Source organism: Argiope bruennichi, chromosome 5 (genome assembly GCF_947563725.1).
Source record: "Argiope bruennichi chromosome 5, qqArgBrue1.1, whole genome shotgun sequence".
Classification (NCBI taxonomy): domain Eukaryota; kingdom Metazoa; phylum Arthropoda; class Arachnida; order Araneae; family Araneidae; genus Argiope; species Argiope bruennichi.
Window position 1 is genome coordinate 124341756 of NC_079155.1, and position 102271 is coordinate 124444026.

At 30.0% G+C, this 102271-nt stretch overlaps 5 protein-coding genes across 5 annotated transcripts; all 5 read left to right on the plus strand.

The window, feature by feature from the left end:
• The first annotated feature begins 381 nt into the window (after positions 1 to 381).
• LOC129969303 (synaptic vesicle 2-related protein-like) lies at positions 382 to 40565 on the plus strand. Its single transcript, XM_056083811.1, has 15 exons — positions 382 to 528; positions 5344 to 5432; positions 10214 to 10312; positions 15870 to 15941; positions 16020 to 16144; positions 20657 to 20720; positions 22329 to 22460; positions 22940 to 23145; positions 24898 to 24971; positions 27842 to 27964; positions 30515 to 30626; positions 33461 to 33545; positions 34479 to 34568; positions 38244 to 38357; positions 40468 to 40565. Exons 1-15 carry the CDS (start codon positions 444 to 446, stop codon positions 40486 to 40488), a joined length of 1491 nt encoding a protein of 496 aa, XP_055939786.1. The 5' UTR covers positions 382 to 443; the 3' UTR covers positions 40489 to 40565.
• A 2998-nt stretch (positions 40566 to 43563) lies between these two features.
• Positions 43564 to 48432, plus strand: LOC129969288 (leucine-rich repeat and immunoglobulin-like domain-containing nogo receptor-interacting protein 2). The gene is made up of 3 exons (XM_056083790.1): positions 43564 to 44291; positions 44791 to 44939; positions 48140 to 48432. The coding sequence occupies exons 1-3, from the start codon at positions 43609 to 43611 to the stop codon at positions 48283 to 48285; spliced, it is 978 nt and encodes a 325-aa protein (XP_055939765.1). The 5' UTR covers positions 43564 to 43608; the 3' UTR covers positions 48286 to 48432.
• Positions 48433 to 52812: 4380 nt separating this feature from the next.
• LOC129969139 (slit homolog 2 protein-like) lies at positions 52813 to 62941 on the plus strand. The gene is made up of 4 exons (XM_056083563.1): positions 52813 to 52928; positions 57105 to 57852; positions 59626 to 59774; positions 62596 to 62941. Exons 2-4 carry the CDS (start codon positions 57209 to 57211, stop codon positions 62736 to 62738), a joined length of 936 nt encoding a protein of 311 aa, XP_055939538.1. The 5' UTR covers positions 52813 to 52928; positions 57105 to 57208; the 3' UTR covers positions 62739 to 62941.
• A 6398-nt stretch (positions 62942 to 69339) lies between these two features.
• LOC129969441 (leucine-rich repeat neuronal protein 3-like) lies at positions 69340 to 74176 on the plus strand. The gene is made up of 3 exons (XM_056084013.1): positions 69340 to 70034; positions 71194 to 71342; positions 73982 to 74176. Exons 1-3 carry the CDS (start codon positions 69391 to 69393, stop codon positions 74122 to 74124), a joined length of 936 nt encoding a protein of 311 aa, XP_055939988.1. The 5' UTR covers positions 69340 to 69390; the 3' UTR covers positions 74125 to 74176.
• An 8356-nt stretch (positions 74177 to 82532) lies between these two features.
• On the plus strand, positions 82533 to 88869 carry LOC129969442 (connectin-like). The gene is made up of 3 exons (XM_056084014.1): positions 82533 to 83232; positions 85780 to 85928; positions 88672 to 88869. The coding sequence occupies exons 1-3, from the start codon at positions 82589 to 82591 to the stop codon at positions 88812 to 88814; spliced, it is 936 nt and encodes a 311-aa protein (XP_055939989.1). The 5' UTR covers positions 82533 to 82588; the 3' UTR covers positions 88815 to 88869.
• Positions 88870 to 102271: the final 13402 nt, after the last annotated feature.

Sequence of the window (102271 nt, forward strand, 5' to 3'; positions counted from 1 at the left end):
TGCTGTCCAAAATAAACGCAGAATAAGAATTTTTGCTCTACTGATGCAATTTTAAAATGTTTCTTATCTCTCTCATAAAAATTTCACGCTTGCTTTTCTTACATTATCGAGCTATTTTTACGTGTGTGATATAAAAATACTGCATTTAGTATTCCGAGAAAAATTTCACTCGATCGGATTATCATAAACTGCAAAGATTCAAAAACGAGAAAAAACCATTGTACTCGTTGATGTCGATGTCGTCTCTATAAATCAGGGGGCTACAAAGAATGACCACTTGTTGCTGTCATCTCCTCGGAACAATGCCTGGTAGATGCGCGACTTGTTTGGTTGCGAATTACCATTTCTGAGCAGTTGAGGTCTGTGGAGCGATGACAGAAGCACATTTCTATTCGCGCGGGAATCCTTCGTCCAGAAAGTCCACCGATCAGAGGGGCGCTTTTATGAGGATGACCCAACAGGACAACATGGGGGCGAGTGCAGCTCCTCCGCCACCTGAAAATGGGGGCAGCCCCGTTCTTGTTCTATGTAAGAGTCTTCATTTTTACTAACGGATACTTCATTATGGAAGTTATTCTAAATATAACATTCTTAGTAAAATTAGTTCTGTTTGAAAGCCATTATAACTCAATATTTTAATTGCTTAAAAATCCTCCAATTGCAAAAATTTTAATGCAGTTTAAGAGTAATAATTTAATTTAATTACAACATTTTTCTTTAATATATTCTTTTGTTCCAAAAAGAATTTTAATTTATTAATGAGAATGAAGAATTAATGAGAATGAATGATTTTTTAAATGAGAATTTTAATTTATTTAATAACATTTATAATACAATATTTCCGATTTTTTTTTATTTTGATGCCAAAAAATATGTTATCTTTTATATTTACTTTTATTTCATTCCTTTATTTATTTATTTGCTATATCAAATTACAGAGTTTTTCTCTAATGCCTGAAGCATTATTTTTAAATAGGCATTAAAGATTCTCGTATGTTAAAATAATGAAAAGAATCGGTCTGATTATCATTTGTATTGACATAAAAAATTAAATAAATTTCAAGACTAAATAAAATTTCATTTTTTAGAAAAAAAATAATAGTAAAAAATGTCACGCATTTTAAAATAGATTAATTTTAAATCTATTTTTTAAAATAGATGCATATATATATATTATTTCTGGATTACTTTAAATTAACTTTTAAATTAAATTAAAAGGAATTTGATTAAACTTTTCATTAAATTACTTTTCCAAATAAAAGGAACTTTAAACAAAACGCTAAGCAATAAATAAGAAATATTAAGCAAAAAATTTCCGTATTGCAAACAAATATTTCATGAAAAAGATAATTAAGCAAAGTTTCATGCATTAATCTAGTCTTAGGTATATCTGATGCCGTAAATGAATTGTTATGTTTAATTTGCTTCATGAAATTTTAATTTATTCTGAATAAAAATTGGTCCTTCAGTTTCGGAAAATTGAATTTCAACTCCATTTTCGAGCACAGCTTGGATTTAAAATAAAAAAGAACAATATCCTTCTATCAGGTTTATCTATTAAAGGAATGTTAAAAATAAAGTTAAACTTCTTGCCTTTGTATAACCGCTGATAGTTATATGTATATTTCTAAAGAAAGAAAATTTTTTCGCTTCCTCAATGCTAATATTAATATGCAATTAGATAATATTAATAAGCAAAGAATGTTGAAATAATTACTGTGGCATCCAGCACAGTGGTGTAAGCGGGTCTTTATTTGCCTTCCATTGTCATTCTGTTCCGTTTCAGCTAAATTTTATACTCGATTTGCACGGCAAGTTGGAAAGCATCCAAGCGTATAAAGAGTTCTTTGGAGTCCAAAAAAATGTGGCACTGTACAAAATTTGCAAAAAAATTTAAACAGAAGCCAAACTATTGATGTGCAAGATTTTAAAAAGACGAATAAAGGAGAAAATATTACCCAAATAAATGCAGGTTTAAAGCACAATAAAAATAATAACATTTTCAACGGAACAATAGACGAACTTTTCCTTTAACTTTTAGATACATTCTCTACTAAAGAATCTCTTCTATTTCAGTAAATCTTAGATACTTTAACGCTAGCTGAGCTTCAATCGTCCTTAGAAAGCGACGATGTTTTGTTATAGCTAATTAAATCGAATATTTGGTAATCAAAAATATGACATAACAGTATCCAGTTTTCCGCCAAGGAAGGCAAATTCGAGCCAGAAGCTCTCCAAAAGTTCACCATTGTGAAAGGCTAGGAAAAAAATGATAACAAAGGGCTTTTAAATCTGCAATAAAAAATTATCAGACTTACATTTGGCGATAAACCTCCATCTAAAAACTCAGCTGTGGTAAATGAACATTATTCTTATATCGGCCCAAGGAATATTACTAAGAATTGACAGGTTTTTATCTGGAGGCCTGTTACCAAAAAAGTGTAGAATCTTCAATTTATATATTTATTATCTTTAATTTAGAAAATGCTTTCTCCTGGAACTCAGTGTTTCACTAGATCAAAATTTAGTAGCATTTTAATGATATTTTGTATTATTAGTAAAAAAACAAGTATCAAATTTATGACACGGAAGCATCGTCTTATTTCCTTCGTTTACTACAAATACGCTTAAATTGTGAAAGTTTGCGAATAAATTTATAACTTTTTTTGGAATTTTCTCACATTTATAAGTTTTTTTTTAAGGATTCACATTTTGATACAATATTCTAACAAGATAAGAAAGAAATTTGGATTGTTTTTAGCCATCTATCAAAGAAATGCTTTCGAAATGTAAATTTGAAAAAGAATTATAGGTGGATAATGTCTGGATACAAGAAATAGGGTTGTATTATATCACTGGGTCTCTAAGTTTAGGTTAGTTATATTAACGTCCTGTTTTAAAAGCATCACAAGGGCTATTTTGGGATGGACCTCTTAAATTTGAATATCGAATATATGACGTGTGCAGCACCTAAGTTGTCACCCTTCTCCAAACTTCCACACCACACCAGTGGAAGGACGTTTGACCCCAACGGATTTAACATGCACTAGACCCGATTTCATGACGGTTCTTCTGCAAAATCGGGTCTTGAGCCCGAAGCCCTCTGATTCCGAAGCCAAGACCTTACTACCAGATCACCGCGGCCCAATGTGCCTCTAAAAATGCATTTCATACAGTAGCATTAGAAGTTAGTTTCTTAAAATTGCAGTCAGTTAAGCGATGGAGATTTCAGCCGAATGTTTTTACCAGGACATTGAGAAAATTAAGAAATGATGCCAGGGAAGTTGGTTCACTTTAATGTTGGCAGACTACTAGTAAGCAATTTTCAATGATGATTCTAAGAAAATGCATTTGCATTCTGGGATACATGCATTGATTTACAAATTATTTCATAGTAAAAGTTTTAAATTAAAATTATCTCTGGAATGGTATCTAATTTTATGTTTTTACTGTCGCTAATCCAAAATTAGTAATAAACGTTTAATTCAATGTAAGAGAAAATATTTTATTTTATACGTTATTAACCAAATCTTTGTATGACTTAATAAATCAATAGTTCCAATTAATTTATTTTTCAAAATCATTTATTCAAGATTGCCTTTTCTTTTTTCCTTTATATCTGCTGCAAACAAAATACTCTCCAAATCCTCTGAAAGCAATAATTTTAGACCGAAACACCTTCGACATTTTTCACTTGATTGCAATGCATTTAGCACTTGATTTTATTTTCTTGATCACCGAGGCAGCAGGAAAGAAATATTTCAGCATCACTGGATTTAATAGCAATAACTATCGAGTTAACAGGGAAGTAATGAATATGTTTGCTAGAAAAAATCTTTTAAAAATATATCTCCCTGAATTTTTATATAAGCAAATGAAATAACAATAAATAAAATTATTATGTGTTAAAGAATGAACTAATATTTTATTTCAGAAATTTTTCTTTCACCACAAAATAAGCCACAATCAGAATTTACTATTTTACGGATGTAATGGTTGAATAAGAATAGGTTGAAACGCATATGTCAAATAAAAAAATGTAAAGTTTAATTTAAGAATCTATTTAACGACTCCATTTAAAGAGAAAAGCATCGAACTACGAGCAGTTAGACGCTAGAATGAAATATATATTACCATTTGAATTAACATTTATATTGTAACTGTAAAATGATATCAATTAATTTACTCAAAATAAAGCTTCTATTTCAATTACTGTTCATACAGGGCTTTGTATTAAAGCTACTGCATTGTCGCTCATTTGTTCCCTTATAATTATTATATAAATACTTTCTACTGAAAAAATAGGAGATAGGAAATATTTTTCACATATAATACAGAATGTGGTTGAATGTGCCTGCAGACATATGATACAGATAAATGGTACTTTTCTTTCCAAATGGCGGGAATGATCTTGATGAAGCTTGAACATGTGTTTCTTTATATACTGCAGGGGCAAATCAGTTGTCCCATGACCTTCTGGACAGGATGGGAGTAGATCATAATATAACAAAGAAATAATCGATAATATAAGAACAACATAATATAAGAAAGAAACTAATCGATACATAATTTAATTTGCATTTTTTAATTCGTCGAATAAAAAAATGTGCGGCTAAATTTTGTTTGTTTAATACAACTTTCTAGTAGGTACGTATTTTAGAGGGCGTATTAATAATTGTAAAGTATAAAAGAAAACTCAGAGATGTTGAGCTTCTTTTATATAAATAGCAAATTTATTGATTGTAAGAAAATTGGTACTTTTTTAAACTAAAATTAGGTGAAACTGAATCTTCTCTGATGAATCTTAATTTTTGTGGCTATGCATGTATATGTTCCACATTTGATCCTAAACGATTCAGCTGATTTCGATCACATTTTGCACACTTATTCTTATAATTTAAATACACTGAAAAACTTTTCAAAGCTTAAATTTAACATATTTTTTTTTCAAAATACAAAATAAAAATGGTATACATATATAACAATTTTTTAAATTATCAAGAAAGCTTTTTCATGCCAGCTGCTTAAGTATTAAAAGGTATGCAAAAAAACTGCACACGTACGCCATTCATATTAAGAATATTACCAAATTATAATGCAGCGATAAGCTATGTTGGATGAACGCAATTTATTTTCAAATAAAAGGAAAAAACATCTTGGATTGCATCATCATATATTAATATTCTCAACCAACAATGATTTTTTTAAAATTTCGCATTTTATCAAAATAATCTGTTTACATTAGTGATTTATATTATTCATAATTTGTAAAATATCGCAATTACTGAGAGGAAACTAAATTATGATTGATCTGCTTGATAATGATTTTTATTTTTACTGCAGCCGAAGCCTTCACTGCTGAAGATGCTATCAACAGAGCTGGAATCGGGAAATTTCAGGTTAAACTTACAATTTTGTGCGGCTTTGTTTGGGTAAGAAAAATGAATGTTCATTTTCTGAAATTCTGTCGACATTATTGTAATGAATAAAACAATAATAAATTCGCAGAATGAATTTTTCTCTTTAAGAATCTATTTGATTTCTGCAATTTAGTAATGTGAAAGAAAGTATTTGCAGTCAAAATTCTGGTTAAATGTATAGAAAAATGCCAGACTATACACATAGACAACATTGTTTCAAATATTTAATCATTTTTATACACAAATTTTAAACAAGAAAGTGTTGCAATTTCTTTTGAATTTAATTCTGAATTCATCTATGCTACAAAGAGATTAGAGTATCGTTTAGCAAAGGGAATAACTTTATAATAATTTTTTAAATGTGAAATGATCTATTTCACGATAAATGAGAGCCTTCGCCTTAGACTAATTCTTACTTTTTTATAATATTCTGACATTATTTTTTTATCCTTCATTTCTAGAAAAATAATTTTACCTAGTACCTAGACGCATTTAAGCTCTTAAATTTATACGTTGCATTTGATGTAATAAAATACGTTTTATTATAAAAATCATAAAATGCATCATGAAATACGGAAGCAGTTACTTTAGACTTTTTTATATTTTATGCATGAAACTCATAAGGATAGTATAATAGCAAAAAACAATAGGATAATCACGAATTTTTATAACAAACGGATGAATTGCTTAACGTTATTACAAAGATTTAAGTTTATGTAGTATACTCCCGATTATCCGGAAAACAAAAATGCCGGATAAGCAGGAGTTCTATGAACTCATTTCTTTGTCCTCCAACACCAGAAGACAACATTTTTATATCAAAACACGCTTCTATAATACGTATTTTCTTACTTCTCATTGAGTATTAAGCACTCTATTCATCTCAAGCCACGTAGAATTTTAACGCGGCCCGGCGAAACATAGAAGCAGTTGCCAGTAACGTGTCGCATTAAAATAGAAGCCACTGTACTGGTAATTTATTTATATATACATACTGCACTGCAAGAATTTATTAGAGAAAAGCTGAGTTAAAGGATATAAACTGTTCACATTTAACATTAAATTCTAAATAAATAACATTAAATTCTGTGCACTTAACTGGGGTATACTTAAAAAAGTATTAAGCATACCTCAAGAACAAATTGCGAATCTTCTGCATACTATGCAATTATAATCAGGGAGCGATTGAGGTCCGTTACATAATGACGAAATAACAATGAGCAGAATGTTGCCCTTTTCCTGTCACAACTTCTAGTTTACTCACGGCATGTAGGAGGATCGTGGCAAACGCCTGTTTCCAATGTCTAACAATGTTGACAATGCAATGCCTTGCCATCATAAATTAATTAGACCGGATTAAACTAGGCCAGATATTTACGTAACTGAGTGACTATGTTAAAAAGTCGTTTTTTGGGGGGAAATTATGACACTTACTTTTATTACTTTTTATGTAATATTCTTAATTTTTGGATATATTTCTTTATAAAACCATTAGAATTTTGTTTCTAACTTTTTTAGGAAGTTGTATTAATTTTTATATTTTCATTTACATACATTTTAATGCTATTTTACATCTTAAAATGTTATTTTCTCAAATTCCAATCTTTGACTGAATTTTTTAACGAAAAATCTCATAAATAAAAGCCATTACATATGTTTTTTTCAAGATTGATATAGTAATATTTCGAATGCTCAGCATTCAAAATATTACTGTATAAACTAGTGTATACGTAATCTATTCGTTTAGAAATATTTTATGGTTATTTCAAGGCTTCACAACATCAAAAATCTGAAAATGTCATGTTATTTATCTGTCGAACCCCAATATTTTCAAGAATGGATAGAAATACAAGTTCGTTTTTAGTTCAAGTGTTTTATTATCAATTATATATCAATTTAGTTAACTATTTCTTAAACTATCTTCAAAATATTGAACAATTCATTTGAAAAACTTCTAAACAAGAATATTTTTGCTTTATACGTTTTTTTTGTAAAAATAGTCCGTTTCTTCAATTTAAAAAAATGACACTTAACTGTTATATGTTGTTCTCTTTTTTTCAATCTATCTTATACAAAAATTCAAAAATCTAACTTTTTTGGAACATTTTTCAAAAAATTCGCGTAGTTACATATGGCAGTTTAGAAAACATTTGATTAGCATTAATTGAAATCGATCCTTCTTTAATCGTGTTTCTATAAATAAAAGTTATTTTTATTGAAGTTTTAAATAATGATAAGTTGTGAATAAGTCGCTTCTGTTCCAAGGCAGAAAAAGAAATTGAAAAAATTCTAAAATAAAAAAATCAGTCCTTTTCATTATTTTTGACTAAATCTAACAAAATTAACTATACGAAAATCTAGTTTTTAACTATTTCTTCCTTTATCAAAAATAATTTTTAAAAAATCGTTGTCTCATTTCGATGGGAATGCATGCTTCCGATTTCAAATCCGGATAATTACAAATAAATATTTTTTTGAAGTCGATTTCAATTTGAAAGAAAACTATGAGACATATATTTATACTCTAACAGAATTGAGCTTTTTCCTATGTTTTTTGAAATCTCAATGGGATATTCTTGAAAAGACGACTGCCTCTTTGAAGCAAACATTTCTGCTTTCAATGGCAATAAATCTTTCAGTAGCTCTGCATGATACGCTGATTTTTCTCCATTGTCCTCATAAACAAATTCTTTGTATCATATTACTTGTCGTGTTCAGCAAAGCGTATTTGTATCATATTGTCCAAATTCTTCTCACTCAAGCGCAGCATGGCATTTCTGAGAAAAAATAAGGATAATCTTGAAAAGGAACGTATTAAGTCCTTCGATTGAAATCATTTCTTTCAAGATGAGTTTTGTGTTATGATTGTTATTTCAAAATCTATCTTTTTTTTTTCAATTCCTACTATTAGCTGACACTCTCCCTGCATATATTTATATATCTTGTTGATGGTAATACAGTTTTTCTTCGAATATTAATTAATTAATTAAATTCGTCCAGTAATTTCTATTTGATCTCCAAAGTCGCCAAACCCATCGCCATGTCGCCAAACTCTATTTTGTAGGAATTGACTTTATTTTTATATATATATATATATTACTTGTTATTTGAATAAAATGTATTCTACAGAGACAAAGTTTCACTTGTAAAATTGCATTTATTCTTAGACCTCTCCACCCAAAATATTATAAATAAGTTAAATTATAAATCCCTAGTTAAATATTGAAAGAAAAGTAATCTAAAAATACATCATATATTTGAAATTATTTATATATTTTGTATATTAATTAATTAAAATAATTAATTCATTATTCATTTGTAAATAAATTATTTTAACACGATGGAGTATGTAAAGTGCAATATCTGTAATTGGTCTGGATGATGGCATCTGTTGATAATTAAAAGTAGATTACTCCAGTGAAACATTACCAATATGGAAAAGATTAAATATGAATCCTAGATATCTGATCTTTTTAAATTTTGCCGACCAGTTGCACTTGATATATTCTTAAGCGAAAGAATGTATATTTTATTTTGATATATTATAGAAACATTTGCCCGCGTCCGGGAATAGGAGTAGCTTGTCTTCCACGTGACTTAGGCGTCCTGGGTTCGAGTCCTGGTTCGGACGTGGTTGTTCTTCATCTGTGTTCTAACAGTTAGGTGTGTGAAAGAGCCCCCTGTAAAAGGAGGTTGTGCAAGCAAATGTGTGAGTGTCATCTTCATATGAGCTGGAAATCAGGCTTCTGCTCACGGGCGCTCAGGAGCTTCTTTACCCTCAGAAGCTACAGTACCCCCTTTCCGTGATAAAGCGAACATGACATCATCATAGAAATATTTAACAACGTTCAAATTAAAATACTACATTTTAAATCACTTGAACGATATTCGTTGAAATTCCTTTCAGGTCATTTTTAATGATTTATGGAGCGTCTGGATGGCATTTTAAAGTTATTTTTCAAACAGCTTCCTATCTGTGTCTTGTTGAACATTACATAGATTTAAAAAATTTTGAAAAGTGCTAGATAGAAGGAATGTTATATATTCTTCATTGGAAGAAATAAATCTAAAAATGTTAAGTATTTATTTTTTTATTTGCACAATGAGTATTATGTCGCAAAGCTTTTTTTGTAGAATTATCTAGTCCTTTTAGCATTGAAATTGTCCATATTTTAAAAATCATTGGTTGTTTTGGTAATTTTCTTCAGTATTTAAAGTGATTTATCAAAAATTCTATTTGTGAATAGAACAAAATTAGCTCCCCCTCCCCCCCCCAATGCTTTATTTTAAAATATTTCTACTTGTGAGTGTTAACTATTCGAGACTTTTTTTAGAATTGAAGTTACCACTTTCTCTTCTAGAAAAATTCACCTCGATAAAATTTCATCAATCCTCCAAAATTATAAAATTCGAAACTCGATCGGTTTTGACAAATGTGGAGTGAAGCAGTTTTAGTTTAAAATATTGTACCAAGGTTATTTTACTAAATATTATGACCAGGTAACTTTGTAAAGATTTAATTTTTTTTCAGCACTGTTTTTACTGACACGAACTATATAAAAATAATTCTTTACTTCAGTTAAACAATTTTTCCTTTTGGAAATGTGGACCTTTCTCGAACAATTAAGAAATCAGTTATGCAATCTCGATTTTAGCGGATAACTCGCACATAAGTTTTCATTCGCATCTTGCAGATCAAATTTTATATTAATTTTAATCTTTCTTGTTGTTAATGTTTGTTTAGAAAAGCAATAAGTTCAGATGTATTGAACTTAAAGAAGCCTCTTTTTTAGATGGCCAAAGGATTCGACAATGTTGTTGGCTTTTTCATTAACTCCCTCACGACATGTGAATGGAAATTATTGCGATGGCATTCGGCTCTCATGGTTACAGTGAGTATGTTTAATCAGAATTCGTATAATCTGGAATTTTCACTGCTTGATTTAATAAATATCATCCAAATGCAACAATTTCGAATTAGTTTCTTTTTGATATCCACATCACAAACTGGTTCATTTACATTTGAATCGTTGTGGATAAGCTATCAGAATAATATTTTCCTATTTTCCTATAAATAATGTATTTTCAGCATGATACACAATATGGAGTTTTTATATATCTAACAATTATTTTAAAATAGATGCTTTTAGAACTTAATTAATCGTGATAAAATTAATTTTAAAGGCAAATGATAAATTATTAAAGTGAATTAATATATTTTATCTGCTTTAATTGTATCATATAAGATTTCAAACCAAAGCGAGGTCAAATATTATGAAATTGGCAAGAAAAGGAAGCATTTTTGAATCTCTGATATAGTCAAAGGCTACATGTTTTGCAGCCGCTTACATAGATTCTGCTAGGGCATTTTTTGGATATATTGGCTCAGATCACTAAATGATTAATCTGGGCAATACTAGGATTAATATATGATTGATCTGAGAAATACAAGAATTAATATAGGATTGATATAAGAATTAAATTCAATTAATTAATTTCAATTAATATATGAAAATGATTAATGTATGAAAAACAGCTACGACGACAGATATATCAGCTGGGTGCCATAGATGGTGGATCTCCACTAGAATTAGATCTGGAACTTATCATCCGATCTTAAGAATGCAGAAATTTGGTGAGATCCTTAGATTTTTTTCCTAACTCTATAATTTTCTGATACCTTTTTCGTGAATTAAATCGCCTGCAATAGAAAATGATGAAACTTCTGAGTACAAGTGAAAGTTGTATCTTTTTTTTTTTTTTTTTACTTCCAGAAATGAGCTTTCTACCCACTACTTCCTTATATATTTCCATAACATGACACGTTTTGTTTTTTGAATATGAAATAAAGAGAATCAAGTATGAATTTTATCTTCTTTCACACCAATAGAGTCCAAATTTGATACAAATCGATAGTTTTCGTTGGCAAATCCAAGCGTCAAAAAAAATATTTTTTTAATAACTTGTGTCTTTTTTTTTTCAATTATCATATTAAATTGTTGTATATGAATAAAAATTGTATTGCAAGTAAATATTGTACTGAATCAACATTGTACATTTTTATGTAAAACCACTAACTTGTTTCAATTTAATTAGTTTTTATCTTTCATGAGTTTTTGCATCCATAGATAAAGAGACTGCATTGTTCCAAAAATGATTTTCATTGTCTCGTGAAGGTATAAAAAGTAGAAAGTCATAAAAATCTTGGACTCTAATTTTTTGAAGATTGCAACTTTTTTTCATAAAGTTCTTATACCAAAAAAAAAAAAAATTATTGTTCTAAACTTTTCTTGCCTATTCTCTAATATATCTGTTACCCCCGCTCCTCCTAAAAAAACATCTGGACTTCAAATAAAGCTATGAAAGCCTTGCATGGCATTGGGGAACAATAATTGCGAAATATTGATCTTTGGCATGAATTTAGTATTTTTACTGAATCTATCGTGTGAACCTTGGCGAAATTTTAGACTATTAATCCTTTGCATGCGATTGGCAATATCCCAAAATCGAATCCGTGTTTTATATGCATTTCTCTCACCGATTGAATCTGAAATGTGTCAGAAAACTAAAATTGTAGTCACAAAATCACATACCAAATTTCATATATTTAAGTTGCTGCGTTTTTGAGTTGCCACGTTTACAACTCTTTGAATGTATACATGCGAATGCACAATTCATGATATTACTACAAACCTACAGACGCTCAAACTCCATGACAGAATTTATTCCAAACTACACTATTTGTACTGTAAAATTTGCTCACCAAATTTTATCCATCTAGATCTTTCCGTTATCATATTAACCTATATTCAAATTGCATGATAAATCGCCTGAATCGATTTCGCACAAATTGTGATAGAAATTTACAAATTTTGTGTAAAGACCATATACCAAACTAATTCCTCAAGCTCAAATCATTTTTAAATTATCATGTTTACAGATGGACAGACAGCTGGACAGGCAAACAGACATAATATCAAAAATATGTTTTTCGAATTCAAAGAGATATGAAATAAGGGGATGCATGAAAATCTCGATATCGATTTTTTAACGATTATATTACTTTCTCTTTACTTCATATACGAAAGAGTATATGACTAAAATTCTGAAGGGAGGCAAAGAGTGACACAGAAATTTTTCAATACAGGTAGTTTTTTCAAGCTGTGAAATCTATTCAAAATCATTATATGAAATAAATGATTTGAAGAACAAGAAGTGAATTTGTTAAAAATCAAACTTTAAAAACTCTTATTTGTTCTTAGATGAGGGATATTTCATAATTATAAATTTATTCATAATACTGAAAAGGTATAAAAATTTGAGGAATTTAAATTTAAAAAAAACATCGTTATTCTTTTGGGTCCGTTCCTTTATTACAAGGTGCTCTGAATCGAGGAAGATAAAAACTTTTTTTAACAAAAGTCCTTTTGGTGAAAAATGCTGAATGTATTTTTACATTTTTCTGTAAATATTTTATTTTCAAACGGTGTACGACAATAATTTGGTTTCATATTATATTTCTAACGAAACAATAGTTTACATTATACTCAGATAGATATGTGTCGTGAACTACGCATGGATACACTAACAAAAACAGTAGAAGCAGTAAATTCTGTTTGTCATCAGGTTTATAGTAGAGCATATTGCATGACATGGAACTTGTCTGCAGGTATATAATTTTACACCTTTCTCCTTGCAGCAACATTGTTTTTAGAATATTTAACTTTGAATATATGTCCTTCTAATTTACTTCTGAAGGTTTTCTTTCCAACGTCCATGCTCTAAAAGATGTGCTTTCAGAATTGCCTTCGCCACTGCAGCCGTTTTGTGAATTATTCATAAAGGATAATTTGGCAGTAAAAAAGGATGTGCCGTTTTGTTTCGAATGTCGTAACTTTTAACGTAAGCGGGTCTTATTTTCGAGATGTTTTTTCAAGTCATATGGATTTTTTAGATCACGATTGTTTACCGCAGATTGTTCAATTGTTCAAGAAATTACTTAAACAATATGCATGTGTTTAAAAAAGATTTTAGTATTTCTAGTAAACTTGACATTCAGACAGCAATGTCAGTTTGTACTTGAAACTGTGAAAAAAAATATGCTGATTAAATAATATGCGTAGTGCTTCTTTTTAAAAAAAAATTATCTGTGATTCGACTTGATTTTATTCCGTTATACATTGTTATGTTTCACTCATAGAATAATTACAAAATATTCTTGTATTGCTTTATTCAAAAGCAAGAATTATTTTGGTTTTGAAAGCGTTTCTCAAATGAACTGAAAATATCTCATTAACTGCAAACAATAACATTTTTTGAAAAATCCTTTTTTGCAAACCCAAAGCAATATAAATATAATGATCAGGAAACGAAATATATGAATAGCATTCACGAATGTTCTAGTTTCAAGAATGTAAAGAGTTTTTGGGTTACACGGGAATGTGTCTGATTCTTAAGCCTAGATTGCAGCATAATTTAACTCTTTAATGCATGCTTAAACTTAGAAAGCTTTAACGCATAGACGGAAATTGACACTTGCTGGTTTTAGATAAATTTTAAGAAGGATTCAATAAAAAGCGCATTCTGGAAACTAATTAATCTGTTTGATGGAATCTATTCAGATATTACTGAATACAATGAATGGGAACAGAATTGTGGCATTCACAAATTGTTAAAAAAAATTTTAATATGTTCTTTCAAACAGATAGTAAACGTTCATTTAGGGTGATACCGTTTCATGTTGAAAGCTATCTGCAAAAGCAAAATATTAAGATTTATCTAATAGAATCAACTGAGAGTGTAAGACTTTAAGACTATTATCAACTAGGAAGGAAAACATAGCTTTCAAGTTAATAGATACATACTCTTAATTTTCCGCTAAACCTCTGACGAGTTTCCTATTGGCTGTATAGGTTCTGTAGCTATAGATATTTTCACTTTACATGCGAGATGACATAATTTTTGTTCATCTAAATAATTAGTACATCATTCTTTTTAAAGGAGCCAAACTATCTCTCACAGGTTTGTATTAGCTTATGTGTGGTGGGATAAATAGTTTACTACTTAGAGAGAAATCCCCTATATATTGACAAGAGAATCAAAAGTTTATCCAACTAAAAATAGAGAAAGCAATTTCAATGACAGATTCCCTTGTATAAAAGGATGTTTATGGGATTTTATTTCTTATCCTTTAATTCAAAAAGTAATTTCAAAAGAATACTACGCAAGAAAACAATCTGGAGTGCTGAATTTGAATGTAGAATGTTCAAAATTAAAGTTTTCCTATTTGGAAGCAGCCATTAATCATAAGAATGTCAATATTTGTGGATGATTTAATAAAAAAGAGCAACATATTCAGTAAATGATTAGAAAACAAATTAGTTTCAGAGAGGGCTAACAATGAGAATTTTTAAGGCGAACTTATTTCGACGTGATATAATGGCTACTATAAAATCCACAATCATTTCAGGAGAAAGTGTTACAAACATTGTTGTTGGCTTGAACTATATTCTATATATGAGCAGCAGCCACCTCTGTTATGTCTAAAGGAATCCCTGGATAACCTGGTTGGTAAGACGTTGGATTCCCGTCTCTCGGATTGTGAGTTCTAATCCCGCCAGGTGAAGACCCTCCGTGTACATGGCGGCTGGTGCACATATAAATCCGTCGTAGTCACGAAAGTTTTCTCAGTCCAAACAATAAAACTGGGGGTACAGGACCAGAGGTGATCGATCTCTGATTCAGGTCTAAATTACGATCTGTGGATGAGTGAATGAAGTCCGCACAGCGGGGAGCGCATTGAACAAGAGACATAGATAAGATGTACTCTCGGCGCTATTGAAACAAGAGACGCTAAAACTTGACTTAAAGTGGTTGACTTCGAAAAGCGGCTTGTCTATGAAAACTCCCATAAGCAACAGCAACTTCTGAAGTAATAATTTATTTTTTCCCTCAGGATGATTAGACAATAATTTTTTCACTTGAAATTCCATTAATATTTTTCGGAGTCTTTTAGCTATGATTCAGCTTTTTCGAAATGCCTTCCAACTCCAAAATTCTTACAGCACAATACAACAAACTAATTATGATTACATGAAGTTGAGACCATTACGAGTTGCGAATAATCTAAAAAGAAGTTATTCGCAATTGTTTCTAAATTTTGAAACAATTATAGCATTATGTCGGAGCTAAAATGCACGTATATTACGGATTTTTCAGTCATACATCCTCTGATAGCTGTATTTTGAAACTAGTTACTTTTTCATTTGTTGAATGTTTTCCTCGCTCTTTTATTAACTCATGCAGCAAATTTCATATTTTTCTGGTGAATAGATACATCTTTTGGCAGCTTTGAATTGAAAAATTTTAATTGTTAACTTTTGTTTAGGGGAATACATGAGCATGAAAGAATGTAAAATATCCAATAACTATTCTTCATTTTTATCTCAGATCACCACCATTTTCACCATTTTGGGATGCATCATATTTGGCATATGGTCAGATAAATTCGGAAGAAGAACGGTAAGTGTCTGTCATAATTTTGATCTTTACCAATTCATTTTTCTTTGCACTAATGCATGCATGCTCTCCTTCTTGCAGGCTTTGTCTTCGTCTTTGATATTTGCGTTCGTATTCAGTGCAGTGTCCGTGGGCCTTCCCAATTACACATGGTTCCTCATCTTCAGAACCATTACGGCTTTCTCAGTCGGAGGATACGCACAAGCGTGAGTAAAAAATAATCTTAAATAGTTCATATGTAAGAGCGTCAACATGAACGTCAGTATTCCGTACTATTATTGTTATAAATTTGTAAATATTTGTATTTTTATTATATTTCTGCGTAAATGTCTCAGACAAATCAGGTTTTATGTCCACTAGCGAAGTATCGGTTTCTCCGTTTACAGAGTTGCCGCTTGGCGACAAAGTGGTAACTTAATTGCTGACTTGGCGAGAGTTTTAGCTATCTTGACAACACTCCATAAGATCTCGAAAGTTCGAGAATTTTAAGGTTTAGCTCTAATATTTCGGGAGTTGCGGTATTTTTCTGGGAATCAGTGTAATAACTCTTGATTCGTATCTCGCCAAGGCAGGGTAAAAATAGGACGTGTCATAGGGTAAAGAGAGAGACGAGTTCACTGAGAGCCTTTTCGCTTGTGATCTGATCGTTCGAGACTTTTAGAAGTCTTTTATTCTGCTACTGAATTACGCTGTATTCAAATGCTTAATTGTAATATTTGATTCGTGTAAAATCTTGAATTTGCTGGAATAAATATTTGCTAATACCTTTCTAATACCTGCTAATACCTTTCTGAGATGGCAAAGAACACTTGAGAAATTATACCTGAGTGCTTGTGGATATCATAACTGAGAAAGAATATAGGCAGAGAGATTAATTGAATTTGCTGGAATAAATATTTGAGAACTTTTAAAGGGCTCTTTCTTCATTAACTAACAAATCGAAAGAATCCCGAATTCATAACATTATTATTTGTCTCTGAGAGAGAAAATACCTGCTAAAAGTTACTATTAAACATTACTACGACGCCACCTTCTCAGCATAAATCCATAGAGAAAATAATTTATATAAATAAATAAAATGTGTACTATCATTGTAAAAAATGTGCTGAAGGTATTGCAATTATTCATCATAGTAATAAAATGTTTTATAATGATGAACCATTCCATCGTATTACGCAGAAAAATAATTATGTGTACTGTCAATGTAATAAAATGCATTACAGGCATTACAAGTATTCGTTGTTGTAATAATTATAACTCTATTACAGTTATTCATCATTGAAATAAAGTTATTACAATGAGAAACCCTATGAAACCCCTCAGCATAAACAAGAATTTATGGAGAAAGAAAGTTATAAATATAACAAAATATAAACTTTTTAGATATTATTCTTTATGACTGATTTATAAGAGATAGATTCAATATGCCCAAGGATTAAACGTATTTATTGATGTCATACATAAGAATAAAATATTATTTGCTGACATTTTGATCGCACTTTTTATTAATTAAATTTCTCATTCAGAAGAAAGTAAACAAAAGTATCAAAATCATCAAAAAATTTGGTTTCAATGTTTTGCTGATTTTCGCACTTCAGACCTTTCTGAGATGGCAAAGAACACTTGAGAAATTATACCTGAGTGCTTGTGGATATCATAACTGAGAAAGAATATAGGCAGAGAGATTAATTACTCGTGATATTTATAAAAAAATGAATTGCAGATCTCCCCGAGATTTTCTTTGTATTTTAAAAGGAGGAGAAACTTTTACTAAACATACCATCATTGTTCTTTAATAAAACAATTAAAATATATAAAATAAAAAATTACAATTTTGGTTTTTTATAATAAGCAAGCTACAACTTACATCATTCAAATACAAGCGCATTTTTTGTTCCGGTTTTCATTCATGCCCACATTGCTAATTGCCCAATAATACATTACAAATTTTAATTAAGTTGAAATGTAGTATATTGTAATTACAAATGAATTTTTAAGAAATTGAGGAAGTGAGAATTAAAAAAAGTGTACAATTGTGGAATAATCCACATTTAATTTTAATATTATCATTGAGAAACAAAAACATTTCGAAATCGCATTAAAAGCAAATCATAAATGCGAAAGGAAGTTTTGAATACTGTGTGGGTAAGTTTATGTAAACATATCGATAATGCTTGTTCGCATAAAACATTCAAATTTAATGATGCATCAACTAAAAATAATGCGCATAAAAGAGAAAAAGTGTAGGAAGATCATTCCTTATTTCTTTTTTTTTTTTCACACAGCAGTTAATACAGCAGTTAATTCATCTTAAATGTTTGAACAAACTTATGCTAATACAGCTTTAATAAGAACCGGAAAATCATACGGTGGTTTCATTTCGTGTAAACAGAAAGAGAGGGGAAAACTTTCCATGTATAGGTAGAAATGAAAAGTGTGTAAGAAAAACAGAATACATTACGTATCGGACAGTGCAATGTAGTTTATGGTAAATGTGCATATTAATACTACGAAGCTTCTGCTTTTCTAAAATGATCTTTTCTTTTCTGTAGTGGTGGCTGCCTCCAAGCTTCGAAATTACTTAAGACAATAGACGCATTATTTTCAATGTGCGATGCTTCTTCAATGTAGAGGAATAGCTCGCGTGTTTAGATCTGCTCCTAAACATTCGATAGTATTGTGTTACATTTAAACATTATTCTGTGGGTGTTACTCATTGAGGAAAATCAATCAGTAAGGTTTAATGAAATAACGTCGTCATCAAAATGAAGAAAACTGCAACAATTTTTCTATCATGCAGGAATATAAGGGTAGAAGTTTATCTTTTTAATCATAAACAACTATTTTAAGAGGAATGTAAAGAGTAAGCAGATAAGAGATCATTAAAAAATTGAATCATGGGATTTTGATGAATTTTGAAGTTTCTGCTATCATCAAAATCGGTTTTTGTTTTCCAAAAATCAGAATAAACTATTTTTGGTTGATAGTATATCAGTGAATGCAGATGAATGTTAGTGTGAGAAAAGAATGAGATTTATTTTGCCACACTAACATTTTCTGGAGGAACTAATTTCAAATGTGTGCCTCTGTGCTTATTTATGCGAAAGAAATAAATAAAAACTGTAATTTAAAATTAGCTTAAAATTTTCATTAAGATTTCATTCAAGAAGATCTTCTACAAAAAAATGAGTTTAATTTCTAAATTGATGATCTATTAAGACAATATACAAAAATAAAACACATTTTTGAAGAACTCTTGTTGAGCAGCTTATCAATCTTGTTAAAAACAAAATTTAAATCTTTAATCTTGTTAAAAACAAAATTTAAAACTTTAAATTTTTAATTTTTAGTTTATTTATTTTTATATTCGTATTAATGTCCAAAGAAAAAATTGTATACATTTTAATTTGCGCATTTCTTCACAAGCTCATCGCTAGTTCGCTTGCTTCGATTAGTAACTGTAGTTCTACGTTCACTTAAACGTTGTATGCATACAGTGAGAAGCAAAAGAAAGTACACACCCCTGATTGATATAGAAAATGTTTTATTTCAAATATAATATAAAGTAGATGTCTACAATTATTAACTTATTTATGTAGGAATGCAGCAACTTGTAAACGTTTAATTAAATCAAAATGCGGAAAGAAATAATTATTGTATTTTCTTCAAATATTCTTCATATCAGAGAAACGAAAACAAGCGTTATCTTCTGTAAGATGATTTTTTAAAACTATTTAGCTTATTATCTGTTCGAATTCCGATGAAGAAGTAGTAAAGAAACTTTAAGATAGCTCCCGAACTAGGTCACGATATATAATACTGGATGATACATTGGAATTCTAAGCTACATTTATCCATAAGCTTCATTTGAAGCTTCAGTAAAATTACAAAATGTCTGGTAGCTATCGCTACAATATTTAATCATTGCAATTAAAAGCGACTTAAAATGTTTAATTATGAAGTAATCATTATAATTATAAGAAAATAATTTTTTCTTGTTCCTTTTTTTTTAATCAATTGGACAATGGATATGCCAAATTAGATTTGGAATTATTAATGTTATTAAGATGCAACAAATGTTTACGAAAAGAGGAAGAATAGGTTACACGAATTTCACAATAGCAGAATATTGATAACGCTTAATTCAATATCATTATTTTAAATATCGATCAGTAAAAATATATTAATATTATGTATTTGCTTTAAACAATGGAATATATTATATTCATTTGATACTACAATTGCGCGACTCAGTTTAATTTTGAAACCCATTACGCCTTTAATGCAGCTTTCTTTTGTTATAACATTACATGACGTATCTTTGTGTAAGATAACATGCAATTGGATTTTCGGCATATTCGTTTCCATCATTTGAGTGTCCCGCTGATTGAGTGATTCACACTGAGGAATTTCTGAATAAAAATTAGGAGCTCATCTGGTTATTTGTTCTTCTATTTCACTTTCTATTTATTTTAATGTATATTTAGTGGTGGTGAAAAAAGAGCTTTATTTATATTGAAATAGCAGTGTTTTATTTCTCTGATTGGATAAAAGCACTAGCCAATAAAAAAATCTTAATAATGCTATGATACGGCATTTAAATAACTTTTGATGTTGTAAATACTATTACAAAATTTAACTGAGAGATAAAATAATGATATGCTTAATATCTCTTGATTGTTTCGGAATAACATAGTTCTAATTTCCTTTGCAAACAGGATAACATTATGCTGTGAATATGTACCAGGAAGACAAAGGGGCCGAGTCGTCTATATCCTGTCTGTAGGTAAAACCTTTACTGGTCTTTAACAAAATTTAGTTTTTTTTTCTTCTTCTTCTTCTTTTTGCAGAAATAGTGCAGTAATTTCACGCATGTAATGATAAACTCGAAAAAATACATAAACCAAATCTTTCTAGCGCACGCAGTTATCAAATAATTTATTATAGAGCATACTCAATAATAAATACTTTAGCCGGCGTCCTGCATAGGGGTAGCGCCTCTTCCCTGTGATCTGGGCGTCCTGGGTTCGAGTCCTGGTTGGGGCATGGTTGTTCTTCCTCTGTTTTATCTGTGAGTTGTGTGAATGTGCCCTCCTGTAAAAAGGAGTTGTGCAAGTGACTGAGTGATGCGTGAGTGGCAAAGTCATACTCTTGGCCCTAGTTGGCGCTGTTTTCGTAACAGCAGGCTTGTCTAAGTGCCATAAGAAACAACAATAAATACTTTATACCCTTTTCTCCTCCACCAACATAAAATTTGTACACCATGAGAAAGAGCACAAGCGCCTCGAGTACTCAGAATTTTATTTTTAGAGATCATAACGAAACAAATCTGGGAATGTAGTTTGGGACGCCTTTTTGAGGACCGATTGAAAACAAAATTCAACACAGAACTACAATTTCAGAAAGAAAATGACATACCAAATGTCAGTTATCCAAACCATTGCATTTCTTGAGTTCTCCCGATGCATACATGCAAATATACATGAAGACAGACGATGAACAAACGGAACGATGAACGGATTTGGTTCAATAATTTGATACCGACCTGCATTTCAGATGTGAACCAAGCTTTATCGACATCACTTCCTTTTTGATAGAGAGACAAACATACTTCCTGCGAATGGCTTGCGTTAAAAATTTGGTTCAAATTTGCAAGTGTAATTTTATAATTACAATTAATTATTTTTATAATGATGCTTCCATTGTTGTAATAAAATTCTAAAATATTTTTTTCTGCCATCGAATTTTTTACTCATGTGTTTTTAAGAATGTTAGTGTTATATTGAAATATATTACATTGTTTGGAAAATAACTTCAAAGTAGGATAATATTTGTTATTGTAAATTCTGTAAACTGGCTGATGCAAAAATCGTAATGCATGGAATGCAACAACTGTTGCAATCAAGACAGACGAACACATTGCGGCTGACAACAGGTTCGAATCTTCTTTAAATTCATAATATTGGAAACTGCGTTACAAATTTTTAAATAATGTTTCTTCAATGAAGTAAAGAAGCGTTTCATAACTATTAAAAACTGTCACACTCTGAACATTAATAGTTAAGGACATTTTGAAAACAATTAAAATAATCTATAGAACTAGAACGTTATAATATTAGTTGTATTCTCGTCTTCAATGACTTATTGAAAATTAATGGATGTTATTCTGATATAAATGTCATTTAATGCTGTCTATTAATGCCTTTTAATGTTCATAAATATGAAAATACATTATTTGTAAATTTAAAATACGGCCAAAAGGAAGAAATGATGCTGATTAAATATTGTCTATGTATAAACACACTAGATTTCATATTGTCGCTTATTAGTAATGCAGTAAATAACTTTAATTTTTTTTCGCATTAATTGCCATTTAAAAAATTTTTCCAGGGTTTCTGGGCCGTGGGCGTGACCATTATGCTTGCCCTGCTCTACGCCATGACTCGACCAGCTTATTACCATTGGAGACTATTCGCTGCGTTCTCCACCATACCTTCCCTTATAGCCATGGTTATGATGAGAGTACGTCCTTTATTATATTTATTCAGTTCTGAACCATTGTTTTAAGAACTTATCTTCCTCATACAGCTTAAAATTAATTGAAGAATCTTTATGAGATGTCTTTCTCTTTTAAAAATAATTTTATAATTGTGGTTCATATACCTACAAAACAGGACATTTCAATCTTTTCAAAACACTGGAGATATCAAAATTGGTTTTGAAACATTTTTGTGTTACCAAAATGATACAGAACAGCGAATGTGCCTAAAATCTTTGTAAAAAGTACGTACTTCTGAAAAAATGGAGACGTCTACTATTGTAAGTTATACTATACTTTTAGTTTTCTTACTTGCTATATTTTAAATTTGTTTTCCGACACATTTAAAACTGGTTACTTTTAATTCTTTATAGGAACAGGCCTGACTTCTTTCGTTTAAAACACTTTTCGGCCCTTCCATATTCAAATCTGAAAATGAATTACATTGTATTTTTTCCCCTAGTTCTTCCCAGAAAGTATCCATTACCTGTTGGTCAGCAAAGAGTATATATCTGCCAAGAGCATTGTTGAGGACATGGCCCGCGCCAACAAGAAACCCCTGCCTCAAGGTCAGCTTTTCCCAGTCAGGGATGCCGATAAGAAGGGACGTTTTTGCCACTTGCTCAGTGCCACTCATGCACGGTCCTCCATGATCTTCTGGTACATAGGGTAAGTTGGTTCAGATAAAAAAATACTGGCGTATATCATTCCTGGGTATGACATACAACCTAAAACATTTCAATTTATCCTCTTTTCTGAGAAGAAATCTTTAGAGTTTTTTTTTCTTTAGTTCTCAGCTTAGTATATTACGAGTATTATTCTATGATTCTAACGAATTGTGTTTATGCATCCTTATTCCCTCAGCTAAGCACCCATTAAAGCAAATGAATACAATAAATTATTCTTTATAAATTGATCGACTGAATAAAAAATATGATAGATAATTTCGATCGAGGATCGAAGATCGAGAAGATTCGAAGATCGAGGCAGGCAAAAATCCTTAAAAAGTTGCAAAAAAAAGTGTGTTTTTATGAAATTTTAACGTCCTTGGGGCATCTCAAGGACTACTCCAATATTTTTCATATTTATAATTTATTTTATTTTCAATATTAGGTTCAACATAAAGAACTACTAAAGCAGATTTTGTCCCAAACTATTAGATTATGAATATTTGAAACATAAAGAATTACAGAAAGGCATTAGGAAAAACTTATGAATGTTTATTAACCGATTTGGAGATAATCATAAAAATAAAGCTGAATTAAATTTTAATTTCAGATTGCTATGAAAGCAACGTATTGATTTGCTAAATCAGAGGACATAATTATATTACTTCGAATGCACAGAAAACTCTGTGAATCAAAAATACAGTGCTATTCTATGTAATTCAGAATTATAATGTGATAACATAATACATGAATCCACACATATTATTTTACATTATTTCCAGAAACAAAAGTCATATATATATTTTTTTCATTATCAAAAAAAAATTTCATGCACCACTATGCCATTTTACACAATTATTTATCTTTTACGAAAAAAGTAAATAATTATAATAGAAATTCTTACTTATAAATTTCATTTGGACTAGAAAAACTAGAAAAAACTTTCTGAAAACCAGAACACTTAGAAGTTGTGTATGAACAGCGATATGATAGTGTTTTTTTCCTCAACCCTTCATTTAATAAATCATGATTAACAAATGTTGTCAAAGAAAAGCTTCAAGCTTGAAAAGAATGGTAGGTGCATAGAAACTTTATAAATTGTTCAACTATCCAAGAGTTATATTTTAAATTTTTATCAATCATTTTTTAACTCTTTCTAGGGCCGTGGGAAGTATGCTTCCCACCAAATTTATCAATCTTTGTATGAATTTATGTAGGTTGGCATAAGTTCTGACAATTTTTTTTAGTAAGTCAGCAACTTAGGTGCTTCAGTTCTTTATCTCGGACAAAATGATGTGTCTTGATTTGTTACTTAATTATTAATTAACCAAATTAATTAATTAATCAAATTAAATTTATCTAATAAGCTAAATGAATCCCTTTTTTTGTTCTAATTTCAAGCCTAAAAATATTTTAACATAATATGACTAGAAAAAAATGGCCCTTTAAAGGGTTAAGGAAATTTACTGGCTCATAAATCTTGTATTTGTATCTCATGAGAATTTTTCATTCACATGTATTGTATCTATGTTATCATGCTCAAGCCTTTTCTACATTGCCTCTTATGCTGACATGCTATATAAAAGATTAAGAATGTCGATGCGTATATATTTCATAAACCTGGAAATATTTAAGTTTTGGAAGTAAAAAAAAATGATCAATTTCAGCTATATGCGAATCAGACTAAATTCTATGCTTCAGTTTTCTGATTTTTAAATTTTTTTTTAATTGCATTGTTTTTTTATCTTAACAGGTTAACAGTAGCGATTTCCTACTTTTCCTTAGACGTAATGACTCCTTACTTTCTCCATGATGTATCCGATGAGGGTAAATATTTCTGACCACTCTTATGATTGAAAGCTGAAAATTCTGCATTCGGTTTATAAGATTTTTGAATAATAAAATCCGTATTCTCTTGGGTAATAACTTGGGTAATCTCTTAGGTAACTCTCTTCTATGAAAATAATTACAATGATTTTTAATGTTAATTTTTTTGAAACCAGAAATTTTAATATTGGAAATTATAAAGGTAGGATTGCGAGATTCTTCAAAATGTTGTGATATACAGGGTGATTCGAAACTTATCGCTCAAATTTCGTGGGGAAGTAGGGAATGCATCAGGAAGTCGGTTTCACATGGGAAAGTATGTCCACAAACATCAGCTGCATGGACAAAATGGACAAGTGAAGTGAACTCACGGAAAAAGTACAGTTAAGTGGTAGGGAATATGACTTTTATTCCAACAAGGTAAAGTACAAGTGCACAAATATATTAGAAATTGCGACCATTTACACGAACATAGGATTCACAGCGCCGTTACATTCCTCGAGCAGTATCCACCACGCTGCTGACGGAGAGACCCCAAGCTGCCGAGCAATAGTTCGTATGCTGGTATTCAGATTATCATTGATGGATTGTATGTGGGACTTGTTCTGCGACATTGACAGCCCACGTCAGTTGTCTTCTCCCTGAAGCCGGCATACTGTTGTACGGTGAACTACGTTCGCACAGATTGCGATGCACACGTGCTAACATTTGATGCCAAGGGCATTCTTCTGTTGGAGTATCGGTCTTCGTAAATTTGCCTAGCTCAGCGGTCGCTTCCGCCAGCTGCGAGATGCATATCTGCTAGCTCTTGATGTGTAAAAGGAATGCATCTTATCACTAGTAAGTCAGCTCCAACACTGATGACACTGATTAGTTCAAGCGAGCTGTACACTGGTTGTGTACAAACAGCGCCCTCTTCATATGCATAGGTACATTTGCAGACATACTTTCCTATGTGAAACTGATTTCCTGACTTATTCTCTACCTCCCTACGAAATTTGAACGCTAAGTTTTGAATCATCCTGTATATTCTTAATTATTTTTATAGTTATTTGATCGCGGACCCATAGCAGACAAACATTATATTACAGTTATCAGATGATAGAACATTTAGCTGACATCTTAGTAGCTACAAAGCTTAACAGTTACGTAAATTTGCGATTTTTAATAATCGAACAACCAATTAATAATTTAACGACATTTAATTATAATTGCCTGGTTAATAATTTCCATATTAACAGATATACACTATAAAAAGAGAAAATGTCCCTTATGTAGAGAGACGTTTATTCCCTTAACTGTTGTTTAGTTCCATTTGCAAAGTTTCATCAAATAAGGTGTCCAAATGTATGAAAATACTTGAGAGAAATAATAAAAAATTATAAAAATTAAATTTTCTTACGGTTTCCTAAGCGAGAAAGTGTTTGTGAGTAAAATGAGGGCACAAAGTTTTATGTTTCTGTCTGTAAAATTTAATTGATACATTAAAAAGCTGATTTATTTCTTTAGACAATTTTTTCCATACCTCTGACCGGTGTTTGAGCTAAACTTTTTCAAATAATTTACATATTAAATATATCAACAATTTACATTCGGAAACAATTTACATATTACTAAAGATAATTGAAACTGGTAGGATCAGAAAAAAAAACTCATTTATGAACTTTCATTAAATTTTTAATAAATGCTCATATAATACATTTATTGAAGTGCTTAAAAGCTAACTTAAAATGATTAACTGAGAAATCTATATAAACTTGCATTCGTTCAGCAACATTTGTGCATGTGCTATCGAGTTCATGCCTTGAAAACAGGCCTTTTGAATTTGTCGACAAAGGTCGAAAGAGTGTGTATGCCAAAACTAATTCTTTAGTTTAGACAAAACTAACTGACTGTATCGATCATCATTCAAAATTGTGATATGTTGTGTGCGCTAGTTGGCACTTTTACTAATTTCCTTTCCTTTTTTATTTTGCTAATTGACACTTTTACCCTACAGGGTATATATGTATAAAAAATATTTTTAATTTTTTACCAACAAACTTCACAAAGGACCGGTTGTTTTAATACGTTTGTCCGCCTTATTTAATAAAACTTTGTCACTGGAAGTAGGGGCAATATTTAGGAAAATAGAAGCTTCTTCTGCGTTTTTGATACCCTGCATGTAGAATTAATTACCATCATTTATCATTCGATTCCTAAATATATTCAAGTCAAGGAAAGCTGATTTGGTTACATCTCCGATTTGAAAGACAAATTCCCTAAAAATAGATTTTTCAACAATTTGAAAATCAAGAGTAGAAGCATTCAGTAAAATGTTAATATTTTTTTACAAATAAATAATTGTAATAAAAAATTGTGATTATCTTATTCAGATAAGTTAATATTAAAAACATTATAACAATAATATTTCGGAGAGAGGCTCTCACACTCTAACCATTGATTTAGTGCTAATGAATTTGGCTGGAAATATGCTTCATATACTTTAGAGAATAACTTAGTATACTTTAGGAAGTATACCAAAAAGCGAATTATCAGTATTGGAAGAATTAGAAGTACGATGGGAGAATATGAAGTACGAATTGGAAGTGCACTAAAGGGAAGAAGCCAAGAGGGATTTTCTTCAAAATAAAATTGAATCGAATGAATAATTATAACATTGTTAACATTATTTGAAGATATTCGAATTTTAAATATCCCGTTCTATATATTTTAGTTAATGAAATTGTTTTAAGTAAAAATAATTAAACAGTTGTAAATATTTCCTTTTAATCAATTTAGCCTATGTGGTTTTCAAAAATATTTGCAAACTGATCGAATTATTTAAATTTATTGATTAATTAGTCATGTATTTTCATTTGTCTCACTAGATGCTATCAATCATACAGCTGCTAATTTCATGGGAGATGTTTTCCAACCTGTTGAATGCCTTCACAATGTAACTGACGACCAATACATTAAGATCCTATGGACAAATGCTTTGGATTTTCCAGGTATGATTTTACGTAAAACGTTTGAAGTATTGCTTGCAAATGAAGTGTTTAAATGAAGAATATATCAACCAGTATATTACTTCATTTAGGCGATGGCAATAAATTTAGAAAGTAGAATTATATTCACATAAAGTTAAATATTTATAGTAGTTATTATACTTATTAGTCCTTGACGAATTCAAACGATTCATTGTTATTGATCCACTTTGAAATACGGTCGTTATTTTGAGGCGGATCTCGTATTTGTGATCCTTGATTTAGTTGTAATTTTATTTCCTAAGTTTTCTCATCATTTCTACGCCATCAAATAGGAATCAATAGCTTATTTTAATTTCACAAAAAAAAGTTGAAAAGATAAAAGATTTTAATGTCTTGGCATTTGAAACTTCCTTTCTTTTCTTAGGCTAAGTAATTTATTAATATTGAAGTCATACTTAGCTCATGTAACTATAATCTGCGTAGAGAAGATAAAAATATGGCTTTAAATTTGCAATTTAATATTTATAGCCTAGTTATTTTAGTGATTGCTCATTAATAAAACCTGCAGAATTCTCTCGACAATTCTTCCTTACTGAGATTTCTTTGGAAGAAAGAGCATTCCTCGCGACCGCTGCAGTCAACCAATCAACAATAAATATGAGATAGAGTTGTTTGTGGAGAGCAACATTAACAAATCTTGACACGATTACAACAGTTGCAGGCAAAAAGAAATCTAAACATTAGAATAGCAGCTCACCTTTTTTTTTTTTTTTTTTTCCTCATCGTAAAATGTTCAATTCATTCGGAAATCATAGATGATGTTGACGCCATTTGAAGCAGCGCGAAGGAATAAGACACATACAAAGAAAACAACTTGTTGTAAACAAAAAATGACAACAGAGAGAAAATTCGCACATCAATAAATGTTTTATTGCTTGCAGTTCAAATACAGCAAAATATTGAACAAAGAACTACATTCAAATGTCCGAAAAGTGATAAATTACATTGTAATAGGTCTAAAAGGAAATAACCTAATCTATAAGGAATTCAGTAAAAACAGTTCTTTAATAAAATATTATAATCTTAATTTTTTTTTTTTTTTTGAAAATGCTTTGTTTTTAATAAAGTTTAACTCAAGCTGATGCGTCCTTCCTTTTTACTACTTTATTTTAATTGCAATCTGAAATAATGAGTATTGCGAAAAGACATATAAATTGGTACAAGCAGGGAAAGTTTATATTCAGTTCTTCACTGCAAACTAACAACTGAGATTCTGATAACTTTATTGTCATCCCTTTCAGAAACAATATACTAATGCAATCAAAATATTATGATATCTTTGTAAATTCTTCCAATTTAATACAAAGTTATTTCTATATAGTTTTCTGTAATCTATCTGTAATATTCTCTGTATAATCACCTCATATATTTGGGTTTTGTGGGAACAGCAATATTAAATAATTTGGTTCTGGGTCTGCTGTGAATTCAGAAAGATGAATGAACTTTCATTTATATTGAAACTTTACTGAGAGCTTTATTACCTTCTATAAAAAAATTTGTATTAAATCAAAATTTGCCATGCATTTTTCTTTTCTCCTTCACGAATTAGTACAAACAAGAATACAAACAGCTGCTAAGCAAATGATGTTTCCGATTTAAATCCGAAAATGTTGTCTGTCTTGAAAATAATAATAAACTGTCTTGAAAAATCATTCAACTTGAAAAATTTGCAAATACAAAAAATTTTGCTCCATTATTGAAAACGTGCTTGCCTTACAAGTAAAATGTAACTTCAGTGTAAACAAAATTATAAAATCTTTTAGATTTAATTCGAAAGAAAATTATAATTTTGTTTATGTTTTTTAAATTTTTTTTTATTTCAAGCGTGGACCGATGTTCACATTGTTCATTAAACTAATTTCCCCCGATATTAGTCACTCGATTATAATAATTTCAGCTGATGATTGAGTAACAGCAACGCAAACAAATTAATTAAATTCTTTGAATTAATTTTAAAAAAATAATTATAAAATTTTCAATAAAAATAAAATAAATAAAAATTCTTTGGAAAAGCATCAAAAGTCATGGTAATTCATGTATATTTTTCATAAACCAGTTGTAATAAAGAAAGATGCCACAGATGTAAATAAAGAATATACTACCACCATTGGCTGTGCAAATGCTTCACAATATCTAACATTAAACTGAATATTTCTTGAAACTTGTCTGTGTGACAAAGGTAATAAACAGGAAATATAACCGAGCACGCAAAAAAAAGTTAATATTTTATTTATTGACTGTTTTGCACTCACTCCCCCTCCGTTCGTATTTTATTTCAGAGCAAAATTACAACTCTTTTTTTAATCATATTGTTTATTTGCGAGAGTAGCTATATTTTAATTCAAATGAAATGCACTAAAAATAGATTATATATATATATATGGACAAACTATGACAAATATTATAATATGAAACCAGCTTGGAAATGGATGAAAGGTCAAAAAAGCAAAGGATAATTTTCAAAAATTAATTTTGCATTCTTTACTTTTGTTTTATTTGCTTTCATTTCAGGATTTGTAATATACATGATCATAATAGACGTCATTCCTAGAAAAGTGCTTCTGAGTGCTTCATCTTTGCTGAGTTCAGTCTTCATCTTCCTCCTATTTATTCCGTCAGACAAGTATAAAATATTACTTATTTGCCATCATATTTTTATTAACATGCATCTTTGTAGTGTATTATAAAAATTACCAGAATAAATTTTCTGAAATCTGATTATTGAAATAATTTAAAACGCAGAGACTTAAAAATTCTTTCTTTTCTGTGTTCAAACACCATATCCAATGTCTTTACAAACTTTCTTCAAACAAAATATCTGATACTGCCTTCAGCTTCCGCGTCCTATGTAGAATGACTTCCTCAGAATTGCGTCAATAGTTTGGGTGAAGTCAGATTAATGTCTCTGTAAGAAACTACACGAGATCTATTTTGAGAAGGAGATCGTCATTTTAAATTGCTGCCAAATGACGAGAGACACGCGGGAATACAAGAATGAATGAGCTCTCCTTTTGGAGGCTCTTGTGAAGTGATGAAAGAATAGAAATAAAAAATTAGCACCTATTCTTCTCTTTATTAGGACTGAAGGGTATAATTATATATTAGAAGTAAAATCAGTAAGAATTCTATTACATTGTAATTACTCTATACTGTAATTAAATTTACTAATTAAGAATCAAAAATTTGTATTGGCTTCAAAGTGCACTATAATCGTCATTTTGATTATTTTATCAAACGGCTTGAAATACCTTTACATACTTTGAATTCGTTGACATTAATCCAATTAGGTAACTCTGATTCTATCATGCTAAAAGAAATGCTCCAACTGAAGAGGTAGTTTTGAAGCTTATGAATGGGAATTTTGCAACCATTAATAAGGGTCTTATTTTCATGCATTTCATAATGAACGGTTTTTTCAATGAATAAGAATCCCCATGTTTAAATATCAAGCAATAATTTAAAAGACAGAAATGAGAATTAAATAAGAAGAGAATGTGTCCATAATTTAAATAATTTTCATTCCAAAAAAGCAATGATTATTGTACAAAGTTTTTTTTTGTTTCTATTAGAAATTATTCACTTTGGTATCAGAATTTGTAGTTATCTAAATTTTCTCTTATCACTGCCAATATTTGTTTGTGGATCTAAATAACATAATTTCTAAAATAATGTAGTAAATGATTATGCATGGCATTTACTTCAGATTATCTTGAGCATATTATCTGAACCATCTAAGAATCAAGTAATGTTATATGATAATACTGAGAGTTTATTTTGACAACTAATATATATATATATATATATATATTGTTTGAGAAATTTATTTTTTCAATTTTGGGGTCTAAAAGCATTAACATTTTCTTCACTCATCGCAAGTAAATCAACTAGCACAAGTGTGTTCCAGCAGGAATAAAACTAGAAGACTGCACTTGTTTTTTGAAAATTTCATAAACTAGAAATCTAAATTCATACGGGTTTAACTGGACAACATCGGAAATAACTAGAGAAAACAAGTTCTCCCTAGCGCTGTCAGTTAAAACGCGTTTTCCCTAGCTAATTCGCGTTTTGACTGATTTCTGGTTTTCACTGTAACATATATATTCAGGTGTCTCAAAAAAGTAGAATAAGCAATCATTTATTTCTTTAGCTATTGCAATTATACATATAATTGCAAACATTTATTAAATAAATTATTAAAATTTATGGAAATTCTATAATTTCTGTTGAGAGGAAGAAAAAAATAAGAAAATTTTATTTTAATTTGTTACCTCGGTATAGCAAAAAATATCGATAAGGAAATGTTTTTCGTGCACTCATCTATAAGCAAACAAAGTTTCTGGCTTCTATCTGCAAAATATATTGAGATATTTAAAAAAAATTAAAGATGTAGATATTTTTTCCATATCTTTGACCGATGTTCGAGCAAAACTTTCATTGTAATTTTCAGGAGTATTATACTTATATAAAAATATTGAAAGGTTAGTCAGAAAATAATAATGCATTTATTAGCTTTCATTCAATTTTAAAAATAGTCAGAAATTTTTAAATATTAATTGAAGTACTTAAAACGTGTTCAAAATGAACAGCTTGGACGCAAATAAAAAGTTGCTTCATTTTAGCAGTAATACGATTAAGTTTATCATTTGTGACTTTTGGGACAAGTTTTTTGTTAATTCATCGCCAAAGATCTACATTGTGTGTACTATCAAAATCAAATCCCCCTTTCGTTCAGACATAATGCCAATCATGCCTAATGGAATATATCGATCTCCATTCCACAAACCGTTTACAGTATTGGATTTTGAAATTTTATGGTGCTTGGTTATGAGGTCCTTCTTTTAGTTGAGATGATCTATGAAGCTTCATTTTTCAACACATTTTTATTTCAAGAATTTTTTTTTAATTTCATTACCTTTGTGACTATATAATTGTTTTTATTTACCTAATGTGACTTCAGAATGCTTGACATGCACTTCTGCGCACAATATTATTAAAGCAGATATTTGTTTTATAAATATTTAAATGAACGTAATGAAACCTATAGGAATCTTACCAATTCCACTTGATTAAATGTAAATATTATCCTAATATCTTATTATTCATAGAATTTGATTGATCACGGTGACTGGATGATATATCACCGCACAAATATTTAATCACGACAGTTTTGTTTTGTTTTTTGTATTGAATAAATTTGTATTTCTGAAAAAAGAAGATATTTTCTTTTAAATAGGTGATTAGTTCTAAATTTAAAAATAAGTCTATCTCTGCAAATTTTGTGGATAGGGATGCGAAACTTTGTGTGTACGTAGAGGAATATAGAAGAAAAATTTTACTAACTGACATTTTTACATTATTTTTTTTGACATAAAAGCTTGTACTACTTTTTAGGACAGTCTTCATAGATACATATCTTCAAATTTTTGGCTGAAGGTAAATTTTTTCATTTTCTTACAGCATTATTATGCTGAGTGCTTTTCTGTTCTGCGCCCGCACTTTGCTTATCGGACAAATGGATATGCTTCTCCTCATGAATGCTGAGGTGAGTTCCAACTTCAATTATTTTTTTATATCACGATTGCCCTGAGTGTTTCAAGATGTATTCGGAACTATGATAAATCTTCGCAAATATGAAACAAGTCATGCTAAATAAAAAGCATGAAAATACATCATTAGCTATGTTTGCTTATTAGCTTTAATTTACTTGTTCTTTTTTTCAACACATTCTTGAAACGAAGGCAAATTAAACTAATGTATTGATTGTATCAAATTGCTTGAAATAATTAAGGTGCTTGATTATAGTAACTGTATGAAAAGAGTATATTATTTTCTATGGAATGGGTGAAATTATATTAATATCATAAGGAATTCCGTGAATTCCATTTGTGACAAGTAGAATTACCAACGTTTCAACTTATAACCAAAATGAAATCACATGAAACGAATATAAAATACAGTAGACTCCCGATTATCCGCGCTTGCAACACAAAGTTTTTTTTTTTTTTTTTTTTTTTTTTTTTTTTTGACTGATTTTTTCAAAAAGGTGCAGTTTTACAGTTATGCTTTTGTAATTACATAATACATTACAGTATTAAAACAGTACATATGTATTAATTTTTCTGTGTATCCTTGACGCCTCTCGTAAATGCAAGGCACTTTTCTGTTTTCATGAACAAAATGCATTTTAGGTAGTTTTGAGTGATGTACTAAAATATTAAGCGTTAGTTAAACATTTCCTGCTGTTTATTTTACGTTTTATTGTACATAAAACGATTTTCCAAAGTTGGAATGACTGTTCTCTCTTTTGCTATACCCGTTTTTAGCTTTTTTCGGATTATCCGCGATTTTTGTTATCCGCGGCGGCCGCGCCACCCAATTCCGCGGATAATCGAGAGTGTACTGTATTATTTATTTTCCTTAGGATTTTTTTTTTCGTTATTGTTTTCCTAAATTTCATAAAATGAATTATTTTCAGGCTTATCCAACGACAGAAAGAGGTCTTGCAGTTGGAATGCAAAATGCAACATTCTACATCGCATTTTTCCTCACACCTTATATTTCACACGTAAGTATCTATGTCTTAGAAATCTCGAATACTAATAATTTTAAGCATTCGTAACTGCTAAATTATTTGAAAGAAATTGCCTGTGTGTAATTGTTTGAACATTTATACCAAACACTATAAAAAGAAATCGGTAATAAAAGAAAGATATTTGTTTAAATTATGTTACATTAGCAGTAATTATTTTGGAAAAAAAATGACTACATATTTGGAATAAAGTGTTATTTTTCTTGAAATATTGCTGGATGAAAAGTATTATATTAATGAAATTTTGAAAATGAATTTCACAATTCATATTTAGCCAAAATAGATTCGAATGCCTACCTCTGTTTATGGAAAGGAAGATGTCTTTCATTCTTCATTATATTCCCGAGATGTTCTAAAAATCTTAGGTGTCTTAAATTTTAGTTTTGTTGTTATAATTATCTTTATTACTAGATAACAAATAAGCATATTTTTTATTAATTATTCGAAATATTTATTATTTACTCTAACTCTTATTTATTTTCAAAACAGATTATTAGCACTTTTTGATTTATTATAAGAATCATTCAACAAGCAACGACCCAAAGGATAGGAACAGTAAGACATAGGTGAAAGACAAAAGACATCTATCTGGAATTTTCCTATATAGGGAAGAATGTTTATAGAATCCTTTCAAAAAAATGATAATGGATATTTTCACGTCGTTTCAGTTTATTTCCCCATTGGTCAATGTTTCTACTTCACGTTTGTTTGTACCTGTCTCACTATTTTGAATTTTCACGATATTGAATGCTCATTTTTCAAAGTTTTTTAAAATAACAGCAAATGGTTGGAGCTATTGGAATGAAGGCATGGAGTGTTTTTCCACTGCTTACGAAACTTCTGAAAGACATCTTCCTCGGAAGTTTCTCCTGATTTATCTATGCACGCTTTTAGCTTATCACGCTTAATTTATCTTAACACGCCTCTTAACATGACCTTACGTGCTTTGCTGACATTTTCTCAAATGCCGGCATCTTGAGGCGGTCTTTGGTTTATTTTATATTAAATGAATCTGTATATCGTAAGATACCAAATATTTTTCCTCTATGATCAAACAACTGCTGTAATAATTTTTCATTATTACTCGATATACATTAGAAACACTTAATAAATATTTGATATGAATGTAAGACTAATAATGAAAAACAATTGCGGTATTATATCTTCTAGGTTAAAATCAGCAATTGCCTACACTGACACCTTTGTAGGCAATTTTGAATGGATATGAGGAGATCTATGAAAAAAATCATTCCAAATTATTAAAATGCCCATTTGGGTTCACAATTTTATCAGTGTTATATATAAATAAATTTGATATTTTATTTAATAATTCCAATTTTTTTTCTTGGATTTTCTTGCTTAATCTTATTAAAGGAAAAAATAGTCATTTAAATAATTCTATAAATCTCAAAATATTAATCTGCTTATTGATTTTTAACGTATTTTTACGTTAAAAACTCACGCTACGTTATGCTAAAAAATCACGTGCGTTAAAAAATATAACTGTTTTTAAGTATTATCTGAAATATGTGCGGAAAAGATTTAGTATACAAGAAAATGACTGAGATATAGCTTTAATGATTGTATTAACCCTTTGCACTTGGATGGCGACTCTCCAATCCCATTTAAGACAGTGTTTCATTTTTATGTTTTAGACAAGCTATTTTTTTTATTTAAGTTTGATATATATATATATATATATATATATATATATATATATATATATATATATATATATATATATATATATATATAAGTAACCAATCTAAAGTAAGAAAAAGTTTGAAAACGAAACTAAAATGAAAACGAAACAAAACAGTTTCGAAATCGCAACTAAAATTTATTACCTATTTAAACTAAAACCAAAAAGGAACTTCATAGTATTTAGAGAGCGCAATTGCAGCTACTTCTAAAACACAGATGAATTGATACAAAAGTATTAGAATCAAGTTAATAGGAAAAACAAAAATCAAATAAAAATTAAACCAAAAAAATTATTAAAAAAATATTAAAAAAGAATCCGGCCTGAAGACTTTTTCAAGGGTCACCCTCAGGCAGGGATTCAAATAAAGGGATTTTTTCTGTGAGGACATACAGACATAAGCCTAATAATGATTCCTCGTGACCCGAAAATCCCCTGAAATTATGCTCAAGAGATATACCATTTTAACAGAAAGAAAATACAAAATAACAAATTAGAAAAAAACCACAAAGTAAAAATACAAAAAAAACAATAACAATAAAAACAAAAACAGCATTAAAATTAAAATTAAAATTAAAAACGAAAAGGCCAGAACATACCAACAGTGAAGGAAACTTTAAACAATCGATTGTGATTTCCTGTTTTTAAAAGTTAACGGTAAATTATGTAAACAGAGGTAGGCACCCAGCGCCATCTATTGAGTGATCCAATATGCAAGTAAAGTTCTATTTTTATTTAAGCCAAAAGATTAATCCCAAACCATACCTTGTTTAATTAAAAAATTGACATTACAGTAATTTCTAGGAAAATCATTTTTAATTAAATTTTTAAGGAGGATATTTGATGCTTCAATATAAGAATTTTTATTATTGCAAACCCTTTTGATCCTGTTAACTTGTGAGAAAATTAGATTTTTGAAAATTTTAGAGTTTAGATTGGAATGGTAGTTACATAGTTTTGTTATTTTAAAGTTGAAATCATCCCTTTTATCGTATATACCAACTATTGTTTTATCATTAGCAATTTCGATTTTTAAATCCAGAAAGGTAGCCTCAAGTTGATTTATATTTGTATCTTTTAGAATTAAATCTTTTGGATAGCAATTAGTAATAATATTAGTATTGTCGAAGTTAATCAAAAGTAGGTCATCAATATATCTCCACCCGTTTATTAAATTATATTTAATTATTTTTTTCTCATAGTAATGCAGGAAAATATTAGCTAAAGCACTTGAGAAAGCTGTCCCCATTGGAATGCCCTTGACTTGTTTATAAAAATTAATACCATTAAACATGTAATTTTCAGTAATATTAAAATTACATAACTCAAGCCAGTTATTTTTAGGAATGATATTTTCATTTAAATATTCGTCATATATAAAAGTGCAGACTTTTATTAATTTTTCATGAAGTAGATTAGTGTATAAATTTTCGAAATCAAAAGTATTAAGTTTATTAATGTTGTTATCTTTAAGAAAATCCAATACTTCTTTGTTACTAGAAATAATAAAGTTGTCTTCATTTTTTATTTTGTCCAGGATAATTTTTAAGTATTTAAAGAAATGTTTACCCGTATAGTAATTATAACTACCAGTGCTACAGGTTACGAATCTGAATTTTAATGGATTTTTATGAAATTTAACTGTTGGGAATAAATAAGGATAGTTAAGAGAGCTATCCTTATTAAGAGTTAAGAGAGCCGGATTCTTTTTTAATATTTTTTTAATAATTTTTTTGGTTTAATTTTTATTTGATTTTTGTTTTTCCTATTAACTTGATTCTAATACTTTTGTATATATATATATATATATATATATATATATATTTCGGAGCAGTAAGTAAATCTTTGTAGGCGAATAATTATGCATCGAATTACTTTTCCGAATGCAAAGGATTAATTTTAGTTGCTGGTTTCATTATCATTTCTTTACGTGTCCATTGAAATTTCAGGGATTTCTTCATTTAGAAATGAGGTATTTGGCTGGTTTTTGTGGTGTCCTAACCTTCTTGTCTGCAATAGCAGCACCTTTTTTGACATGGGAAACCAGAGGCATGGAATTGATGGTGAGTTCTGTATTCTGAGTACCATGAATGATTTAAATGTTGTTGTTGTTGTTGCTAATCTCCATGGCCTGACTTAGTCAGACCAAATTCAAAAATCCTTTGAAAAGAAGAAAGTCAAAAACGAGGAAGGGAGAAGAATAAATTTCTCCCCGAAGAATTCCTAAACAGTCTAGAATATATTCAGCAGAGGCCCGATGCTGGTAGCATTTCGGGCAAAGAGGGTAAGATTTTTCACCCTGAGAAAAGAAAAGTCATTTAAGGTGGCCACTGGCAAGGCGCGACAGGCAAGTGTTGATTTTTCTATCACAAGGAAGAATTAAGGATTGGCCCAGCTTATTGGCCCTATACCAATCATGAGTAGGGGGTACCATCCAATTCTTCTTATTTAGGAATTTCACCTGAGAGAAGAGTTCTAAGTATGTGAGTTCAGTAGAGGATGAAGTCGCTAGGCTGCTTCCTTTCTTTGCAAGCCTGTCTGCAATTTCGTTACCAAGTAGAGCCACATGAGATGGGATCCACTGGAAATGAATATCATGTTGGAGGGAAATCTGCTTCAACTTCTGAAGAATAGACAAACTTGCTTTATCTCCAATATAGGTTGATTGAAATGTATAATTATTATTGCTTCCTTAAATGTCAAAATTAAAGATATGTTTATAACAGAACACAAAACATTTTTGAATGCTGGTATTATTATTTATTAGGAATATTTAGTTTATATATTTATTTTTAACACAAATAAAATCCTAAACTCATGTAAAATTTTATGTCAACCCTCCCTCCATCAAATCCCTTTAACTGCAAATAAGGAAGTCTATCTAAGTAATTTATCTTACATTAACTGTGTTTTTAAAGAAATCCTTATCTTCAACACCTTCTAATATAATACACCTTCTAATTCACAGCAAAAGTCGGACGAAAATTTATAGGCTACATTATAAGTCACAATAATCACAGTGATATATCAAATATTGGAATAACTGATATAAATGCAGCAATATCCGAAACATAATTCATCTTTGTCCCCTAGACTACCATTGGGATATATACATCCCACGAAACACAATACAAAATATCATGGGATTTCGCCAATTTTAAAGCTTTTTGAATATTGTCCTGTTGGGACAAAGTTCACTAGAAGCTATAGGAAACAGAACCAAAACTATATTTTGCTACTACCTCATACAATATTAAATGATGCCAACTATTAATACCAGTGGGACACATATGTTCTATCATTCTTAATTCCCCCATATAATGTGATGTGGAGGGATTTAATATACTGATCAATTACAACTAACTTCAGGAGATCATATCTATTGCAGATATGCAGGAAAAAATTCAAATTTAAAAAAAAATTACAAAAATAGAAGTAAAAACTTATTTATAACGATAATTTGTTTAGATTTGTTCAAATTTTGCTCATTACATTATGTAACGGAGTACTTTTTCACAATTAATTGCTTTTTTGAGAGGGACCTCTATAAACATAATAAGCATAATTGTTATATTTTCTTTTTTAAAAAATAATCTCCCGCAATTTTTCGCCACTTTTATAGAACTGTAAACCAATTTTATCGCAGTTTCGCATAATTTTTTATCTTATCATGCATGTTTAGTATCAAGATTTACAAGAATCAAAAGCTGGTCATTGCTTTCGAATATCTTGTAAATGATTTTCTTAGTTTCTTCTTTTCTTCTTGTCAGTATGTGATTTGTAGTGAAACGAAAGATCTTTTTTTTTCCTTATTATATTGAATATTGCTTATAGATGAGTAAATTGTTTCAAACGATAAACAAAATTCAGTGTGTGAAAACCATTACAAAGTTCCTATAACTATAGATAAAAGGCAAGAAACGAAAAATTCATTACTTCTGAAGAAAATTGCATTGTCAGCTTTCATAATATAGTTCATTTTATTCTGCCATTATCGTTTCGCCATTGCTAAGTTTTTATTTTTCGCTGGTTTGTTTTATGTGCAAATTATATAGTGTAATGATTTTTTTATTTGTTTTAAAAAAGAATTGGAATGACCATTTGTTTCTCTACAGTTTCGCACTTAACATTTCAGACAGAACATTTTACTAATTTTTATTCGTATCTTTCCAGGATACATCTCTTGAGCGATGATTACTTTTTCAAAGATGTGTGCATGAAGAGTTGTTTGGAAAAAAAAAATATAAGAAACACTTTTACTTTATTTGTTAATGTTGTCATTTGTTGTTGTAACTTTTTGTGAAGTAAAATAAATCAGTTGTTTTTATACATTTGCTATATGAATTATTGAAAAGTTTTCTAAAACATTTAAAACACACTTACAAATAAAATCAAGTACATTGAAATATTTCATAAAACTTGTACGCGTACAACACACGTTTATTGCTTTCTGGTTTTGGATATGAGACATTGTCATGTTGTTTAAATAAATTATTTCGCTTCAAGGACTTTTTGAAGTCATAATTATGAGCTTAAATAATTTTAATGCCATGATGACTTCTGTTCCATCACTTTATAGTATTCTACTTTTCACGCGTTGTTTAGCACACAATTACCTACTTCGGTGCTTGCATGTATTTTAATCAGCGATATCTATTGATAAACATGCGAAGTATTTATATAAAGAGCAATGGTTTTGGGTTTTACCAATTTACTATTACTTTAACTTTATTGTTATCGTTTTGAAAGTTTTCCTGCATTTTCAACATTCATTGCCTTTTTTGTTTGATTTGAAGAAATCTGCTACCGAAGCCCATTAGATACTTTTAGAAACTTATGGTGATGAGAAACTTATGGAATATCCCAATTGCCGGTTTTGGTTTCAACGATTTAAGAGTGATGATTTCAATGTTAATAACAAAGAACGGCCTGAAGGACCAAAAGAGTGCGAAGACAATTAATTGCAAGACTTATTGGACGAAAATGGGAAAATATTGATATTTTTATATTGTACTAATTTTTCTCAATAAATGCATGAAAATACCTAACACTTCGGTGTCATTAAATCTTACGTGATGTTTATGTGCATTACTAAGATTTATGAAACATTGCTGAAAGTGTCTATTTTGCATATTTCAATGTACAAAAAATATAATTAAAATACAAGCCACTGTATTAGCAACTCTGATTGTGCTTATATGTTGTCTCTATGCTTTGTGTGTACGTGTAAAAAGAAAAAAATACATGTTATTTTTCAACAGCTTTTTAATTGCTATATTCAGGACCTAGAACATTTTGTAACTCTCAATCATAATTTGAATAGTAATTAATTAGTATTAAAGATTTCGCATAAAAGGTACTCTTAGTCTTACAGTTTCTTTATATATAACGTTTATTTGAAACTCACGCTCTAGAACTTGGCAATGTATATTTGACCATGAGACAAACAGGAAGTTTGTAAATTATTACAGGCAAAAGTAAGAAATTAAATTTTAATTTTAAAAAATATCCATTTAAGAGTAACAATACTAAAAGGACTCTTTAGTCTTAAATACTTAACACTTCTTTGATTTAATATTTGATATAAAAATGAACGGATGGTTATTTGCAACTTAAAGCATGACTCTAATAATTAAAAAAATTCAGATATATTCAAGTGAATAATTTTTAAGCAACATGATACAATGTGAATTTAATGAAATACCAAAGGGCATTAAAATAACTGTGTGTGTGTGTGTGTGTGTGTGTGTGTGTGTGTGTGTGTGTGTGTGTGTGTGTGTGTGTGTGTGTGTGTGTGTGTGTGTGTGTGTGTGTGTGTGTGTGTGTGTGTGTGTGTGTGTTTGAAAATATTTTCACTGTGTTCTTTAATTTATTATGGAAATATTTTTGGTTTATTTAACACTGGAAGAAAGCAAAAGAGTAATTGATTCAACAAAAAATAGTCTTAATATTTCAGCGTAAAAAAAACATTGTTTTAAATTGTGTGTAAATTAATTTTAAAATTGATTAAAATTAGAAAAAATACCGAATAGGAATGAATTTTCTCTTGCTATAAACTAACTTTTTAAATTTTAAGTTAATGAAAATAATTTGTAATCAATGGTATATTCAGGAATTCTGAAAAACGTAAAATCATAACACCATCATTTCACCAACTGCTCTGTATTTTTTAAATTGTGCAACTGATCCTTTTAGATGCTAAAGAACATGTGTACCAAATTTTGTACAATTCTGTCAAGTGGTGTGGAATTCTGTAAGGTTCAAACAAATAATCTTACATTTAAGGTGTATGTACACACTTGAAACTTCGAAAATCGTTCAAAATATCGAATATTTTTTGTATTGCTTAATAATGTTCTCTGATCCTTTAGCTTTCAAACGATACCAAGATGTTGTCAATATTCGAAATATTTCTGGAGTTATAATTATTTTTTTTTGAGGTGGTTTCATTAAAAACTCTAGTTACGGTTTTTTTTAAACTCATTTTATGAAGAAAGATATTTTTCCACTATGTTGCTTCATTCAAACAATCATAAATAGACTAACCAAATACAATTATTTATATATCAAAATAATCTGTATAAAATAGCGGATGTTTTGTGTCTCAATCAAAGTGATCTTTATAGAAATAAATCTTTAATAGCTATTTAAAACTTAAAATTACAGAAAAAATCTCACTTTTTCAATTCATTCTTAATGAAAAAATTCTTTTAAAAAAAACTATATATTTTTATGACTTGATTGAGGCAGACAACATGAAGACTAATATTCGGCATAAATTCCAACTAGAATTGTGTGTCTGTACAAATTAGAATTTAGGATATCATGTTTCAAAAAATAGGCTAATTAGCTCATTAAATATTATTTAATTAGTTAATAATTAGTGAAATATGGTTTTTTTCCCCTGAAATGAGTTTAAATATATATTAATGACCTACTGTGAAAAAACTGGATTTTTAAAGTTAAAATTTAAAAAAAAATCTTCTAGTGTGTACGTACACCTTAATTTTGTGTATATGAAGTAAAAGGTTTTTAAAAAGACTTAGAAACATATTTAAATTTCTCTTAGATCTTTTAACATTTCTTTTAGAGTTTCTTTTTCATGAAACATTATTTCATTGAATATTTCACTTTTTTTCGAAATCGAACAAAATAATACAGAACATACAAAATAATTTATGATACTGACAGATTACGTAAATGTTGAGTGAGGACATGCAGGATGACAGCTGTTCTCTTCCACCCCAGCTGTCTTCCTTCCATAAAAGATTTGCAATCGTCAGTGACACGATTCAAACGAAAAATTGTCACTGCATGATTAATAGTGAGAAGACATCTCGAACTGGTTATGCCATGATTTCCGTTTATTTGATTATTTCACTTTTTCGATTGGCTTCAGGATGTCCTGAAGAAGCCCTTTCGCCTTGTTCCTGCAGGTTAATAGCCAACAAAGCCAACGAAGTTGTCTGCAAGGACGCAACTGACATAGATAAATTGCAAAAATCGCTTTCAAAAATGAATGATTTGCCCATTCAGACCCTGCAAGTCATAGATAGTTCCTTGATGTTCTTTCCAAGTATCTTCTTCGAAGGACTCTCTATCGAAAAAATGCATCTTATTAACTCTACATTCATGGATCTGAGTGATTCGGAACTAGCCTTTACTGGCCTGGAGAACAGCTTGAAGAGTCTTATAATACAAAGGTGTAGAGTCTACAATGGTTGGGCATGGACAGAATTAAAGAACCTGAAAAGCCTGACATGGTTCAAGACTTTGAAGTCAGGTTTAGATGTCATTGATTCTGATATAGAGGATATTGCGGGTTTAAATCTGGAGGTATTGGAACTTACACAGGATACCGTGTCCTACGTAGATGAAAAAGCATTTTCTCATTTTAAAAATTTGAAAGTATTATCCTTGAAGGCTAATCAGATTTCTGATGTAAAACGATCTATGTTCCCCGAACCCGCGTTGAAGCTTACACAAATTAATTTAAGGTACGTTTAAGCTTTTATTACAGTTATATTCAGAAATTAAATTTATGTTTGTATTAAATAACTTTTCGGTCCTATTCCCTGATGACATTTTCATGCTTAATTAGCGCAACTCTTTTTATATTTTAATTCAGAGTCATTTTAAATATCAAAAATAAATATTTTAATTGGATTTTTTTTTTTTTTTGCCAAATATAGAATAATTTTTAAATATTCAATTAAATATTCAAAATAAAATTAAATATTCAAGAAAATGCAATTGAAAATATTTAAAAAATAATTTTTGCGCTATATTCGATAAGCATTAGACATTAGAAATTATCCAACACTCCAAGCAAGTTATGATGTTTGAATTAAAAGATATTTTTGAGAATATTTGAAAAAAAATCTCCCTGTATTTTTCAAATATTTTCTATTTACTTATTCTCAAAATTATTGTTAATTATTCTGATTCTTAGTTATTCTCAGTTTTTATATTTTTTTCAAAAGATTCTCTTTTTAGTTATAATCAAATTGAAAACTTACCTGACGATATTTTCACGAATATGCCGAGCCTCATTTCTCTCATTTTATCTGGCAACCATATCTTGACAATTGAGGAGCCTGCATTTTCCTCAGTTTGGAAGCAGTTGAAAAAAGTTGATTTGTCAGGTAATATATATATATATATATTTCATTTTTAACTTTATTCCTTTGGTTTATTTTTAAATTACTTCCCTCCGGATATCCCTCAAAAATGGGAATGAGAAGTTACCAATTGGCGATTAGTTCTCCACACCCTGGCGATACAGAAATGGTGTGGGTTACCCCCCCCCCCTCCTACCAATGCAGGATGTGCCTATGATGACCATAAGGACTCAATCATAGTTCTCTCCAATACTGTTGTAGTGGAGTAGCCTTTCTTGGTTACCTTAAGATTTCTTAATCGACAAATTATATTTTTATTCCAGATTGAAAAAAAGAACAATAACAGATACTGCTTTCACACAGATCTAAAATTCTTACGATAAATTAATCTTTAAAATTCCATGCCTTTTCTTGGTTACTCGGGGTTTTTTTTCCTTCAGTTTTTCTAATTGCGTTTGTTTTAAGTATCCTGCTTACCTAGAATGGTGGACAAACAAAAGTCTTCAAAATACAATATTCATTAAATGATATATGGTACGGGCTTTCATTAAACTCTGGTGAAAAACAGAATTCTGATTGGAATCGGGTAAATATTTTTTGGTCATCTGACTGGATATTTCACCGATACCTGAATAAATAACTAGTAAAGAGGAAAATAAAATATTTGTAAAGTGTGAATATGAGATTTGTGTGTGTGTGTGTGTGTGTGTGTGTGTGTGTGTGTGTGTGTGTGTGTGTGTGTGTGTGTGTGTGTGTGTGCGTGTGTGCGTGTGTGCGTGTGTGTGTGTGTGTGTGTGGAATATAGAATATTGAAAGCAAGTATTTTACCAAGCATAATAATATTTAAAGGAAATATTCAATATACTCCAAATAGGGACCTTACTGTTACAATAAATAAGGTACCAAAATGTGTGAATATGCTTTGTGTTCTGCAGAGATTGAAAATAAAATATAACAAAAATTAATTTTTTTTACTGCTTTCATAGCTAGAAAATGTCATTCAGTAATTGTTTTCTCATCTATAAGCACACAATGTTTCATTTTTTTTTGTCTGTAAATTTTTCTGAGAACTTTAAAAGAGAAACCTATCAACTTACAAGGAGAGGGCGCTAATTAGAAAATTGAGTTCGGGATGAGATTTAATATAATGGTAGTATACCATTAAATATTCACTCTTTAAAATATTAAAGCGCCATATTCAGCCAACTCCGTGAAAAAGGCCTTCAGACTTTTTGCATAGATTATATGCTACTAAGTTGATTCTTCGTCCAAACGCATGATTGTCAAAGCATTTTTTTTTACTTCCTTTGCGAGAGATTGGAGTTCGGTGTTCTATGTACCTTTTTGTCTTCATTTCTTTCATTTAATTCTTTAGAAAATTATTCAAATTAATTTAATAATTGACTATTAGTTTTAATTAATGTGATTTTTTTTGCGAATATAGATGTTTTATCTCCTGATGCTTAAAGTACTAGTTTTGTGTTATAGTTGGCAATAAAGAACAGACCATGTTCCTTAAGGAAGGTATGACTGACCCGTCATATGCCCTTGTGCAATTGTGTATTCTGCTTACTTGATTGTGTGCAGATGAGTAAATGCGAGGCTTTTTGAATTTAAAAGACTATATATATATATATATATATATATATATATATATATATATATATATATATATATATATATATATATATATATATATATATATATATATATATATATATATATATATATATATATATATATATATATATATATATATATATATATATATATATATATATATATATATATATATATATTTATATATATATACCATTCTTCATATTAATTCGTCTAATCTTCGGAAAGAAATTTCTTACAAAATTCCAATTTATAAGCTTTGCTAGAAATTCTATTGAAGAACCACCGTGCAAAAATGTCTGGTGAGTACTAAATCCATTAGAGACGTATTCCCTCCCGCTGCTGAAGAGTGAGAGTCTTTTGACGTAACAGCTGATTCTGATGGATGGCTTGGTGGTAAAGTCTAGGCTCTGGAACCGGAGGGCTTCAGGTTCGACACCCGATTCCACTGAAGAGTCGTCGTGTAAGCAGATTTGGTGCATGTTAAATTCGTCGCGGCCAAACGTCCTCTCGTTGATGTGATGTTGGAGTTTCGAGAGGGACGTTCCAGCTCAGGTGTCCTCCTTGTAAAATGACTACGGTTGAAAATTACGAAGTCGTCTCAAAATAGCCGTAGTGTTGCCTTGCGAACAAGATGTTAATATAATTAAATTAAACTGTGTAATTATGATTCAAAATTATGAGATCTATCACATTATAGCAATAATGTTGCTTCGAAATGAGGCGTAAATGCAACTAAAATAATCCCGTGCAATCTCAAATAGTGCAAATTAAAAGAAAAACGACCATAATCGCTTATTGATAATAAAATATGAATTGTAATTGGCCTTTAAGAATAAATAATTGCAATGCAAACATTTCTTTTTATTGAAAATGAGATAGAAATGGAATTTAATGAATTATATCATCTAAAGGAGAACCTTCAGAGTAAAACATAAAAGCACTGTCTGTTAAAAAAAGTCCTGATACAAATGTTCCTTTTTGTGTGACAACTTTTATAGATTCTCATAATAGCTATAAATTGTAGAATGCTACATGCAATGCATCTGATGGAAAATTCGTTCATATGCTCTTCAGGAAAAATCATTGAACCTGCATCTATAAATTTAGCGAATAGTTTATTTTTAGATATTAATGCACTGTAAAGGGGTTTTGTAAACTTTTAATTGGATTTTTTTCAGTTAAACGTTTTCAAATTTCCTTCCGAAACTTTTCTTTCTTATTCTCGCACAAAAGACATTTTTACATTATTTAAAAATTCGAAAAAAATGCCTTATATTTTCTCTAACTCGAATACATTAAAAAAAAATTTAATGTATTTTCCGATATTATTTTTCATTGTTTTATTTACTGGATTAATACTCATGCGCACTGCAATAATTATATATAATCGCCAGATTATAATATTTATCATAAAATAATAGACTGCTTTTACAATAATTAAAAATAATTTTTAAAAAATAATATAAAAACAGACACAAGCCCGAATCATTATTGTTCCGATGTTTCCGTCTTTAGGATCGAATTTCTTACAGTCTTTTTATTTTATTTTTCCGCCATTTCTTAATAAATTTAGTTATATGCATGTATGGATAACATTGCAGATAATCCCCTCAGATGCGACTGCCGTATGAAGTGGGTTGTTCGAGCAGGTTTTCCGAGAACAACATACGGCGAGTGTGACCAACCTTCCAATCTCAGTGAAAAGTCACTTGATGAATTAATAGTGGATGATCTGACGTACTGCTAGACAACGAACATCTTGTCTACAGGAAAGCGCTTTTTTATATTTTTGAAATTTCATAAAAAGAATTTCAGTTTGTAAATCTGATTGTTTTGAATGTCAGTTGTGTAAGTATGATAAAATTGAAAAATAAAAGAAGTTTCAAAAAGGCTAGTTAAAGAATTCTCAACTTGACTGTTTTTCTCAAATTACAATTGAGAGAAACAATTGAAAAGAAAATAAAAGTTTCATAAATGCACGCATATTTGATCTTAGCTTATATTTCTACTTTGAATGTGGGAATAAGCGAATTATATAATAAACATACTTTATTTTCAAATTCTCAAAACATACAACTACGCAACATTTCTAATATTAAAGCATGTGTGACGCTTAGCCGATTTAATATGGATAAATGAAATATTTTTAAAAAATCCATATAAAAAAACTCTAACATACGGGGTATAGAAATCGCTCTTATTATTTATGGTCGAATGGCAACAGTTAAATGTAAACAAACCATCGTATGAATTTCAGATTGCTCCACTGAGCATTTTTACAACTCCATTGAATTCAACACTTTGCTTTGGTTATGAGTGGAGGTGGTGGTTATTAATAGAAATGTGCTGAAGAGTATTCAGTAAAAAAGGCCACTCAGTCAGAGGAAATGCAATAAAAAAGAAAGGGTTTCAAACAGAAAGCTTTATCAACCTCAAAAAAAGAATGGTTAACCATCGACAAAAGGGATTAGATATGAAAATTGGTGCTCATACCTTCCAAAACGATTATCTTATAAAAAATAGTCTTTGTTTTATTTTAAGACTCAAAACATTATCTTTTTAATGATATCAATTTCATTTCTATACAATTCATTCTTAATTTGGAAAATATTTTTTGATTCAATTTGATGCACAATTCATTTGATGTCATCTGTCAAAGCTTTCAATTGCATGTTTTTGCTAATTATTGACTTCGCAATAGGATAGTCTTTTCATTTCCATTTTTATTTTGTTACTTATATAAGCATTTAATTTGCGATGAATTAATTCAATTGATTTCATACACTGCGTAAAAAAAGTAGAAGGGCAGTGCCTTTTTGCCAATTAATATCTCTTAATTTCTCCAAACTACCAGATATTTATGCAGATTTAGTTTAATGACTCTTGTTTTCATTTTAGGCAAAAATTAAACATCTACCACTAATATTATTAAGGAAAATTAGTATATATAATTTCCGATGCGTAAAAAAAGTAAAAGGACACTTGTTAATATATTTAATTTAGTGAGTTGTTCTTTATTTAAATAGTGATTTTGTACTTTGTTTATCCTTTTCAGTCAAAAAAATCTAATTTGTTTAAAAGTTACGTTGTTTCTCCGTTCTCAGAAATGCCTAAAAGAATACCTTTGAACGATTTGCAAAAAGGGCAAATTTCCGCATATCAAAATGATGGTAAAGGTGTCAGAGAGATTGCTCGATTGTTGCAGGTGAGCCCCAATACAGTTTCAAACTTTATCAGAAATCCTTATAAAAATGGAAATAAAAGGAAGACTGGTAGACCGAAGAAGTTAACACTACGTGATGAAAGAAAACTTGCTCGTGTGCTGAAGAAGAACAAAGGAATTGTTTCAAAGGCAAGAAATCAAGCAGGATTTAATCATGTGACGAAACAAACAGTTTACAACTATATTAAAGGATCTAAAAATGCATTTTCAAAAAACGGAAACATCATCCTAAGTGGAAACAAGCTCACATTGATAACCGTTTAGCCTGGGCTAAGGAGCACATGTCCTGGACTACAGAATGGACTTCTGTGATATTTTCCGATGAAAAGAAATTTAACTTAGTCGGTCCAGACGGATATCAGCACTACTGGCATTGAGTGGGGACTGAAGGCGAATACTATTCAACACGACAAATGGGAGGAGGGAGTTTAATGGTTTGGTTGGCTGTTGGATACAGAGGAAGGACAAGTCTGATTTTCTTAAATGGTAGGCAAAAACATACAGACTACATTCAAGTGCTAAATTCCGAGCTTCTTCCTTATGCCTCTGACATGGGGGGTGAAGAGTGGAAGTTTCAGCAAGACGGAGCTTCCATTCACACCGCGACTGGAGTCAAAAATTTGTTCCTAACAAATAATGTGGATGTTTTACTATGGCCAGCCAAAAGTCCTGACCTTAATATAGTGGAAAACATCTGGGCAATGCTAGTTCATCGAGTTTATGCTGATAGAAGGCAATTTGATTCGCAAACTCAGCTTCGAGAAGCATTGAATGACTCGTGGGACAATTTTTGTCAAACTGAAATTCAAACTCTATACAATTCACTTCCAAACAGAATATTCGAAGTTATAAAGGCCAATGGGAAGACCATTCCTTATTAAAGTCACTATTTTTTCATTCATTATAATGCTGTCCTTCTACTTTTTTTACAAAGTTTCAAAAAAGAGAAACTATTTTTGTTGCCATTAATATTTTATGTTTGAACATCAGAATTCTGATGTTAAAATTGTATTTTTGATACATTTGTTAAATGTTTCTAAAAAAAAATTCTAGTAAAAATAAAATATTTTTCGGTTATTGTTACAAAATCAAGCGTCCTTTTACTTTTTTTACGCAGTGTATAATTTATTCGTACAAAATAAGAATCATTTAACAAACTAAAAAGTCAATAATCTGGCGAACAAGTTGTTTGTTAAGTACCATGTAAAGAGTACAAATGTAAAGAAAATATTTTACTATGTAAGAAATACAAAGAGAGTACAGAAATAAAAAAATAATCTTTTTATCGAAACCAATATAAAACAATAACAGTTCAAACGGTTTTGTTTAGATAATGATTTGTTTCTGTTATATTTGGTATAATTGCTTTCTTACTAAGATTTGTTATTCTTTCTCTCATACAAACTATAAATATTGTAATCTAAAAATATAAAATAGAGATTTTTACAAATCTCCACCTAGATACATTTTTAAAAAAAATTTAAATTGGCATATTTCCACCTTTAAATCTCCCAGAGACTGATAACAATTTAGATTTTGTAATTTTTTTTAAAAAAATTCTGTCTTTGTAAAGGTTAACTCAAAAAAACCTTTGAGTTTTTCTAAAAAAATTTAGAATGTTGTTTTTGCAATAAAACTGTAAATTTTTATTAAATTTTGAACGAAATTTATTCACAAGAATTTTTTTTAAATGGTATATTATGTACAAACAATCATGATAATTACAAAACGCAAAGATTTAAATGGAAAAAAAATAGTGAACAAATTTAGATTCTTATTAAATTTTGAACAGAATCTGTCAAAAATCGATTACCCGCATTTTCACATGTATGTAAACTCTATAAATCGAAAACGCAACGACTTAAATAAATGAAATCTGATATGTGATGCAACTGAAATTTTGTTATCTTATTTTATTAAAATCTTATTTTTAATCTTTATTAAAGGGTGTCAAAGCTGGGAAAAAAGGCGTCTAAAATGCATATTCAGCGTTTCTTTACTGTGCTGCGAAACACATAACTCCCATATGGGGAAATTCTGAAATAAAATATTTCAACATTCATACTGATCTTGGCTCTGTCCATAGATCTAATTTTTTATGCTGGAAAGCTGAGAATACCTTTTTTAATTACAGAGAATGCGTACAATTTTCGAGGAGACCAATGTCGCTGTTTGCTTTCTCGTACAGAAAGAAAAATTATTGTAATAGTCAAGATGATTCGAACTCGATACTTTTACGAATCTCCGTGTTCTAAAACTCTCTGAACCGAGAAACAGATTTTTGGAATGATGTCTGCCTGCTATCTTGTGAACACAATAACTCAAAAAGATTTTGAGATCTATGGGCGAAAATTGGTATTTGGTCTTAATATCAAATCAGCAAATTTCTGCCAAATTTTGAATGAGATCAATACAGAGGATGCCAATTTCTCTTTAAAATTTGGTATACAGTTTTAACCTCTAAATTGCAGGTACTTTTCAAATTTTGAACCAAATTTGTCAAAGAGTTGACTGTATATATATATATATCTTGAAATGTATATATATCGTGTAATACTTGTATATATCTCATGCTACGACTTATAAATAAAAAAATGTTTGCGAGACCATTCCAGTTCTTTTTATCTGAAACAGTCTTAACTCATACATAAAAAAAAATGTAGCATATTTTAAGTTCTCAAAAAGAAAATTTGGAAGTACAAACATCATTTTTATGGTACATTAGATATTAGTTTTCAAGTTAATTAAATGGAAATGAAAAAGATAAATATTTTTTATCCCTGGAATACAGCGTAGCTTTTCAAAATTATGAATAAAAACTGTCATATGTCATAAATGTATTTTAAATTCAGGACTTATTATTACATGTTCATTCATCATTAAAGACTTAAGTTAAAAACATTCTTTTAATCTGTACTTTTTTAAATTACCAAAACTTTCCGATAATGGTAAGATATTTAATAAAGATAGTAACTATTTTCATACATGCGTAAAGTTGATAACAAACTTTATCTGGAAACTTCCCAATTGGCAATAGATATGATATGAAGTCTTATCTGTCGACCTCAAAATAAATAATTTTTATTTGGAAAATCTCACCTTTGCTTATAATCATTCATTTAATTTGATCTATATAAAGAATTTGCGGTATTTTATTTCCGAATTCCGTAAGTATTGGAATTTTGCTTGACATTCTTTCTGTATAATTTTAAAAAGATATTTAATGAAAATGGTGTGTTTATTCGTGAACAATAAATAAATAAAAATAATTTTAAGCAATGCGGAGCATAATTTTTCAAATCATTTTCTAGATTCAATTCTATAATAATTTATTTGGATTACATTTTTAAATAATGTATTAACTCTTTTCATTTGGATATCTCCTTTCAGGCACTATTCAAGTTGTTTTAACATTTCATTTATTTATTTTTAATTCTAACTTAAAATAATTATATGCATTTATTTTTCGTAACAAAGAATAAGTCCTTGTATGAAGTGAATAATTGGGCATCGAATTACTTTCCCAAGGGCAAAAAGTTAAGATTTAGAATTTATGATGTAAAATGAATTGAATAGAAAAAAATAGTCTTTTTTTAGTCTCAGTAGGTGAAATTTGAAATAATATAGGTCCTAAGTGCAAGCTTAATATTCAATCAAAATTTTCGTTGCTTTAATGTTTGTAAAAAAGAGGAAAACAATCTACTTCAAACAATCCTATCACCACTGAAAAAGCAATCAATATGATCAAATGATATATCAAATTTTAAAATAACATTCGTTTCGTCTGCTTATTTTGGGGTTTAAAACGATTATCAGAACAACGTAATTTTAAGAGTAAAAAATAGTTCTTTTCACAGTTGTTGATATTATTCTTGAATTCTTTTTTCATTTTCGAATTATAAAATTTGGTTGTTTTCTGTAAAGGGAGTTTTCAAAATTTAAATGAAATATTAAGTAACTCATATCTTAATGACTTTATTATTTTAAAAGTGGTATTTTCACTCTGTTTGTGCTTATTTTAACCTAATAAAGTTTATAAGTTGGATACTAACTGTAAATTGAATTAATAAATTTGCTTCTTAATGATTTTTGAGGAAGTAATTATAAAAAAAATTTTATATTTAATGTAAAAAATTCTAAGAATTTTTTTAAAATTTTATTGAGATATCTTAATTATAAATCATAGTATTGTTTATTAAGCGAAATCCTAAAGTTCTCCTTCAATATTATCAATACTGTATTTCTGTTTCTTTAAAAATTAAAAAATTAAGTTTTTAGGCCAATACCAATATATTTCAATTTTACTATTTCCGTTACATTTTTTTTCCTAATTTTAACAAATTTCTCAAAATATTTTAAAATCTATTTTATAAGATATTTTATTGTTTTAGTAACTGGATGTATATTTCCACTAATCTCCTTTATTATAATCAACATTTTGAGTTCGGAAATTGTATGATTATTAATTTCATCTCCACTATTGTCAAATTAAAGATGAAAGAAAGCTAGAAAAGCTATCTTTCTGTAGCAAGAAAACTGTAAGAAAGTCTTCTATGCTAGAAAACTGTAAGAAATATTTTTTTATTATTTATTTATGATACGTTTTTCTATAGCTAATGGTTCCGTCAGAACTATTTAAAGTAATATCAAGTTCAAAATATCTCAAACCCATTCCTTACAGGCAGGATATTGCCGCAACTGTGGAATTTAAGACATAACATTAAAATGTCAGAATCTTCTTATAGATGCTTTGCTTTCAGTAATATTCAGTGGTCTATTTTTATTGATATAAATAAGGTCAAATTCCTACTAGCATTGGAAAAGAAATGTGAATTATCCATGTTTCGTTTTCTTTTGGGATAGCAAATACTTGAAATCAGTACATTAAGAGAAGTGTTTTAATAATAATGCTCATCAGTAATTTGTAATATATACTTTAAGAGAAATGCTTATTGTACAAGAGGTGTTCAAATGAAAAGGTACGAAACGACACTGTGGGTATAAATGAAGACTTTATTCAAAGTATACACCATAGCCTTGAGAACAACGATCCCATTGATTAACGGGCCGAAGGATTCCTTGTTTCCAAAATTCCTGTGGTCGTGACGTGACCATGTCCTTCACAGCGTCCTTGAGTTCGCCATCGAAGTTGAAACGCTTCCCTTTCAGATTTCTTTTTCAGGGGACCAAACACATGAAAATCGCTGATATAGAGTCTTTTTTTTTTTTTTTTGAGTCTATTGACATGGCTGATATTGTCTTTTTTTGTGTGTGATCCTACTTTATCTTAATTATTAAAAACTCTTTGAGTAATACACAAAGCAGGAAACTGCAAAATGCTTAGAAATTTTGAAAAATTGTGTGCACATATGAGTAAAATGTTACATTTTCTACATAATTGCATGAACTAATTTCTAGATAGTATGGATTATTTTAGTCAGGAACAAGAAAATAGCAATTTCAGAATAACAGAACAATAGTATTTCGGAAGATAATACAAGTATATAATTGCAGACTGCTAATGCTAAAAAACTTCCCTAGCATATAATAGAAAATCTTATAAACAGTACTTTTCCACAAATTAAGGAACTAATTTATTTATGTTTTTTTTTATTGGACTTTTCAGAAAGTCACCATGTATTTTAACAGACAATAATTATTTAATATACGGATATTATTGAACTATTTTGATTTGTTTAAATTCATTTTATTATTTCATTTGAACATTGTTTTTAATTTTATTCTTCAGCTTCTTTTCTTTATCTTTAATGTTTAGCTTTTTTATTCTTTTCTATTCACATTAATCTTTGATTTTATTCTTTTTAATTTTATTCTTTATTCTTTAACTTACAGTTGACATGGAGTTCATGTGATTTTTATATTGATATTTTATTTTCACATTGATTACTCTTTAGGATTAACTGATTTATTGCATTTATTTATTTATATGTATTTACATTTGTGATAGTTTCAATGTGATTAAGTGTTGCGTTCATATAACAACTGAAATATAATTTTCACTCCATCTCAAAAGCTAGAGCAAATCTTATAAAAACAAAGTCAAGTTCGGAATCAGTTCCCCGAAATTGCTTTAAAATTATTGGAAACCACTGGCAATGTAATCGGTATTGAACAGTTTTATTACTGATCGTGAATGAAGATAAAAGTAAAGTGATGTAGAAATGTATAATACTCATGTTCTTGGGATGTTCCCTTATTTCTTAATGCTTTCCAAACCGAATATTTAATTATTTGTATATTTAAAAGGAAAAACGTCCTAATTACGTAACTAAGCAAAATCTCTTAAACAACTTGTGTAACTATAAATTTTGAAATCCTCATTTCTGTATATTCATTTTAAATTACTTGACGGAACCACAGACAGAACATTATTTTGCAATCATCTTATCTGCTCTTCTTCTCTCGTAGTTCATTCAGTAAAATTTCTACTTCATCCCTTTTAAATACTTTTTTAATTAAAAATTTAAATTTCAACTTTTATTTTCAAATTACACGACACTGATTTTGCAGTCGCTTTTTCTTAAACTATTCTTCAATAATTTTATAGTTGTCGTAGATTTTATAAAGGTGAACTTAAATTTTCAATGTTTTTGTGCCTCCTATTTTTGCTCGAATTTTCCTCAGGGCTCAAAATAATCCGGCTTCCTGGCTTATAAGAATGTATGAATTAAAATCAATTATTTCAGAAAAGTTTTATAAAATAAGGAATTTCCATATATATATATATATATATATATATATATATATATATATACGCTGTTAATAATTCTCAATAATAACAGAGTTTGTTAATTATAATTGAAGCACTAAGCTATATAAATATTTTTTTTCGAATTTAAAAAACCTAATTTTGAAATCAATAGATTTGATTTTTTATATTTAAAAGAATATTTTATGCATAAATATGACGATAAGATACTCGTCCGCTCAATAGCAAAAAGGCGGTTTCTTCTTGAAATATAGAATATTGCCTGCATATTACAATTATTCTGCATATTACAATGAAGAGAAAATTAGGTTATTGAAATGTGTGGAATAATTGCATTTATGAATAAAACTCGTTATCAAAACTTATTTCTTGAAATATGTATTACTTATGATCTCTATAAATCAGTACAATTGAATGTAAATAATTTCATAGGAAATCATGAAATTAAATCGAACTTATCTTTTAAAACACAGCAATAAATGAAATTCGAAAAGTTCATAACCTAACAATTTTTAAAGTAGACAATATTCTATAAATAAAAGAAAAATCTACAGTTCTTTGAAAAATCACATATTCAAGAAAAAAATTACAGCTGCTTTTTTTTTTATTGCAGCTGCCTTTTTCCCGCCGAAGATAAGAGCTCGATGACGATAACTTTCAAATGAAAGGGTGAAACAGCATAATCAACAGCTAGGAAAATCTCTGAAAAATTTAGCCATGATTTTGGTCATTTTGGTTATTTCCGTTCTTTCTTCCGCTTGGAGTTGCCCCCAAGAAGCACTCCCTCCCTGTAAATGCAGAACCACACCGTCAGGGAACAACGACGTCACATGCGTTGCTGCAACAAGTGTCGATGACCTGCAGAAGTCACTTCAAGGAATGAAAGATCGCCCAATAGACGCTTTGCGCATCATTGACAGCTCCCTCCTGTATTTCCCCAGCGATATGTTCGAAGGGTTCTCCATAGCAAAATTACATCTAATCTTCACTACTCTAAGAGACCTGAGTGATACAGAAGTAGCATTCAAAGGCCTTGAGAGCAGCTTGAAAACTTTAATCATGCAGGGGTGCGCTGTCTTTAATGGATGGACATGGTCAGAGTTGCGTAATTTGACACATCTGACCGCTATTAGGACAGTGAAGTCAGGATTAGACATCATCGATTCAGATATAGAGGATATCGCGCACCTGAATTTGGACACCATTGTATTCGTGCAAGATACGGTTTCCTATATCGACGATGGGGCATTTTCTCATTTTCAGAACTTGAAGGTGTTGAATATAAAAAGGAATCTTATTTCCGAAATTAAGAGATCCATGTTTCCGAATCCTGCCCCAAAACTCACAGAGCTACATATAAGGTAAGTTCCAGCTTTGATCATCTGTTGTTGTTTTTAAAATTTAATGGCCATAAATTATAATATATTTTAAATATTAAATAGCCATAAATATAATATATTATAAAAAACTATTTTTAAAAAATCCTTTTCCCTCTTTCATTCTTCATTTCTTGAGGTTTGGTTCATCTTTGCAATGTCAAATTCAATCTTTTTACAAATTGTTTACTAATAAAATATGAGCCTTTTATTAAGGATAATTTAGAGTCACGACATCTTAATATTATATATATATTTGATTAGAAGTATTTGCCACTTAAACATCCATAGCTTCTTCCAAAATTGGAAATTTGGATCTATGAACTGCTTCAATTTACACCTTAATACAGATAAACAACTGACGCACCATTCGTTTGTTTTTCCCTCTGCTATTGGCTACCACAAACTGAGTAGATGTGCTTAGGTACTAAAACTCTTCACACGAGAGATTAGAAGAATGCCGGAAAAGTTAATGGAACAAACTCCCCTTTTCTTCCTTTCGCCATATAGCAAAAATATTTTTAAACGAACATCTTAATTTTCATTCTTCAATTTATCTCATATTGCAAAATTAAATTTTCCAAAAACTAATAGTTTTGAAAAAATTTAATTTGGTCATTATATAAAAACAATATTATAAAATTATTCTTATTATTTAAAAACAATAGTCAGCTTTTAAATCGTTATATTAAACAGATATATTTAATAATTTATACATTATTATATAAATTTGTTTGTTTTCGAATGTTGTGAATCATTCTTTACGAATACATTTTACCTTTCTGATTTGAAAAAATAAGATGTCTCTTTTATTTACTACACATTTTATATTTGTGTTGAAAGATAAGATAAATTTCTTTTTCAAGTTTTCACAAGAAAAGATTTTCTATCGCTTCGAAAGCAAACAAATGTGTAAACAAATTGTTCGGTGAGACAAAAAAAAAAAAAAAAAAAAAAAAAACAGATAAGAGAAGTTTCAATGAAAACGAATTACATATGATAAAAAAAAACTATTAATGCATGTTAGTATGCATGGGTTTTAAATTGCTTTAAGCTTTTTCTTTGGCATTGTTTTAATACCAAGGTTTAAGATCTTACAGGTAGGATCTAAGCTTTTGCGTTAATCATTTATTTTTTCTCTTCATCTTTTTGTAAGTCAAATGTATATTTATTGCGATAATATTTTTAACATCAAAGTGTATCTATTTAATAAAAAAACTGGTATTATTTTCAAAATAAAGCTAGGAAAAAAAAGGTTTATTTTCAATTAGAAGATTTGGTTTTTTTCAATTTTGGATTTCGTCCCACAGGGAGGGGGGAGCACCTAATTGAGGATGAGAAGCTTCCGGTATGGTGGCTGGTTCTCGCCACCCTTGTAGGTACAAGAAAAGGTGAGGGGTTCGCTTCTCCCATTGATGACGGGACGTATTTCCTTAGGGAAAGGTTGTACCGAGGCCGGTGATGGTTAATAGGACAAAATCACAGTTCCCCCCAGCGTTGCTGTTGCGGCGGTCTGGTCATTCACCATGTGCCTTCGGGCGGGTCGAAGTAATGAGTCTGTGATTACTTTTGGATTTTAGCTGTAGCTTTCACAAAGTTTTTTTTTCCATGATTTTATGATGCATTATACAATCAATAATCAATTTCATTTTCATTTTTTTCTCTATCAACCAATACTACTAACGTACTCTTTCGCGAAAGGTACTTTAATTAAACCGTATTCATCACGTTGATAATTTCCTTTTTATGTCTTCTTAGCTACAACCGAATTGAAACACTGCCTGATGATGCATTCACGAATATGCCGAGTCTTACAACACTCGTGATTGCCGGCAACAAGCTCGTAACACTGGAGAGACAAATAGTCTCACCAGTATGGAAACAGTTAAAGAAATTTGACTTTTCAGGTATGTTCATAAATTTCATTGAAGCAATATTCATTTTCTTCTCGTTTTAAATTCGTTTGTTAATTACTAATTTGCTGCTTGCATGCTGTTGTTTTATGTAAGTGTTTTTCTTGTGTGCGCTTCCGTTGCGTGTCTTGTTTTCAAGTAGAATGAAAGCGTTTTATCCAATTTTGTGCTTTTCGGACTCTGTTCATCTACCGAATAGATTCAGATATTTTCGTAACTGTCGGGATTACTTCCCCATCATAGTCCCAGATGGCAGCACATTCCCGTTGTCTTGAAAGTTATACAGAAAAGATTTCTTGTTTGCTTGGCAGTCAAAAAAATAGTAGAATTCACGTGGAGTGTGAGCGATCAGTAACTCGCAAGGAAAAGTAGAGCAAATTTATTTGAACGAACACGCAGAAAACCAGCGAGTTTCTTATGAAATTAGTAGTTTATGAAGAAAATAATTTGTATTGTCTTTAAGAAATATTCGTAACCGTGATATGGAATTGCTTATCAGAAATTGTATAAAAATAAGGAGTGGCTCGATGTGAATAAATGGATGACTAGTCAAGAAAACTTTTTGCTGATTTCTCTTGAGTAGAATCTCTTATTTTTTGGAAACAGGAGCACAGGGTATGTGCTCAGGAACAGTGCAGAAATACTTCGTTAGGGAAATGTCCCCTATATGCGACAATAACATAAAAAATATTTAATGTCTTTCATATAAATGAATGTGGATGAATCTTCTATTAGACTTTCCTAGCTTATTAATGATTATTATCTAATTAAAATTGATATTTCAATAAAAAATATATTATATACAAAAATAAAAACTGTTTTTCAATAAAGATACTTAAAACGATTAATATGTTGAATATTAAGTTAAATCCAAAACAAAGCACATTTATGGACACTTTCCCTTATTTTTGAAAAGAATTTAAATAAATCTGTTGAAATCCCAGAAGCAGTTGGAGTTCATTTTCAACACAGAACTACATACAAAATGCACATTTTGAGATGAAAATGTTTTTGTTAGGAATCACTAAAAAATTCGAATACTGTTTTTTAAAATAAATTTTTGCATTCTAAGCAGTCTGTTGGGCATTGGAATGATTTGTTTACTTATTACATATATATATATATATATATATATATATATATTCAAAATGAACATCAGAAATGCATAAAACGGTTGTTGAGCTCATAATTTTCCCCAATTATTAGCAAACAAACAAACAAAAAAACACACGAAAGATTTCTAAAACGATTTAAGATTCTTTCACACCTAAAGATTTCTAAAAAATATGCTCTGCATTCATCGAACTATTAGTCATCAGTTGAAAATGGTATCGTCGTTCGAATGGATAGCTCATTATCGATATCGGTTTGACATATTCCTGGACATATAAAAAAAAATTAATAATCTTCTTATATACTTTTTCCTAGAATTGCACCCCTAATACAGATTTCAGAAGCGCAATTTCAAGCTATGTTTTTGCTACTATAAGACAGCAATCTACGTATTATGTATTTTTCACATTACGTGCTTGCGTAATTCATCTATGGATTTATTGTTTATGTTTTCTGTACAGGTCTTAAAAAATATTCGAATGAAAATAGCCTTAAAAAATATAAATAATATTTGGAACCTCTTCATCGTATATAAATCTGTCAATCAAAACGGAATTTGGTTCATAAGTCAAAGAAAGTAAATAGTGACCAAGGGATAATGGCATGTATAACAATTAAACAAATTGTAAAACTTATAAACATTTGTTGTCAAAGGCCTATTCAATAAATAAATCACAGGCTATTGAGTTTTATGTACTAGGTGATCAGAATTAAAACACCCTTACTCTGAGCTCTCTATACAGCGAACTAATTAATGTAAAAGCTCGAAAATTGTTGAACATACTATTCAAGATATGGGGAAACGGATTAAGCGAAAAAAAATTTGTTCCAGAAACACCGATACATAGCGCTGCACAACAGAAAATATGCTGAAAAGATACAAATAATCACAAAAAAACAAAAAAACATGCGAAATGGAATTTTTCCTTTTTTGCTGATATGAAAAAAAAAGAAGATAAAAGATTGAAGAAACTGAAACTGTCATTGTAACAGCAATTTCTCACTGTAAGCACAAAAATTTGCATAAATCCTTTGGTTTGCAGCTACTGTTCTGGGTGTAAAAGAAGGGGAAAAAACTAGGAAATTCTTATCAATGATGGCTATCCCTCTACCAGAACGCGCTTTGTTTGTGCAGTTGTTTTATGAAAACAAAGGAGATGTTGGAGCTTCACTTCGAGAATTTCGTCGACTTAAGAATTTACACAAGGTATTATTACTTCCACAAACACTCAGGAGAATGATCGCTCGATTCGAGAAAACTGGAGTTCTTAAGAGTTCATCTGGGTCAAGGACACAAATAGACTCGTTCAAATGTTGTTGATGTTGTACCGGTATTGTTGAACTATCAATGGACAATGTTGTAGGCTGTAGTAGTGCACGTATGCTATAATAAAAATGACATTTTCCTAATTTCGTTCATTTCCCCAGGCCACTAGTTCTCTTGATAAGAAAGATAATTATATTGCTCTGATAGATGCTTATTCAAAAACTAAATCTCTCTAGAAGCTTCTGGATAAAAAATTAATTTTTTTTATTTTTAAAATATTTTTTTAATATTTATTGTCGTTTGGGCAGATTTTTTTATATATATTTTAATTTGTTTTCACTGTTTTTTTTTTCTTTTTGTGATTATGTGTCATTTGTAAGTTATCTGTAATTTGTAATATTTTAACAGGTTTTTTTTTGTATTTTTTCTATGTAGATAGCCCCTTGATTTGCGATTGTAGAATCAAATGGATGCTTCAGGATGGTCTGCCACCTGCCACTTACGCGGAGTGTGACCAGCCACAGAGCCTAAAATTTTCATATGTCATAGACTTGAAACTGGCTGACCTCTCTTGCTAACGACAGAAGTTTCTTCGTTTTATTCAAACTTTCTATCAATTATGCTACTGTTTTATGCCGTAATATTTCAGAATGCACTTCTATTTTTTTTAATATAATTCTTTTGATTTTTGTTCATAACAAAAAAAATGCTTTTTATAAAACATTTGAAAGTGGAATAAACACATTTTTAAAGCCTAATAAATAAAATAAAATATGAAAATTTACAAGTATCTACAATTATTTCAGCATATCGTTACAGAAATTTCAATTTCCATTTGATTGAGCTAATACCTCCGCTTGAATGATGGGGAGTCAGTTTACAATCTTATCAGGCGAAACGATCTCTTGGACTTGGTTTGAATTGGTGTTCATTCCAAGGGGGATAAGCAACAACAACAGCAATACATCCATAATCCATAACATGAGCTAATAGATTTTGAAACTTCAATGGTCTGATGAATTTATATTCATTATTATATATATAGAAAAAAAGTCTAAAGCGTTGATTTCTTGATATTTAAAATAATGTACATGCAAATTAAAAGCATTTATTAGGCATTCTTTAAAGTATTTATTTATTTATTAATGGGAACGCGAATGAGAATTATTAAAATTCAAGAGAACTTTAAACATTTATTTTTTCATTTATTAATTTAATTTCATCTAAAAAATAATTATATACTTGCTATAAGTGCATCTACGAAAAACCAAGAAATAATGTAAAACTTAATATTTTTATAGTATGTAAAACAGAATTTCAAATAGTAAAAGATGTGAACGGTTTTTTTCTTGCCTAGATTTTGTTATGGTTGTTGATGGGAGCATATGAAATGAACACTTATTAGCTTACTTTCTAACAAGCTGTGTCAAAAAGTAAAGCTAAGAAGTATATTGTTCTACAATAACCAATCGATAATTGAAAATTACAAGTACATTTTTTGGAAAAAAATATCTCATATTTATACCAACAATTTAAAAAAATGTCGTTTCTACTATTTCGAATCAGTGGTGGAAAAGTAATTTCAAAATCACGAAATTATAAATAATACAATTTAATTTGAAATAAATAACACAAAAATTCCGTTTTTCCTAAGTAAGCCATCAAAATCGTTATGAATCGATAACCTAAGGTAGTAATATCTTATAATAACATAGTAAATTACATGTTAATGTAGGGTGTTCATTAATTATTGTCGGGGTTTCCGTACCTCATAACTTTCGAATAAAAAATATTACGCAAAAACCGATTACGTATTCGTAAATTACAACTCAAAAAAAATTATTAATGATATTAAAGTGTAAAGCTTGCACAATTTGCATTTTGTAGGCATTCAGCTGAAGGCGATTATGTATTCGTAAATTCGCTGAACAAATTTTGACTTTTGATAATCGTGCGGGTTCTCCGAGCCGCATATTCTACAGTTATGTTTATTCACTTTTTCTGACACATGAAAAGTGCCACTGAAGAACCATTTCCGAAGGTAATTTTCATCATCCTCAATTCGAGTCAAAATTTGTTCAGCGAATTTACGAATACATAATCGCCTTCAGCTGAATGCCTACTAAGTGCAAATTGTGCAAGCTTTACACTTTAATATCATTAATAAAATTCTTTGAGTTGTAATTTACGAATACGTAATCGGTTTTTGCGTAATATTTTTTATTCGAAAGTTATGAGGTACGGAAACCCCGATAATAATTAATGAACACCCTGTATAGCAAAAGGGATAATCAGGAATTAAGTCATTTTGTAACATTATGAATTACAAATACTGAGCATCCAACTCTTCTTTCGTCTTCAAAACATGACATGTTTCTACTTAGAATGCCTCTAAGACTTTTTATTTTTTTATTATTTATCTTTTTTCCAAAAAAGCAATAGAATCAATGATTGTAACAAATGATACGTAAAACTTACTCGTGCCATTCAGCCATGAATCGCATGTTGTTTTATATTGACCTTTGACGTCATACTCTTTTTTCCTCCTATTCTATATACTATAGATTACCAAAATAAATTGACTTATTTTATGTGTGTCAATTCAAAAAATAATTAATATATATTTTAAATGATAAAAATTTATAAATGCATTGACTGAAACCGGAGCTATCTTTATTAGAAACTTCAAATTGGAACTAACTTTTGGTGCTGTTATTTGATAAATGCAATAACCAGATATCAGCGCCCAAATATTTAAATGCTCAAGCTTAAGATAGGGTATTGCCTTTTAGCGAAGCAATATTACATTAGAACTTAAAAATTATCAATTAAAGAAATTCATCTTCACAGCTAAGAAATATCGTAATCACTTCGAAATAAACAATATTCATTAACAATTTTTCAGGAATTTTCTTTCATCAGCACAAAGAGACTATATTAGCTCATCCAAAAACTTTTCTCTATATTATATTTTATCATAATATCATATTATGCTGAAGCTACTATGGAATCTTTTCCCTTTTTAAGGGGCAAGATAGATAACATTACGACTTATTTTCCCTTTCGTATTTTCTCGAATAGCTATATATTAGAACCATTACAAACACATAAACCTCTAAAAAATATAATAACTAGATAATCGTTTTCTTATGAATTAACTTTCCAGAACATTCCAGGTTCTAAGTTTAAAAAAATTCTATTAAATTTATTGTTAGAGAGTAGCAACCCTTGAAATTATTTTTGCTTGCGTAGTAGATTTCTAAATAAAAAAGTCCTAAATATTCAACATTTTAATAGTCAATTTGCTAATAATCTGTTTTCTATAAAATACAGGCTTCCAAGGGGAAATCCAATCGACATGTCGGAAGTCACAAGTTTATTCCACATGTCGAAGATACAAGAAATTCTCTCTTTTATATCTAATATCAGAACAAAAAAAAAAGCATTGAGCTATATGAAGAGGAAGAAGATGGGTTTAGTTTAGTTATATTAACGTCCCATTTTAAGGCAACACTAGGACTATTTTGAAACGGACCTCATAATTTTGAACCGTGGTCAGATAATAAAGACGACATCTGAGCTGGCATCCCTCTACAAACTTCTACACCACACCAGTGGAAGGACGCTTGGCCCCGACGGATTTAACGTTTAGCGTTTACGCGACGGCCTTTGGTGGAATCGGGTGTCGAGCTTGAAACCCTCCGGTTCGAATCCTAGATTTTGCCACCAGGCCAACGCTACCCAGAAAGAGGAGCTAATTAAAGCTTTCCAATAAAATTCCAAAAGTTTAAACATCTTCACTCAAGAGATAGTTATGAGAGATGAAAATTGATGAAACGTCTACTAATTGCACCATATCTAATCCATTCATTTACTTATTCAGCCGAAATCATCACCTCTCTCTCTACCTCAACAGAATGCAGGGTCACCCAAATAAAGCCAGAAGATAAAAGTATTTATGTAACTTCTGTGCAAAAAGTACAGGTTTGACTACAACCAAATTTTGTACATACATTCGCTTGAAAATGTGATTTTGGCTTCAGAAGAAAGAATTTTAGCCGATAGGAAAGATATAACACTGGTGTGCAAATAAATTGTTTAAAGTAACAAAAAAGGTATTTGCGACAGTATTGCCTTTAAATGAAAAGAAGAAAATATTAAACTTCTGTGTAAGAAACACAAATATCTTCTCACAAGCATTTGTGGTTTCTTGAACAAGAACTGCTGTTGCAATTTCTTTTGCTTTTTGTTTTCCGTTTGGTTTGGGAATCCTTCGAAATTTCATCGCAAGAGATCCTGACGCTTTAAAATTCAGAATCATTCACCGAAGATCTGTGACAGGCAGAAGAGCTGAGCTCAAACATTCTATCAGTTTAAATGCCTTGAGTGTGTCAAAAGCATTCGAAATCTTTCATGTTCTCTGCTATAAGAATTCTAACAAGTAACGCTATATCTAGCATAATAAGAATTCATAGATTCTAAAATCATAGTTTAAAGAAAATTGCTTCATATTATGTTATGCTATGTTATATTAAGTAATATATAACAAATTTCTATGAGAATTAGGATTCATCCAGTCGTGTAAGAATGCGACTGAGTCAGAAATGCATGCCTATTCCAGCTGATGATTTTGCATGAATATATGTTCTCACAAAGGCCTTTCATTTTACACACTAAGGCCGTGGAAATAGGAAAACTGCTTGAGTAGAAATCTTAAAAATCCGGAGTCCAGATCTGCCATTAGGTCTGCAAAGCACAATGGATGCGCTACATTGCGTTTATACACACAACATTATATTCTGTGCAGTCTATTTCCGGTCATAACCTCCCCAGACGCCTGCACAATCAGCTATCTAATAGGTACACTTTCTGGAGAGCTATTATAAGTCATAACTAACAGCAAAAACTCTAGACATTGAGGAGACTGTGCGCATCCGAGTACGTTAACTGTTTTGATTTGATTTGTTTGGGGTATTTTTCTAGCAAGATCCATGATGTTGACCAAGATGTGCCAACAATAGGTAAAATTACATTATTTTAAAAGAGTCATCGAAGGGAATATGAGATGAAACTCTAAAATGTAAATAAGATTTAAATAAATGGATAAAGCTTTATGGATTTTAAAAATACAAAGAGTTTGAACATGAGGTATCTTATCAAGCAAAGAAGATGGCGGAGTGCGAAACTTTTGAAAAACCTAGAAACGCTGGACATTGAAATTTGGGCTATCTTATAATATATGTTGGAAACACATTTGACAATGACATTTCGAACACAGTGATGGTTGTTCACTTAACAATAAGTGAATATGAGTGAATCTATTATGTCCAATGCGCAAACGAGTTAAAATAGTATCTGCTTTTCTGTTCGCCAATGAAGGCCAAGATTGCACATGAGGTTTGATAACATGAAGTTTGTTGTTTGTCTCAAGATCCCACTGTATCTGCCATTTCAAATAAAGAAACATTTTAATATGCTTCTTTATGTCTTTCACATTAATAGTAGTTGCGACTAAAATAGTCGCCAATTTGGCATCCTTGGCTGCGCAAGCTGTAGCATAACATGTTGGTATTTCTCACAAATGCTTCTGGGGACTTCCGAATAAAAATAACATATGAAATCTCTTATGTATCAAAGAGAAGGAGTTGGTTGCATGCAATGCAGTATCTTCCGAGGACTTCAGGGAATTTCTGGATTTCCATTCGCCGAAAATATGAGGGCTGCATTCAAGCTCGTGAACGAAACTTTCAACAGTTAATTGCTACAGGTAATATTATTATAAATAATCTGCCAAAAAATTTATAATAAATTCGATTGTTAGATAGCCAATATTCTTGAAATTTATTTTCTAATGAAATTAGAAAAATGAATTTCATACATAGAAATGAATTTTTTACCTAGAATTATTTCTATGTAAAAAAATTCCAATAATTCAATTATTCGATTGTCATTTTCCTAGAAATTTGTTTTGTATCTGAATTATACTTCTGCAAACATTTTCCGATAAATTCAATTCTTAGAAGTTACTTTCCTAGGAATTTATTATCTAAACACGATTTGTTTTCAATCCCAGAAAGATCCAATAAATTCGTTTGTTAGATAATCACTTTTCTAGAAATTTCTTCTCTAATGTAGGTTTTATTGTAAAGATAAAATCCTGCTGTTGGTAGCTTTATTATTCTACAAGTAATCATTAACCGCTAGATAATAGTAAGGTTAATATGCAGTATTCACTACAATAGAAAGAAAACTAGAGGCTTTTTGTAAAGATTAAAATTTCTCTTGGTAATCATATTTTTATACAAATATTCAGTTAACCACGGGTTAGAAATAAATTTAATAAGTAATATCCACAATAAAAGTTTAAACTTGCGTTAAAAATAATATTTTCAAGAAAATATGCATGTGTTAACATATTCCATTTATTTTTTGCTTCAAATGCATAGCTATATTTTATATTTTTACTATTTTTTTAATTTGCACCAAATTACCAAATGCATAGTTATTTTTTTTTCTTGAATAGCAATAGGAGCACCAAATTACCAAATGCATAGTTATTTTTTTTTCTTGAATAGCAATAGGAGATCTGAAAATTTAAGTCATTTGCTCTCTTCAAATTAATATTCTTTCTATTTTTCAACTCAAAATCTTTAAGCCAGGTGGAATTTGATTTTTCTAGAAATGTTTAAACCTTAGATTAATATTTTCATCAAAACTCGGGGAAATGATTTGACATTTTTTTTTCCTTTTTTCAAACTCCAATATTTTATTTATCCAATCTTTTTTTCAAAATAAATCTTTAAAATTGATTTAATATTTTTATATAATTAAACTTTAAATAAGAAATAAGATTTTTTCATGCAATTTTTTTCCACGCTATAGTATTTAACTAGCTGAAAAAACCTGTTTTAAACAATTAAATAAATTTCAAAACAACAAAACCTCTTTACATCCATTAGATAATTTTTATTCCAGAAAAAAAAAGACATTCTTCTGATGTTGAAAGAATTTTCATTTACTGAGAAATCAAATTCAAAATAAATTTTTCATATCATATCAGAAGATTAAATTTGTATTCATAAAATATGCATGTCTCATCAAATGATAAGTGCATGAGAATGGGAACATCTGCTGTAGCACCTGTTTTATCTCACTTTCCAAAATTCTTGTCATCATTCTTAAATCATTAGTTTCATTTTGGATTCTGAAGTCACCAAACGTCAGGAAGAAATGATTGTTCTGCTACTTATTGCTTCTCTGCTACCTGCAGGTTTAGGATGTCTATTCAAAACGATCCCTCCTTGTTCCTGCGTTCAGATTGCCTACAGGACAACCGAAATCACCTGCAAAGCTACCACCGATGCCGATGAATTAGAGAAATCACTTTTGAAACTCCAAAATCAACCAATACAAACGCTTTATATAATGGACAGCTCTCTGATGTACTTACCGAGCGATGCTTTTCAGGGTTTAAAGGTGGAAAGGCTCGATTTGGTGAATTCCACATTCCAAGATCTGGCAGAATCTGAAGTAGCATTCGAAGGCCTTGGAAAAACTCTTCAGATCTTAAATATTCAGGAGTGTACTATCTTCAACGGGTTCAATTGGGACGAATTCAGAAACCTGAAGAATCTGGTAACCTTGAAAACAATCAAGGCAGGTATTCGAGCTATAGATTCAGACATAGGAGATATAGCGCATTTACCTTTGAAAGAAATATTCTTAACCCAAGACTCTATATCTTATATCGATGACAGTGCTTTTGCAAAATTCAAGAACTTGATGGTTCTATCACTGAAAATGAATCACATTTCGGAGTTGAAAAGAAGCATGTTCCCTAATCCAGCACCCAAACTGCGCGTGATTAATCTCAGGTAAGTTAAGGATAATATTGTGTAAAGTACCTATTTTTTTGATTTAATTATAAATATTATCCGAAATTTCTGAAAAGAAAATGACATTAGACGTATGTTACATTTATTATAAGGGAAACTCGACTGTACTATGCGTTTTTACTCGTTTTGCGAATTTATAAATTATTTTTCATACATTTTACTTAGAGGATCCTGTTTGAATAATGAGCATTAATGTAATATAAACGATTTAAGAACGCATTATAATTAAGTTTAATTCTTTAAATCTGTTTTAATTTAAGAATCTCAAGTCTTTAGATTTATTCGATCGTCATATTTACATAAAAGATAAGTTCAAATATCTTAAAATTAAAGATTATTTATTCCTAAATTATTAGGTATAATGCATGAAGAGTATTGATTCTTCTGATTAGTTAGAATACGTATTATAATCCAAAGTGAACTCAATCAAAGTGAACAATCTGTATTGAATATAGTATGGCATGATTACATGCACTAATTTGATACTATCCAAGTTATGAAAATCCAATACTATCGCTTATTTCCAATGATTATTCCAACGATGATTTCATTAAGAAATTATCTCAGTTTGAACATGATGTTAATTATTTTCTTCAATTTTTCTGAACAACTTTTTATTTATCAATTCACTCCCTACTACTTAAGGAATCTACTTTCTACACACATTAAATGTTAAAATAAATTTTCTGGTTTACATGGAACACGCTGAAATTGTAATTCCTACAGATGATTCCAAAATTATTTCACTAATCGAATTTTTATGGGTGGTATCGAGCCGGGTATCTGACATGAAAACTATGGATTAGGGGGACTTTAAAATAATTTGAGAAACCTTGGAGCTCATATTTTTACAGGAAAATACCAAAAAATGCTAAAACATGCTTAGGATTTAGTAAAATGAGTAGAAAAACATTAATCCATTGACATTCAAAGAATAAATCGGCCAAATTCCAAAGAATCATCTCAACTTTAGAGAAGTGTTATGAATGTAATACAGAATTTATAAAAGGCGCTTACTTTACAGCTGTAAAACGAATGTAGCGTTATGATTCATTAAGCGTTATTTATGAATTTAAAGCCTTTTAACTTAATTTTATCTATTATATTTAAGAAAATTATTGCAATATATTTCTTTCAGCTACAATGCAATAGAAAACTTACCCGAGGATATGTTCACGAATATGCCCGGGTTGCTTTCCATTCTGCTGGCTGGCAATAATCTCATTACTGTGGACCAAAAAACTTTCTCCCCAGTCTGGAGTCAACTGACCAAAATCAATCTATACGGTAATGTGAATACACAATATATTTATACTATTTGAAAACTCTTTTTTATTTTTTCAGCAACAAAGATATATTGCCATGGATCATATACTATTCGGCTGTATCAGGTATATATCAAAACACAAAATGAAATGACACAAAGAATGAAAATTTTAACAATAAAAAAGAGCACCAAAGATGTAAAAAAAGTAAACTGATTAATGGATGTAGGTAACTTAATTACATACTTGGGGGATCAGGAATAACACTCACGGATTAATATCAGATTTACAGTTGTTTTGTGTATCTACCTATATTTAAAGAAATGGAACAGTAGACATGACACATGAAAATGAGGGGGGGGAAGCAGTTATAATCGATTTTAAGTAAATAATTTCTTTTGAAACAGCTTCATTGGAAATATTTGGCATATAAACTCAGTTTTGGAAATGTATTATACTAAAATATTTTTTCTAATTTAGTAGAAATGTACTTGTAACTTGCATCGATATACGGCTAATAGCAAAATTTAAAGAAAAAGTAATTTGCCATTTCTGTAATAGAAAAAATATTGTATTCAACACTACACGTCCAGTTTATATTTACTGATACTTATATGCAGTATTTGACATACTGATTGCAAGATAAAATACGACTTTAAAGCAATAAGAATATATCAACTCATTGTTTTTTTAAGTGCATAGCTTCGATATGTTCATGTTGGAATGTTAAGAATAATATTTTAGCAACTTCTGATTATATTATCAGAATTAAAGTTTTTATCTGCATTTAATGGAAATAATTTACCGTATTGAATGTGAAAGAATATGCATAATGTTTTTTTTTGGATCTTTATACAGAATTTCTTTACGCGGGCTCTTAAAATAATTAACAATGCAATCATTTACAAAGCAATCAAAATACTATGTTCGAAAATAAGAAATCAAAATCAGTTGGCAGGATAGATTACATTTGCATTTATTTCATAACGTAATTTACAAGAAATTTAAAAAAAACAAATGTAATGTAAATAAAAATAAGGTAAAAATGCATAAATATAATTTAAACCTGCTGTAATTTACTTGTATTTGCAAGTATACTTGTATAATGATTTATCCGAAAATGCTGCTTTGAAATTCAATTTTGATTCATCCTTTCGTGTCTAATCTAATCTTCATGGTTCCTACTTGCGGTTAGATAGTCTACTCTTAACTAACCGTTTGAAAGGATAGATTTATTGTTTCTTAAGAAATAACAAGATTTAGCGACTAAGAATATGGTGAATAAGGCGATAAATTTTATTTTCAATTTTTTTTGATAAAGGATAAAAATCACTTTCAGAGTTCTTCAATTAAAATTTTATTTTTCATGAACTCTATGAAATCTTGTTTGCTTGAAATTTAAAGAACAAATGTTTCATGTACAGCATTATTTTACTGGTAATAGTCATTATCAGTGAACGGTATGCTCATATAAACGCTGCTCAAGTAATCTTTTTTCTAATTGCATGTTGTCAATACTATACATTTGCCTTCTTATTCCTGATATAAATTTTACAGACAGTATGTTAAATCTTTCTTTCTTGGCTTTTAAAAATGGAAGAAAAACATTCGATTAAATATTTGATGATACAATGAAAACTTTTGGATTTTATTGCAATAATGAAAAGTATGAAAAAAATATTTGAATGATTGCCAAATTTCAGAGCTACGGCAACCATAGAAATTAATATTACTAAAAAGAAATTTTCTTGAATTTAATATATGAAAAAAATTACTTATGTGCAACAAAATGGTCGGACATTTTCATATAAAAACGTCTAAATCTGGCTTAATTTTTAATTAATTAAAATTTCGAAAAAATCATTTTTAGTGCATTTTAACATTTTCTATAGTTTAATTTGGTAATTCTATATCAAATGGCTTTGGCACAATACTCTCCTTTGTTATTGGCAGAGAATAAATGAACTGAAGATAACAGAATTCCTTTTCAAAACTGACGTCTATTAGTTCAAATTTTTTTTTCGCTGTACCTATTGGTTTCTCTTAAAGAGCAACCAAAGCAACTCGGTAATTCAGTAATTCAAACAATGACACACTTAAATGTAACAAAGAAAGTCTTTATTCATAACAGTCATCATCTCGATAGCAGCGTTAAAAAAATATTTTAAAAAATTAGATACAGAAACTCCATTTTTCATTGGATTGGAGCACATAATACTATAACTACATGTTACTCCCTCTTACATCGTAATTTATGTTCCTTATAGCAGGATCACAAGAACTATTTGAATACTATAATATTAAACAGTACTTTAATCAAATCCTATTTTTCTCGTATGGCTCGGCCGGAAGACATCATGACCATTTTGATAACCACAAATTTTTTATTAGTAAATATATTTTACCCTTATGTTCATTTTGTATAGTATACCATACATACAACTTTATAATTTATAATTTATTATTTTATTATTATTATTTTATTTTTATGCTTGTACCCCTAAATATGTATGATTATTATAAAATACACATGCCTAAATGTTTGTTCTTACACATTTTTATATATACATACCTATATACATTTTTTTTGCTTTTCTTCAAAAAAGCAATCTTGCCACGATAAGGGTTAATGTTTGCTTTTATTATTTCATTTTTCTTTAGAGAATCCCATGAGGTGTGACTGCAGAATGAAGTGGATGCTACAAATGATATCTCCCAAGAACACTTGGGCCGAATGTGTGCACCCACCCCATTTGGCCGGATCAAATCTCGCCCATCTGAAGGCAGATGATTTGAAGTGTTGAGAACAAAATATAAACAATTTATTTGCAATAAACTATTTATTATGTATCATGATATTTAGATCTCAAAACAAAATTGTATAATTTGATAGATACGGAAACTACTGGCATTTTTTTCAAATGCTCCAGGTGGCGTTTATTTCGTCAAAACAGGAGAGAGACGAACAAAAATGCTTCTAGTAGATGGGAAATTCATGTGAAGCCCTAATAATACACACGTCCTGCTACGTATCACCCCTTTCAGCAGTTTGGGTGCGAACTTGCTTGTCTCCGGATTCTGAAAGGAGCAATAGATGTAGGTATGGGACAATTTCTGTGGAGCAAAAATAATATAACGTTTAAAACTTATCACGATGTTTGAGATACAAAAAAAGCATTACAGAAATTGAATGCAAGGAATGTAAATTAAACAAAAAAAAAATAGAGAAAAACTATTACAGAGATTAGTAAAACATAATATTCAAAACACTAAGTATGGTCAAACTAGAATTAAAAACGCAGCTTTTTTGAAAAAAAGAAAAAAAACGCCTTTGTTTGAAGATATTACCTTATAAAATTGTGTTATTTAAAAAATTATTGACTATAAGAGGAGGAATTTAAGCAACCAATTAAGATGTGTTGTCAATATAAGATTATAATATATATATATATATATAGTACAATAATTTTATGAACATGAACTGGCACTGAACATATATGTGCGGTATATTTATCAAATAATAATAATTTTAAAAAAATCGTCTTTTAAAACATAAACACAAAATATAATCGCAAGTGAATTATCCTCACTTTAGTTTAGCTTGCAAGATTATCTAGTTGATAGGCGCTACAAAATCAACACAAAGCTGGAGTTTAAATGGACATCAATGTCCAAGGTCCAACTCCTCCTGAAGGAGGTATGCCTCGCCATAGGAATGGCGATAATTCAATCACAAACCATCACCACAAGGAAAAGGCGAGAAACCTATACTTATCTGCAGAATTTTAGTTCATGTACTTTTGATGTTCTTCGGCAGGATTAAGGGGGAGGGGAGAGAAATATAAAGAGAATACAAACAGCTACTCCATCCCACCAGAAAGAGCACTGATAAATCTTAATGACCAGAACACAGCTACAGCAGAGGTAGGAACTAAGACTAAGTCCTAAGGACCATCAGTGATCACGGTACAACCCCTTCCGTACTATCCAGGTACACAACCTGTTCACAATATTGTACAATATTGTGCGATTTTATCTGATATTAATCGATATTTAACAATATTGCGAATATTGATCAATGTCGTACATTATTGTACAGTATTTGCGTGCTACTAAAGACTGTAGGCACGTCCTATCATTGGTAGGATATGGCTGACCTCAGTCATTACTCCACCCACCATGATGGCGAGAACCGAAGCTTTTCATCCCCGTGCCTGAGGTGCTTTCTGGTTTGCGGGAAAATAAAGATAAGAGAAATTCGAAACTTGAACAAAAATTCAAAATATTTTGAAAATATAGAATACAGTAGAACTTCATATTTAAAGATTAGCAACTTATCAGTTTTTTTTTAACTCGTGTTCAGATCAGCTTAAAATTATGATATATTTTCCATTAAATACCTTTACGATTAGAAAATATACATCATGAATACATAATGTTTTTAAAATCAAAACTTGCACTATTGACCTTTATTGACATGAAAAACATTGAAATGATTAATGTAAATAAAACGGTGTTTAATATAAACAAAATAAAAACTTTTTTTTAAACTCTGAAATGAAATCTACTAGATAAGTTTGGCTCATATAGAAAGAAAGAATAAAGAAGATTTTATGACAATTAATTAAATAATTAAATTAAAAATCATGCTTCCATCGCATTCAAGAGTTTTTTGCTGGTAAAGGCTACACAATAACGTAATATGAAGAAAAATAATAATTTTTACATTTAAAATGTTCTTTAGAGCAAACTGATGAATCTAGAGATACAAAATTTAGCCCTCGTCTATTAGAATACTTTTTACTAAGAAAAAATTCTTCAAAATATTAATTAGATTTTAAAAAAATAATCGAAATATTTCAGTTCTTCAAATAATTTCACTGCATGATATTATAGAATAATCTAAAATCCTGAAGATGTAAAGGGAAAAGTCCAACAGTTTCAATAATGAATAGAGACGCTTTATTTTACACGAAGACAGGAAATGCAAGAAATTAAGCAGAGCTAAAACAGGGAGACGCACAGCACTTGCAATAAACAGCAACACAGAAGCAGGAAATCACTATTAGACAAAATATGACAAAACCAATGTATAAGGTGGTCAAAATTAATACTCCCCTACTCCGAGCTATCTATACAGCGAACTATTCACTGTAAAGGCTCAAAAATTGTTGAACATGCTATTCCAGACATGGGAAAAAAGGATTATGGGAAAAAAAAGTTCCAGAAACACAGATAGATGGCGCTGTACAACAAAATATATGCTGAAAAGAGTCAAAATACTCATTTGTAACACATTTTATTCGAACGTATCAAACATTCAATCTCAAGGACCTTATCGATGCAAGGTAAACTGTTCAATACGGTTTCCTTCATCCAGATGTAAAATCTGCATTCTGTAGGCAGTTTGTTCAACTGCGGATCTTAAATGAGATGCAGAGTGATACTGTCTTTCAAATCTGCCAAGGTTACCAGACGTCCTCGATAAACAAGTAAGTAAGTAAATAAACAAGTTAGTTTTTTAAGAATCCCCAAAGCCAAAAATCGCAGGGATTAAGATGTGTAGAAGGAGATGGTTCGGTTGCCGAAAATGCATGACTCATTACTCTATCATTAGTAAAAAATTGCCGAAGAAACTGCTGTACGCAGATTCCAATGTGCGGAGTCGTTCCATCCTGCATAAAAGTAATTGTATCAAGACATTGGTGCTGCAGCAATCGGGGTATAACAAAATTTTCGAGAAATCTCGAACTGTAGCTGCAGCATTCACTTTTTTTATATACAACAGCTTCATAAGCAAAACGCAAAGCCATTGCCGATAAGAATGACATTTTCTCAGTTTTATCCCTTTTCTGCTTAGAACAGTAGCAGCAAACCAAGGATTTATTTAAATTTTTGAGCTTACAGTAGGAAATTTGAGTTACAATTATGGTTCCAGTTTCTTCACTATTTCATTTTTTAAAAATTTTATTTATTTATTTTTCATATCAACAATAGATATTAAAAAGGAAACATTGCATACCGCATTTTTTAAAAATTATTTGCTGTTTTTGGCATATTTTCTATTGTATAGCTACATCTATCGTTGTTTCTGAAACTAGTTTTTTTTTTCTCGAAATCCGTTTCCCATTTCTTGAATAGTATGTTAAAAAATTTTGGAGTCTTTACACTGAGTAGTTCGTTGTATAGAGAGTTCAGAGTAGGGGTATTTTAATTTTGATCACCTTGCATAAAATAATTGAGAGAGTTGGTTTTAATAAATTATAATGCTAAAAATTAATTTGCAATATTATACGAAATAAATTTTCAAACCATACTAGATAAATAAGCTGCTCAAGAATGTTTTCTTCCTATTATGGATTGATGTGAATTTTTATATAAATTTCCAGAAAAACTAACAGAAATAAATTCGATTTTCGATTCAAATGACAAAAATGTCATGTAACTTTTCGATTTTGATAGAATTATGCCAAAAAATAAAAGTTATCTTCATCAAGTTTGTGCCGCCATCTATTAACCCAGCACTAAACAAAATTTGCTTTTTCCACAAATATTCAAAATAATAATAATAATAAATAAACACTTAATGGAAAAAGCGCAACATTACTAGAATCCATTCTATCATGAAAAGAATTAATATTTATTTATTATTTTTCGATTCCACCCAGATATTCGTTAAAAAAATGATCGAATTATCTAAAGTCTTAAGTTAGCAACTCGAGATTTTTTGCATTATTTTTAGCATAATATAGTGTTCTCAATTTATTTCGCAGGGCGAAATATTGAAACTTGTCTTAATTAAACACTAGTACCGTTTCATGGAATTATTTTGAGAACATTCTTCAAGCTTTCTAATCCAAATGCAGAACAGTTTTGTGAATTTTTTTAAGTAAATTGAAGCTAGCAGAATTTTTGAAACTATTTAAAAGATTTGCTGCTTTTTTTATCATATAATTTTAATTTCAATTCTTACTTTTACGCATAAAGTATTGAATTCTCTTCAAGACAATCCACAATTACAGGCATTAACATTTACGCTTTTTCTTAATATTTATTGTTTAAAAATAGGTAGTTGAGTTGGAGGATTGCTTATTTAAAAAATTAGCTTAAAATCTCGGGAAAAGCGGAGCAGTAAAAAAAAAAAAAAAAAAAAAATAGCATATTTTAAAGATTCCTGCAAACTTTAATTCGGTTATACTTGCAATATTCAAAGAAACTAAAGCTTTCTACACGAAGCCTTAATTTTATAACCAATTTTACTTAAATCAGAGAAAGTGATCTTCCAAAAGCTTTCTCGCTTACTCTATAATAATTGTCACGCCAAAGAAAGCCGTACACGGCATTGGCGTTCATTATTTATGAAATATCAACTTTTGGCTGAAATTTAGCATATTTCCTGAATTCGTCATGTCATCATTAGCTATTTATTTGGCGATTAATCCCTGGCATGCGTTTATCTTTTTAATTTTTCTTAACTCATTGAAACAAAAATTTGACATAATCTACATTTGTGATCAAAAATTCCTATACCAAATTTGATATATTTAAGTCACAGCATTTTTGAATGATCACGTTTGCATGTTATTGTATTTAATTACAGACCCACCAACCATCAATCGGTAGTTGGATTTGGCTCAGAATTTGGCAGATGTCTACACTCTAGACGTTAAATTTGTGTCTCCCTCACTTCATTTTGTAAGTATCATGTTCACTTATATTCGAACAGACGACTTCCTTTGAACAGATTTTATTCAAAATTTGGCAGTAATCTGCATATTTGGTGCACAGACAGCGTACCAAATTTCGACAGTCTAGCTCAAATCGTTTTTGAGTTTTCTATTCTGAGACAGATAAACAAACATTTCCCAAACATGTGTTTTTCAATTTCCGGGGGGGGGGGGAGGATCTGAAACGTTTAGATTCTCAAAATCTTGAATTCGAATTTTTTGATGAGTACTATACTTTTTCTGTATATCGATACCATACTTTATATTTATGGCATATTGAAAGTTGTGGAATTTCTGATGCTGTCTTTTCTGACTCCGTTATTTTGCATTTGTATTGCAATTTAGTATTTGTTTGTTTATGATTTGTATATTGTACTATCATACGACATTTTATAGTTGACTTTGATTTGAATTTTTTTCTACAGTGAGCGGCATGCAGAGCACTTATTTGTTTTTGAATTGTTAATATATGAATAAATAATATATATATATATATATATATATATATATATATATATATATATATATATATATATATATATATATATATTATTAGTAGTAGTAGTAATAGTAGTATTAGCTATACTTGCTTAATAAAGTATTAGCTATGTAACAGTCACGAATTATTCGCTGAACTTTTTCTTTTTCTTATCCATACACAAAATTTTAAGAACGGTATATTTTTGTAGCGGGACAAAAGTATAGCTATCATAGTAGATCAGCTCTTGTTTTATATGTGGTGTAAAAATCGTTGGAAAGAAAGTGAAAATATAGGGAAATAAAAAATGGAAAAGTTAAATGAAAAAATATCTTTATTGGAAATCAAAAGAAATCGCCATGGCCAAATCACCTACCTATCAGCATCCTTCATTTCATAGTCCGAATGGAAGCGTGTACCTTTTAATGCTTTTAAGTGGCTTAAAGATGTGGAAGTTACAAGGTGACAAATCCGGATTATATGGCGGGTATTCAAACACTTCCCAATGTAATTTTTTTAAGACCGTCTGGGTGTCACAGGATATGTGTGGCCAGGCATTGTCATGGAAAATGATCACTAGTAGTGTGAGAAGGCCTGGCAGTTTGCTTTTGATTGCTTTCAGTAGTTTCGTCAGAGTACTGTGTTGAATTGATAACTCTCCCTTAGGGCAGGAAATCCATCAAGAGTGGTCCACAGTAGTCGAAGAATCAGAAACCGAAATACCGCGCGTTTTTCTGATCTGAAGGCATTCGTGTATAGCACGACACTACTTTTGATCAATTTCCTCTACCACGAACAGCTAACACTGTTGAATGCCTTATGCAGTGCACATCTTCTAATGCTTTAAATCCCTGTTCGGTCACATTGCTATAATGGCAGTCATTTTGACGTAAAAGCAAGTGTCCACTTTTCATTTGGACGACCCTTATACATAAAATTCTTCTATTTGATAGAATTACAAAACACAAGTAAATAGATTCCTTTTTTTAAAAGCGTATAATTTTTTTGTAAAAAAATATTGATACACAAAATAATAAATGGCGAAAATGGCGTTAAATGGCGAAGACAACCCTGAGTCTTGACTTTATTTAAGTAATGGCTTACAAAATGAGACACTGTTGCATCGAAAAAAAAAGAAAGACAGTTCCATCCAACAACAAATATATACATCTGATGAATCTGCGTGCAGAACTTAAACCACAAAAAGCCAAGAGAGTTTGCAGCAGCTCATGTAATACGAATCGCAACTGAATATGATGACGTCAGGGATAGAATCCTCTGACTCAGTTCAAATCTAGCGATGGCATGTAATGCCTGTTTTGATATATATATATATATATATATATATATATATATATATATATATATATATATATATATATATATATATATATATATATATATATATATATATATATATATATATATATATATATATATATATATATATATATATATATATATATATATATAAGAGCATGGGTCAAAGCAGGCAGGAATAATTTGGTTGTATTCGCGTCCCAGCATGTGCGATTGCTGGCGCGCGCGTATAAATCTGTCGTGGTCACAAAGTCCTCCATGTCGAGAGTAATACCACTGGGGATACTAGATTAGGAGTGATCGTTCTCTGATTCAGGTCTAAATTACGATCTGTGGATGAGTGAATGAAATGCATGAATGAAGTCGGCCCCGTAAAAAGGGTTGTGACGTGTGTGTAGTTAAGTCGTACTCTTGGCCCTAGATGGCGCTACTGAAAAACAAGAGACGTACGCTTGGCTTAAATCACTGGCTTCTAAAGCTAGTGGGCTTGTTTATGACAAATGCCATTAGAAACAACAACAAACAACAAAATTATGTATATAAATTGTTTATGTGTGACCTAATCTGTAAACAAAGAACTGTCACTCTAATTCGGACTTTGTACTGAACCCCTTAAAACCCCCAAGTTTCCTTTAAAGCATAAAGCAATACTTGATCATCATTTTGACCTAATGGAAATTCCTATTAGATTGGAATTCCTTTCGATCTTGTCATTTTTAATGAATAAAAAAGTTTATTTATTGAATGAAAATTTGCAAATTAATTACAAGATGCTTATTATCTTGACGGAAACTTCGAAAAAAAAAAGGGAAAAAATGTCAGATGAAATAATTCTGTCTTCCTTTTGAATAAGGGCCATCTTGCATTCTAACTACATTGGACTGGGAAAAGAATCAAAATCTTTTAAGATCGCAGTGAAAAAGTACATTTAGCTACAGAAGATAAGGTTAAGCATAAAAATTAGAAAGTATTTCATTTTCTTTAATTCTTTGAGATATCTAAATGTCACATGAAAATTGGAAGCATATAGTTGATTTTTTTGACGCTGTTTGATTTTGATCTTGCTGTTTTGATTTTAGTAAGTGCGTACACAATGTACAACTATTGCCTAATCAAGTTTGTGGATTCAGTTTTCAATTTTGATGGAGTCAACAAATGATCACGATTCAAATGGAAATAGTTTTGTCCACATTCTGTCGACCAGCGCCCTCTAGAACAATGCCATGGTTCTGTATCACCGCTTGTGTGGGCTCATATAAACACAACAATTTCAATGGAAAGGCAAAATACTTCCGAAATTAAAAATCACTTGTGTGTTCTCAGTCCAAATATTGTGTGAATGATAGAAAAATCAATTTAGTAAGGATGATTTTTCTTTAGAAAGAATTCTAGAATTCCAACCATTAGATAAATTATTAACAGCTTTATTTTATTTGATCATGAATGCATAAATGTCTGAACTTCACAACCACTTGTAACAAATCGATTCATACATCTTTCTTCCGAGCAACGACATTTTATCTCTTTATATGAATAATATTTCTAAAATAATCTGCTTTTGACCTTGAATCAAATGCAAAAAAGTGACATTTATACAATGCAAAATACAGCAAATAGTAACAGCTGCTAAGCCTTTAACAGCTGTGAGTTTTTTTAAATGATCCGATATCTATTTTAGTAGAATCATTGCATTTTACTTCCACATATGAACTGTATTTTTTCAAAACCAACACTGGCTTTAGCATGATTTTCTTATTTTTAAGTTTTGCGTTATTGTCTTCCACACTTGGATGCCTTTGGGAAACGATTCCACCCTGCTCCTGCCGAACCATAGGCTTTCACACAACCGAAATCACCTGCACAGATGCGAACAATGTAGATACACTCCGCAGTTCACTTTCCAGAGTCAAAGACATGCCTATACAAACCTTATATATCATGGATTCCTCTCTGCTTTACATACCAAGCGACGTATTCTTAGGACTAAGAGTTGAACGAATATGGTTGGATAATTCCACATTTAGGGATCTGTCTGATTCAGAATTCGCCTTTGAAGGCCTAAGTAACTCGCTTCGAAAGTTATTTATTCAAGATTGTATCATCTTCAACGGTTTTCAATGGCATGAGTTCAAGAAGTTGGAAAATCTGACCTCGCTAATGACTGTAAAAGCAGGTTTAAATGCAATTGATTCAGACATTTCGGAAATAGCTCATCTTCCACTGGCTAATTTGGAGTTGACACAAGACTCGATATCTTACATAGATGAAAATGCTTTCACATTATTCGAAAACTTGGCGATTCTTTCTCTCAAAAGGAATCTCATTAAGGATGTAGCGAGATCAATGTTGCCAAACCCAGCCACTAAACTTAATGTCATTAATTTAAGGTAAGTATAAAAAAATATTTAAGAAACTATCTTTTTTAAAAAAATTCTTTTGAGATCATGAATTTGATTATGGCATCATATCAAAAATCTGTATAAATCTCTCTATCTTTCACTAGCATGTAAAAAATAAAATCAAAATTTTTTTTCAATAATTTGATAGTGAAGAATATAGACATTTGCATAGTAAAATTTTTTTTTAAATAAATTATTTCTAAAATTTTGCTTGGTTTCAAAAGAATCTATACGAATTGCGGCAATTATAATTTTCTTTGCTAACTATTGAAATTTCATATAGTATCATATTGCATAATATTATAAAATATCATCGTTTAATATTATAATATATTTTATACATAAAATATTATGCATCGTGCCTTACCATTCAATGCAAATAAATTAGTATTTCCATGATTAAGAATCATAGGTAAATTCTGAAAAGAATATTTATTATGGATTTCAAAGAATTCTCTCTATCTTTGATTATGTGTTTAGAAAATTGTCTGGCGAAAACTCTCTGACTCTTTAAGACCAACCTGGTCTTTGTTTTGGTCATTTGTTTGAATTACGTATAGGCGAAAAGTTTTGTCGTTATATAATTGATCAGTACTATACTTGCTCTAATATAAAATGCAATAAAAATAACGGATCCTTTTGTTTAACTTTGCATCAAATTTCGAATTTGATGAAGTATAAAATACATTATATACTTACCATAGGCATCGTGTAAATAAATGCAAATAGATGAATTAAGACACATAAAAAAATTGGAAACATCTCCAATCATTGCACAATCTTTTATTAAAAAGATATTTATTGAAAAAGAATTTTTAGTAAGCATTTATTAGAAAAAATCCTTTTATTTATGTGTGGATAAAAGTTTATTTTAACATTATTATATTAAAGGGAAAAATAAAATGAATATATTTAGTTTATATTATAAGGACAACTTACCAAAGAAAAAACGTGTTATCTTAATGACGTAAAACATTTTTATGATGAATGTAATCTTTCTCTATATAAAATGAGATTTCAATATTCTTTAACTGTTAATAAATATACTTTTGATCCAAAAAAATAGCGTTTTCATAGCACTCTTGAAATGACCCCTCAAGAAATTTGTAAAAACAATAATTTAAGAAATTGATCTAACTAATGGAATTATATTTTAGTTTTTAGTAAATGTCTAATTTAGTTTTACTAACCACCCTATATACGAAACGAAAGGGATTATTAATGTAAAAGATCTTCAGTCATTATTTATAAAGTATCTGAAAAATTCTGCCTTCACATTTCATTTCATTTTACTCACTTCCTGGTAATTTTGTAATTAATCCTAGTAAAACCTGTAACATACGATAAAAAAAAATGCTTGATTTTTGTAAAGAATGATTATATGAATATATATAAGAAAGTATTTTTCGGGCTTTCTAAAGAATGAGTAATATGAATTTTATGAAAAACAAATTATATGAGATTTAAAAAGTATATATATATATATATATATATATATATATATATATATATATATATATATATATATATATATATATATATATTCCTTTGAAAAATAATTATTAAGTAATAAAAAATTAATGAAATATATATACGTAAAAAACATTTCTCTGTATTAAAATTGAGCAATTCTCTTTTGTACATACTGCATCGCTAAATCAGCAGTGAGATAAGTCAAACCTGCCGTAATGAGCAACTCTGAAAAAAGAGTGATGCCTATAACGAGTAAAATAAAATGTAAAATGATGACTCACTTAATGAGAGGTGTTTCGCAGAACGAGTGGCGAGAAGACATCATGAAGTCGCATGCTGGACTGGTTTCTATCAGGCTGAGTCGATTCTTTTTTTAAGAGAATCTTTATATCTACATTTAAAACATTTTTGTCATATAGCGTTGTCAAGCAAGACTTCTATATGTTTGAGCAAGTATGTATGGAGTTTTAATCGACGAGAATTTGTCTCTGACCAAAATTATGGGGCTAGAAGTAGATAATAATGACAACGATGAGTTGTTGGAAAAACAAAGCCAGAACTTCCAAAAATCATTTGGTGTCACAGCAAAAAAAACTGCGGTGTATATTTGGTTGGGAAAAGAAGAAATAATAGGCCCAATATAGCAATAACCTTTCAGAGGAATAAGGGAGAGGCTAAAAGCGTATTACAGCATCGCTTGTTGAAAAGCACCATCCTGATAAGTCAGTAGCTATGCGCGGCACAAATTCATTCAATGGTAATGTGTCTCATTTCGCCACATTTTGAAGCATGACCAAAGACAAATGTTTTTAGACAATGTTCTAGCAAGACAGGCATGCATTATAAATAATAAATTACATTATTATAAATTTATTTTCGGATTATTTAATATGCATTTCTATGGAAAAAAACTGTTTCACTCAGCATTACGAGTAAGATTCGGAAAAGAATTATGCCTGTTATTCGAGATTTCACTATATTTAGTTTCAGTTCCTTTTAGAGGTCTTTAAATGAGAAAAAAATTTTAAAAAACTCAAAAAGTATTTCAATTTTTCTTTTCAGTTTCAATCTAATCGAGAGATTGCCAGAAGATATGTTTACGAACATGCCAGCCCTCACGACAATCATTTTATTAGCCAATAAGCTAATCACAGTGGACTTTAACACATTTTCACCTGTTTGGAGTAGACTGAACAAGATCGATTTATATGGTAAGTCTTTGGCGCTTTATTTTTTAACTATTTAGGCAGAAAGATTACTAAAGTATATTAGAATCAGCCCTGAGGGCTGAGGTGGCCTGATGGTAAGACTTCGGCTTCGGAATAGGAGAGCTTCAGGCTCGAGACCCGATTCTTTCGAAGAACCGTTCTGACATCGGGCATGGAGCACCCCGAATCCGCCGCGACCAATCTGCCTTCCGCTGGTGTGGCGCGGAAGCTTATAGAGGGGCGTACCAGCTTCGGCACCGTCGGACAGCGGTATGAAATTGCGAGATCCGTCCCAAAATACGCCTAATGTTACTTTAAAATCGGGCGGTAATATAACTAAATCAATCAACTTTTTCTATTCTGAATTTATAAAAATGTAAATGCTGCTTTTTATATCTATGTTTCAGCTGCAGAAATTGAAACCATCAGTGACATTCACTAATTTTTGAAATTTATGATTAATAAGGTAAAACGTTAGGACAGAGTGATTCTTTCGTCCAAAACTTATTAGCAAAGGAAGTATTAATACAAGAAATTAAAAATTTGGCGCCTTTCGCTTATTTCTTTTGTGATGAATTCCGCTCGTAAAATGTCAGAATCACATGACAAACGCTTCTTCATACATGTTACACACATTCATATATTCTCTAATATTTGATGTCTTATGTAGTGTCGCAACATTGATTTACATTTCGAAACAGAAAAAAAAAACTCTATATTTTTCTGATTTTTTGCATATAATATAAAGAAAAAAAAATGGACAATTGTCTTATAAAAATCATTTTGAATCATTTTTTCTCATCTCTTTTAAGTATAAATAAACTTCTGGCTCACTGATTAATTTAATGGAAGAATAGACGTTAATTTTCTAAATAATTATATACATAATTTTAGTAAAATTACTAATTAATGGAGATCTTCTCTCAATAAAAACTTTTAAAAATAATAAAATTAATAAATGACCGCTATCTAACAAAATTAAAAACTAGGAATAGATTACTCAAAAAATCATAAAGCAAAAAATAAAAAGAAAATTATTTTAAACAGCCATAGAATTTTTCTTTTAGATGCACTACAGATACAAAATTTGAATCATCGTGGATCACTTATTACATAAGAACGAAATGAGATTATTGATCTTAAGACGATACTAATCTCTATCGAGGTAAGCGGTAGTGAATTTTTGCCATCCAAGTTGATCCTTCAACTTACCCTTTTTTTTTCAGTTTTTATTCAAAAATTATTCATTTTTTAAAACAAAAATATGGTAAATGATTATCTCGTATTAACTCGTTAGCATGTTTTTGTTAACAATAAACACAAAAAAAAGGATTTTGAAATAATTTTGAATTTTAATAATCATAAATTGTACTTATATCTGTATAGAGAAAATGTGGAAGGAATGATTTCGAAAGAAATAATGTGTGAAAAATGCACAAAATTTTAAAAGCAAAGACGAAATAATACAGAAATCCTAAAAGAAATTAGAATTCGCGTATTTCAAACTGCAAAATAGGTTGAATTACATATTAAAGTAATGCGGTTGACAGAGATCCAAGTAGCATCACACATGGATGGACAGGCGCACAGATCTTGGTCCAAAATAGATATGGCATAAAATTCGCGTAATCCCATAACACAGCATCGTGAATATCACCAGCCTAGTACAAGCAGTATAATATCACACTCTGCTTTCTCTCCTGTCACGCATCAAAATTTTTTCAATAACTTATTTGAAAAAAGCATAGATACATCTAAAATTTTATTAACACATTTAGAGAGATTCGATTTATCACATGAGTCCATAAAAATTTTTCGATTTTTTTTAATGATTTCTTAGGAACTGTGCTGCTTTGGCTTGGAATAATAAAGCAAGCGGTAATACAATTTGTTTTTCCATCCTCGTATTCTGACTAAGATAAAATCATAGACTGACTCTCCGACCCACCCGAAAGCTCACACAAATAAACCAGAATGACTGGATTGCCGCTACAGCAACACAGGCGGGAACTGTGGTTGAGTCCTAAGATCCGTCACCGGCCACGGCACAACACTTCTCTAAAGAAGTAAGTGCCGTCATCGATGTGAGGAGCCAGATCCCCCCCCCTTTTCATGTACCCATAGGAGTGGCGAGAACCAACCACCCTGCCGGAAACTTCTCATCTTCGATTATGAAGTACCCCCGGGGGATCTGATTGTGATAAAATAAACTATTAGGAAATATTATTTTTTGCTTGTTTGTTTTTACAGCAGAGGGACAAAACTTTGATCTTAAATAAATACAATTTAGATCAAAAATCAATTACATTTACCTATTTAGGCTCCCTTTGCAGATGTTCTCTCTCAAACTATGTCATCATTCTCCTAAACCGATTGCAACGCACATCAAAATGCTTTTGTCACAAAAATTGCCATCTATGTGTTGTTCAAAACGACAGGCAAATTATTAGAGAAGTTAAAATGGTGTTCGCAACTTATCGACTGAAAAAGTTTGCCGCAGCACAGGACCACAGGTCAAAAATTAATAAATTTAAAAGATATAAAACATTTTTTTATATTTTTCAAAGGTGTCGGATAGTTTGTATGGCCTCTCAGTAAATTATAGGGTATTGTTTTGCCACCCACATTTGTGCATGTTTTGCCAGCGTAAGTTGTCAATTTGTGACTCATTTGTTTTCAGTTAAATAAATTATTTTTATCTGAGGAATTTGAAGAATGTGTTCATAATAATTTTAAAATTTTTCAGAAAATCCTATGCGATGCGATTGCCGGATGACATGGATCTTCGGAAGGCCATTCCCGAAAAATGTTTGGGCTGTGTGCTGGTCCCCGTCTAACCTGAATGGAACCACAATAACAGACATTCGGAAGGAGGAGCTTTATTGCTAAGAATTGAAAACCAAATACTATACCTTATTATTCAATAAACCATTTACTTCATCTAGTTAGTTTCCATTTGTCTTAAAACATACCGATCCAAACCGATACATTTATACTAAGTATCTGAGTGTAATATCATACCTTACGATGACCGTAATAGTTTACCTTCAGTATTTTAGTATGACCTTCAAATGACCATATTAGTAGCTAATGCTTGTAATATAGTCATTTTAAGTTTCAACTTTAAATTAAAATTTTACCAGAAAAAAGGATTTAATAAAGCTAAGATATTTTCTACGGGTTTTAGGAAAAATAATTTCTTTTAGATTAGAATTATTTAAAAGAGAAATAAATAAATTTTCTGCAGGAAATTAATGAAGTATTGTTATATGTCATTGTTTTTTAATTTTCATAGCTGGGAAAAATTCAGAAGAAATAAAATTAATGAAAAAGAAAGTCGCCGTGTTATTTTCAGTGGCTATATTTGCTTCAAGAACTGTGTTCTCCCAAATTTTAAACCGAAAATCAAAAGCTGAAACAAGATTTACTTTATAAAGAAAAGAGAGAGAGAGGACAGATAGCAGTAATAACAAAGTATTTGTCTTTTTTTTAACATTGCCTCAAGTTCACAGTTTTAGTTTAGTTTGGGTTAAAGTTGCCATATTGCATCCAGAAAACTTATTTAACTTTCATCAGTTTTCTTTATGGTACACATCAATATAATTTTTTCCAGACATTTGTTTATGTACCTTACAGATTTCAGTGTACTAAAAATATGATTATATTGTGTTGTATTTCTTAAGAAATTGTTTTAAAAAATAGAAGGAAATTACGTGTATAAAATTTTAAACATTAAGCATGAATATCCAATGATCTGTTAGCAAGAATTTTTCAGAAACTGTAAACAGTAGCGTAAGAAAGTTTGCATATGTCACTCTAAAAATCATTTCAAGGATACCTGTCGTTGTTATCTTTAACAAAAGGAACTATTTGTTATTTTATTAATTAAATATCGTCAGAAAAGTAAAAATTTATCAAATATTCTTCATTTGAAACCAATATTTAAGTTGGCTAAGTTTTAATGGAATGTAATAAACCAAATATTTCTATATTCAGCCGGTTAGATTAAAAATATTGTGAATAACCGCCGTGAAATGAATAATCCAATAACTAGTAATTCAATAATTAATAATCCAATAGTTAATTTCTATATTATTAGAAATAAGCAATTATTAAATTACTTTAAGTGGTATAAAGAAGTAGAATTTATGTTTTTTGAGTTAATTAATTAAATGCTGAATTTACTTTTTAAAGTCTGTCAAATCCCCTTTTTAAAATCAAGCGAAGACGCAAATCACTTGACAAATCAATATAAATACTTACATAGTAAATTTTGCAAAAAAAATCATTATGAAAAAAAGGATTTAATTTTTATTGGATTAGATAAAATTATACATAGTTTACGCCAAAATGAAGATGTGGATAGACATATATACATACAGAAAATATACATACACAATAACATACGATACAATATACAATATATAATACGTACACATAACATATACATGCAGAACACACTGGTTAAAAGATATTGCTGAAAAAAAATACTTTCTAAATTTCTATAAAGTCTGAAGATCCTCTCAGCCGTTTTTAATAAAATATTCTTGAGATTCATGTTTTCCATTTTTAAAAATCTCCATTACATTATAACTAAAATTGTTCAAATTATGAGGTTTTGAATACCACTATTTGAATAGATCGTTTCAGGAAAAAGATTCACCAATGAACTTATTACACTTTCTCTAACTATTCATTAGCTTAAAATAATGGAATTAAAAGCCTAAAAGAGGTAGTAAAAGCGAGGAACATTGTTCTAAAAAATATGAATGTTTCAAGAATATTTTTACAAGTTATGATTCATATGACCGAAAACGGTATTATAATTTAGAATTCGCAATTTTTTCCGGCAATATATTTATTAATTCAAGCAACATTAATCATTTATGGCATTTTCTAATATATGAAAGAATATGTATATCAACAGCTTTTGAAATTAGAAATTTGCTGATGGACCACAATTAGAGTGGACACAATGTATAGTTATGCATTAAGTAAACAATATTTTCATTGAGATTTATTGCGCTGGAACTGCTATGATCATGTCTCTTGAAACAGTGTAAGGATCTCCAACATATTTGCCCCCCCCCAAAAAAAAACCAGGTATTGAAGACGTTTATATAAAGTAATGTTTGCACGAAGAATGAAATGACGCCTTAATTAATAGGAGCCGATCTTGAATGTGATAAGGGCAAGTAAGTAAAATATATGTAAGTTATTAACTAAAAACTCAATCGATGATTGAGATAACAATTTAGAAAACCAATAACAATTTATGAAGTGTTATTGTTGAATTCTCACCAAAAGATGGCGCCGTGGACGACTAATTTTTTTAATGTAAAAATTGATATTGTAACGCAACTTTTTTAATACTCATAAAAATAGATTTAATTGTATTTATAATTGTTTTTTCTGTTCCATTATTTTACTCTAATTTTACCACGTTTCCAAATCGGTGTTATTTTTAATAAATCGCTTGTTTCTTTTTATTCGCACTTTTGAACTTCATTAAATCAAATGGCACAATAATTTATTAATGAATTAATGGAGAATCTAATGCATTTTATCATATATGCAACAAGTTTTAGAATATGATCAATATCTTTAAAACGAACAAAGCTACTGAGTTCAAAAACTGTTTTGTTGCAATAATTGTATTGTCGTTTCCAATGATGCAGACACGCATCTTTTGCGCGGCATGAATATTGACAACAGAATAAAATACAAAAATTTGCAGTTCATTTTTTAAGATAAAAGTTACCGTTTTGTTCTAATGGATAGTTTTATCTTCAAAGGTTTAAAATTGCCTCAATGGAAATTTATGTATCTGGGTAACAATCCAGTTCCCTTTTGACAGTAGATGCTGTACAATCTCCAATGTTTAATTGAAATAGAAGTCTGTTATGAAAAATCTGATCAATATTCAACAATTTGCATCCGAACAGGCATTTCATGTTAGAGGCTTTAGAAAAAGAAATGTACACTTTTTTCATCTACACCAAAAATATATCACTGCTCTTTAAATATTAGGAAAAGTGATATTTGTATATGAGGAATATCGAAACTTTATTCTTTTAATTGCTTATAATAATTTCAAACTAAATACAAAATTAAGTATTTTTTTTTCTCCTAACTCGCTATCCATTTCTCCAAGAATAAAATATCATTCATTTTGGTATATTAGCATACCAAGGGCTGCAATCTTCGGTTGCAAGGCGAATCATTTTTATGTCAATTTCGCTATTTTGCATTAAAGCTATTGATGTATTTTAGTTGCTATCCCGCTACAGCATCTAAACGTATTTAGAAAATGATTAACCCTCTTGAATTTTAGTTATTAAATGAACCTAAAATTCGTCACAAGAATAAAACATATTTTCAAATATCAAATTCTAAATAATATTGTTCGACTTTTAAAAACAACCTAATTTTGAAGTTCTGACGACTGACGTGAAGAATGCTGAAATCCTAATAAGTTGCCAAATGATACTAATAGAGATACATCTACCCGATTTTCTGTTTTATTGGATTTACATCCAGTTGCCAGCAGCAGTAACTGAATCTCTTCTCTTATCCACAGACCTATAAAGAAGACCAGAGGGAGGGATCTTCACTTCGTGGCCTTATGGCATAATCCCTAATTAGATATTATGTCCCTACCCACGGATAAAATTATAGATTTTGGACCCGTTTGTGAATGACATGAGCGTCCAAATTTTTATTTTTAGAGATCACACAGAAGCCTTTTGTGCTTCTTAGAATAAAAAAAGAAAATCTAATTTACATTTGTACGTCTTTTTTTTTCAAACCTATTAAAACCAAAATTTTATACAAAAGTACAGTTAAAGTTAAAAGATCACATGTTAAATTTCATTTATCTCAGTCGTTGTATTTTTGAGTTGCTCCACTTCCATTCATACTAAACTCCGATACATACATCGACAGATCTGCGACCCTCCACTTTAAAGAATTATCTGCAAAATTTGATAGAAATTTATACTTTAGATATCAAAATTTATTTATCCGCATATTTGCGTTTTTAAGTTATCGCATAAACTTGGGATATAGAGTATTAACCCGCTAGACGATCAGCCCTCCAACGGAATTGGTTCAAAATATGATAGAAATCTACAATTTATATGTTGAAACAGTGTGCTAAATTTTAATCATTTTACTTATAACATTTTTTTAGTTATCGAAGTTATCTGTATTGGACAGACAGAGAGAAATCTACGAATAAATTTCATTCGAATTACAAATAGAAATCTGTAAATTTGATCTGAAGACCACATATCAAATTCCAATCGTCTAATTGAAAGCATTTTCATTATCATGTTCACAGACAAACATTTCAGGGAGGTCTGAAAAGTGGAGATTCGTCAAAATATTAAGTTGAATGTGTCGACGATTATAATATTTCTTCTTTGCTTATAATATGGGAGGGAATAAAAAGGAAATAATATGGGTTATACGTATGGGAGGAAATAAAAAGTGGATAAATCAAAGGATCGTAAAATATCTAGTAATTAATAATGGATAAAATGTGAATTCCATTCATTTCCCAGTTTAAAACAATATGCCATTTTTTAGTCATCGCTTCATAACTTGGTTAAAAAATATCTCTTCAGTTGAGAATTGTTGAAGGATTTTTTTTTGTCTCCCATCCATTCCAACAACATGAATTAAAAATGACATAATGTTCATATGAACTTGTTCGTCCGGCTTGAAGATTGCATCAAAATCATATATGTTGCTGCTCAACGAACTACCATATTCGAATGCAAGTGACATTTTTATTCATATTATGAAATATTTATGCATTTTTTATACTTGTAACTGAATGAACAGAAAATTTGAAACAGCATTCATTTTCTACCTATTATTAGTGCAGAAACGGGAAATCTCCAAAGATGAGTCAATCTGGATTGGTAAGCGAAAATACTTTGTCTTCTTGACATTTGCTCAGATTGACATCCATCATAAAAATCCCAAAACATGAAATCCTATTGCTGCTTCCTTTCTTCTTGCACTTTCCCAATTACCTGCAAATAATAACGTATGCAATTTAAAACGAGGCTAAAAGATTATTAAATAATTCAGATTTTATTTTAATACGAAATTTCAAAACTTTTAGAAATTTAATTGTAGTGAAAATAAAAAGGGACAAGTTAATATCCTTGACAAAAAAAAAATATCTTAAGAATTCCAGTAACTCTGAATTCCTCTGAATTTTTTTCTCTTGCGTAACTTGTTATCAAAAGAGGGGGGAAATACATTTCTATCAATGAAACATTCAAGATGTTAAATGTAAAATGAGGTCTTTTTGCTCACGGAAACAAAGGGAGAATAACACGATGAAGTGATTTTTCCTTTTCATGAGACAAAGTGCTCTGAACAGAATATACTTCTTCCTTATCATAATTCTTAATATAAATAAAATAACAATGGCTATGTATTTATGTATGTCCCACGTCTTCCCCCAAATAATAGGGCTAGATTCAACTGTGTTTTGCTCTTATTGTTTATGAAAAGAAAGAGAATATTGTCACCTTTCCAAAGAACAAACATTATTTAAGTATTCAATTAATGAAAAATTAACCGAACTTTGCCCCTTTTTTTTTTCACGATGAACTACTCTACCAGTATTTATTAACATTTCGGTCTTAATACATTTTTTTTTTGATAATATTTTAACTTAATCTTGCCTAAAAGCAGGATAAAATCCATCGCTCAAACGAAGGCAAGGAAAGTAAAGCTTTCGCATTATAAGCTAAAACGAACTTTTTATTGTAGATTAGTTTAGTTTAGTTATATTAACGCCTCGGTTTAAAGCAACACTAGGGCTATTTTGGAACGGTCCTTGTCATTTTGAACCGCGGACAGATGACGAGGATGACACCTGGGCTGGAAACACTCTCTCCAAACTTCCACACAACACCAGCGGGAGATCGTTTGGCCCCTACGTATTTATCGTACACTATACTCGCTTACACGACGGTTCAATGGTGGAATCGGGGCTCTAACTCGAAACCCTTCAGTTCCAAAGCCGAGGCCCTACCAGTAGGATACCGCGGTCCTTTTTTTTTTTTTTTTTTTTTGAGGGGGAGGGGGAGAACAAGAATTCAGAAGAGCTATTACTAGACTATAATAACAAAACTCTAAATTAGCTATCGATTTGGTTTGTATATTACTGTATATTAGCAAAAAAGTTAACTATTTAATTAATTGTCTCAAAGTATTGTTTGAAATCTTTCTTATGTTTCATCGTTTGTGAACAAAACTTGCAGTACTGACAAATATTCATAACGTATGGGGAAAACTGACTTTGGCGGCTTTTAAAGAATCTGGTTCAAAAGATGTTCTCATTTTAATTTAAAAAAAAACATCTTAGATAATTAAAAAAAAATTTTTATTTTATAATATTTTATACCAAAATAGTTTTTGCGTTAAAAATATTATACGCAAAAAGATTTTAATCAAGATCAACGCCGGCATACCAACCAGCATAATAAATAATAAAGAAGAAAAGAAAGTCGTTCAAAATGATAGTTCGATTACAAACGTCTTATCTATTTGAGGTTTGAAAGTGACGAAAACACTGGGAGTGCGAAAAGCGAGTGTTGAAAAATCTCAATTGTTTATTGGAGTCAGCTGACTTTAGTAACCTATTTACGCTGTCTTTTATGTTACTCGGAGGATTACCAAACATTTTTCGAGTTTGCTCATGATGAAGCATTACTAATTTGACATTTTAGCATTCGTTTTTGGACACATTTACATCGTTCACTCGTTTCTACCCTTTATTTCATGAACAGTAACAAAATGATTACATTTATATAGGAATTAATTTCTACTATTCTTTAGAAATAGAAGGAAATCTCTAATTTGCTTTACACTATCTTCTAACATTGTTTTAGTGGGATTCAATATTTGACAAAATGTTCTTCTGCAAATAACTTCTATATCGCTTAGTTACTTTAATTATATTAACGCCCTGTTTCAAAACAACAATAAGGCTGTTTTGGACTGATAGTAATTTTGAACAGCGGTCAGATGACGAGGAGTATATTTCGTCATCTGACTGAATTGGCACCCCCTCTCCAAACTTCCACATCACACCAGCGGGAGGCCGTTTGACCTCGACGGATTTTGCGTGCTCTAGACTCGCTGACATGACGGTTCTTCGGTGGAATCGGGTGTCGAACCTGCAAGCCTTCTGACCCAACGGCGAGACCTTACCACCAGGCCATCGTGGCCACAATGTCGATATTGCAATTTTCGACAAAATAATTTTCTTATAAGAAAACTTCAAACCGTTATTTGTGGATTATGTATCTTCTAATCTACTTAATAAATTTCAGTGAGCTGAATTCAAAAATCCTCTAATTCTTCTCTTTTTAAAGTGTCCCGCTTAATAAACACACCATTTTTCCTTCTTCTCATACATTTTGGTTCAATGCACTGTTAATCTCATGGTATCAGAATATTCAAGATTGTAACACTGATGAAATCAGAAAAAGCACTGTGTCATCTGGACGAGATTTTCGTTACTCCAGCAAATAGAACGTTAACATAACAACAGTTGAAGCAACAGTTAGCTAATGATAAGATCGTGGTTTCGAGGCGAATTCCAAACTCGCAAATATATTCTATCTAAAACTCACCATATATGAGCACATAATCGATATTAAAACGGACATCAAAGGGCAAGTGCCTCCTTCTTGTGTGACCCTGACTTGTGAAGAGAGGATGCTGGTTCAAATTTCTTCTTTGTTATCCAACCACAGTCCAAAACTAAGATATCCATCCTGAAATATCTATTATATTCCTCAAAATGAGAGTAAATAAAAATCATGGGAATTCCGTTTTACTTTACCATGCAAACGCCAATTTGTATTTCACCACTTTATCAGAGGCACTTCAGAGATGGGGATGAGACGCTTTCGGTATGGTGGTTGGTTCTCACCACCCTAGTGGGTACACAAATGATGTGGAGCTAGCCACCCCCTATCGATGACAGATCTTGTCTCTTACAGGAGGGATTGTACCGTGGCTGGTTATGGCTATTAGAACTCAACTTTATTTCCCACATTTCTACGGATTTATCTATGTGCCTTCGGTCTTGTGGAATAGCTTTCTGTGGATCACTACTCTTGCATCGTAAAGAACGAAACCTTCAACTTCCTCAATAATTCTTGTCTTTCAGTCATTGCCCATCAAGTAATTCATGGCAATCGGAGCACTCATTTTGAATTACGCTGTACTTGATCTGTTAAAAAATGACAGGCCAGGCCGCGTCTCAAGTCATAGCAGAATCGATGTTCCTAATTCGAACGAACGTTTCCGGTTCAACTTCCACCAGCTCGTTATGTTTTTGAGTTATTTCTTGTTTACATACTCAAAAACGCATGCAATGAACGTAATCTCGAGAATCGGAATCTCTTTTTCAGATTACGGAAGTCTAAAAGGTCAATATTCATCAAAATCTCGAGGCCGACATCTTTTTTTTTATTTATTTCCAAAATGAGGAAGTAAAAATGAAACAAGGTCATCGATTCTTGCCAATATTCTTATAAAAATCATGCATCTCATTCGTAATTGACATCTTGAACGTTAACATAATTTTTTGACAATTTTCTCTTCTCATTTTTATTTAATTTGAAATTATTTTTTTGAATTATTACACAAAGTAATGTTAAATGGAAGTGATCGTAGCTTCTGGTGAACTTATTTAAGGTATCCGAACTAAGTTAAAAAGATGATTTTACCCAAAAATTTTGATTTTTTTTATGATCTGAAAATAAAGTCCAAACTTCGCAGATCCTAAAACAGATTTTGTTTTTAATATATGTGAGATAGAACTGTTGATGCAGTAGTTTCAATAATACGCAATAAATAAAAATGAAAAAGGAAACAGTGGTATTTTTAATCGAAAATGAGCAATTTATTTTTACCATAAAATTCTCTAAAATAATATTAGATATGTTTATATAATATAATATCTCTATAATATATATAATCTCTCTATAATATAATATCTCTATAATATATATATAAAGTTTATATAATATCTCTACTTACTCCATCGTAGTTCATTTATTTTTGGCATTTCAGTTAAAAAGGCGTGAAGACTATATTTGTTTCCAACGCATTTGGATGAACTAATATACAAGTAAGTACAATATCTAAACGCATTTTCTAAGGAATGAATATGTCACTGCGATTGATTCACGGAAAACATGATATCTCAAAATCAATGCAATAAAATTTTATGAAACTTGGTATGCATGTTTCGAATATCTCTGAGGGTGTAAGGTAGCTTCGGTTAGACATGTTTTACAGACACTTTAAGTTCGAAACATAGACAAATTTTGGAAAAAAATCATTAATGGCAACTTCAAATGCTCATAAAATTTTATTTATTAAAATAGTTTTTATCTTGGGTTTTTTTTTTACATTTTATGTAGTTTTAGCTATATATAGATGAAATAAAAGTTAAATATTTCCATTATTTTTTAACTTACTCTGTTTTTCCTAACAATAAAAAATTTGCTAAATTTTTATTTACTAAATAGTTTTTTTTTTCTTCAAAAACTAAAGCCAATGATTGTATTTTATCTTCTAATAGTGATCTTTGAAGTCTGTATTAGCTATTTGGTACAATAAAAAAAACGTTTATGTATCATTTTTTTAAAAAATTCGTTTCCGAACCTTGTCAGATAAATTAAATTAATTTCACCATTAATAACAAATGTTGCATTTCATAAGTTTCACTGGAATATGCAAGCAAATATCTGAATTAAAATTATAGTCATGTTTCAATTATTATTTCCTGAAGTTTTGAATTACATTTTGATATATATATATTTTCAACTATAAGAAGTTAATAGAAAACTATATTTTCTTCTTTTTATGACTATTAATATTCTTGTTTTGGTACATAAGAAAGTTGTAAAAACCATGGAATCAATATATCTACAAATAAAATAGATATAAATTTGTTAATAATGTAAAAAAACAGTCTCTTAAGACCCATTAAAAACCAATTCCAGGTTTAGGTTTTATTAACGTACCGTGTTTAAAGCGATCAGATGACGAGGACGACAAAGTACTATACCTGCTTACACAACTGTTCTTCGTGGAAATCAGGTCTTGATCCAAGGTAAGTTTTAACTATAAGATGAAGAAAAAATTTTCTAACCAATAGAATTGCGGTGAAGTTATTAAATTCTCAATTTCACCTGTGGAGAAGATAAACAATGAATCTCCTTTTGCAATTTTCTATCCATAAACAAATATTTATTTTTAAGGTAAATTTTAACTGTAAGATGAAGAAAAATTTCTATCTACCAACAGAATTGCAGTGAAGTTATTAAGTTCTTAATTTCACCTGTGGGGAAGATAAACAATGAATGTCCTTTTGCAATTTTCTATCCATTTAATGTACGGATTTTCCATATAATTCAAAAAGTGTTATATTTAATTCGGAAATATTTTCATACTTCGATTCAGAAGAAAACGCGGAGAATAAAATAAAATTTTCAATAATGAAAGTGCCAATTTTATTTCAATAAAATTAAGAATAATGTATTTTTTTTTAATTTCAAAATTAAATACAGTACACTCCTGAGTATTTGGCATAATGTGGAAGGAAGGACAGGCCGAATTACAAAAAACCCGGTTAAGCAGGAGTTTCATTTCTTTATTTCATGAACTCATTTCTTTGTCCATCAATACCAGAAGACAAAGTTTTTACACAAAACTCACGGTTATAATACGTATTTTCTCACTTCTTATTGAGATTATCACTTCTAAACCATCCATTTATCTCAAGCCATGTAGAATGTGAACATAGCTGTAACCCGTTGAATCATAGCAGCAGTTTAAAAACATTTTTAAAAATAAATATTTGCTTTTGAATGAAAGCTTCACCTATAATATTCGTGACAGTATTCAGCATGTGAATTATTTTTCATTAATATTTTGCCTATGAAAATAGTAGTTGTCGGAAAAAAAAAAGAACAAAGGATGCAATTGCAGTTTGCAAGTTTTCGCACATGATATAGAATATTTTGCAATGGTTGGAAAAAAATTCATTTTCAGAATATTGATTAATTTAAATGCATTATAGATCCATGATTTTTTTTAAATTTAGATCTAATCTTATCAAAGATATATATCAATCTTAGAGATAATATATCAATCTTATATATATTAAAATCATTATTCAAAATCTGTTGATATTTATGGCGCAAGAGTTTTCAAAAAATAATTCTAAATGCAGTCGCGGCATTCTGTATCTATTATGCGGTTCAGTTGTTTTAATTATCCGTGATCTAACATCTAAAATCTATTTTCTAATTTTCAAGAATCAAAGATATCATTAAACACAGAAGGACATTTATTGAATACGCGTACACCTACACAAACACAAAGATAGTCATCGTTACATCTCTCATTAGACATTACAAATCTTGATGAGGTAAGCATAAAAAAACATATCCAAGTTCTAGAAAAACTGCGCATGCGCCGCTTTCCATGGCAACTAACAGCTAGAAAGGGAAAAAGGCTTCTCGAAGACGAAACAAAATATGTAAATAGCAAGGAATAATGACATTAAACGTGTTTTAAACACAAAACTGACAGATTGCTACCAGTTTTAATTCAAACTCATCGATGTCAAGAGGTATACATATTCAAAATGCTTTTTTTTAGTTTCTTAAATTTATTATGAATATTGAAAAAAAATAGCCGTATTTACAAAGTCAATCATTTTAAATGAGAAAACATAAAATGCCATTTCAATTATTTCAATTATAATATCAATTAACAATCAGTAAATACACTTTATCTCATCTGATAACAGCTTCCAGTAGAATCAAGCGATAATATCAAAATAATAAAATGAACAACATTCATAAACAGCTATTTTCAGTTTATAAAGCATGCAAACTGAAATAATCATAACTGACATAAAATTCGATCATATAATTTGGATTAATCTACATTTTATTCTTACCCACAAGAAATATTTTTTGGATTATGTCTGTTTATCTAGTATATGTCCCTGAAAACTTAAATCTCTGGAGCATAGAGTGGTGTTTTGTATCTATAAATGCAATAACTCAAAAGCAGAGCAAAATTGATTCACAGTTTTCACAGCTAAAATTGATTCACAGCTAAAATTTGATTCACAGTTTTAAGATAAAAATTGTAACACATTTTGGGCTATATCCATCAATGAAAAAAAATAGTTTCTCTTTGTACATGTCGTCAAGATAAGTCAATATTGCTATAAAACTCATGAATGAAGTTTGACGTATGATTTTATCAAGGAAAATGTGGATGTATATAATATTTTGGTGTGATTCCTCGAATGCCACTGCCAATCGATTTCTGTTCATTAGCGCACGTGGATTTGATAAGTCAGAAATGTAACAAATGAGATAAATCTATTTTAGCATCTGAAATTTATTCTGAATTATATATAAATATCAAATTTTAGTCAAACTGAGAGATCGGAAATACATATTAGGTTGTCATTATTATACTACGAAATCAAACTTAAAAATACTTCAACTCGAACGTATACAATAAAATCAAAGAGAATACTCCCAAAGGTTTGTTAGTATATTAAAACAGCTTTATTTAAATATAAATATCTTACAAAGAAACAAGTGGAAGTGTTTCCCCAAAAGCATATAGCATACGCATCAACCACTAACAGGGAGTTAGCTCAGAGAGCGCCTTGCTGACATTGGCGTACCATAGTTAGGAAATATTAACCTTTACCGTGAATATACCATTTTTACTGAATCTGTCGTGTGATTTTTGGCAATTTATTCCTGGAAAGTGGTTAATAATATCTGAAAATCGAATTTGTCATTTAAACGCTTCTTCCTAACCAGTTGAAACAAACATTTGAAACAAAACTGCACTTGTAATCACAAAATCACATATCAGATTTCATATACTTAAGTTATTGCGTTTTTGAGTAATCACGTTTACATGTTTCTGTAGGCACAGACAGACAGACGATCAATACCTGCTGAATTTGACACAAATTGATAAGTGTCTGGTATATCTATATCAATTTTTATCCATCTAGGACCGACAGACTTCTTCTGCACGGAATTTGCTCAAAATTTCCCAGAAATCTAGAAATTTGGTGTAAAGAGCGTATACCAAATTTCATCCATCTGGCTCAATGCCTTTTTGAGTTACCTTTGTCATAGATAGAGAAATAGAAAGAGAGACAAAATTCCAGAGAGATTCATTCAAGTTTTGGGTTCGAATTTTTTGATGACTACAATATTTTCTCTATTCTTCATATGCAAGAACGTTAA

What these genes read in the sequence shown, in the direction of transcription:
- LOC129969303 (XM_056083811.1), top strand. Translation starts at nt 444, where the DNA reads ATGAGGATGACCCAACAGGACAACATGGGGGCGAGTGCAGCTCCTCCG. An exon ending in TTTTGTGCGGCTTTGTTTGG is followed by an intron (nt 5,433 to 10,213) that starts GTAAGAAAAATG and finishes CCTCTTTTTTAG; the next exon opens with ATGGCCAAAGGATTCGACAA. An exon ending in GAGTCGTCTATATCCTGTCT is followed by an intron (nt 20,721 to 22,328) that starts GTAGGTAAAACC and finishes AAATTTTTCCAG; the next exon opens with GGTTTCTGGGCCGTGGGCGT.
- LOC129969288 (XM_056083790.1), top strand. Translation starts at nt 43,609, where the DNA reads ATGATTAATAGTGAGAAGACATCTCGAACTGGTTATGCCATGATTTCC. An exon ending in CTTACACAAATTAATTTAAG is followed by an intron (nt 44,292 to 44,790) that starts GTACGTTTAAGC and finishes TTCTCTTTTTAG; the next exon opens with TTATAATCAAATTGAAAACT. An exon ending in GAAAAAAGTTGATTTGTCAG is followed by an intron (nt 44,940 to 48,139) that starts GTAATATATATA and finishes ATAACATTGCAG; the next exon opens with ATAATCCCCTCAGATGCGAC.
- LOC129969139 (XM_056083563.1), top strand. Translation starts at nt 57,209, where the DNA reads ATGATTTTGGTCATTTTGGTTATTTCCGTTCTTTCTTCCGCTTGGAGT. An exon ending in CTCACAGAGCTACATATAAG is followed by an intron (nt 57,853 to 59,625) that starts GTAAGTTCCAGC and finishes ATGTCTTCTTAG; the next exon opens with CTACAACCGAATTGAAACAC. An exon ending in AAAGAAATTTGACTTTTCAG is followed by an intron (nt 59,775 to 62,595) that starts GTATGTTCATAA and finishes TTTTCTATGTAG; the next exon opens with ATAGCCCCTTGATTTGCGAT.
- LOC129969441 (XM_056084013.1), top strand. Translation starts at nt 69,391, where the DNA reads ATGATTGTTCTGCTACTTATTGCTTCTCTGCTACCTGCAGGTTTAGGA. An exon ending in CTGCGCGTGATTAATCTCAG is followed by an intron (nt 70,035 to 71,193) that starts GTAAGTTAAGGA and finishes TATTTCTTTCAG; the next exon opens with CTACAATGCAATAGAAAACT. An exon ending in GACCAAAATCAATCTATACG is followed by an intron (nt 71,343 to 73,981) that starts GTAATGTGAATA and finishes ATTTTTCTTTAG; the next exon opens with AGAATCCCATGAGGTGTGAC.
- LOC129969442 (XM_056084014.1), top strand. Translation starts at nt 82,589, where the DNA reads ATGATTTTCTTATTTTTAAGTTTTGCGTTATTGTCTTCCACACTTGGA. An exon ending in CTTAATGTCATTAATTTAAG is followed by an intron (nt 83,233 to 85,779) that starts GTAAGTATAAAA and finishes TTTTCTTTTCAG; the next exon opens with TTTCAATCTAATCGAGAGAT. An exon ending in GAACAAGATCGATTTATATG is followed by an intron (nt 85,929 to 88,671) that starts GTAAGTCTTTGG and finishes AAAATTTTTCAG; the next exon opens with AAAATCCTATGCGATGCGAT.